This window comes from Mirounga angustirostris, unplaced genomic scaffold (genome assembly GCF_029215605.1).
Source record: "Mirounga angustirostris isolate CCGP_5_RB_7025 unplaced genomic scaffold, mMirAng1.0.hap1 SCAF_8, whole genome shotgun sequence".
Classification (NCBI taxonomy): domain Eukaryota; kingdom Metazoa; phylum Chordata; class Mammalia; order Carnivora; family Phocidae; genus Mirounga; species Mirounga angustirostris.
In genome coordinates, this window is record NW_026991716.1 from 116,539,904 (window position 1) to 116,661,799 (window position 121,896).

The 121,896-nt window shown below is 38.9% G+C and overlaps 2 protein-coding genes and 1 long non-coding RNA gene across 7 annotated transcripts; all 3 read right to left on the reverse strand.

The window, feature by feature from the left end:
* Positions 1-1,261: 1,261 nt before the first annotated feature.
* LOC135365618 (uncharacterized) lies at positions 1,262-1,695 on the reverse strand. Its single transcript, XR_010413771.1, has 2 exons — positions 1,516-1,695; positions 1,262-1,312 (listed from the first exon to the last, which is right to left on the reverse strand). It is a non-coding gene; the product is annotated as an uncharacterized LOC135365618 (long non-coding RNA).
* Positions 1,696-4,166: 2,471 nt separating this feature from the next.
* On the reverse strand, positions 4,167-27,429 carry ALDH8A1 (aldehyde dehydrogenase 8 family member A1). Its single transcript, XM_045865587.3, has 7 exons — positions 25,145-27,429; positions 20,922-21,069; positions 19,466-19,621; positions 17,729-17,878; positions 13,365-13,621; positions 9,496-9,657; positions 4,167-4,619 (listed from the first exon to the last, which is right to left on the reverse strand). Exons 1-7 carry the CDS (start codon positions 25,376-25,378, stop codon positions 4,167-4,169), a joined length of 1,560 nt encoding a protein of 519 aa, XP_045721543.1. The 5' UTR covers positions 25,379-27,429.
* Positions 27,430-35,112: 7,683 nt separating this feature from the next.
* HBS1L (HBS1 like translational GTPase) lies at positions 35,113-121,344 on the reverse strand. Of its 5 annotated transcripts, XM_045865588.1 has the most exons (18): positions 121,114-121,325; positions 117,162-117,227; positions 109,673-109,801; positions 108,973-109,167; positions 70,857-70,965; positions 66,119-66,378; positions 65,491-65,656; positions 62,474-62,591; positions 57,885-58,031; positions 55,955-56,029; positions 55,278-55,395; positions 54,584-54,652; positions 51,680-51,784; positions 47,337-47,427; positions 46,809-46,917; positions 39,626-39,726; positions 36,851-36,995; positions 35,113-35,776 (listed from the first exon to the last, which is right to left on the reverse strand). In XM_045865588.1, the coding sequence occupies exons 1-18, from the start codon at positions 121,154-121,156 to the stop codon at positions 35,765-35,767; spliced, it is 2,058 nt and encodes a 685-aa protein (XP_045721544.1). In that variant the 5' UTR covers positions 121,157-121,325; the 3' UTR covers positions 35,113-35,764. The 5 variants fall into 5 exon arrangements, with proteins under 5 accessions (XP_045721544.1, XP_045721545.1, XP_064454192.1 ...); XM_045865589.3 differs by lacking the exon at positions 109,673-109,801 and having other exon boundaries at positions 121,114-121,306; XM_064598122.1 differs by lacking the exons at positions 108,973-109,167; positions 109,673-109,801 and having other exon boundaries at positions 121,114-121,306.
* Between the last annotated feature and the right edge of the window lie 552 nt (positions 121,345-121,896).

Sequence of the window (121,896 nt, forward strand, 5' to 3'; positions counted from 1 at the left end):
GCTCAGAGGGAAGCCTGCTTCTCCCTCTGCCTGCCACTCCCCCAGCTTGTGTGCTCTCTCTCTCTCTCTCTGGCAAATCAATCAAGAATTTTTTTTTTTTTTTTTTAAAGAACCAAGTGGTATGTAAGGCCCATAAAGATAGAAATGTGACCTTATGTCACAAAAAATATCCATCCAAAAAATAATGGAAAAATGCATTCCCTTTATTTACACCCTTTCTCTTTTTCCAAGTCATGTCACACTTCAGTTCGTTTCATCTTATCAACACTTCTGAATAGTTTTAGTTCCCTTTATTCAAATGGAGAGGATAAACATAGGTGGACCTTTTGACAGATTGAACATCTTCCAGATTGTTACACATTTTATTAATCAGTGTTCATCAATCACCACCCCCTGTCTACTGTGTTCTACTTTGGGCCAACTGCTTTCTAGGTCCATTTGCTGCTGATAATTTGAAATTTCTTTTCATTTTGTTCCTCAGCAGTTCTGCTGTTTGTGGATTCGTTTTTCCTTCTCCTAAGGTATATCCCAAGTCACCCAGGGAAAAGTAAACAGGAGAAACTTCCTGAGTCATTGGCTCATTTTGCCTGGATCTTTGAGTAACAGGCTAGCTGGCTATAACATTTAGGTTCAAAATAATGTTTCCTGAGAACTTTGAAATCTTGCTCTCCTGTCTTCCAAAATCAGTATTATTAATGGAAAATGTATGATGACAACCTTAGGCTTGTATTTGTGGTTTGGGGGGGGTTGGGGGGCGGAGCTTGCAGGTATCCTGGTAATTCTCTCTGCAAGCTTTATGTTAGGAATTTTTAAATTTCAGCAGAATAGCTCCAGGCACATGGGGAGTGTTTTTCATCGGAAAGTTTTTTGGTTCAGAGATACTCATTTTTATCATTTATTTGCTTCTCTACCTCTGTTCTCTCACCTCAGATGAATTACACTATTACCAGCTTTCTGGATCTACCCTCCATCTCGACTTCTTTCTTATATTTTCCCTTTCTGTCATTCTCTGCATCCTGAGCTACTCTCTCAACTTGACCTTCCAGATTAGTACGCTAGCTGTCAGCCAAACCAATGATTCAATTCTTTTGATTTTTCATTTTATTTGGGGAGCCAATGTTTCATTTTCAAGGCCTCTCTCGTGTCCCTGGCTCCCTCCTTCTGCATAGCCGCGCGCTGTGGTGACGAACATGCTGGGCGCTCAACTCTCTGGGACGAATTCAGCGTTCAACATCTTCTTTGATCTTTTTCTCCCCGGGTGAGTTGCTCTTTCACCAAATTGTTCATGATCCTTGACTGACCAGTAATAACGCTGAATAAAAAGCGTACTGGTTGATTATTACAGGTAGTCGGCAAAGTTACTTTCTGTGGTTTGGAAGGGCAGTTTACCTGCACCACCCCTCCCTGGATGGGGGGCTAGCCCTACATGTCCGTGTGGGCAGGTCAGAGACAGGCTTCTTTTGAGGCAGTGTGCACCCTCCTCCCAAGGAGCAACGGAAGGAGGACTTTCTTTACCTGCGCGGCGAGACGCTTTAGGGGATGTCTCTCCTGGGCGGAGCTGCCTTTCCTTCTACCTCCTCCGCGCTGCAAGTGGGGGCCTCTGATTCCTTGACACGCCAAGTACGAGCGGGCCCACCCGCACCTACTGGATCTGCATCCGCCTGTGACCCGGAGACCTCGGGGACTGCGCAGCCCCGCTAGGCACGCCCCGAGGCTCGGCTCCCGGAAGTCCCCGAAGTCCCCGCCCCCGCCCCCTCCGCGCCGGCTCTCGCTCGGGGCCCCCGGAGCCCGCACCGCCGCGGCGCGGCCACGAGGAGGGGCCCTACGCGCTCCCGGCTTCCTGCGCGCGGGCGCCAGGCTGTCCGTCACTAGGAGGCACTTTCCCTTTGGGGCCTGTAGTTCCTGCGCGTGAAAGACCGTAGCAAACACGCGAGCACCCATCACCCGGCTCAGAAATAAAACTCGACAGATACGAGTGAAGCCGTCGTGCAGCCCCTCTGAGCGCTTTCCTGAGCGGCCCCGAGTCCGGCAGGCAGGCAGGGGACCCGGGGCCTTGCGGCCACCCAGGCCCGGCCCTGCTCTGCCGGACCCTGTCGTCGCGCCGGCACAGACCCACAGGGCACCTAAGCTGACGCGGGGCCTGAGACCGTGTGGGACGGCCTGGGAGGGGAAGGTCTTGGAACTAAGCCCCGCACACACACCCCAGGCCGGCTAGACTAGAACAAACGAAAAAAGGCCCCGTGGGTGCCAAGACATCAAGCCACTGGTGTTCACAACTGAGAGCTGCGCCGGTGTTGGCGTGAGGAAGAACGGCATCTGGTCAAACAGACGTCAGCGAGACTGCCACATGTGCCGGGAGAAGCTTCGGAAGATCCAAAGAGGCACAGACGAGGGAAATGGCATCCAGAATGTCTGTCTGTCAGTAGGAAGCAGTCCCCTCCGCAAGACAGGATCCAGAGCCCGACAAGAAGGGACGGGAGCAGGGCCAACTCCATGTCCTAGAGAACAGTCTTGGAGGCAGAACACAAGGCGGGGGGGGGGGGGCACTCGAGGCGGGTATTGAGGCACAGGGAGCAAAGACCTTCAGTCACCAGAATGTGGAATCAAGACGTGGCTCAGGTCTCAGAAATAAGGATGAGCTTGGGCTAGACCACGTACAAGAACAAAGATGTGGGTTCTTAGAGACTAGGAGCTGCTCAAATTCCTCCTACTGACTCTTGGAATTGATCTAGATTTAACTAATGAAGACTCCGGGACCTGAGCTGAAGAACAGGGCAGGTGAGAAAAGGAGAGGGGAGGGGAGGGAGAAGCTAAGAACCAGATATGATCCAATACCATTGCTTGACCTCAAAAGGGCTTATGTTTTTCAGCATTTGTGAACAAGCCAACATATCCGAAAACCTACACAAACGGTGAAGACTATTTTGTCCCCCCTCCGACCCAACCCCTATCCCCATACACCATGCTACAAATACCCCAGAGCACCGGGAAGACTTCATTCCATTCCTGGAAATTGTTTTGCGCACCTTCTGTGTGCCAGGCACTGTGCTGGGAATGGAGACTTTGGGGGGATTAGCACCTGCCTGGGCCTTCAGGCAATTCCTGTCCAGCTGGGCAGTCAGCCATGCAAACAGATGGTTTCAGTTGGTGTAGGAAGGGCTGTGCCTGAGGAGTTCCTGGCTTGCATGGATGAGTGGGGCAGGGGAGAGGGGGAGAGGGAGGGAGACATAGAGAGGAGACCCAACACGATGTATTCCATGAACCATAAGTATGTGGCTGCTTCTGGAGCAGAACCCAAGGCAAGTGTGAGGTAGTCAGAGATCGTGGTTTTGGATACTGAGAGCCAGCCCTGGGTTCAAATCCTTCTTCTGCCCCATACCATTCGTGTGACCTTGAACATGCTACTTTAATCTCTGTAAACCTCGCTTTTCTCCTCTGATCATTAGGGGATCCAGAAAAAAGCCATGAGAAATACCTTTATTACTTTGCATAAAGTCCATACCCCTAAGAGGATAGGGATAAAGAGGAATAAAGGATAATTGAAGAAGAAGACCTATGTCATACTGGCTACTAAAATTGCTTAACATTTATTCTTTTAGGATTAGTGGGTTGTAAGCCTCACGAGAGACAGACACGAAGAATTGGAATTGATTAGACTCCAGAGTAGAAATGGATCAAACTATTCCCACTTCTTGCTTCAGGTTTCCTCCAAAAGTAGTCATTATTTTAATTTTCTTTGTCCTTGTACAGATGTATTTAGTGGGACCTACCATATAGGCCTGCTCTGACAAATTCCATGTATATTTATCCTTTACATTCATATATATATATTTAAAAATGAAAAAAAAATGATTATCTGTAAATTCCCAAGAATTCAATCAAAATGATGAAAAAAATCTAGAGTGAAGACAACAACAGAGAAGGAGCCTTACAATTATTTGGCTTCCTTTTTGTGCCTTCCTGCTCAGAAGTCTCTTCTTTGACTTCACAGTGAAAATAGACATCCTCTCTGACAATGAATAAAAGTACGAACTACTGAGGATAAGGTAGAGAAAACCCACGGAGCCAAGATATGGCTGGATTCTATGCCGGCACATCTGCTCACTGCATTGGACTGATTCTCTGCAGCCAGGAATGGACCATAACAGCTTCTCCACCGGCCAAGGTCAGTGTTTAATGGTGATGGTTTTGATTTCAGTGAAAAATTCATAAGAGTCCTTGGCTCCTTCTCGACCTACCCCAGAACTCTTCATCCCCCCAAAAGGCAGGTTGAGCTCTCTGATGAGCCAGCAGTTGGTCCAGACCAAGCCTGACTGCAACTTCTTAGCCACCCGGTGGATACGGCCCACGTTGCTGGACCACACTGTGGCTGCCAGTCCGTATTTAACGCTGTTGGCTCTTTGAATCACTTCCTCTTCACTATCAAAGGGGACAACACATGTCACTGGCCCAAATATCTCTTCCTTCATGCAGCAAGATTCATCCTTAATGTCTGTTATCACTGTGGGAAGCATAAAGTATCCTGCTTGATTCCTGCGGGGGAGGCTCAATGTGTCCACCCCCTCACCACACAGAATCTGGGCCCCTTCCATCCGGGCTTTTTTGATGTAATTTCTGACCTGGGTGGGTGAAAACCATGATTAGCAACATCTTACCATTTGACTTGACAGAAAGCAGCAGAAAATTCAATATTTTTGAATCATCTAGGAAATATGTAGAAGGCCTTTGCTAAGAAATCTAAAGTTGATTATCTTATTGCTCAACTGCAAAGCCTGAGGGCAGAAGTGCTCTGACCATCATTTGGGCATCCAGCCCTCATACAGAAGAGGAGAGTAATTTCTTTACTATCTAAGTTCCAGGCACATAGATAAATGCTTTTCATACATTCTCATTTAATTCTCTCAAAACTGTATTAGCTACATATTATTATCCCCTATTTGCTGATGATAAAATTGAGCCTCAAAAAGGGTAGATGGTTCATACAATGAATAAACAGGAAAGCTAGAATTCACACTCAGGTATATTCAGTAGTTAAATACACAAAAGAATAGTTCCTCACTTTTGGGGGGGCTCTGTCCCTTGCAGAACATGGGAAGTTGAATGGTGCATAAGATTTCATGAAAGGCCAAGATGCCCTTCAATAGCTAGGCTTCCAGAACAAATCATTTCTAACTTCTAGTCTCACTACTGATTATGTTCTGAAAATACATCTAGTTAATACAGAATAGCTAACTATAATGGGAAATAAATTATGTAAAAAGTAAACCCAATAACTCGGAGACAGTGACAGATGTTTATTAACAATGGTTGTAGAAATGACCTATTATAAAATGATACGTACGTTTATATATGGAAATTTTGTTGCAGTCACAATGATACCTTATCCTACCCCTGAGGGGTATTATAAGTATAGGAGAAGTAGAAAAGTCATCCCAAAAATTAGAAGTACAGAACAACAGTTAGGCAGTACATCAAAGGCAGGGGAAATTTTGAAGTCATACTTTGGATCCCTGCTTATCAAATATTTATCTGAGCATTCTGCCCCAGGATTAGGTAAGTACTCCATTGTAGAACTATATTCAATGTAGAGCTATGTGTTTTCCATGTAAAAATAAAAAAGTAATGTTGTTTTATTATTGATTTTGTTCTAAGTTATAGAACACTTAATAAGCCGTGAAGTCAAAGACTTCTAAAAAATATATTATTTGGAACAGCTTCGTATTCCGCTCTGTTATACATTTTCCCCCAACATGCCCAGTGATCTCAAAGCTCTCCCAGAAAAGCCCTAGTCTAGTTTGTGGGTAGAGAGTAAATTAGGTCTGGACTTCTCTTTCCCCTATTCTCTTACTCCTCTTGAAACAACGCACTCAGATTAATTAAAAGATGCCAAAGGCAGCATAGCGCGTGAACAGGGGAAGTCGAGGCAAAGATCTCCGGGGCGCCTGCTGAACACAGGACCAGAACTTTTTTCCGTGATTCAAACACGGAGTGGCTTTAGATGATCTCATCTATATGGAATCTCATGATTATCTCTTAGAGACTCTTGGATAATAAAATATGAAGGAAAGTGTCAGTTTTCAAATTGTGAACTTTTCAAGATTTTTAACGTATAAGATGACTCACACTAAACTAAATTTATTTTCTGGATGATAGAATGATATCTATACTAGCATCTCAGGAACTGAGATTTTCAGGAAAATATGGAAAAAAGAAAATGTTATGACTGGTAATATGCCCTAAAATGTAATAAATTATTACTACAAAACTTTCTCTGAGAGCAGAGAGCAGTTAGTACTTCATAGCTTTGCCCCTAAAATCTGAGCACAGAGGTCAGATGGGCGGGCAGGGGAGCCCAAGTGTTCAAATCCCAGAGCCTCCACTTGCTCACTGAGAGATTTTCGATGCTCAGTTTCCCCTCTGAAAATGGGATTAACATTCCCACCTATTCGTAAGCTTAGATAAAATGTATGTAAAATATTTAGCGTAATGCCTGGCTTGCAGTAAGTCTTTTGAATGCCAGTCACCAACTGGTGCTGCTGATGAAGAAGGTGATGGTATAACACACCATCTGACGCTTACGAGCTGGGAGACTTCAGACACGAGCCCACCCGACAAAAGAAGATAGCAACCTGCAAAAGCGGACCTTTGCTAACGGCCTGCAGCCTGCCCCATTGGGGAATGCACCTGTGAACGTGCCCTGCGCTCTGCCAGCCTCACTGTAAACACTCAGAATTCCATCTCCGATTTCCTGCATCTTGGGACAGGCTGGCATCTAGCCCGAGCTCTGGACAGCCACATGGAAAAGCATTCGAGGAGGTAAAAAGAAGAACTAAAGCAAAAACAAAAAGCAACCTGTGAAACAGGCAGAGAGCCTTTTCTTCACTCCTTGAGGACAGAGTCACCTGCATCACTGGGAGGCGGGCGAGTCTCTCTCACCCACATAGGAGCAAGCTGCATCTCTGGGAGGTTCTGCGCCCTTTGCCATGACGGAACAGCTTCTACATATTCTAACTGGACTCTTCTGGCACTGCCTCGCCATCTATCGTGACAACCACACAGTAGTAAGATGGACACAAAGACCCCAGGCTCTGCAGGGCTAGTTTGCTTCAAAGAAGACACAGACAAACTGCAGAGGCGAAGTGGAATACAAAGATGACCGCCAGGCCTCCTTGGACGCAGGAGAAAGGCCAGAAAGCTTTCTGGGCAGAGGCGAGGAAAGATGACTACCAGTGGAACGTGTCCACTCCCTCCTTGATCTCCAAAGCATCACACCAAACCGAAAAGAGTCCCACTGCAACGGCCACACTTACAGGGCCCTAGCTGCTTCCATTAGCTCTCTCTCTCAAGGGCCGAGATACGCAGGGCCTCCCCACAAGAATGGATCCGCGAGCCACCCGTCGTGGGTCCACTTGGTGGGAGACTCACAGCGGGGAGCCGTGACTCCCTGCATCTGGGCACTCGTGCTCAGGGCGGAACAGTGAGGATGGCAGACGTCGAGGAACCCTCGGAGCCTCAGCAGGACAGCCCTGGGGCTTCACATGGGGGAGGCAAAGTAAGCCCACCTGAGGGGCGCTCTCCTCTAGCGGGGAGAGATCCAGTCTGTAGGACCACAAAACAAGAGAGCTGCATTGACCGCAGCAAGTTTACACGTGGTGGACTAATAGGAATACATCTTTAGTGCTCTTCCCTAGAAAAAGAAAAAGAAAATGCATTGGCCAATGATGAATTATTTTGAAAATTTTAACTGTGTGTACAAAATCTTTCTCCTTAAAAGCAGTAGAGCCATGGAGCGTTCTGAGATGAGTACAGAGTAGTTAATTGTACTTTATTTTAATAAGCAAGTGGCTGAAAAATTATTTTCTATAAGGATCAAGAAGAAGGTCAAGGGAAGTTGATTGAAAAGTCTGCAGTTCGGCTCATAGTCACGTGCTACCGTTGGTTTCTTAGTGCAGACAAGTGTATCCTGGACACAGAAAATGTTAGTAAAAGGGAAAGTTGCATGAGTGGATATAGAAACTCTCTGCCTTATCTTTGAGATTTTTCTATAAATCTTAAGTTATTCCAAAATAGAAAGTTTATTTCTTTTCTTAGTTATCTGACTGAGATGGAAAACATATGAGGGTAAAAATACATGGGAGTTTTAAAAAAACTTCTGTTTGAAAGATAAATCTGGGCTTATGTTTGAATGTGGTCAGAAAAAAAACCTGCTAACTGTAAGCATCACCATTTTCAGAGTTATTCATGGCACCTAAGTATACTACATTGAAATGACAGTAAGCAAACAAAATCCAACCAACATGTTAAATAAACGCTTGTCTTTCCAGCATAATTTGGTTTCATAAAAGATGGCATTTCTGGGCTAAGATACGTGAGGGAGAGGATGACACCAGGCCTAAAACCTTGTCAATGTTTCAAGTCTTAAAAAAAATCAAATATAATTTGTGGTTTAGATCTATTAGGATTCCTGGCTTTTTTTTTTTTTTTTAAACATTTTATTTATTTGAGAGAGAGAGAGCATGAGGAGGGGAGGGTCAAAAGGAGAAGCAGACTCCCCGCTGAGCAGGGAGCCCAGACACGGGACTCGATCCCAGGACCCCAGGATCATGACCTGAGCTGAAGGCAGTGACTTAACCAACTGAGCCACCAGGCATCCAGGATTCTTGGCTTTTGTCCACAACCTGCAGGAGTGTTTCACACCCTCTCCTCCCTACTGAACCCTCCGAACCTTCTCCCCTCCTCACCCTGCTTCCTAGTTCACTGAGAAAACAGAAGAAATAGAGCCCCCCAAAAGTGTTAAAGTTAAAATGTAGTAAATCTCCCAAATCTGTGCAGTGTCAAAGATTTCTACAGACTTAAGTAAAGGCTCTGTCCCTCACTGGCCAACTGATGGGGGCATATTTTCCATGGTGGGTCTCAGTTACCATGGCTAAAAACAAGGTCCTCCAGCTCCAACATTCTATGACTTATCTTAGGAGTCACATCAGGTAATCCATTAAGACGACCTTAAAGGCCTAAATTCCATAAACCAGCCAGAGGCCATCAATGGCTTCTCCCACGTAGACCACCACTAACCCTACCCACTAAGGACCATGTAATTGGATCGTGCCTCTTGGCACATCCAGAATTCCATCTGCTGTAAGCCACAGGCAGAACCCTTTCCACTGGGAACTTTTATCAATGGAAATTCCTGCTGCCCTTGGTCCACATCATTCTTATCAGCTGACCCTTATGTTTTGAAATTTGTCTTCCTCGCTCTCGATGGGCTCTCCATGCTGACTTCTCACATTCATTCATTCCATGTAGATGCTGCTTTAACCTGGGTTACATTTGTGTATTCATATCTAACATTTGTAGACTCTGTATCCAGAGGCCATTTCCTACAGGTCGGAATTTTTTTAAGAATAGGGTAGTAATTAACAACATTTCAAAGCATGACTGTGTGCTGTGCTCTACACTGAGCTTCTCCCCAAACTTCCATCGTGGAGATTTACTTACTTTCTCCAAATGAGCTTTACTTATTAGAGCTCCCATGCTGGCCGACGGATCAGAGGGAATGCCAACTTTCCACATTCTGGTAGCTTCTACGAACTTCTCCAGAAATTCACTATAGATGCTCTTCTGGACAAAGATTCTGCTGGTACAGAGGCAGATTTCACCCTGTCAAGAATGACGCGTGAGGACAACAACAAGACACAGTCCTTCATGGGCAGGTCACCCTGCATTTCTGAGCACCTACCTGCCCGTAGCACGGGTCTCAGCCATGGGAGACACTGATCAACAAAACAAAGTCCCACCACAGGGAACACACAGTCTTTTTTTTTTTTTAAAGATTTTATTTATTTATTTGAGAGAGAGAGAATGAGAGAGAGCACATGAGAGGGGGGAGGGTCAGAGGGAGAAGCAGACTCCCCGCCGAGCAGGGAGCCCGATGCGGGACTCGATCCCGGGACTCTAGGATCATGACCTGAGCGGAAGGCAGTCGCTTAACCAACTGAGCCACCCAGGCGCCCGGGGAACACACAGTCTTGTGGGGAAGTCAGACAACAGCACAAGTAAATGTGCTCAATCAATAATATAATTTCAGGTCATGAGCAAAGTGATACAAGAAAATTAAGCAGAGGATGGGAATAGAAATCAATGGGAAAGTGCCACTTTTAGTCCCTTTTAGTAGAGGGAGTTCCAGAAGGCCCTTGTGAAGAGGGGGTATTTGAATTGACACTCGATTGATGGGGAGGGGCTAGCTGAGCTCCAGGCGACGCGGAGGAAGGCAATGCTCAGCAGGCGGGGTAGAGCGGCTTCTTGCCGCAGGAGCGTGCTTGCTGTGGTGCGGTGTGTGAGGCGAGGCAAGAAGGCGAGCAGGGCTGAGGCCGGGAGTGGAGGCAGGAATGCAGGTAGGGAGGGTAGGAAAGGAGGGCAGGAGGTGAGGAGCAAGGCCACACCACGCCGAGTCCCACAGGCTCACAAGGAGTTTGCATCTTGCTCCCGGTATCATGAAAAGTCCATGGAAGGCTTTAAGCTGCAGCATGATATGACCAGATTTCCATTGTTAAATGATCGTTCCGGCAGCTGTGTGGAGAATAGAATGGAAGGGAACGAGAGTGGGATCTACAAGAGTAGAGTTCAGAGAGTATTCCAGAAGTCCAGGTAAGTGGAGGTAGCTTGGACCAGGGCGGGACCAGCGGAGATGAGCAAAGTGATAGGTGTCCACCGACGTCACCAGATTCGTAAAGGGACTCAGGAGCCCAAGGTGCAAGAAGACTGGTATCAGTGCTCTCGGAAGTGAGGGGTTCCAGGATATATTAGAATAATTGAGCCAACAAGATGGGTTGATGGATTAGTGAGACAGAAGGTTGGGGTAAGAACAAGGTTGAGTCCCAGGTTTTTGATGGAGCCGCAGAGCAGATGGTAGTGCTCTGCCCCCGAAAAGCAAGCCCAAGGGAGAGGAGTGGTATTGCAGGGAAAGGAGAGGGAGGGAAATCAACAGTTCTGCTTTGCACAGGTTAAGGTTCCGATGCCTAATAGACATCCGAATAGAGATACTGTAGGTTCTGGGCAGAGGTGCTAACAGGAACCTGAGTGAAAAATGATCCTTACTATCGTTTGAATATAACATGCGATCATTTACAAACCACAGTCTAGACATCTCAAAGCATTATGTATGTATGGTAAGTATATATCTACGTAAATAACAATTTTCACCAGTATGTATGGTAAGTATATATCTACGTAAATAACAATTTTCACCACATTTATATTTGATCTTCACAACCATCCAAAGGATGGAATATTTCTAATTATTTTGACAGTTGGGCAAAGGTGTATTGTCCAAATTAAATCATCATTGTTTTGAAACAAAAAATTCTCTCTGCAACCCAAGATCACTGTAAGAACCATCTGCATATCTGGCTTGGGAAATCTCTAGACATAAGTGCCCTCTGCCGTGTGGGAAGGGAGGGTGTGGTAAAGAGAGTTGAGGGGTTACCCAGTCAGGGTTTTCCGGATTACTTGGTGCCAGGAAAGCATAGGTAATGCTAGGGTCTCTAGTGGCATGACTTTCAAGGAAATGAGAAAAGGGAAATTATTTATTGCATGCCAGGCACCGTGCAGGGTGCTCTTCTCATAATAATTCTGTGATCCAGTAGTTTTCCCAGCTTACAATTAGGAAATGGAGCTTTGAACAAACACAAGCCCAAGGCCACCAGGCACAAGAAGTTTCAACTTCAGTCTGAGTGATGTGGAAGTCCACATTCATTTCTTCTGTGTCCCACAGCGTGTCGAAGTGTGAGTGTGCCCCCAATCAAAGGAGACTACGCGTGACAGAGATGTTTCAAAGTGGCCCATTATGTTCAACTGAGGAAGAAGTGTTCACTACATGGGACTCATCTCTCGGTTAAGGAAAAAGAAACGAGCCCCTCTAGTTTGCCTAAAGTCTGTTTGTTGTCTTGAATTAGCTAGTTGGGTTCCTGTCCTCTTCCCCACTGACATTTAAAATAGCCCCAAGAGGAAGGTTCTTTCAGCAATTTCAAGTTCTGGCACAGTCCTGGTAGCCAAGAAGCTACAGTCCATCTCCACACTCAGAGTGCATTTTCTCTCATGCAGAGTTCACCCAATGTCCTCTCAGCTGATTCTCAGTCCACAGCTTGTCCCCACTCCCCATGCTGTCACCATAAGCCGCCCAAATGCTTGATTTAACTGTTCATTTTGATACTTGATCCTTGTTTATTTTAATGATTAAAATAGCTGTATCATAAAATTACAAATCTATTTTCTAAAATCTAAAATTTAAGTCTATTGATCCAGAAAAACTCTCTTTATAGATACAGACGTACTTGTATATAGAGATATAGAGAGAGGTACAGAGCAAAGCCGCTTTCTCTAAGAATTACTGCGAGAGAAATAATTACAATATAATGATCACGAAAATAACCACTGTCAGGAATGGTTTTCATTCTACAACTCACAAAATCGCTAATGGAAAGCATCATTATTACTTTCATGATTTCACAGGCAAAGAAATGAAGGTTCAAAAGGTTATGGCAACTTGGGCAAGTTAAAGATATATCTCATTTCACTCATCTTTCTTTCTATGGTGGTTCTAACTCTTTAGTTAATTCTTTTTTCGCTGCTAAAATTTTTAAAAAGCAGGCCCTTTGGAGAAAATCATTCAGTATTTGTGCACACCTGCTCTACCCTAAGCCTGATCCTGGGCATTAAAGATCAAATGCGGCCCCAAGGCAGACACAGGTGCCCTTTTTGTGAGGCTTACAGTTTGGTCTGTCTGGGTCAGTGTTCCTAACCCTTTGGGATACTGTGGCCTTGAAGAATCTGCTGAGAACTGAGGCCTCCAGAAAAACACCTGTCACATAATTTCAGGAAATGCAAAGTTGCCCGTGACTCCGTGACATCCATGACTCCAACATCAGAAACGTTCTCTAGACTGGTTTAGGCATTTATTTCTAAATGTGTGCTGCATTTGGGATGCTTTTGGGGGAGCACAAGGTTTACTGGAGATAGGACATTTAGACAGCAAGAAGAGAATGGGGGTGACTCTATGAATAAAGGGATGAAAAAGCTTGGAGAAGCAAACAATCATTTTGCCCATGGCTGGTACCTGATAAAGCTCAAGAACTGGAGCTTGCCCAACAGAAGCTATGATTCTACAAGAACCACAGGTGGACACTGAGACAAAACAGAGTCAGTGGAATAACACAATGTCACAATCTCCTTTCCCTGAAATAGCACCAGATTAACCCACTCACTCCTGGCTTGGCACTGTGATGAAACAGATCCAGCCTAACTGGGTCACAGAGTTTAAAAACAAACAAACAAACTCAAAACAAAACAAACCAATACAGAGGACACACCTGGTTGGCGAAGCTGGACTTGACAGTCGTTGGAATGCACTCTTCCAGGTTGGCGTCCTCAAAGATGATAGCGGGATTCTTGCCCCCCAGCTCCAGGGAGAGCTTCTTGCAGTAGGGAGCACTCAGCTGTGTGATCCGCTCGGCTGTGGGCTGGCTCCCCGTGAAGGAAATGAGGGGTACCTCCGGATGGGACACCAGGGCCTCGCCGACCCTGGGCCCTGTCCCAAACACAATATTTACCACACCTGGTGGGACACCTGGACAGGAAACAGAACAGTCTCCAGGTCTGTATCCGGATAGGATACAGAAACAGTAACAGAAATTACAACAGCAATTCTTCTCAGTATGTTGAGAATTTCGGGTGACATTGAGGTTTTCCTTGAAAGTGCAGTAGCTTGAATGGGGGGGGAGTAGACTTTTATGGCTGCCTCTAGTTTAAAAGCAAAGCAAAGACTATGGCACCACCTCCACCTCCAGTGCCCCCTAGGTGGGATTTCTCCAGGTGCTTTGCCTTAGAAAAATGAAGAGTGGAACATTCTAATTAATTCATTCCATAATATTAACTAGGCATCAGAGGCTGAGAGCATAGAGATATCCTCAGGCAGGCCAAGCCCTGTAAGGTAGGAGAACCCTGCTCCAAGTTGGCATTCAGGAGTCACAATTCAGTGTGAAAATGTGAAGTGGAGGGAAGAAGAGATTGACTGTGAGCATTGAAGGTAAGATTGAAGGTGAGCATTGAGTTAAAGGTCCCTGTGTCCCATGATATGGACATACACTCTAGGACTGACTTAAAGTGCCAAGTACACCCTAAAACAGGTGCCCCCATCTTTCTAGCATGAGACCCTAGTGCCTTACATTTGCGTGTATTTTTTTTATGTGTTTATGGCTTTACTTGTTTATTACCTAGCCAACACTGGCAGATGTGCAATCCAAGGGCAAAAATGGTGTCTGTGTTCTGCTCCTCACAGTCCCCACTGTGCCTTGGCCCTAGTTTGCCAGATAGATTAATACCAGTAAATGTTCACATTCACTGTAGGCCAATCATTCCTGGAAGCGATTTAGATCTCCCAGCAACTGGATGAGGTAGGGAGGATTAATATCCTCACCTTATCCAAACTGAGGCAAAGTGAAGTCAAATAGCAGCCACTAGGAGGCAAAACCCAGTGTAGATGGTTAACAAATAATTAAGTGAATGAATGAATAAAGTCTTCGTGTACATTATCCAAATCAGAAATGGTCCTTGACTCTGGAAAGCTTTATGTGTCCAGAAAGAAAATCTGTGAGCCATTGTGTGCCATTGTGTTGTGTCCAGGAAGCTCTTAGGGTTTGTCTGGAGGTTAGCTGAGTTTATTCCCCATATTTCTTCAGCCTCGAAGTACAGCAAATGCATAAAACCTCCAATGTGTAAGGTTTTTGAACTACCTTCCCTGCTCCCACTATCTTTCCCTGTCCAGGTTGGACATTCTGTCCTGAATAGAAACACACTCTGTTGGATTAAAACCATCTCTTCCAGAATATGCTTTTAAAGTATAAATAACAAGTTCTCATTGATGATCCACTATCATCCAGAACACCTTCCCACTGAGCCAGAACCTTAGCCTGATCACTTGAGGGGACAAACGAGGCCCTCTTCAGCTGAGCCTTGGAGACAGGTGTGGAGATCAGTGACTCATGGTGGTATCTGGCAGAGCTTCACCTCCAGTAGCCCCGCCTTTACACACATGTGCAGACTTCTTAAAATCTAGCTTGGGTCGGTCCTGTATCACAGGTCACTGCCATGGAGGGGAGGTCCAAGGCCAGGCACCATGTGAGAGCAGCTGAGCCCCACATTGGGGCAAAGAGGAGGCTCAGGAGAGGGGCCCTCACAGTGGTCAGTGGGGGAGAAACAAGGACAAGTTTCCCACCATTTGCAGGGTGGGGTCCTGCATCTCCATCAGACAGTGGGCATGTGAATATTTGCCCAATATTTTCTGATTGGGGTTTGGGGGCAAGAGAAGGTGGGCTATGGGGCTTTATAAATCCTGAAGGCAAAAATGGATCAAATCACTTCTAATGTATACAACAGCATTTTAACGAAGAGTGAAGAAAACTTAGAAACACCACATAGGTATCACCCCGGGAAAATGAGTTCATTTCAGCAGGCCAATTGCCTTCTACACAATGACATTAACGCTTTACATTTCCTTGAACTTCGGTGTTAATATGTTAAGAGCTACCTACTGGCCATTATTTCTCAGCACCACTTTGCCATTTGATGGAGACAGTAATGAAATTTTTCTAGAGACATCTGCCCTCTGCCCTTAAGATATGACAGTTATCAGAGAAAGAAGGCACTACATCGGCAAATAGCAATTTGGTAAAACTCAGAGTAAATGGCTAACAGACATCACAGGGCATAAAGTCCCTCCACCAGGGACAAAGATGTGGCAGAGTGGCAGCAAGCTTCCATTGGGCAAAACAAAACTAGGAAGGGCCAGAAATCTGCTCTCAGTGGACACTCCAGGAATGAGGCATACATATGGTACCCCCAAGAAGAAATGAATACTCTAGAATTATAAAAGAGGTACTCACTGTATACTTTTTAAAATGATTTTACTGCACAGGAAGGTCATCTGTCAAGTCTGTTTGAATGCTCAGGACTCAAGGATTGGCTCTTTAAATATCCAGAATGCACCAGCAGGTCATGTTAGCTTTCTTTTTCTTACACTATTAAACGTTTCTCGTACAGATTCTCAATCCAAATGGAGAAACTGAGGGCTTAAGACAGGTGCAATTTGAGCCTTACACTCTCCGTGGTGGCCAGAGGAAGAAAGTTTAGCAAAGCCAGCAGAGGCAGGGAAGGAGGGAAGAACTGTCTTGGTATAACAAGCTTATTCATTCACAAGAAATAAGATCAATGCTGTGTAAATACATGGAAATGTAAAACTCTTGTGTACACCAGGTGCTGGGTGTATGGAAGGGGAGAGTGCTTAGGGAAGAGAAATCATCATAGATCAAGATGTGGTTGACTTCAAAAGAGAGTGGTTCTGGGAACACAGCTCTGTGGCACCACCCCACCTGCATGGCTGCCCTCCCCAACATAGATCACAGCAGAGCATCGGCCCCACTTCTGACCACTCCAGGGAATCTATAGTCAACAGACAGGGAGGAAAGGCCCTGCACCTCTGTAGACACTAGCCACTTAATTTTGCAAAGAACAGCATTAGAATGTGATCCCTCATGTAAAGAAGGAATGACACCTGTGGGACATGGGAGAGGTAGGCACATTTCTATCATAACCCTCCAGAAGCCTAGGGCATCCATAAATGTCACCCAAAGGCTGAAGCTGGGAGGCCTCATTCCTCTGTACAATACAAGGGAAATGGGAAGCTAGACTAGGGTCATAAGGCCACACAGTTCAACCTGCCATCTAAATCCTAGAGTAAAGAACTGGCCCAACTTTTTTGGAAGCCAATATGTATGTTTTTGCTTGGAGAGATAAGGTATCCAGAAGAGGGAGATATGGGTTCTTTCCAACCACCTACCTTATGGATTGGGTGAGCCCAGTGCTACCTTTTCTGTGGGCTTTAAGGAAGTACAAACAGCAGAGACTGACAGACAGAAAGACAGCCACCCATCATCCCAACCCAGGGTGTGTATGAAGACCTGAGCTCAGGGACCTAATAGCAAGGGGCTTTCTTGTAGGTTGCAAGTTAGGGTCCCCTGACACCCTCCAACCCTGGTGCGGTATCTGTGCCCATGCTGAGTTATACCCCAGAATGTACCCAGGAACATACCTTGAATGTGGCCATGACGCTGTTGACATAAAGAAGACATGGAGCCGTATTGTATCAGCTTCCACACATTGGCTCCAAATGCAGGGAAAACTGAGGGAGGTGTATTCAAATCTCCTGAAAATGGCTATTTCTAGCAGGTATCGTATAACCATACAAACCAGAGAAGTCCCTAACAGTAGTCTTATTTGCATCAAGGTTAACATGTGGTTCAAATATAAGATTTAAATTGACCACTGAAGACAATCCCAGGAGCAGACTGGTATCTGAGCTGACTGAGTTCGTTAAGCCTGCTGTCACTTCACAGTTGTGAAGTGCCTGCCAACCCCCCTGCCGGGGGAACCACTCCTGCAGCGGCACGGACAGGGGTGAAGAGAGGAAGCAGTGTGATCCAACCCTGTGCATGAAGGGGATTTCTCATAAAAGGATCAGAGAGAGGAAAACCAAAGATGTCGATGGAATCAATTTTGCTCTGAGCAGATTTCTATCCAAAACAACTTCTCAAGTGTCAGGATGCTGAGGTGGCTGAAGCGCATAAAATGTGCAACCCCAAAGCCAATCCTGTGCCTCTCCAGACCCAACGCTCATTACCTGCTCTCTCCAGGAGTTTGCACATCATCCACGCAGTCACCGAAGTCAGCTCGCTGGGCTTGGCTATCACCGTATTGCCAGCAGCAATGGCTGGTGCCACCTTCCAGGTCAGCAAGTAGAGTGGCAAATTCCAGGGGCTGATCAGACCGGCTACAAGAGGAGAACAGAAACACTGCCACCAATGGCAGGCCCCTCAAACTAGACTGGCCAAATTGGGTTTATTAACATGGAACTCCTTCACCCTGCATAAAGCTTTGGCTTACTTGTAGCCAACTTCGGGGAAATAACTCTAAAATGTATTACAAGCAACTGTGTCTTTGAAAACTATAAATCAATACAATTTACTCTTTTCTTGACGATGTACCAATTGTATTTATGAACAAGGGCAATGTAAGCGCCAGGGCCAAGAGGCTGTCACCTGTTACCAAACAGTTTCTGAATGTGATGAGTTTTGAGATTTATAGACTGACCTTCACATTTTTTTTTAAACTTCTCTCTCCTTCTTCATCATCAAATTGTCTAGCTACTATTTCTTTTAAGTTTTTCCATCACTGTTTCTAACCTGTTGTGGATTAAGACATAAAATCTCAAGCTTTTTAGAATTATTGGTAAAATAAGAGCAAATGGGTTCTGAGTCTGTCCTGTGGAAGCCTTCCTTTTAGTAAAGCCAATGAATTTTGATTCATAGACTATGAGATCCATTTTGGTTAGCCAGAGGACTTTTTAATAAAAAATTCTCTCTAGATTCTCACCTCTTTCATGACCAGATAGGACTGCTAAATAAGTAACAGAACCAGCATCTAGAACGTGTCCCCATGCGATATTCTGAAACCAACCAGGTTTCCAACCATAAAGCATGACAAAAAAAAAAAAAAAAAATCTACCTTATGAATTTGTAAATGGATTCATCTTATTTTATACCCCTCCCTTAAAATCTATGCTGTGAAAGTAAACATATATTCTATATGATTATATTTCTCGTTAGAAAATCTTTTCTTTAGAGGATAACAGAATATTTTTTCAGCATTATTCATTCAAGAGGGAGGTTTGAGCTTTTACAATTCCTTCAAAATATGATTTCCAAAGGGTTCAAATAACCAAGGTGGTAATATGTCCCATTTTCGTTCCTTTTAATTTATTTATCCTGTCATAAAATGTAACTAATAAATATGGGTATTTGGTGGTTGGAGGAACAGTGACCTCTAGTGGATATTTTGAGTCATTGCTCATGTTTACATGTCCTCCAAAAGAAAGCAGGAAGCAGCTAATTCAGAGTGCCCTACACTTACTAATTTATTTAATTCTCACTAAAATATATAAATATAAAATTAAACTATGCTCCCAGTTTTTCAGGTAAGAATCCTGAAGTATACAAATATTATGAACCTGGCCCTGCACATATCCAAAATCCATGCTATTAACTTCAAGACTCTCTGGAAATAAACTTTTTTTTTTTTTTTTAAATTGTGGGGGGCGGGGGAATCTTCGTATGTGAATCTCCTCCCAGCATTATTCTTTTCCTGGTAATTTCCTGAGAACAATGTTCTAGGAATATGCAGGTAATGTGACAAAAGGAAAATAAACCAGAAATAGATTTTTGAGGCCCATTAATTTTCGGTCAAAGTATAAGTCCGCTCTTTCCTTTCTCTTGGTGTGTTCCTTTGGATGAGCTCTGTAGAACTGAGGGAGCATCCCTACGCACCCCCGCAGACCAGGCTTTCCCTGAGCAGCACCTACCGATCCCCACAGGGGCCCGCACCGTGTAGTGCAGACAGCCCACGTGGTCCATCTGCGTGCACTCTGATGTGTGGTGCAGGATGGAGGAGGCGAAGAACCGGAAGTTCTGCACAGACCGGGGAATGTCCATGGTTCTTGCCAGTGTTATGGTTTTCCCTGTAAGAAGTCAACGACAGAAAGCACGGTCGGCATACCTCACCAGGGACAGTGGAGACACGATCACGCATGGATCCCAGTTCACGCTCACGGAGCCTTGGTTCTTTCCAGCCTGAGACTTCATCCCCTGACGACACAGACAGCTGATTGTGGTTTCACAGAACCATGAAATAATTAGGTGTGACGTTATCAGATAAAATCGAGTGAAATAATCTATGCTTTATGGGCTGAACAGTTCAGGGCTATCATGAACCCGCCAGATGCTACCACTCTGCTCACATCAGCTCTTTCAATTCAAAATCACCAAGCTTTGTACATGCTACAAAGGGGTTGGAGTAATGGGTGTTAAGACAGCTGTATCTGCATGACACAATAAAACCACTTTGACGAACATCACAAACAGTGATGTATACTAAATGTCTCCCCAACACATGGTGGAGTCCTTAAGATGGGCACGTGGCAGAACGGCTGAGGGGACCCCGAGGATGCTGTGTGGCACTCGCTTACTCACCATGTGCCCCATGCACGCCCTAGCTCCTGGATTGAACAAAAGGAGAAACATAGCTTTTCTGGATTGTTCCTTAGTTGTCTTGGGTGATTCAGGGGGACTCCCAGTGTCAGCAGCACCAACAGGAAACATCTTCTTCTTAAGGGTTTGGACTCAGGCTGCTTCCTAACTTTAAGCTGATTTATAGCATGTATATGACTTTAAAAGATCTCGGGTTTTCCTAACAGATATTACTGCAAGGATTTATGGACATTTACTACATTACCCATGCCTCTGGGAAGGAGATAAAAATTGGGAAGCTGTGTGAGGAGTGCAGTACTGACATATCCGATTCTTTCTAAATAACGTGACTGTAATGGCTCTTCAGTTACTTTTGCTTTGAAACGATCTGCCTAGAACTGGTGGAGAATTGCACGATCGGCCCTCTTCCTCTCTCCGCACATCCACGCCCTTTGCCAAAAACCTTGGCAGTGCCTTCCACCAAATGGACAAAGTGTATTTATGTCCTTGGCCCTGGAACTTGGACTCAACTGTGACCTGCTTGGACCATCAGAGTGGGGGAGTCGGCCAGATGCAAGCCTCCTGGGTGGTTTTTCTTTCCAACTCCACCTCTGCCATGAGAATCTCGGGTGCGGGCTAGCCTGATGGGGCCGGGGGCCGCTAATATGGAGGAAGTACCCGAGTCCCAGCCCTTGTGGTTAAGAGGCAAGAGGTCTGCAAGAGGTCACCTGACCAGCTGGAAGGAGGGTACGTGTCCCTGGCGCTGCACTTTGCATTGAGCCCCGCACTCACCTTGGTCCCTGGATTCCGCCTGCGCCAATTCCTCCAGGGACTGCTCCAGCAGATCGGCCAGCCGGTGCAGCACCTGCGAGCGCTCCTGCGGGCTCCGGGCCGCCCAGCCGGGGAAGGCTGCTCTGGCCGCCTCCACCGCGGCGTCAATCTTTGAGGACCAAGAGGAAGAGGGTCACCTTAAGACTATTGCTCCTGGGGCGCCTGGGTGGCTCAGTCATTGAGCGTCTGCTTTCAGCTCAGGTCATGATCCCAGCATCCTGGGATCAAGCCCCGCATCGGGCTCCCTGCTCAGCCGGAAGCCCGCTTCTCCCTCTCCCGCTCCCCCTGCTTGTGTTCCCTCTCCCGCTGTGTCTCTCTCTGTCAAATAAATAAATAAAATCTAAAAAAAAAAAGACTATTGCTCCTGAGGTTGGATGAATCCAGAATCCACAGGTCCACCCACACTTAATTTTTTTCTGACTGGTTTCAAATATTCAATACTTCCTCCTGCCAAGTTACCTGCAAAATCAGTGAATCAGGGGCCGCACAAAAACAAAGAAGAATGCTCCATTTCGACCAGGGTATTCAGATGAGGCCATCAGAAAGAAGCTATTTGAATTTTAATAGACGCACATTTTCAATCATGTCAAAATACAAAAATTTTTTTGAATAGCCTAGGAGAGCTCACTTCATGTAGATGTGTAGAATCTCTCAGCTTTTAATCCAGATCCAACATATCTGATAAAGTCTAAATTTTTTTTTTAAGATTTATTTGACAGAGAGACACAGCGAGAGCAGGAACACAAGCAGGGAGAGTGGGAGAGGGAGAAGCAGGCTTCCCGCGGAGCAGGGAGCCCGACTCAGGGCTGGATCCCAGGACCCTGGGATCATGACCCGAGCTGAAGGCAGACGCTTAAGGACTGAGCCACCCAGGTGCCCCAAGTCTAAAATTTTGTTTGAAATCGTATCCTCAGATTGTCATTTCCACTCAGAATGACTAATCATAATAGTCATTGACTAATTTTTGTATATAAAGGAATATGCTAAACACACAAATTATGTCATTGAACCTGTTTTAAAATTCTGTACCATGACTTTGCTATGCCCATTTTGCGGATGAGGAAACTGAGGCACGGAGAACTCAAGTAACCTGGCAGGGTCACACAGCTAGTAAGTGGCCGCATCAGGGTTCAAGCCCGGCTCTCTGTGCCTCCAAGACCACAGCTGGCCTGCTACGGCAGAGCCACGGTCCCCGTGCCCCGCCTGGCGCTGCCCAGTGACAGAGGCCTCGGTGGGGATGGAGGGCATCTGTGTCGGAACAGATAGCTTGCAGACCTGGTTTTGGAGCAAATCCAAAAGGAAACACTATCTGGAAAGGTTCAGGCAAGGCCAATTCCTGCAAGACAAAATGAGTCTTCGGATCTTCAGCAAAGTCAAAGCAACGTCCTTCCCAGAGATAACAAATCCCTAGCCTGTGTCTCAGCCCTCTCCCCTCTCACACGCATGACAGGACTTTATAATCACTCACAGCTTTCACTCACCCCGGGCCCAGGCCCTGCCTCAGAATCCTTTTCCACAGGCTTTAGGCAACCACGAGCATCTTTCTCGCCATCACGGGACCTGATAATTCAGCCGCCTCTCCCCCAAAATCTGATCCACACTCCTCCTCTGTTTTCTTTATAACCAGAGTCACTTCCAGCTGAGCTGAATAAAGGATGAAATGATCCTCATCTTAATTATAAATTTGTGGAAAAGTGGTGTTTTCGGTTGGAAAGCCGAATCTCCACTGTGGACCCACAGACAGGATGAAGGAAGAGCGTGGGCCGTGGTGTTCTCCACCAGAAGTTGCAGCCTCCCTGAGGCCTGGCGGCCAGCCAACAAGAGAAGGGTTCCTTCCTCCCGTGCTCAGAGTAAAATCTCATCTTCCTGAGGCTGTCGATGTGAAATCTAAGCTTTTTGCTATGCAGAAAACTCAAGTCCAGTCATCCTAAGTTGGCTTATGTCTGTGTAATATAGAATACGTATTAATGTATATGAGCAAAAGCTAATACCTAGAAAGCTTTTACTATATGCCAAACACTAAAGGCTTCACATCTATCAGTCTGCTTCATCCTCAGAACCACACTAGAAGACAGGTATTACTGTTATTCCCATTTGATAGGTAAGGAGACTGAGGCACAAGGAAGTTCAGCTCTAAGTCAAGACAGTAGATACTAAGGGATGCAGCTGGTCTTTGAAGACAGGCGATCTGACTCTGGTCTGTGCTTATGGACTGCAAAGCTACCATGTAAATGCCACGACAAATGTGTGTGTGTGGCCACTGATCTAGGCATCAGAGATGAGAATGTTAGCTCACTGTCGTCTGTGGAATAAGGATGATGAGAGAGTCTTATTTGTAGGTTGTTATGACTCACATTGGGGGTAATTTGTGTTAGACGGCTTAGTGAACGCAGAGCACAGAGCAAAACCTGTTAGCAGCACCAGCAACACTTTCTGTAAGAGACTTTCTGCAAAATTGGGCATGCAGCTTGTATGTTGATGATATTTTTCAAACCAGCAAAAACTGGGACTTGCGGGATCAGAGAGCATATTTGCAATTTAAATTGCTGGGAAATCCAAAATATTTATTTCTCTACTAGCAGATGCAGCCATACCAAATTCTATCCTCTGAAAAGGCATGAGCCATTAGCCACAGAACTAAATTTGTCCTATTTGTCATTTTTTTACTGCACTTTGGGAAAACACTTCGAGACCAGGAGGATTGGATAACACAAAGCTGGATTTCCCACATCTGTCCCAGGTCATTTGAAACAAACAAAATTGTGGGTTACAGTTTAACCAACAGATTAGCCAATGTTTGCAAATTTTTGTGCACAAGTCTAAAGGTTTTTTTAATGCAAGACGGGTTTAAAATATAGTTAACAAAAGAGAAATAATAGCTTAATATATATGAAGGCTTATTTACGTATACTTATTTGTATATGAAGGCTACAGTTACCTTTTAAATAATCTAGTTCTTTGTGCCTTAAAAAATAAAATCCATTACGCTTTAGATGAGCATACATACATCAGCCACATTCATCACCCCAGACACATTTACATTGTCAATGCAATAAACTGATAACTAATTAAATATATCTCCAACATCTTATAGAACTTCTCAAATAAAATTCTAATGTTTGTGCCATTAAGCACTTTGAGTAAGAAAAAGGATGGTCTTAAATTTCACTGCAAAAATATATGGGAATTTGATCTTGCATTTCATCATTCAAGTGATCAGTTTTACTTCACTAGATATTTTAAAGACATAAGGCATTTTTAGAGGATAATATAAAATAAATCCCTGGGTTTTTCACTTCTGCTCGTTTTAGTGGAGTAACAAGTTGTTTTTTTTTTTCTTTTTTTTTTAGAAATCCATGAATATACTGGCAAAGTTAGGCAGCACTTGGTAAAGAAAAAGAAACAGAAACACTGATCATTCTTAACAAATAATACTTTTTACTAGACCCCTAATAAGGAATGGCTGAGAAATGCAGCTGTGTGTTAAGTTGCCTGATTAATTGCTTGCTTCTGCACAAAGTCATGGGCTTTGTTCCAGGCATAGATATCCCCTTTTGAAAGTTCACAGGAGGTCACTTCGCTTTTCTATTAGCACCTGTTTTCGCTAACCGCAAGAAATACGAAGAGGATTTTCACTTCTGTGAAAAAAAGCCATTTCCAGACTTAGTATTTCTTTCCCAAATGCAAAGTGGCATAATGTGAACTTTCTGAAAATGGGGGATACTCTTCACTTTATGCCATTTCAAAAGATGTCCTAAGAACACTCTCCTTTTGGATAGCGAGGGAATCCTGCATCCTAAAAGTCCCATTACAAAGCAAACCTTCCCAGAACTCAAATCTTCCTCCTGCCAGCGTTTAACAATTCTACACCTTTTCCCCAACTCCCTTTGCTCCTAGAAAAGTAAGTGACATGAAATCCATCAACACAGGAAGTACATTTCCATCTTCCCTAGGTGAATATACTCACCTCTTCTTTTTTTTTTTTTTTTTAAGATTTATTTATTTATTTGAGAGAAAGAAAGGGAGGGTGAGGCGCCGAGGGGAAGGGAGAAAGAGCCTTTGAGCAGACTCCGCACCGAGCACAAGCCCAGTGCGGGGCTCGATTCCATGCCCCTGAGATCAGCAGGACCTGAGCGAAACCAAGGGATGCTCAATGCGCTGCCCCAGCCAGGTGCACCACTCACCTCTTCTTTTCCACTGTTTGGCACTCTGCAGTATACATCCCCCGTAGATGGATCATAAGAATCGATATAGGAGTTACAAGGTACAAACATTCCATTAATGAAGTTTTCCAGTGTCAGAAGTGCCTTTGTTCCAGCCATGGTGGAGACAACTTCTGCCTTTCTCCCTTCAGTTCCCCCGCACAGTTCCCTACCCTGAGTGAGCCCCGTCCTCACCTCCAGCCCCAAAGTCCTCATTTGCCAATCGGTGGAAGTGGGAGGTGGCCTGACACTCAGGACTATGTTCCAGTCTCCAAACTCTGAGCAAAGAGTATTCGGGAGTATTTCACAGACTTCCAGTACATTATGAGAAAGGGATAATAATATGGTAAGCTAACATCAGCTTGTGTCCATGGCCCTTTGAAATGTTAGAAGGCACCTCTGTGTCTCCTTTTATTGGGTTCACACTATAAACTGTTTACTGCTCAAACATGGAGGGCCAGACCCTGAAGCAAGTCCTTGACATGAATTTGCTCATTTATTCCACACAACAATCCTATATAAAGTGAATGTCATTAAATCTCCTGTACAGTACAAGGAACTGAGCCTTAAGAAGTTAATTTGTCCAAAATCGCAGTTAGTAAGGAATGAACTTTAATCCGTTTATCTCCAAATCATGTGATTTCCCTCAACACATCACAGCCCTCACCCCACAGAGGTGATTGAAGACAGACTCCCTCTTTCCATCTCTCGTCTGTTTCTCTTGACCATGGCTGCCTTCTCCGTGAACAGTCCCTCCATCCCGAAACCAGCAGCTCACATTCTCCCAGCTGTGCCACTCCAGTAAGGACACAAGCCAGTCTATGCATGGATATAGGAAACACACGGGGATGCATAGCACGATGCATGTGAGAATTTCTATAAACTGGTAAGGGAAATGGACAATCCAATTGAAAAAAAAATAAGCAAAGGCTATAAAAAAAGCAATTCATAGCAAAAGAGATGCAATTGGCTAATGAAGGCATGAGAGGTACTCCGCCTCATTGTTAATCAAGGGAACGTGAAATACAAAGAGGTGCCCTGATTCCCCAAAGTAGAAAACATTTTAAAAGATCTCTACTCTCTGCTCTGTGTGCGGATGTGGAAAAGCAGGTGCTCTCCTACTCCGCTGACAGGAGGCTTCACAGAACCCGGCTTAGGGCAGTCTGGCCGTGTCAGCATTTTAAATGTGCCCACGTTGAGGCTAGTAATTCTTCTTCTCAGAATCTCTCCCACTGAATTTCTTGCTCCAGTGCAAGTAGGTAAGTCACAAGGCATCGCTTTTTATGGTAATTTCAAAATCGGAAACAAGAGAAATGCATACCAACTGACATTATAATGAGTCGTGATACCCAGATAAGGAATGTTATTTAGCCATTGGAAGATGTACTGTTAAGTGAAAAAAGAAAGTTAGTGGATAATATACACAACAGGATCTCCTTGGACGCCTGCTGGAGGGGGATGAAAGTGGGGAAATGAGGGTTTCTTCCTTTTTTTACTCCATGTGGTTTTAAATTTCTTGAATACGATATGGTGACCCTATATCAATATGTAACTTTTGTAGTTAAAATTTAGTCAAATGTGAGATATCGATATTCTAAATTCATTGGTCATTTGGGATATTTGCTGGTTGTGCACGTCCTCAGGCCCTCCCCACTCCCGCCTTCATTGGTATCTCTCTAAGAATCTCCAAAATTCTTGCAGATCGCCAATGCAAAGCAAGAGACTCTCTGTTCCCTGAGCAATGAAGCTTCAGGCCTCTCTGCAAATCTAAAACTGACCTATGATGGCCTGCTGAACAAAGGACCAACCCCCCTGGTCTTTTCTCCTTTGCAACTCAAAGCCTCTGCAGAAACTTTGGCATTAGAACTCATTTTATTTAACAGGGCCAAATTCTTGAGGCTCCTTCTCCCTACCCAGTAAGAAGCAGGGAAGAAGTTTAAAGACGAAAATTTTTTTTTCTCAGCCTAAAATTCTTAACCTTTCCTTTTCCAGGTGACTTTTCTTTTTCCTTTCCCTCGTGTTAGTGATTTGGGGTCATTTGGATGTGCCTCTGTTAAATACCTGGTTACACATAAATAAAAAGATACATACATGGACAAATACAACACTGCACACAGCCAAGGGTCTGTTCCAGAACATAGAAACTATGTGGGTGTTTCAAAGTCTATACAAGGAAATGGTTACATTGGGTTAGAAGGCTGAGAGAGGGGCGGGTCCAGCTGAGGGACCCAGGCAACAGTAACACCTAGTACCAGGGAAGAGACGCCACCATGTCTGAGATGGGGCGGGCGCACAGAGGAGCGGTGGGTAACAGCAGCTCTGGCGGGCCTGTGGGGATGCTGTTACTGGCAGGGCGGGGAAGGGGTGGGGGGCTGCTGCAGGAGCTATCCGCTGTGGCTGCAGAGATGCTGACAGGGACTGGAGACAGAAGGTAGCATCTCCACCCCCCACCCCCAGGCTCCTCCTAGTGCCTCCCATTGGCAGAAAGCCCGCTGACAAGAGATGTGAGCAATACGGTTTGCAGACCCCAGCCCTGGCCCCACAGAACAAAGTAGCGGGCAGCCTAGAGCAGAGAGACCTCGGGGAAATACCCAGCCCAGACAGACAGACTTTCCCCAGCTTGTGTCCCTGGTTCTCTCACTCTCAGCTTCTAGTGTCTTCTTTGCTCCTTCTGAATCTCCCAGAAGCCCACTCTTATCCCAAGCACCCATGCTCAGAGATAAGCATCACCCTCTCTTTCCCTCACCCACTTCACTGAGATTTCTCTCACCCAAGCTATTGAGAAAGAAAATCTGATTATGTGACAGAAGCAACTGAGACTAATGCAGGTTGATTAATCAGATTTCTTTGTCTTTTTGTATAGTTCATAATAATCCAAAAGATTCCAAGCAGAGGAGTCCCTAAGGGAGAGTTTTTTAAAGAAAGGGACTTTCTAAGGACACCATGGCGGTGGAGTTCTCTGCCACATAATAGCAGAATAGTGTGAGAAACTGGACCCAGTACTTTTTTTTTTGTTTTTAAGGTTTTATTTATTTGAAAGAGAGAAAGACAGCTAGAGAACACAAGCAGGGGGAGTGGGAGAGGGAGAAGCAGGCTTCCCGCGGAGCAGGGAGCCTGTTGCGGGGCTCGATCCCAGGACCCTGGGATCATGACCTGAGCCGAAGGCAGACACTTAATGACTGAGCCACCCAGGCGCCCCTGGACCTAGTACTTCTAAAAAGTGCTTCATGCTTCTCAAAACTTCCCCACACAGGAATAGGCCCAGCCTCTGAGCTGACATGGGTATTAGTCATAGTTGCATCTTTGTGCCACTTGCCGTTCAAGCTTGACCTGGTCCATTTTGGCGTAATTCAATGGCCCTTCACCTTCCTTCTCCCTCTGTCCTCCCAGGCCTTTTCTGTCCATACTGCAACCACTGACCCCCGCATGCAGGCCAACCACAGATCTGACTCTGGAACCAGAGCTCAGTTGAAGTGGGAGACACTTCCTGAGGACATAGCATCCAGCCTCACTTTGACCTGAGCCCTAACCTGCCTTCACGCCCTTCCCTCAAAACGTGGAACCAGTCATCTCTTGCCTTGTTTCCCTTAAGGAGACATAAAATCCTATATCCAGGCCTCAGAATAGAGACCCTACTCCCTTGTGGTTCCACCTGCCTCACTGTACCTTTGGATGAATTCTCTGGACTGGTTCACCTGCTCTCCAGGGCGTGTTCCGCCGAGCGCTGATCTATTCTTGTCATGCCCCTGGAGTAGCATTCAAGTGTGTTTCCATTAGCAGCAACCACATCTGCCCCCACCACACATACACCCCAGTGCATGGATTAGTGCCAGTCCTGCACAGTGAGAATAGAGGACTCAAGACTGTAAGCTCAACTGACAAAAATTATAAACATGATAAACGGAGCATACTCATATTCTGAAGAACTAATAGTTCTGGAATATTTCGGAAGAGGATAGGGTGTTTTCACCTCATTGACAAAAATTATTCCTTTTGGAAGGGGTAGGCATTCGCTGATTTAGAGAGCTCTCACATGTTTTTGGAGCTCTGAACTACCCAGGGCGGCTGCAGTACCAGGAAGCACAGGGTGTTTGTCACGTGAGCACCTGCCATATATATGCCAGAAGCCACAGCCAAACATAGAGGCACTTGATGCCAGGAGAAGTCACCTTCAACTCAGGGAGACAGCGCGCTAAACAAGCCACAGTGTAGTAGCCTGTGGGCACCCCGGGGGTGTGCACTATGCTCAGCAGAAACTCCAGAGAGGGAATGGAGAGCTCCGCCCGAGTTCACTGAAGGAATCAGAGGATGGAACTTGGGAGATGGATAAGGAAGGATGGGAAGGCAGTTACCAGGCAGACAAGAAGTGGGTAATTCCAGGCAGAGAGAATACCTATTCAGGACCCCACCTCCCTTCTGTCTCCACAAGAACCTTGACCAGCAGACTATCTCCTATCTGACCCTTTGTCCTCCACTCTCCTGGTTCTGCAGCCTTTCAATGAGCCCGTCTGTCCACTATAATATCGGATCATGTGACCAGTGTGGAGGAAAGCAGAAGCCTGGCAGTGAAGGCGTGTACCTTCTCCAACAGGAGAACATTGCTCCGACAATCACAAAATTAAACCCAGTTAATGGGGTGCCGAATTGATATTAGAAAGGCCACAAGCTATTTTGCGTCCCCATATATAGGTATGATTTAAATGACCTATTTATGTTGTTTTACACTATTATTTCTACCTATTTAAGTGATTTCTGTGTGAGAAAAAGTTGCTTCTGAGAGCTAGAAGCTGGCCTGGCCCTCATAGGCAGGCCACGGTGTTCTTCTATCAAACATTAACAATTCCTAAGTCTCTGACATCAGACCAGGTCGCGCTCTGTGATCCCGATGAAGTGGGATCCTATAATCACACCTGAATGAAAACCCAAGTACTGTGTAAACCTTAAAAATGATGAAACTACCCCCTCTTGTGGCTAACTTGGGTGACTGCCACCACTCTGCCTTGTTCCATTGCCCCCTACCTCTTAGATAAACGTGGGTCCCCCAGCTGCAGAATTACTCCCTTTCTGACAGCACCCAATCCGGAAGAAACCCTTGCTCACTTGAGCCCTCCTCAAAATTACTTCCCCCTCCGCATGCCAAGTCCTTTAACAAGCTCTCCTTACACCTTCTTCCTGAGCACCGAGTCCTCTATGGCCTGTGGTCTCTCTTGCTGCAGCAAGCATCAACAGAAGTATGTGCCCTGGTGGTCTTTGATGACATCCACAAATGATGGGCACCAACATACGCTTGCTGCAGAATATTCTACCACGACTTCCCTAATCTTAAAGGTTTGAACTACTTCCATGATCTGAGCATTTTGTATCCTGCCTCCCCACTTCCTTACCCCTCTCCCACGAGGCCATCTTACCCTCACCTGTGAACAACACACAGCTGAGTAATGAGTTCATGGGTTGCAATCCCTCTTACTTAAAGTTTTATATATTTAGCTCCTGTGTCCCTGTGTCTTTTAAAATTCAGTGCTGCAGGGAAGCCTGGGTGGCTCAGTCAGTGAGTGTCTGCCTTCAGCTCAGGTCATGATCCCAGGGTCCCGGAATCGAGTCCCGCATTGGACTCCTTTCTCAGTGGGAAGTCTGCTTCTCCCTCTGCCTGCCACTCCCCCCACCCCGATAAACAAGTAAATAAAATCTATAAATAATAAAGAAAATAAAATCTAGTTCTGCAGAAGACTGGGGTTCATTTTTTGTTTGAAGATGACTTTTTGGGGAACTTTGTTTTGTTCCCAAGATTTGTTTTAATCTTAGAATATAAAAGCTTTAACAGAAAAAATGTCGTTGTAATCCCTTTGTGATGTTTTGCATAAAAACGTTATACTCTCTTCATGTGCAATCTTGGGGTCTGTTTATCATTTTCATCTATCTGTACTCTAGGAGTGGAGTCCAAGGACAACTTCCAGATCATCAATTCACTGTCTGCAATTAGTATCTATTTTTACAGGCTTCGGTGAGCATTTGGATGTTGCTATTATGATTTGGGTTCCCGTGCCATCTCGTCTAACCTATCCTGGTTCTCTTCTCAACCCAGCCAATCTCCTATATGTCACAGATACCATGTGCAGTTAAAGAAAACTTCTGTTACCTACAACGCACAGGAAAGAAAGGTTTTTGCCTCCACCTGCTCAGAACCCTACGTGTACTTCTGATTTTTCCACAGGCCTGTGACCATGTTTCATAGTCATCTTTAAAAGAATTCTATGTAAGCCCAGTGTCGGCGAGCAAGAATGCATCAAGTTCCCTCGGCCATCTCACAGTCCACATGGGTGCTGCTAGAATCCCTGGCAGCCAGTTGATTTCTTGCCCCGATTCTGAAATGTAAGCACATCTGAATCACGAGGCTCCCAAGGCTTGCCCCAGCTCAGGAAAGACTCCAAAGTGGGGCTGTAGTTTCACAGACAAGAGGACAGACAGAAGCAGTGCTAAAGTTTGCTTCCCTAAGTTTTCTTTTTCCTTCACTATATAAACAGCCCCTGCACATACAGCATTAGAATACAAATAAAAACTTGTCATTTTCGGACAATGCAGGCCATCAGGAAATTAAAATCATTCATGTTGCTACCACCAGCATTAATTTTTTCACTCATTGAACAATCATATGTGCTAGGGACTAATACCGATAATGAAATAATAAACACAAAAGGTCTCTTTCCTCATGGGGCCTATATTTCAGTAGGAGAAAATAGTGAATTGTACAAATAAATGTGAAATTGCAGGCCTGAAAGTGTTCCAGGGAGAGGAAAGGGGTCCTCTGAAAGCACACAGTAACCCATCCTCTGTGACTGCGAGCAGAGCCCAGGGGCTCCCTGGGAAAGTGAGGAAGAACTGGTACATAAGAGCTGAGCCTCACGCTTCACCTGGTATTCCAATTAATCCTTATATGCAGTTATATGCTTCATCTCATCCCCAGGGTTTTCTAAAATCTTGAATAGCTTTGGCATTTTCAAAGAACCAGACTGTAAATTATTCAGCCATTCCACTTCTTCTAAGACCTCTGATATAGAAGGGCTTTCGACAGCTCAAACAAGGGTTACCGTTGGACTCACCTTGCCACTTGGACCCATCCCTCATGTCAGCGGGACACTGCTGGCTTGTGTCAGCTCTGGTCCTACTGCGAAGCTTCTCATTCATGTGCCTCTTCTTCCTGGAGGCGGGTGGCTTCTTAAGAATGGTTCTCACTGTTGGTGGGATTTTAAATGTTGCTAGTTTGGAGGCCTTTAAAAGCTGCCCTCTTGGGTGATTTTGCCAAAGCAAAACAGGCCTCCCCTCTTCCCCCACTAATTTCTAAATGGGCAGGAGGGAGACTGTGATTTACAGGCTGAATTACTTTGACTCAAGAGAATTTTTTATGGAAGTAAAATTTTACTTGAGCACTAATGGCTCTCCCTCCTCATCTAGACTCTTCTGCGTTGTCCTTAGGGTACATTCTTGCTGGATGCTTTCACATCATTAATTGTCCTTCGTAGTTTATGGTACTGAGAACCCCACCCCCGCTCCCGGCTGGGATGTCAGCCCAATGAAGCTCCCTTCTGTGCCTAAGAACATGGCAAGCTCATGTTGAGGAAGGAAGAAATGTTTTTCCATTAATATATCTCTGTGGATATTTTAGAGGAAAACTAGAAAGTGACGACCCAGTAATTTTTATTGGGTCTTCTTCTGGAAGGGGTTGTGTGTGTGTGTGTGTGTGTGTGTTTCAGCTGTATAATCTTGATGAACTCCTATAGATCAGGAATGTGCTAGGGACATTCAAATAATTTTGCATTTTAACATCATTTTTTAAAAGCTACTCATATTTTTTTGAAAAATCTTGTTACATTATAAAATAAAAAGATCACAGAGGGGCCCAAATACTGTCATAAATAATGAACATGTGGAAAAAAACACTAACAAGAAAAAACATGGATCTATGTTTTTTAAGCCCAGTTACTCTAGAGGCAACTGAGCAGTAGAGACTTACAAAGACTTGAAATCAGAGAACAGAGCCACTCGTGTGAACAAAGAGTAAAACCACACATAGGAAGAAGAAACACAGTATGGGCAGCAAAGTAACCCCAAATGGACATACTATTATTAGTATGGGTGGAAATTTCAAGGGGAGGATTTCCACCAAAGCCAACCCTGGGCATGCTTGCTGTATGTCTTGTCCCTAACCCCAATCTCCCACTGCCAGCACACCTGTCTCACAGGTGGTCCCCTTAATGTCACCACCCCCTTCAGCAACAACCAGTTGTAAACATAATGTAAATAAAAAGACCGCACCTTATCACAATTTAAGAAGGAAGAAATAAACTCATTTCTACTACTGCTACTACCATTTGTCTTATGCTATATCCTTATTTAAAGTTAATTCTATCATGACCTTGTACACACGGTGTAGGTTTCTTGTTCTTGCCCCCAGCCCTACCAGGTCTCAATCCATTTCCCCTTCCTAAAAACACCCTGAATTTCCTTCCCAGGAATCTCAGCTATGTGCTGTGGGTGATCCACTTCACACTCAACTACAAGGATGCCCCAAGCAAAGAAATTAAACTCAATTATAGTCAATGATAAGATGTTTCTAAAACTTCTCGAAAACACATGTTCTTTAAACCTGCCCTTGACCCTTGATGAAGGCTCTGAAGATCTAGGTGTGGAACTGCAGGGGGTTTTGTACGGAGTCTGAGGGGCGAAACCAACACCGGGGAAGGCAAAGTAGAGATGAGTCTTTGCTCACACTGTGAGCTGCTCAATCTACGCAGAGTCAAAGCAAGTCTACTGCTAGTCTTTCTTTTTTGCTTAAGTCACTTCAAGTTTTGTCAGACTTACCAGTTAAATTCCTGATTAACATAATACATAAATAAAACACTTTCTTACCTTAGCAAGTTTACTCTGAAGTAACAACTACTCAAATACTTCTCAGTAAAGAAATGTATTATAGGGGTGTCTTCCCTTTGTGATCATTCACCAAGCAGCACATTTACACTCTGTGTGTTTTAGCATATGGATGTATATTGTTCCACAGAATAATAAAAGAAATGCTGTTGTATATGGTAAGTCATCAACATACAAATCACACCATTTCCCAACAAAAAAAGCTTATCATACAGTCTATCAGATCAGAGTCCCAGGCTCAGCTGAGCACGAATTCTACTCTAAAGCAACTTGTACTCAGGAGGCAGCTCAACGAGTACCTGTTAACTAAGCACACCTTGGAGTTTGCTGTTGAAACTTCAAAGAAAAACATGACTTTTACTCACAGGGGACTTGCAGGCTATAAGGTATGCAAGATGAAGTCATCCCATATGTAACAGGAGGGGTGCCTGACTGGCTCAGTCGGTTAAGCATCCGACTCTTGACTTCGACTCAGGTCATCACCTCAGGCTGATGAGATCGAGCCCTGTGCTGGGCTCCATGCTGGCCATGGAGTCTGCTTAAGATTCTCTCTCCCTCTGCCCTTCCCCTCCTCTAAATAAATAAATAAATAAGAGAATAAGAGAAATAAAATTATGATTAGAAATGGAGGAGATGGGGTCGCCTGGGTGGCTCAGTTGTTAAGTGTCTGCCCTCGGCTCAGGTCATGATGCCAGGGTCCTGGGATCGAGCCCCGCATCGGGCTCCCTGCTCAGCGGGGAGTCTGCTTCTCCCTCTCCCACACCCCTGCTTGTGTTCCTGCTCTCGCTGTCTCTCTCTGTCAAATAAATAAATAAATAATCTTTTAAAAAAAAAAAAAAAGAAATGGAGGAGGTGAAATTTGATCTGCTACTAGGGGGGAAAAAAAAAACAAAAAAAAAAACAAGAATTCATGTGAAAGAGCCGAGAAACTTAGATGAAACAGATCCCATAAAATCCCCAAGTCATTCTTAGCAATGGTGGTAGAGAATCTCATAAACAGAATCTAAGAAACAAAACACAGTCTGCTGTTATGCTCAAACTAAGGCATTTTATTAGCTGTCTTTACACACCTTAAATAATATCTTGGTTACCAAAAGGACAGTTTCCACTAATTCCAAATTAAGCTTTCAAAGGTTCATTTGTTGGAGGAAGAATATTCTTATGCTCAACACAAAATACTTTTCCTATAATAACTTTCAGGAAATCTTTTCTTAGTTAACTAAAAAAAAAAAATTGCTCAGGTTAAATATTAACTGCCTCAACAACCCAATTTAGTTACTTTTCCTTAAAATGTGTGCAGTAGAGTTGAACACTGTAAACATTTTGTGGTTTGGCTGGAAGTAGAGTTCATTTCATGATGACTGAATGTCTTCTAATACATATTTCTGATAGTTTCCATAAATCTCAGCAAAGTAAATCCATTCACTAACATTTCAAAGGGAAAGCCGGTTTTTTAAATGAAAGTGTAACATTAGCCTTTCTTTGCCATTTGGCAACTTGAAATTTTTGCAGGAGTGATGATTAATACTTCTTTGCAGCTGATTATATCGTTTTAAGTTTCTCTCTCATTTAAAAAAATAACCAATTGCACATTGTTCCTTTAACTGAACAACTGGATTCTTTAAAAACAGAGGTTAGCTATTTCATTGCATTTGGAAACATGGTAGAAATTCTGACTCATCATTCTTTTATCTGTAAAAGAAAAAAAAGAAAAGGTGCTATAACAATCTGTCACATTTTAAGAAAAACAAAAAGGAAAATGGCAGCGATATAATCATTATGTCAAGATGAAACTTTTCTTTTTTCCTGTTACTTTTCCCCTTCCCCAGTCATGCTATTTCTGAGATTTACTACAATCTCTCCATTATTTTCCACAAGAAACTCATCTTATTTCTAGAATGCTCTTTCAGAAAGAATGCCTTGGCAGACTGTGATGTTGATGACAGTGCATTGGGTAACAGTCACTGAATGCCAATTACTGTGCCAAGTGCTTTGTGAGAGCCTTTCACTTCACAGCTATGGGAGGGAGGTTCTACTACCCTGTTTTTACAGGCGAATGAACTGAATGGACTTGTGCTGCTAGGAATCAGTGGGTAGCTGAGCGCCACAGCCTTTTGGCAGGATGCACGCATAACTGAATTTTGATGCAACATAAAGCTCTACATTCAAAGTAGACATCCCATTAAATGAACTGAATAATTTGTATGCAGAAAACAATCATATGAAGTATTCGTTAAAAATATAATATTTCTAAGATTTATATTAATAGTGATTATGTGGAAGAACATTTAAATTACTGAAGTTTGCCTCTGGCTATTTTCGCCAAACTCAACTGCACCTTACATTATACAACAGGTCCCTTTCAGAAACATTAATTGAACTTTCTGAGTGGATCATTTCAAATGCAAGGAGAACCAGTTATTTAAAAAAAAAAAAGTAAGGCGGGCTCTTCTAGTAAATGGAATCAGCTCCCCCAACTGTTTGACTCTTAAAGACTGTGTTCGCATAATGTGGATTGCTTACTTACACACCTATTTTTCAACGAGCTGACTTTAATTCTGAGAAACATTTTTCATGGAGAGGACAGTTCAGAAGTCTCCCCATGAAAAGTTCTAAAACCAAATATTTTCTTGCCATCATTTAAAAGAAATGTTAATATAAATTTTAAAATCTGTGCTCCCCTTCAGGCATGAGCCCTCAGGAATTCTTCCTGCAGAGCAGTAAAGACAAGACACGTGCACACACAGGCAACGCCCTCCACAGTACCTCCGTGACCACGCCCCCCGCGATCGTGGAGCCCCCGTAGCGCAGCATGAACCTCCCCAGCTCTTTAAAGTCTCTGTACAGCTCCAGAGCCACCGGGCGCTGTGTCTGCAGCTCCACCAAGGCACTCTGGCCTTTAGTCAACAGCCTAGCACACAAAAGGTGGGTGGGGAACAGGGATGGACCATACAGGTGAATAAAGGCAGTAACAGACTGAAAAATAAATACTTCACATTCGATCAACAAATCAACCTTCAAAAACTTAAAAAGAAAAAAAAAAAGTTTTTAAAAATGAAAATATATGCCTTTGTATTTTTCTGGGTTAGCTGAAAGAAATGAGAGGAGTGATTCTGGATAGAAGAAATATTAACTGGTTCATTTTATATATATATATGTATGTATGTATATATGTATTTTTTAAACCAATCTTCCAAATACAACTCTTGAAGGACCTTATAACCTAAAATGTTCAAGGACCCTCCACCAAAGCCTCCCCTTTTTTCCTCATGCAGTTGAGAGGTTCAATTAATAAGGAAAGTAAAGAATTTTCATTTTAAAAGAGGGATACAATGTAAAATGCTAACTGGTGGATTATGTGTTAGAAGTTACCTAGGACAATCTCCTAGTGCCAAAAGACTACTCTAAATTTCTCTCTTTCCCTCCCTTCTCTCTCTCACACACAGGAATAGTGATTCTCTAACAGGGGTTCAGAATAAAATCACGTAAGAGTTTTCCACAATATGATGTTTGTAGGAAATGAAGGTGGGGGGACTGGGGACATGAGCCTGACTGTAAGCAGTTTCATACAAATACATAAAAATCCTTGTGTGTGGGCTCATCTAAACTTACTGAAAGACTAGAACCCAAAAGGGGGCACTCTGAAAAGGTTCTCTAACTTAATTTTGATGTGCTCTAGAAGGACAGAAGATAGCAATTATAGATTCTCCTGAAAAATTAGTTCAGGGACAGACAGGTAAGAATAAGCCAAACAAGTTTCTAAAAGAGTATTCCAAAATTTCCAAATACTGGTTTTGGACAATTTCAGTCCAAAGCCCCATTCCTAAGAAAGGAGAGCATCTAATATATTCATTATTTGCACTTAATTTTGTTTTTAGAAAGCTCGATTCCATTCCACATAAAACAACTGAATCTACAATATACCTGAAGTGGAAATGAAGCAGAGAGACCAAATGGTGTTGGTGCAAAATAAGAGAAAAGCTACAAATAAGGGGCCAGGGAAAATTAACATGAGAATATATTAAAACCTAGTATCACTGAGCAAGGACTTTGTAGCAGAAGCAGGGAGGGGAAAATTCAGGATTAGACATGATGAGTCAATTCTAGATTGAGAATTCTCCGAATCACTTGTGTGGGTCCAATAACCTGGCTCCTGCCAAAAATAATAAATAATGTATGTGAACCAACGGACTAGGTTAAAATCCTGACTGCCCCTTGCTAGCTCCGTGAACCTGAACATGTTATATAACCTCTCTACACCTCAGTTTCCTTATCTGAAAAATGGGGACAAGAGTACATGCTTCATAGGGTTGCTGAGAATATAAATCATGCGAAAGCAGTCTAGGAAATAGTGCTCCTCAAGAAATGTTAGCCATTAGTTACAATTCTCAGAACATGATGCCACACTCATGCCAGAAGCTAAAGACTCAGGTTAAAAATGAAGAACTATCAGTGACTACACTGAAAAATGCACAGAACTGTTGAGTCACTATGCTGCACACCTGAAATTAATAGAACATTGTATGTTAACCACAGTTCAGTCAGTTCTTCAAACTTATCTTAAAAAATAAAAAAAAGAACTATTAAAGAACTATCTTTCAGAGAGAGATTAAGTAGCCCTTTCTTCCTAACTAATGGAGAAACAGGCATGGGTTCAGAGAAGTGTGAAGACCCTCTCTCCTACTCGCAGCCGACCTATTAATCCACTAACCAACTTTGGTCTCTTACACAGGTGCAAATGAAGAGGAACACCCAAAGACTGAAAAAAGGGGATTTTGGGTGGGATTCCCCATAGGGTTGAAGTGAGGAAAACCCCAAAGCTGAAGCAGCCAAGCCAAACTGTGGTCAGCCTTTATTGAAGTAGGGTAAGAAACTTAAGTTTCTCAGGAAGCACTTCCTTCTGAAAAATCCCAACCTTGTCCCAACCAAAGGAAACTGTCCACATCTAAGCCTGGATATTAATGGGAATCAGAGGGAAACAACATGGTGGTGATCACCTCAGCTTAAAGCTCCAAGTGGATTCTGAGCAGAAAGAAAATAATTTCTAGAAGCTACACAGTACTATGTAATTCACTTTCTTCCTGGAGTGTTCTTAGCATAAAGAATGATTCTCATTAAGGGGGTGACAAGATAGTTAAGAGGACCACTCAGCTGGAATTTGGAACTAGTGGCTAGGCATAATTCAAACTCATTCTTTAAAATGTAGAACTGATTTTTTTTAAGTGCCCTTTATTTTTACATCATCAGCATCTAGGGCTTGATATCTATATCTATATCTATATACTTAATTTTTATATACAGTTCACACCCTACTGCCCCCACCCACAACAGAAATTATATCTAGCATTCATACCTAGACAGGAGCTTAAACATGTGTTTTGTGTTCCTTTTAATCTAGTTTTTGAAAAAAAAAAAAAGATTTCTGGCCCAAGTAAAAATAGACTTTACTTATCACAAACAGAAATATTACAAAAATGAATTAATCAGTAAAAAAATCTGCTGAATTGCTTGTATTCACTATTTGTGCATTAAAACACTCACTTTGGCTTCTTCTTTGTGACTTCACCTGTGCTTTTGTTTAAGACACTAATCAGTCGTTTAATAACGGCAGGTTCACTGACAGTCTGGTAGTGTAACAGCACCTAAAACAAAAAATTGTCATGTCAAAAAATACTTCACCGTACATCTGTGGCCTTTTATTCTGACAGTCACATCTCATCACATTTTGACAGCCAGCACTCCCGCCTGGACCTTCCAGGGTCTCCAGCTGCTTCCTCTAAGTCCCACACTCCGATCAGGGTGTTCTCTAATTTACTAAGGGAAAAAGGTCATGGAGCCAGTTCAAGTTTCTCCTCCACCACCTTGCTGTGTGAACCTTAGTAGATCATACAACGTTCCTTACAGGACTGTGAAGAGAACTGAACAGGATCAGAGACACTGCCCGGGAGACGAGATGCTCAACAGATGCAAATTACTCCATCATAAAAATGAGGGAAGGTGGATCATGTCATATTCAGCAGTACTTAATGTATTCATTGTTGGATAATGAGAATAAGAGATTATGTGACAGTGTAGACAGGCTTTGAAGCCAGGCCTGACTCTACCCTTTCCAGGTGTATGATTTGGGGCAAGTCCTTGAAAAGCCCTTTACCCCCAACACCTCCAGCCTCAGGTTCCTTACCACTGAGGAAAATCAGATGATGTTATTTTGAAGTGGTGCCTAGCACAAGGTAAATATTCAGTTAATTGATGACCCTGGATATTTGCTATTACTGTTCATGTTTTATGTGTAAGGAAGTTTAATATCAAAAAGACTAAGTAAGGGGTGCCTGGGTGGCTCAGTCGTTAAGCGTCTGCCTTCGGCTCAGGTCATGATCCCAGGGTCCTGGGATCGAGGCCTGCATTGGATTCCCTGCTCGGCGAGGGGCCTGCTTCTCCCTCTCCCACTCCCCCTGCTTGTATACTCTCTCTGTCAAATAAATAAATAAAATCTTAAAAAAAAAAAAGTCTACGTAACTTAATGTGGCCATGGTGACATATTTCAGAGGTGAATTTTATGCTGAGGTCAACTGGAGTCTGAGTCAGACTGGCTATTCTCATGCAAATAATAAGCACCAAGTGTGCAACATGTCTACAGTAGGGTATAGTGGGAAGACCAAATACTAAGGAAGTGGCAAAGCTAAAGTATAACTCGTTTGAAATACCATTTTACGCTCTTTGCTTGAAGAAAAACACTGACACTTCTACTATGAAATTTCCTGGCTGAAACAATTTGCACGTTCAGAAAATAGAAATACCAGGGGGACTTGTGGATGCACAATCCTGGACTCTGTAACTTTCTAAAAACCAAGTCGTTCAATCAGCACTTGGTTAATTCTGTCTACTTGTCTCTCCAGAACAATGCTGCCCCCAGTCCAGGACCATCCTCTCTTATCCGAGTTAAAATGCAGGCTCCTTCCTGATCTCTCTGCCACCACTCTTGTCCCCTCCCACCCATTCTTCCTATGTCTACCCAACTGATTTTCTAAAAGACAGATTTAATGGTATATCCTTGCTTTTTAAAACCACAGAAACTTTAATTCCACTACAAGGCACCAAGACTCTTCTCAACCTGACTGTCACTTACTTCTCCAGCCTCATCTCTCTCCATCCCTCTCGCATTCTCTGCTCCAGACACACAGAGCTTCCACTCCCTACATGAACCAAGTCCGTTCTAACCTTTAGGCTTTTACACATCTTATGCTTCTGGCCAGAACACACCAGCTGCATTTGGCTAATTCTTACTCATCCTACTCTACCTCTCTTAGAGTAAAGCATCACTTCTTACAAGAAGCTTGAACCCCTAGTCTGAGCTAGATCCCTTCCTTTGTGTTCTGTAATCCCACACCATAACATCTCACCTTTATTGTAACTGCTGTTTTAAGTGTCTGTCATCCCATGTAAATATAAACTTTGTAAGACCGGTGCCAGATATTTAATCAGCGCTCAGTAAATACTTGTGAAATAAATAAAAGAATAAAGGAATAAGAACACCTAAAACATATGGAGGAAATCAGTCAAGTGGTGTTCCTTTGTTTTTTTAAGGCACAACTGAACCTCCATTACTCTGCAAAGGCAAATTAGTTTTGGGTTTTTGGGTTTTTTTGGGTTTTGTTTTTTGTTTTTGTTTTATATTGTTTTTTGTTGTTTTTATCAATGGCATTTAACCATTATAAACTGGAAACATTCCAGAAAAATTTAACAACCAACTCCTAGGGGGAAAAAAACCTTCCATAATGCATGGTAAAGTCACATTTGTGCATCCAAAGGATTCAGGGGTCAAATAGCACCAATGTATAACATAAATGTAGGTCTACACATCTAAGAAACATTTCTTTTGCAACGAATAGGTAAGTAAGCAGAAGTCCCTTACTTGGCTCGAGTGTAACTAAGAAGTAGGTACTGGTCTCCATCCATGGCTTGCCAAATTTGAAAGAATAGAGGCACATGAACCTAGTTAAGTTTCCTACCCTATTTGTGAGCTATGTGTAGGTTCCATCCAATGAAGTGGATGAAGAATGGGTTGTGCCAGTATGGAGTAAGTTTTGTTTTTTATCTCTACACCATCTTACAGGTAGTAGCTCAAAAACAAAAAACAAAAAACCCCTGTGGAACACACGAGTGAAAAAAATCTACATACAAATAAGTGGAAAGTAATTATATATTATCTTAACATTTAATTCATATTATATATAACCAAAGTCACCTATAATTCAAAGCAGTCTACAGCATAACGTAAAAGGAAAAGAAAGTACTCAATTTCAAAGTGGAAAGTAGTGAGTATGAGTCGTGGCTTAATCACTTCTTGTCCAGATAGCCATCACCCCCAAGTCTCCTATTCCTCATCCTTAAGTGCAGACAACACTAACACAAGTGCACAATCTTATCTGCAATTCCAAAATCCTAAGGACTGAAAACCCAAGTTTTTCCTAATTCTGCTATAAACCTATTTAAGTAGTAAAACAGCACTTGAAGTAAGGCAATTTACAGTCCTTATTTTTTTCACTTAGCATTAGTATTAATAAGCTGTGGTACAGAATGATTAGTATGTTTGATTACAGGGTGTTGCCCCACTCTCTGTCAGGGGTTTTACATAACATACATGCATCACATCACCTTTCTTTTATCTGAATATTTCTGCATTCTGAAACACACCAGCTTGAAGAGTTGCAGATAAGGGTTGGGACTCTACTTCATGTGCAGTTGTGAAAATAAAATTATAAACTATAATGAGCTACATAACCTGTTAGGTGGCAAAATAAGCCAAATTATTATTTTCCTTACACCTCCAGGTAACCCTTATTATAAAATTATTAATGCATATACAGTCAATTAGTTTACAACAAGGATGCCAAGACCACTCAGTAGAGAAAGGACAGTCTTTACAACAAATGGTACTGGGAAAACTGGACATCCACATGCAAAAGAATGAAGATGAAGCCTTACTTTACCCATGTACAAAAAATTGACTCAAAATGGATCAAAGACCCAAACAAAAGAACTAAAACTATGAAACTCATAGAAGAAAATAGAGGGGGAAGTGTCCTTGATGTTGAATCTGGCAGTGATGACAGGACCTCATCAAAATTAAAAACTTCTGTACATCAAACAGCACTATTAAACGATCAAGAAGACAACCCACAGAATGAAGAAAATATCTGCAAATCATGTATCCGACAAGGGATTAATACCCAAAATACATAAAGAAGTGAAAAGATGCTCAACATCACTAGCTATTAGGGAAGTGCAAATCAAAAGCACAACGAGATACCATTTCACGCTGAGTTTGCCTATTATAAACAAACAAACAACAAAAATCACCCCCCACCCAACACTAACAAGTGTTGATGAGGAAGTGGAGAAATCAGAACAGCTGTGCAGTGCTGGCAGGAACACAAACTGGTGCAGCTACCGCAGAAAACAGTTTGGTGGTTCCACAAAAAGTTCAACACGGAATGACCATATGATCCAACAATTCCACTCCTAGGTATACACCCGAAAGAATGGAACCTGGGGGCTCAAACAGATACTTGTATGCCAATGTTCAACTGCCCAAAGACGTAAACAAGCCAAATGTCCATCAACAGATGAATGGATAAACAGGTGGCGTATACATACAAAGGAATAGCATTCAACCTTAAAAAGAAATGAAATTCTGATACATGCTACAACACTGATGAACTCTGACAACATTATGCTATGCTAAGTGAAGTAAGTCAGACCCAAAAGGGCAAAATTGTATGATTCCACTTACAGGAGGCACCTGGAATACGCAAACTCAGAGAGAAAACAAAATAGTGGTTACCAGGGGAAAAGGAGAAGGGATAATAGGGAGCTATTGTTTAATGGGTACAGAGCTTCAGTAGGGGATGAGGAAAAAGCTCTGGAGATGGATGGTGTTGATGACCCCACAATGTGAGTGTACTTAATGCCACTGAGCTGGACACTTAAAAATCATTAAAATAGTAAATTTTATGTTACAAAATATTTTACCACAATAAAAAACACATGAATTTAAAGTCTAACCCATTCTTCTATTTTTTTCTTCTTAAATCGAGTTTACCATATAAACCAAGAGACACATATTTCTGTAGTGTTAAGAAATTAGTCCCTTGGAGCGCCTGGGTGGCTCGGTTGTTAAGCGTCTGCCTTTGGCTCCGGTCATGATCCCAGGGTCCTGGGATGGAGCTCCCTGCTCAGTGGGAAGCCTGCTTCTCCCTCTCCCGCTCCCCCTGCCTGTGTTCCCTGTCTCACTGTCTCTCTCTCTCTGTCAAATAAATAAATAAAATCTTAAAAAAAAAAAAAAAATTGTCCCTAAATAGTAAATTTTAATTGCTTAGGGAGCCTTTTCTTGGTTTAAAAACAAAACAAACAAAAACTGAAGGTTTCTTCCCACAAGAGGTAGATTAAATGACAAAACACAACTGTTTTTTCTGAAACAAATTTCATCCGGGTATTCGTGAATCAATATATGCAGGTGGAATCGCATAAAAGCAGCACTGACAAACTTTCAATTCATACATATTTTTAAGAAACTACAGTACACAGGAAGACAGTATTACTATTGAAAGTAACTACTGACCTCTTGACCTCTCTGCCTCTCCAATGGCAAAAAAATTATTGCTGCATGAGTAAAAACACGCAGTAACCAACCTCTCCGGCTTCTCCCCATTGGACATACTGCTTTCTAAGAACGAGGGCCATTCATTCATAGCAAATTAGCTGTAGTTTCTTGCTTATCAAACATGAATTCTAGATATTTAAGAATTAAATATTTTCGGGGCGCCTGGGTGGCTCAGATGGTTAAGCGTCTGCCTTCAGCTCAGGTCATGATCCCAGGGTCCTGGATCGAGTCCCGCACCGGGCTCCCTGCTCAGTGGGAAGCCTGCTTCTCCCTCTGCCTCTGCCTCTCTCTCTCTCTCTCTGATTCTCATGAATAAATAAATAAAACATTAAAAAAAAAAATTAAATATTTTCAACTATAACCATTTTTTTGGGAGAGAAACTTATACTCCTTTTTTAGCATGTGGGGGAAATGGAAATGGATTATAAAACTATAATACTTCAACAGTATCTTATAATTTTTATCTGATCAAATTTACATAGAAATAATTATAAAGGATTATAATCAAAGCACATGGTTATCTCAAATAAAGGTGTATAAGTATAAAATGAATTTAAATGAGCTAAATAAATTTATTCCCAACCTCTAAAACATTATCACTAACTAAATTAAGTTTAAAGGTCAATTACTATTATTGTCTTATTTTTTATTGCAATAATGCATCAAATGATGAAAACAACCTGTTTGTATTTTCAAAGGCAAGCTATTTAATTCCACTGAGAAACATTTTTTGTCGTGCAAATCTGTACTATATAGGCTGATCAAGAAAAGAAAAGCCTAATGGGGAAAACGTCATCTGTTAAGCGGCAAAAACAAAGTATTAAACTATAAGCAGAGTATGGCCCCCAAACATATGGAAAAAAATTACACATAAGAGAAGGAATTCATGCAATTCACAAGTAGTATGTCTTCTGGCTAAGTAACATTACAGTATAAAATCCCCCCCCTCCCATAAATGTGTATGTTCAAATGATGCTGGGAAATAATAATCTATCAAACTAACCTCACAGCTTGCAGGGTTTGAATGTATTGCTTCAGCCCAATTAAAGTTAATTCTATGGCAAGCATCCCTAGAATATACTCATAAATACCAAACATGCACACGTAAAAAATCACTAAAATGTAAAGTGTAGAGACAGTTATGTATTATGTAATTATATTCTTATCTTTTATTTGTGTGTTTCGAAAGTTTTATATAATAATGTATTACTTTTATGATAGGAAAGCACTATAAATAAGCATATTAAAGCAAGAACAGAAAGACACAATCTGCGATTAGTCAGATACCCTCTAGAACACAATAAAAAAGTATCTACCATTTTCCCTAGATGAGTTTGACTATTACCATTAGTTTGTATCCTATTGATTATTTCTTCTTAATGCCTCTTTGAGAAAAATCCCCAGGCTCAATGACCAAAATAAAAAAATAAAAATGACTTTCAAAGTCTAATGTCATGTTTTTCTGGATTAGAATATTAAGGATTTTTTTTTTATTATGTTATGTTAATCACCATACATTACATCATTAGTTTTTGATGTAGTGTTCCATGATTCAGTGTTTGCGTAGAACACCCAGTGCTCCATGCAGTACGTGCCCTCTTTAATACCCATCACCAGGCTAACCCATCCCCCCACCTCCCTCCCCTCTAGAACCCTCAGTTTGTTTCTCAGAGTCCACAGTCTCTCATGGTTCGTCTCCCCCTGATTTCACCCTCTTCATTTTTCCCTTCCTACTATCTTCTTTTTATTTTTTTAACATATAATGTATTATTTGTTTCAGAGGTACAGGTCTGTGATTCAACAGTCTTACACAGTTCACAGCGCTCACCATAGCACATACCGTCCCCAGTGTCTGTCACCCAGCCACCCCATCCCTCCCACCCCCACCACTCCAGCAACCCTCAGTTTGTTCCCGGAGATTAAGAATTCCTCATATCAGTGAGATCAGAATATTAAGATGTTAGTTGAAAATAACTACAGCATTCTCACTTGTAAAGTAAGTTACTACTTTTTAGGATGAAGTTACTTTGAAGTGACAATAACAAACATTTCAAAACTTACAGGAAATCCTTTAGTGATAGGAATTTCAATATTAAAGATGAGGATTCGAGCTCTGAAACGAGTGCAAGCTTTAATGGGTTCTTTGGGGCCACAAAATATGCAGCCAACACTGCAACAAAACAAAACAAAAGAGAGAGAGAGAGAAGGTAGTTGGAGGAAAGATAAACATACATTCAATAGCAGTACCTCCAAAACCGTTTACAAAGAAACAATCAAGTAAATTGGGGAGTTTTTCTAAATACTCCCTTTTGGGTTAAAGCATAGCTTTATACCACTATTAACCTTACACCATTTTTAACATTATAGCTTTCATTCAAAGGACGTGTCAAGTACACGTGCTGATATGTATTAATTTCAGTTTTAAATAGGTTTTGCTCATCATTCTTATGCTTCTACAAGTGCCTATTTTTGGCGAAATGAAATTCGAAATTATACTCATTCTTTCAGTTTAGCGAGTGAACAGCAAAATCTATGTTTTGAGGTCCTATATCTAAAACAATGGTCGCTTAAACTCATTTTCTCACTCACTTGATCTTGATGATATCCATCCCAACCAACGTAAGACTAACATGATCACCTGCTGCCGCCCAGTCGACGGGTTCATCGTGCAGAGTGATTCCTGGAAATGAGTAAGAACCAAAGCATACAGTGAAACACCTCAATATCAAACCATAACAACCAAGAGAGTCTGGCTTATTTATGCCTCATCAGTCACTACTCATCATTTTCAATATGAATGGATTGAGAATGAGAAGTGTAACTGTGAGCGTTGAGGAAAACACACTTCCTCTAAACTTGACTCTTCTAGAACACCACCCTAAACATAAAGTAATTCCTATTATTCCAAAAAAGGCCGATTTCAGCTTAATCAATCAAAATTTTAAAACTCATTTATACAACCAGTATATTCATTAAACACACCCCATTCAAATAGTTCATTTATATTAATATTAATAGCTGCATGAATAACAATGCAGTTCAAATGACTTGATAACATAAAATACAGGACTAAGGAAGGTGTCCAGTAGTATTTTATTCTCTTGAACTTTGCTTTTAATTAGACAACCACCTAAACAGTCACCTGAGTTCTCTGAGTAACCCTCAGGGCATCAGTGCTCAGTCAGATGGGCTCTTCACAGGCCCCTTCACTACTCCTGGCTCAAAAGAAATGCTTCCCAGAGAGATGAACAATGATAACTAATTACATGAAAAGTGTAGGAAATTTAATTTAAAAATGGTCCCAGGTGTTGCTATATACCTTTATTACCTAGGGATAATCCTGAAGAACAATTACAAAGGGCATTACGCAGCTCCCTTATTCAAAAGCTTTTAAAAGGTATCTCATATTTTCTGATATTTTCTGATTCTAAGGGGCAATTAATGGGGCAAGTTCCTTTCCACTAGAACTTTGATGAAGACAGTACACAGGCCAATACAGTACACAGGCCAGAAAATGAATTTTCTATTCATTTCACCACTGTGAAATAGTTCTGGATTGAGATGTTTTTAGTAAATTGTAACTCATCCATATCTTTCTCAAAATACTTTTCCCATGTAGCATACTCTTAACAAACTTTTTTTTTTTTTTTTGAAGATTTTATTTATTTGACAGAGAGAGACACAGTGAGAGAGGAAACACAAGCAGGGGGAGTGGGAGAGGGAGAAGCAGGCTTCCAGCTGAGCAGGGAGCCTGATGCGGGGCTTGATCCCAAGACCCTGAGACCATGACCTGAGCTGAAGGCAGACGCCTAACGACTGAGCCACCCAGGCGCCCCACTCTTAGGAAACTCTTAAGCTTAAGTTTCTTTTAGACTTTTTATGAGTTCAAGGAAAACTTTAAGAGCTCTGAGACAACCTACAGTTTTATTTAAAATTTTATGTATGTACACATCTGCATTAATCTAAAAGGGGCCATAACTTTCACCAAGGCATCAGAGAGGTTCCTGACTCCAAAAAATGTAACAATTACGATATTAAGAAATGTTTGTTAAATTTTCAACTAATTAAATTTAGTTTTAAAATGTAAACTTAAAGTGACCATATCTGATTTTTGCTCTGAAATGTGGAACATTGTCTGAAGCCAGGGGCTAGCTACTTACATACAACAGAGACTGCCTTTAGCTTAAGATTCTCAAGAGCTTTCATACTAGGAGTTCAATTAGCAATATAAAATTTTTTAGAGGCAATCTATCATCTGATTTTCTCCCTCCAAAGATGTTACAATGTCCTATATATGATATTCATCTTCTTAAGGACCTTCTTCATTGGACAGACATCACACAAAGAAGTTCTTTTATAACAATCCATGAACCTGATATGTTAATAAAATGAAAACTTAATTTAGAATTTCCATTTGTTGGTAGATTTAGTTACTTCTCTCTTTTAGGATACTAGTGGTTAGTGACAAAATTGTTCAGATAGAAAGGTGCACTGAAAAATCAAGTAAATCAAGCAAAAGCAAGAGTTAGAAATTGAGGACTGAGAACCTCCAAGTTGGGTTACAAGAGTGGCTGTCAAGGAGTTGGGGATGATCTCAGGTGCTTCTGATACAGCTTCCCCTTAAGATTAAAGACAAATGGTTAGAGTTTTTCTGGTGAGGAAGGGACAGGATGGAGAGAGGAAAACAATGTAGTACTTCCAGAGGTAAATTATGATTTTGGAGGTTACAAAAGAGCCAATCTGTAAGGTCCATGATAATTTTAGGATCATGGTTTTAATTCATGTCTATTGATTATTTTAAAAATTCCTATTCTTGAGGCGCCTGGGTGGCTCAGTCGTTAAGCGTCTGCCTTCGGCTCAGGTCATGATCCCAGGGTCCTGGGATCGAGCCCCGCATCGGGCTCCCTGCTCAGTGGGAAGCCTGCTTCTCCCTCTCCCACTCCCCCTGCTTGTGTTCCCTCTCTCGCTGTCTCTCTCTCTCTGTCAAATAAATAAATAAAATCTTAAAAAAAAAAAAATTCCTATTCTTGGGGCGCCTGGGTGGCTCAGTCGTTAAGCATCTGACTTCGGCTCAGGTCATGATCTCAGGGTCCTGGGATCAAGCCCCACATCGGGCTCCCTACTCAGTGGGAAGCCTGCTTCTCCCTCTCCCACTCCCCCTGCTTGTGTTCCCTCTCTCGCTGTGCCTCTCTCTGTCAAATAAATAAATAAAATCTTTTAAAAAAAATAAAAATAAAAAAAATAAAAATTCCTATTCTCAAGAAAGCTCATTAATGTACAAATAAATTAGTATTTCAAAAGTGTAGCTCTTGATCACTTTAAAAAACAAAAACAGAGATCTGAACTTGCAAACAATAGGTCAATGGAAAATGATTCTTTTATAAAAAGCACACATTACTGGGGCGCCCGGGTGCCTCAGTCAGCTGAGCGGCCGACTCTTGGTTTCGACTCAGGTCATGATCTCACGCTTGTGAGATCAAGCCTCCTGTGGGGCTACGCACTCAGTGAGGAGTCTGCTTGAGATTCTCTCTCCCTCTGCCACTCCCCCTGCTCGTGCTCTCGTGCTCTCTCTAAAATAAATAAATCTTAAAAAAAAAAAACCACGTGCATTGCTTTTTATCTAAACAGAATTTTCATGATCCCTAGGCTGGCAAGAAAGAAAAAAGTTAAAGTGGAAGTAACTTTGGCTTTCATTCCCTTATTCATCTTTAAATTTAGTTTAAACTCTGTTACCTAAACAGATACTCATTAATTTCTTATAATCTTTAAGAAATCAGCTTATAAAGTAAGCAAATTAATTCAAACAAAATGTACATTCAAACTTAAAAACCAGTCAGGTACCAACTCTGGATATAAACTATAAATAAGAGTAACAGAGGAGGGGTGCCTGGGTGGCTCAGTCGGTTAAGCACCTGACTCTTGGTTTCAGCTCAGGTTGTGATCTCAGGGTTGTGAGATCGAGACCTGCACTGGGCTCCATGCTCAGCAGGGAGTCAGCTTGGTATTCTCTTTCCCTTTCCGTCTGCCACTCCCACTCATTCTCTCCCTCTCTCTCAAAATAAATAAATATTTTAAAAAAAAGAGTTACAGAGGAAAAGTACTGACATCTTAAACTTTTTAACATTCTCAGTATACTTTAGCTTAAAATTGTTATAAATTATTACTCTATAGTATAAAATAGATCATCAATTTTATGTTGAAGTTGGAAGCTAGATTAAGATAAGTACAGAATTTAAAAAAATTAAAAAAAGGTAAGTACAGAATTATAAACTTTTAAGCAGAATTAGGAAAGAACGCATACACTTGCAAGGACAAAGGATTCGAAGAGAGAAATAGTTATTGGTCATTATGAAAGGCCATATATTACAGGTGGGAAAGCAGTAATTGCGGCACATTAGCTCAATTTCTCTTTTCAACATTAGGATTCTCTGCATTTGCATCTTATTTTCTTAGGTCTTTGTGCAAAAAAACTTTTTTGGTATAAACATGATCAAAACTGTTAACTTATAGTAATTCTGAAATACACATTTCAAAACAACACGGTGCAGCAAGCAGTCTGCTTTGTTATTGCCTGTTTAGTGCCAGGATGGGGCCAGATTTAATTTCTGCTACTGCATACTATTTTAAATGTATCTGTCAGGTGTCTATACATCTGGTTAAATCCTAACCAAGCTTTTAGAATCAGTGTCAGAAAAAATAAAAAGAAATGCTACCACAGTTAGAATGTTCTATGTACATTTATATACACACAGTCACAACAGAAAAAATCGTTTAATGTTTTCACATTTTTATCTTCAACAGTTAGTATCACTTTGACAGTCAGTTACAATTTCACTAAGAGGTTATTTACTCGAGTTAATAACTAAACTACTTTTAAAAATCTGCTGTCTCAACTTAAAGGTTTTTAGCAAAAGAATCTTGCAGAGGAATACCTTTTGCAGTACAAGTTTCATTAGGAGGCATTGCTAGTAGTCGGTCACCGGTCTGGATATAACCAGCTTCAATTTTACCAGTTACACAAAATCCAGATCCTTGATCTGCAAAACATGCCCAAATCTTACAATTCATATAGCAATGTTATCTGAGGATCACTGCTGTCAGCTACAGTTAGTTCCCTAGGAGTTACATAGAACTGGTAGTAAAAAGCACATCAAGCAGTGATCATTTCATAATTTTTAACACACCTACTAAATACAGCGTACCACATTCCACTCTAGACTTTCTTATAAATAAAAATATTCATGTTATAAAAAGTGAAATTCATTCCTTTTTCAAATATTTACTGAGTGCTTACTAAGTACCAGGTCATGTGCTAACCTCTAGGGATAAAAAGATGAAATATAAGCCCCTACCCATAAAGGGGTTCACTCCAGTGAAGAAAAAGACAAAAACAATTATACTGTCCAGAGACAAATATTATTTAGAGTGTACAGTGAAAATAGAAAAAGGTACACCAAAGAATCCATGATGAGGGGGAATGACTACACTTTAGCTGGGCACTCAGAAGGAGAAAGAACAGGGGTTTACCAGGTACTTGTGTATATGGGTAGTGGGAAGAAGGAAAACACTGCTGACCCAGGATACTGTTTGTGCAAAGGCACAGAGTCATAACTGCATGTGAGATGTGCTAAGACCAATGTGTCATTTATATGACATGTTTATGGGACCACATGGAGTAAGGAGGAAAAGGCAAGACATGAGGCAACAGGGATAGGAAGGGACAAATGATAAAGGGGCCTCATAAATCATGGTCAGAGCTGGAATTTCATCCTCAGTTAAAGAACAGGAAGCCAGTAAAGAATAGTGAACAGAGAAGTGACATGATGGTATCTCTGTGTCAGAGAGGAGGGGAGGTGGACTGAAATGCACACACTGCAGACAGGAAGTAAACTCAAGAATTTGGGAATAAAGTAGATATTTGGGTGATAAGGCAGATGACAGATAACGGCAAAAAGGGAAATGGCAAAAAGGGAGAAGTCTAAGATGATGGTGCATTAAATGTGAGATAGGAAATTAAGGAACAAGAGCCGTGTAGGCTTGGTGAAAGTGAAGTGTCTACAAGACATACAGGTGGGAGAAGATGCATCCCAGGGGACACCAATCACATCAAATTCCATGAGAATGGGACCCCGGGAGCACACTCCCTGTGGAGATGTCCAGCAGTAGTTAGCACATGTATCCAGAGAGTGAGAACAGGCCTGAGCTGGAGATACAGATTTGGGAAGCATCAGGATGCAGGAGGTAGATGAGCCATGGATGTCTGTCTGAAAACAGCATGTAGATTGAGAAAAAGACTGAAGCAACAGAACACCAGTTAGGAGACAGAAAAAGAGGAGCCCTCAAAGAAGACACAGAGAAGTCAGAGAAATAGGATAGCAGGAGATGGTGGGTCACAGAAACCAAGGGAGAAAAGTTTCAAGGTGGATATGGCTATCAGTCTCAGAAGCAATGCCAAATTCAAGTAAGGTGCAAGTAAGACAGAACTGAAAAATGTGTATTGACTTTGGCAACCAAAGGGTCATTTGGTAACCTGAGTTACCAACTTTGGTTGCCAAAGTCAATGCTGACAGGGAGGAGTGTAAGCAGAAGCCAGGAAGCAGCCAACGAGAGAGAGAACAGAAGGTGAAAAAGCAGAGTCAGCAAATATTGTTAATCAAAGCATTATTTTTGTATTTTGTATTTTAAATAGGTAACAGGCATTTTAAAAAGCATTACCATATTTCTTCTACTACTAGAATTGGGAAGCTAATAATAGTGATGATTCATTTCAATTTCATTGAATGATTTTTTGGGAAGCATCTTCATTCATCCATTTATTAAACGTTTATTAAGCATGTACTACGTGCCAGGCACTGAGCTAGGTCCCGCAGATAAAGACAGAAGAGACAGTACTCGCTCTTAAGGACTTCACAATCTAAGTTAAATAAAAGGTACAGAAACAATTATAATGCCACACAAACAATGCAATGACAGAGGATACAGAGAACACAGAGGGGCACCATAGGGTACGTGCATGGGTGAGCCCATCAGGTACCAATTTATTGCTGCTCCGTTCTGAACCCACTCTGCACTGATCGCTCAGTGATAATGGAGATCTGGGAGACCACAGACATCTATACTGTACTGATTATTCCAACATATATACTATACCCTTTTATTTATTAAGATCTTTATTCCATTTCTATTTTATAGCTTTCTAAAGAGGGTCTTGTACACATTAAATTGGGTGTACCCTTAGGGATTTAATACAACACCTTCTCCAGCACGGCCTCCTAAGTTTTTCTTTCTTTGCATACAGTTTGCCCTCCGGTACCAGACAGAGTTTCCTTTCATCTTACAGTCACCCTTTTATCATATTCATATTTCTTTATATTAAACTTCTCTTTTTACCAATGTATGGTATCTATCTCTTGACTGGACCCAGACCACTACAGATGGGTAGGAGATGGACAAGTGAAGAAAAAGAAGAGCAGAGTACTGGGTAGCCAGAGTGGCAACAAAGACTCCATGTGGTTAAGAAATAGTTAACAATCCAGTTTGGCTGAAGGATACAGAAACTAAAGAGATCCGATGAGAGGAAAAACACAGGAGGCTACGAAGAGAAAGGATAAGGGGCTCCACATCTGGAGGAGGAGCATGAGCTGGGGAAATGACATAAACTGAAGCAAACTGAAGAGTTTCCTGGGCAGGGGAGCTAAAGAACTAGAACTATGCACTTCAAGATTAATTTGGCAACGATCCTTACACTGGCACATGAAGACAGTGTAATAATTTCGTCTAAGGAGAAAATGAAAAACCAGGGCCAGAATGAACAGCACCGTAGAAGGAGGACTTACCTTTGAAAACATCAGCCACACATAATCTAAAAGGCTTATCAATAGATCTCTGAGGAGGCTTGAAGGAATCTGGAAAAAATGGCAAAAAAAAAACAAGGTTTAATTTAAAAGTAATTTTTGACTCAGGTCCAATCGGCCCATTATAGTCCCAACTCTCCTAGAAAATAATTTTCTTTTATAATTACTAATAGCAAATTGACTCTCATTCATATAACACTTGGTAGTTTATAAAATGTTTTCATACATGTTATCTCATTTAAGATCAACAATAGTCTGTGGGTTAGGTAGGATAGGCACAAGCCTCAATTAAATGAAGAAAATTGAGTATTATTTTAAATACTATAGGTGATTTCAAAACTACTACACTACCTCTTCTGATTATAAATCCTATGCTTTTTCACACACATCACTGTCTCCCATCAAGAACTCTAAATAAGGGGGCGCCTGGGTGGCTCAGTCAGTTAAGCGTCTGCCTTCGGCTCAGGTCATGATCCCAGGGTCCTGGGATCGAGCCCCTCATCGGGCTCCCTGCTCCGCGGGAAGCCTGCTTCTCCCTCTCCCTCTCCCCCTGCCTGTGTTCCCTCTCTCGCTGTGTCTCTCTCTGTCAAATAAATAAATAAAATTAAAAAAAAAAAAGAACTCTAAATAACATCAAGCTTACAATGCATCAAAATTAGTATGGCAGTATACTTACCAATTTGTTCTAATAAACATAGTCCTTTATACCATTTTGTGAGTTCACTCGATTGAGATCTTGTGATTAGATTTTCACCACTGAGACCACTTGTAGGGATAAAAGCTACATCACTTTCCTATTAAAAAGGATTGAATATATGAAACTTAATACAACGCTACTTTCAAAAAGTTAAAAGGCTCACTATTACCATGCTGCACCAAGTGTGCAAATGCGACAATGTACTTTTTTAAAAGCAGCAGAAATCATAGAACCAACAGTTTTCAACTGTTTTGATTTTGTGGGAAACTTACAAATTTGTTCCAAAACACTCAAGCATTTTTACCTGGTAACATAGGCATATTTCATTTACATTTTGCTAGAGAAATTCCTCTCCACTAGTTTCCACTGCAGTGGAAGTGTAGTTTCCATTCCTCTATAACCTCCCTAAACTTATCCACCTAATTTAATAACTGCAGAAAAGTCTTTTATTTTTGTTAAATCCAAACCAATTTATAAATAAACTTTGCAATTTTCTTATGGTGAAGTAACCCAAAGAACCTAAGATATACATGATACGAGGCAGAAATAAAAACAAACGAAAATAAACATACTTAAGAACACCAAAGTATTAGGTTTTTCTCCCATATCAGTAAGATGAGACTTAAGATAACTAAATAAATTTAAAATTATCTTACCTTAAAACCTGCTTGCTTAAGAAAGTGCCCAAGCTTTCCAGTAATCTCTTGAAACCTTTCTTGTTGCCAGTTAACCTGATAAAGATTCAATTTTTAAAACTATGCTTCAGACCATGCTATATGTAAAATTTAAATTTCTGCAATAAAATATAAAAAAATCAAGACTATAAAATATAAATATAAAATCTATTCAATATGAAATCTATTAAAATTTAAACTCAGAATATGAAACCTTACTATTAATATGATCTAAAAATAACTTTTCCTACAATAGAAAGCCTAGAAACAAACTCCAATATAGATAGAACTTTTTGTATATGCTATAAGTGATTTCAAATGTAAGCAGACAGAGTAAATAATTTATTAAACTGCGCTCAGACCAACTACTGTAAGTAAAATAAAATTATTGATACACAGCCCCCCAAGCCAAATAGATTAAAAATGTGTATGTGATATGAACTCTGCATGCTGTAGTATTCAGGGGTAAGTGTAACAACGTGTAACTTACTTGGAAATTCTTGTCAAAATAAGATGAATTAATGGATGGACACAGGGTAGATAGAAAAAGATGCAATCAAGTACGTAGGAGAATCTTAAGTAGTGGGTATAATATGGTATTTTTTGTAAAATTCTTTCTACTATTCTTTTCTTTTTTCTATTCTCTGTATTTTAATTTTTTCATACTAAAATACTAGGGAAAAATAAAAGGTAGGTGTAATAATGATACTGTAAAAGAACTATGTAGAAAAATGTAGGTGAATAAGTATCTGATCTCAGGGTAAGCAAATACCTAAGCATAAAAAAACAATCAAAAGGAAATATTTATAAATTTGAATATATGTCAAAAACACACAAAATGAAAAGTAAAGAAAATGAAAAGCAAAATAACAAATTGGGAAAAATATATAAGACAAGATAAAGGATTAATATCTTTAATAAATAAATTATACTTAAAAATTGGTAAGAAAAGTTTTGAAAATGAGCAAATTATATAAATAATTCCAAAATTAAAAACATAAATGATTAATAAATATACAAAGTATATTTAAATATTTAAGATTTGTTGAAAAGTTAACAAAAAAAGAAACATGTTTTGCATATCAAATTAGAAAATAATCATTTAATAACAGCAGTGTTGATAAGTGTTTGGGAAAATGCATATACTCTATGTGCTCAGAGTAAATAACTAGAACTTTTCTTGAAGGCATTTTGACCATATATATAGCAAGTCTTAAAAATGCATATGCCCTTAGGCCCAGAAATTTCCAAAGAATAAGCTATTTCTAAATACACACACACACACACATACACACACACACACACCTGGAAATATTCACAAATAGGGGATTATTTGAGTAAGTTACATATATTTTTAAAACAGACTAGAAAAAAGCTGTAAAAACAACCTGTTCATACAAAAGTTAATTACTTGGAAACATGCACAAGAACATTATCATTTTTTTAAAAAGGAGATAACAAAACAAATTATAACACATCGTTATGAAGAAAAATATTTTCACCTATAAAAATAAACAGGATGGATGCACAAAACGAAAAGTTAAGATTTCGGGGGAAAAAGGGGAGCTGGAAATATAAGTTATTTCAGATTTCTTTATACTAAATCAAATTGTGTATTATTTTATAACTAAAAGATTTTTTCTTTTTTTTTATTTAAATCCAATCAGCCAACATATAGTACATCATTAGTTTTTGGGTAAGATTTTTAAAATTAATGTTGAAAGTGAGAGAAGACATCTTTTTTGCTTAAAAATTACTTGTATCTCATTTAATATGAGGATCACGAATTAATTCTTTTAAATATGGCCACCAGACTTATAAGATGTACACTAGTCACCTCTGAGGTCATCGATATGGCAGGATAACATCTTAACATCTGAAATGAAGTGAATGCTCATTCGCCTTCAAATACCTGATCCATCTTATTGACCGCAACCGCAAGCTGTGTGACTCCAAGAGAACGAACCAAAAGGCCATGTTCCCGTGTTTGTCCCCCAGTCTCAAATCCAGCTTCAAACTCTCCCCTGCTGGCGTCTACAACTAAAACGGCTACATCCGCCTAAGAAAGAAGAAATAATCAAAACTAGGAATAACATCACAGCATTTTAATTCAAAGAACAGATAAGTCGATTAATTGTGGTCAGATTTTAAAGGCAGACTCTAACCTGAACACCAAACCCCAAAGCAAATCAAACAAAAGACTTACACAGATGGATTAAATTTAAATATAAAAAAAATACTAGCATGTGGCCAAAAATAATGACATAAAGAATAAAAAAATTCCCATATTTGATTACATAACAAAATATCTAGGCAAAGGAGGAAATACATAAACACAGTTAAAACATAAGTAAACAGGGACAGATATTTGTAAAAGTTATAATCTTAATATGAATTTTACTAAAACAGGGAAAAAAGACACAGCTCTGTGGAAAAATAGTTAAGGGGTACAAGCAAACAATTTGCTAAAGAAATACAAATGGCCGAGAACCATGAAAAAATTCAAATTCACCAGAAACCAAAAAAAAAAAAAAAAAAAGGCATTAAAAGCACATGAACATACTCTTTCCTTATCCCACTTTTAGAAATCACATAAGCCAGACTTAAAAGACAATGATTTACTACAGGCAAGAGTGTAGTGAGACCAGCATTCTTCTGCACCGCCTGTTTAAGGGAGGAAGCTTTCTGGAGGGCATTTTCACAGTAAGTATCAAGAGCCTTAAAATTATACTTATATTTTGCTTCCCATCACTTCGACTTCCTGGAATTTATCCTAGAGAATTATAAATCAACAAAGATGTCTTCCAGAGTACTATTTATAAGGAAGAAAAACTGTGAATAAATGAGTTATGCAAAAAGAGCACATTCACCCTTTATGGCAGAGAAAAAGAATCTTGACTTAACAAGGGTTCCTAATCTTTCTGGAGCATTTTGAGAATCAGGTGAAAGACATTTTTCCTCTCACACTCCATTTATACACAAAAAAGGGAAGGAAAAAAGCTAACCTTAGGCTTGGGTCCTTTTCCTCTTTAGCCTTATTGACACTAGTTTTACGGGTTCCCACTATTCTTTTGTGTTGATGCTTTTTTTTTTTTTAATTTTATTTATTTATTTGTTTGAAAGAGAGAGAGAGAGAGCAGAAGCAGGGGGCAGCAGCAGGCAGAGGGAGAAGCAGGCTTCCCGCTGAGCAGGGAGCCAGATACGGGACTCGATCCCAGGACCACGAGATCATGACCTGAGCCGAAAGGCAGACACTTAACCGCTTAACTGACTGAACCACCCATGCGCCCGTGTTGATACTTCTTTATGTGACTCCACTTGCATCATGTGGATGCAGTCTTTGAAAATTTGCAGAGAATGGTTTGTGCACTTTCATCCATCAACTATTTCTGTTGATGCACTGTCAGGACATTCTTGAAAGGAGCACTCTTGCATTTTCCCCTTTTGCAGTTTTTGCCTCGCAGGCCTACCTGTTTTTATAGAAATTTGCTTTTCTCTAATCCAGGATGTAATAATGAACTCCAGCAGTCCCCTCCTGAGCTAGCTCAGACTGGTACTGGATAATCGCTCTCTGGAGGGTCCTCTTACATTCCATCCACAGGAAGTGCTCTGGCCTTGTGGTCTGAACAGAGTCCATAATAGCTTTCCTCTTCCTTGTTTCCTCAATGACATTTTAAGTTTGTGCTATCCAGTCTTTAAAGAATTTCACAGACTTTGCCATATAATGTTTACCATAATGAGTAATAAAAGTCATAAAGTAAGTAAAGAATTTATTAGATACTTTGCTCTGAACAGAACTTTACATTGGAAGTATCAACCACATACTTTGGTGGGGCAATTTACATTATGATTTCTGTTCTTTTTTCCTTTTATTCTTACCCAAATATTCCTGCCTTTCTTCTCGTCTTAAGAGCTCAGCATTCATTTCCAATCCTTCATGACTTGAAATGTTGAACCCTAACTTCTTCAATGAGATCCAGTTCTTTGAACAAGAATTCTTGGTTAAGAGCACAAATTGGAGCAATCCATTTGAAAACTGACTCTGTTTCACTCACGTGTACTCGCTAACAGGCCTTACACCTCACCTCAGGCAAATTGCTTAATCTTGCTGGGTATCATTTTACTTGTATGTAAGTGCTGATTCACTAAATTGTACACCTGAAACTACTATTACACTGTATGTTAACGAACTAGAATTTAAATAAAAACTTTAAAAAGAAAAAGAGAGCACTTGGTTGTGAGGAGCGCCAGGTGTTTTATGGAAGTGTGGAATGACAATATTGTAGACCTGAAAATAATATTACACTGTATCTTAACTAACTGGAATTTAAATGAAAACTTAAAAGAAGAAAAAAAATTTGCTCACTTCACAGAAACAACGAAGAATAAGTGTAGTTTATATAAAGCACCCAGCCCTGACCTTCCAAATCCTAGACTCAATAACTGTAAATCTCCTAATCAGGTTTTGCTGATAACTGTCAAATTATATTTATTTTCTTAGGTTAAAATCTGAAATTCACTGGGATGCCTGGGTGGCTCAATCGGTTAAGCATCTGCCTTCGGCTCAGGTCATGATTCCAGGGTCCTGGGGTCGAGTTCCGCATCGGGTTCCCTGCTCAGCAGAGAGCCTGCTTCTTGTTCTCCCTCTGCTGCACCCCCATTTGTGCTCTCTCTCTCTCTGTCATATAAACAAAATCTAAAATAAAAAAAAAATTTTTTTGAAATTCACTGAATTGACATTAAGATATCGAAGGCAGTAAGTATTCTTCCTAATTTTCTTTATTATCATCTCCAAAAAATTCCAGGGCAATTTCTCTATTTTTTCATGCAGCAGCTTGTCTTTGGGAGCTCAAATGCCTACACGTTTTTAAGGAAGCCTCTTCGGCACTACAAAGAGATCTTTCCTTATCACATATACTGTGTATATTCTTCTTGTAGTACATTTGTGTTAGCCTTTCGTCTTTACATGTTTTACCTTCCTACGTGATTTCCTTGAGGAGAAGCCCCATACCCCACATTTTTCTTTGTATCCCTAAAAGCCTACCCCAGTATTTTGCAGGCTAAGTTCCCTAATATGTTGAGCCCATTTCTTCATTTGTCATATAATAGAATTCAATTGATAATTTCTGAAATCCTTTCCTATGCTAATTCCATTAGGAGTTTGGAAAAAACAATCTTTATGATTATTCTAGATTCTAAGATTCTAGGATTCAAAGACATTTTACTATAACTGCTTGATGTTTGCCTCTCCCATTAAACTACCAAAATGTGCTTCTTAGTTCATATCCCTATACTGCCTACCATAGTGCTTGGCACACAGCAGACATTCAGCAAGTATTCATCGAATGAAAACAAATACACACACACACACACAATGAAACAAAGGGAAAAATATATTGTATCCTTTGGTAAATGCAATGAGAAGTACATTAATTTAAAAAAGGGATGGGGCACCTGGATGGCTCAGTTGGTAGAACATGCAACTCTTGGTCTCGGAGTTGTGGGTTCGAGCCCCACCGTGGGTGGAGAGATTACTTAAAAATAAAATCTTAAAAAAAAGTAAAATAAAACAGGAATAATATGCACCTTCATTATAAGGATTAAACTAAATGTATACAAAACACCTCATACACTGTCTAGCCCATATCTGGTACTCAGTCAAGAGTGATAATTATTTTTCAATCTTCAATATCTTGTTCAGTCCATGGATCTTAAATTAATATTCTGAAATTATGTATCAACTTCCTAAAATAGAATATTTTCTCATTTATCTTTAAATATATTCTAATTTATTTATATAACATCCTTTTTAGGTTGACAAATGCTCATATTAACATTCCCTTTAAATAGATGTTAAGAACTCAGAAAATGGCCAATTGCTTAAGTCACACTTTTTGCCAGACACAGGCAAACTTTTGAACTCTTTATATTTTCCAATAATCATCTTTTATTAAAAAAAATCCATGTCCTCTATAGGCAGTGCTATTTTCATTGTTTTAATTATTTAAAGTTATTGTCTTTGATTTTTTTCCATATCCTTAAGAACCATGTAATTCTACAAATTGCAACTATTTTTTAATTCTACAGAGAAAGTAAATAAACCACAGGGGCAAAACTCCCAAGCTTCACTGTTTCTGCACAAATCAGCGCTTTTAAAAGATACAGGCCCTGACTATAAATACAGCAAAAAGGCAGATATTGAAATATTCACTCCAACTTATTAATATAATATAAAGCTATATCTCATCCAGTACTTTACCATTATTTTTACTATAATAAATTCATAGCTTTTATACATTTGCTTCTATATAATAATTAGAAAAACTTTTATATGGTACCAATAAGATCATAAAAATACAATCTTTATTTTTTCAAAACTTTTCAAAAGTTAAAATTTTTAATTTCAAAATATTTTAAAAGTTGTAATCCTAGAATTATAAGCTCAGCATCAGGAAACTGTATGTACAATCAGTGTAGTATAATTCAGGAAATATCTGGTACCTGGGCTGCTCCTGTAATCATATTTGGAATGAAATCCTTATGGCCTGGAGCATCCATTAATGTAATAACTTTGGTAGTGGTCTCAAACTTTGTCATACCAACGTCCATTGTTACTCCCCTTAAAGAAAACATAAAATGGTTAGAACACACTATAGAAATAATCAGTGCTATGGACTAAATTACTTAATAATATAGGCTAAATGACAGTCTAACTTCTTAAGAAATAAGGGGAATTTTATTACACTGTTTACTATTTTGACGAATTAAGCTATCAATTGGGGCTAGAATCTCTGCTGTAACAAAATTTCACATGTATGGCTTTAAAATAAGGCTGTGGATGCAGCACGAGCTTAATCAAAATGCTGGATATTTCCCATTTCTCTCTTTTTTTTTTTTTCCTTTTGGTAAAAGGCTAGGTAGACTGTGAGCAAAGAAAGATAATATAGGGACACCTCTGGAGGAGGAAACAGTAAATACTGCACATGAGAAGGTAACGTGGAGCATGACCACTATCGGGAGGAAGTTTTCCGCATCTTCATATGTAGATGCTTCACTAATTATAAAAATAAACATAAAACTTTCATTTGCAAGGTAGGTTAGTACATTACACATTTAGAAAAAAAGAAATATCAAAGGAAGAGAGCAAATTTTTTAAAAACTGCGAGAGATAAACAGTAGTTTGTTTCCCATTCCGTTTTGTCCTTCTTGGAGACCAACACAGTGCCTCTTCTTAGCCACAAAAATGTAGGTTCGGCTTGTAAGAAAGCCCAGGGAGAGTCTACAAAGGTACTGAGTGTTTCCAGAAATCAGGAAAGGGAAATCGGGTGGGCAATAAACTGGGTAATCATCATCCTGATTTGCCCCAAACAGTCCAGAATAAGGAATGAGCACTCCCTTTTACTATCAAGTGTTCTGACAATGATAATAATTTATGTGTCTCCCTTAGCAGAGCGAGTGGTAAGGTAACTGTGGGTCTCCTTGATCAAGTCATTCTAGCTTAAACAATGGGCCATTTGACTTGGTGAAAATGATGCTTAATTCTCTCTAATAATCTTCAAAAAATTGCCTAGAATACTGACGAACCAAGACTTATTCTGAGCTCCTCCCTAAGACTGCTTTGACCAGAATACACTCTTGAGCCAGCTCTGGTCTGCATTTGTAACCCTAAGGATATATAAATGTCACTCATTTTACTAATTTCTGTTCAACACCTGAGAATAGACGATTTATAAATATTTAACGTGGTAGGATAAGTAACACACTGTATTTTTGAAATGCTATTAAGGAACATACAGTGGTGAGTTAAAACTCTCATTATGTATCTAGAAGCATCTGCTATCTACAGAACCAAAGAATATTCTAAATTTGCATCATGCTGAGCAACAGAAAACTACCAGCAGCAAAAATGTAACAGCCAACCAGTAGATGTATTATCAAAAATAAAAAATAAAAATAAAAACCCCACTAAAATTATTGACTATTCTAGGAATTAGATAATTAGCTCACTTGCCAGCTCAGCTCACATATTAAGTAAATTCAAACAAGTTATTCTAACTTAAATTTTACTGTTCTCAATCTCTTTACCTACTTAGCAGATGACACAAATATAACTAAAGAGCCATATATTTTAATAATCTGCTTGGTAAGCTGGTAGATGGAAATTATTTAGTCTTCTAACACTGACATCATACAAAAATTCTACTGTTTTCCAATATTCATTTTCCAAAAATTTGCAACCAACTAATTTTCCTTACGAGGCTGGAAAACAAGTTTATGATGCGATATAGAATAAAAAAGACCACCTACAAGGAAAAAAAAAAAAAACCCACCATGATATAAAATTCTGTTGATCAGAAGAGCTAAGGAATATTGTGACCCTTTATTGAGAAATACCTTATGTATTATAATGTAGACTATTCAAGACTCCCCAAGAAAATAAATACACACTTTTTATAAAGTATAAAAATCCAAATATATTCTCTAATCATACTCAGAAAGAAGACAGGGAACATGGGATAATTTCTTGGTTGATTTAGGACTTTCAGAGGACTTCAGAGTCCTTAGTCATTATTTTGACGCAGTTGATATACCTGCCATTTCACCTATTAGCTGTCCCCTTCCTTTCCTGACAAAGGTGCTAGTGGCTCCCCCCGCCTGGACAGTTCTGACATGATACATACCAACACTCTAAAAAGACCTCAAAAGAAATACTTTGGCGGCACCTGGGTGGCTCAGTCGTTGAGCGTCTGCCTTAGGCTCAGGTCATGATCCCAGGGTCCTGGGATCGAGCCCCGCAGGAAGCCTGCTTCTCCCTCCCCCACATCCCCTGCTTGTGTTCCCTCTCTCGCTGTGTCTCTCTCTGTCAAATAAATAAAATCTTATAAAAGAAAAGAAAAGAAATACTTTGGCCAGAGGTATATGAGTAGCTGTTCTCTCCTGCAGAGTTAGCACTGGGCACAGCAATAGACTAGATTAAATTTCTATGGTAGGAAGTAGGTTTAATTACTAGTTTGTTGACTCTATCTCATATAAAAACATACTACAGAAAGTATAAAGATGAATTAAGTCTGATAATTTAAATTTACTGGTCATTTTAATTCCAGACAGAAGACAGTTTACTACAAAAAGTTACCTGTCCTTAAAGTTACCTTATATAAAATTTAGTCTTATTCATAATTTTAATTCAAAATCAAGTCAATTTGACATATACTTAGGAAAGGGACAACTGAAACTTCTCCCAGGTTTTTTACTGCCTTTTTCTGTGTATGGTTTTTATTTGTTTGTTTGTTTATAAACACTCTTTTCAACTATTCTCATAGAATTTGGAAGAGTAGAAAATGTATATAGATATAATGGAACCTATAATAAAAATATTCCCCTGATAATTAAAAGTTTTCTCTAAAAGAAGTTTCTAGAATATTCCATGGCATGTTTCATACATATTCAACACATACTACATACTTATTTAAAAGATTATATATCATTTCAAACTGAAAATTTTGAAATATAGTGACTACCTTTCCCTTTCTTCGCCAGTCTCATCCAAGACCCATGCATATGCAAACGAAGCTTTGCCAGCCTTTTTAGACTCTTGTTCATACTTATGCATAGTTCTTTTGTTTACATTACCCAGAAGATAAAGCATATGGCCCATCAGAGTACTTTTCCCAGCATCAACATGACCTACGGAAAATTGATTCAGGATTAATACTTGGTACATTTTCAGACGCTGTTCACATTGAGGCATTGCATGAATATGTAATCCAATAGTTCATGTCAGTGTTTAGAGTAATAAATACCAATGTTTATCAAATGACAGTTAAAATAAGTGGAGAAAAAAAGAGTGTCTTTTTAGAGAGGGGGGACATTTCCTTGACTTTTGGACATTCAAAGTGTCAATAAGACGTGGCATTTTGGAAACATTCACAAAATTAAAATGCCACAAGCAAGTCTAATGACCTCCTTGGTAACTTGGCATTATTTCCCAAGGGTGACCAGAAAGCATTATGATGCGATGCCTCCTTGCTTGTGTCCATTTACACCCAGACAGAAACTCAGAGCGGGAACGAGTGTCCATGCTGCCACCAGGAAGTGGCCAGGCTAAGGCAGAGGCGACCAGGCACCCAGAGGAACAAAGGACATTACCGATAACCACCAAGTTGAGGAGCTGCTTCCCGCCCTGCCGCTTCTCCAGTTCCGCTTTGACATCTATTTGCTGCCTCAGCTTGCCAGACTTTTTCACCAGCGTTGGTGCTGAACTCTGCTCTTCTGATGTTTGAATGGTGTGGGATGGAAGAACTGATTTAGAAACAGTGTCAAGAACATCAGAAGCAGCAATGCCAGTTCCTTCACTAAGATGTCCTTTTTGAGGTGTGTGGAAACTGTGACCATTTTCTTCAGTTACTCTACAGAAAACAGAGATAGGAAAAAAAGTGTTTAAACCAACTCAACTGACATCCTATAAGGTCAGAAGGGCAGAGGAGTTGTCTCTTCTTATTCCTTACACTTGCAGACCAAAAATGATCTCTGCTAAGTGGCTAGTCTATCAAGGTGGAAATGATAAGTTAGCTAGACCCAAACCACGTAAATACAGATGTGGAGGATCCCAGGAGAAAAACAGTCCAGCAAACACTGAGATAAGAAGAAAATATCCTGTAAAATAACAGAATTCAGGGCCATAGCCTTAGCCATATAGTCCTATCAAAACAGATGGCATAATGGAGATATTTTGTAAAACCTGGAACTAAATGTGTTCCTAAAGATAAAGTAGTATTTTAAAAAAATAGTTTCATCCCTAACTCATTCTTCCAACAGGACAGAGACTTAACAATCTTTTTTGCTCAAACACTATCCTTAAGGGAGATAACTCTGTCTACATTTTCTTAATACTTTCAGCAAAGAAGTTTTTAATTCATTAATTCAACTAATACTTGATTTTCTAAAAACTACAACTTCTACTAGGCATTGATGCTGAGAAGAAAAGATGGAGATGAGAAATTTATCTACTAATCCCAAAAGCTTACAATCTAGTGAGGGACTCAAATATATAAAGTAGAAACCAGGCCATCTAGCATAACTTACTTGCTCTTTGATAATGATGATGCCCCCAAAAGTAAACACTGACCTTAGTTCATTAGCTCTTTGACCAATATCTACAGAAACTGTATCAGTGCTATCTAACCCATGAACAGCTATCAGCAATGTGATCGAATCAACCAGCCTACGATATACTTTACACTCCTTTCAGTGACACAGATAAATAGAAACAGGACAAAGAACAGGTTAAATTGCAAGTTATTAAGAATGAAACCAATCCTATTCAATTCAATTTGGAACTGACAAAGAATTACATACAAAAAGCAGTTTCTGTGAGAATAGTACATTATTTTCTTCTTGTCCACTGTACAAAAAACAGACTCATTTTTCCCTCTCAGGGCACTTTTATGTGCTGAACACTGACCCTTCATCCTAGTCCTCAGGAAAGAGTCCCATTAGTTATATTTGCAACTGCATTAAAAACCTCATACCCACTCCCCTTTTCTCTTGCTTTTGTAAATCCCTATTAACAATTTTGGTGTTCTTTGCTAACACCACATAGGCAGATTGGCTTCATCTAGATCCACAGGGAAAAAAATTTAAGTATGTGGAAACAGTCCAGTTCTTTTAAAGGATTCTAACAGGTTAAATTAAGTGAAATCTTAGACTATAATTTGCAAACATTCGAATGACCACAGCTAGTTCTAAAACCAAAACATGACAACTCTGCATTTAGACAAGCTGAAAAAAACCCTACAAATTATAACAAAAGTGTTCAACCAAAATAACTAGACATGGGCTCTGATTCTGCTCAGACCTGGGAGAAATCACAATTCTGATTTCAAATCTCTGTTTTTAGTTACAGAAGCTTTTCTTCAAAGGAAAGTTAAGTCCAGTGCAGAGAAGAGAGCCAAGCAGAATGGCTATGGCTGACAGCAGGTAGGGCCCTGAAGCTCAGCTGGCCCAGCAGTTGAAGGGATTCACAAAGCATGGCTCTGACTTGATCGTTTCATTTACAACTCAGTAAAATGAAAGGTTTGCTTTTCTCTTGGTTTTATGAAAACATTCAAATAAATCCTAGGTAAAATACAAATTAGTTCACTAAACTGTACAGTGTTAGAAGGAAGTGACCGAAGTAATTAGAAAAGCATCCTAGGTAAGTTTGTGCTTATTAAAAACTTCTACATATTACAAGGTGAAATTCAGTATTTTAAGGTTTTGAAAAATCTCTAGGATGAGACCTAAAAAGGCTGTAACTACTAACGGATATGAAAAAAAGAGTAAGTTGGTTGAATTTTTTTCAAGTGCTTTCTGATGCAATTTTGTAAACTTACCTATTATTATAAAATGACTACTCTGGTGTTTTTCCTAAACCATCTTTCCAAAAGTAGGAATATTTCTACATGAATCTACAGGCTTAACTTTTCTTCTTCATTTATTTAAATGAGACTGGGAAGCTAATTTAAATTTAAGAGTTTTTGTTCTCTATGCAAGGTTCTAACCATTTATACTTTTTCTAGAAAGGTATTTACCATCTTTAATATTAGTGAAGAAAAAGTTTGCTGTTTTAGTTTCTTCTAAGCAATGCATCACCCCTTTTTCATGAGCTGCCATTGGGAATCACACTATGTAGGTATTTATGATGCTGAAATCTTGACTCAGAAGTGTTTCATTAATCAAATCAGAATAACAGCCTAAGTATTATCCTTAGTATAAACTTCCTAAAAAATCCTATATAAGTATTTGACACAAATATAGCTTGGTCCTTAAGCAATATTATGCATTTCTGAGTATCCTGATCTGTACCTATAGACCTCTCATGTACTGATGACTTCTCTCCTAGAGCTGTAACAAAATATTGACTCACAGGCTGTTTTTCACCTTTACATTTTTCCAAGTTGGTTTGTTTGTTTTAAGATTTTATTTATGTATTTGACAGAGAGAGCCAGAGAGCACAAGCAGAGTAAACAATAGAAGGAGCGGGAGAAGAAGGTCCCCGCTGAGCAGGGAGCCCCATGACTCATCCCATGACCCTGAGACCATGACCTGAGCCGAAGGCAGACGCTTAACCAACTGAGCCACCCAGGCGCCCCTCCAAATTTATTTTTAAAATAAAATGTATTTCCCCAAGGACTCTGATCAATAAATAAACTATTCTATGAGAAGAAATATGATGATGAACATTAATGGTCCTTGTCCTCATGAAGCATATAGTCTTGTAAGGTTCTGAAAGGCTTGCATTACACTTGTGAAGTACAACAGAGTTAGGTTGTCAAGAATTATTTACTTGTACTTATTATTTTTTTCTTGATCATTTATTATCCATTATTTTTTATAATTACTTCCACAGATAACTATGCACTTACATCTAATATGATACATTAATTTGGGCTTATTTGCCCTAAAATTTCCAAAACCTTTTGCAGTAAGATTATAAAATTCTTAGAATAAGGAATTGCGCATTCTATTTATTTTTTTTCTCTCAATGGAAATAATCCCATTATAGGATTAAATGGTTCCCAAGACATAAGAATAATAAAGAAATTTATGATTCTAACTAACCCAACCCCAACTCAGAGAGAAAAGACATATATTAAGCTTTTGGTAATTAAATGAGGACTCAAAATTATTGTAATGGGATACATTTACCCAAATTAAAATGTCATTCATTTTAATTCATTAAATGTCACTCATTAAAATTTCATTCATCCATTCAACATACACTGAACACTTACTCTGTCCTGGATATGGAGTTCCTTCCTTCACTGAATTGGAATCTAAACAAAGTATTGCTTTTATAAAATAAAAAAAATTGAACTAAGTGATCATGAAGATTCTTCACAACCAAGACTCATGAAACTTCCATTAATTTAGATAGACGAATGTTGTAAGGGAGAAAAAAATAAGGCTGCTTAGTTTTTATTTCTTGAAATTTAAAAAAATCCTCTATTTTTTGTTTATATTTGATAACAGTGATTCTTATCTATCTAAATGACAGACAAAATATATGTAATTTGTAAGTAATGGATTTAAGTTAACTGTGCTGTTAAGTCTCAAGCAACCGATTTCCCTTGCCTACAAAACTCTTGGGAGGATCCTCGAGATTATAAGAACAAGTAAGTGCTACTAATGTAGCATCTATGATTTCTTACCAGATTTGAAATTCTAGGTATGTTTCATTTTATATTTTGTGCCTTTGTTCTAGTGATCCATTTAATTCAACCTGAAAATCTAAAAGAGTTTAAAGATTACAGTTATTGAGCACCTGGATGGCTCAGTTGTTAAGTGTCTGCCTTCAGCTCAGATCATGATCCCAAACTCCTGGGATCCAGCCCCGCAGCGGGCTCCCTGCTCAGCGGGAAACCTGCTTCCCCCCTCTCCCACTTCCCCTGCTTGTGTTCCCTATCTCACTGTCTCGCTCTCTGTCAAATAAATAAATAAAATCTTAAAAAAAAAAGTAAAGATCATAGTTAGAAGAAAATTTTTAATTAATGATTACATGATTCGCCAACCACATTTAATTCCCACACACTGCTTACCTACGCCATCTAGTGGTAGAAGGATTCCCTAGCTCAGAGTGCTAGATTTCACAAAATAGAGGGTTTTTGCTAAAAATTAATTAATATGAGGAAACTGACAGTGTATTAGATTAAGTAACATGCATATTTAGTATCAAGCCTAATTTCTCATCCCCTTCTTTGTACCTTGTCACACTGAGGACCCATGATACTTCAACCTTACTGACACATCATGCAAAATTTATTAAAATAGATTCTCTTTCTTATAGTCGAGTGGAAGACAATACCAATTTCCAAAAAAAAAGATGGGGAAGGGCTTAAGAACTTACCCAGGCACTTCGAATCCCATAGTTTGCTTCTTTCCAGACACAGTCATTTTAGCAACTTTTGGCACAATTTCAGATTCACTTCGAGATGACTGGGAGTCTACTGATTTTCCTAATTAGAGAGTAAAATGTAAAAGGCTAATTAATTAAGGCTGATTTCTAAAAAATTTGTTACACATTATATATTACATAAATATATAACATGATAATTAAGTTTTATAGAATTTATATCTTTATACATATTCTTTTCTCTAAAAAAACTTAAGTGAAAATTAAAATGTTGAAATTCTTTTGTCACCCTATATTCTGGGAAATCCCCTACTATTGGGACTCTGCTATGCTTAACCTCCACCAAATCTCTTCCTAATTTTGAACTGACTCTTAAGTTTCAGTATTAAGAGGCCACAAGGTGGTTTCTGCACTGAGCCTAGCTCTGACAGAATACCTAGGCCCTAGGTCCCTGTCTCCTACCACGCCCTTTCACACTACTAAAATTGTTTGGTCAGTTAGCAGATGGCTAAGCTATTTTTAATCCCGTGATACCTATAAACTGATGAGCAAGTTAAGAGGCTGCTGAATTGTGCTGGACACTATATATTTTACTTGCGCACAATACTAGGCTTAGTAAGATATTTGATATCTAACAAGAATATGGGGGAAGAGGTCAATACAGAAAGAGTGAATTAAGAACAAGATCAATTATGAGGGGCTCCTGGGTGGCTCAGTCGTTAAGCATCTGCCTTCGGCTCAGGTCATGATCCCAGGGTCCTGGGATCAAGCCCCGCATCGGGCTCCCTGCTCGGCAGGAAGCCTGCTTCTCCCTCTCCCACTCCCCCTGCTTGTGTTCCCTCTCTTGCTGTGTCTCTCTCTGTCAAATAAATAAATAAAATCTGGAAAAAAAAAAAAAGAACAAGATCAATTATGAGCTAGATCAAAGACTTTTATGCATCTGATCCTTTAAAAAATATACCTGTGATTCATGGAATTCTTTAGAATGTATCTTTATAATTTTCAGTAATATTACCAGTCCACTTAAAACTGGAAACTGCACATTACACTGGTAAATATATATACATAAATTACTTTTTAAATTGGAAAAGATAAATTAATGTATATAATGCATACAAAATGTTTACTATTTGCCTTCTATATGCCAAGCACTATGTTGGAAATATAATGGTGAACAAAAGCAGACATAATCTCTGTGCTTAGAGAGCTTACATCTAATGGAGAAAGTGCACTAACTGACCAAAAATAAAACTGTTGTTAGTGTTAGAATGTGTACATGGTGTCATAAGGTTTGGTGATAGGGCACACAAATTAGAGAGCTTCCTCGGGAAAGTTAAGAGTTGAGCAATGATGCAAAAATGAGTAGGAATGACCTACAAAGAAAGGAAGAGTACTGTGAACAGAGAGAGTAGTTTGCACAGCGACTATTGTGGGAGGCAGCACGGGACCTCAGAGGAAGTAAAAGCAGAAGGGAAAGGGAACATAGCTCACTAACTGAGGCTAAAGCTGGGGCAGTGGTCAGGCCATGCCACACAGATCCTAACACTTGTTCTAACAAAATCGGAAGCCACCAAAACGATATAAGCGACAGGAAGAAGAAAGAGGGGAGAAGACAGAGTCAAGCTCAAGGAGAAGTGCGAGCTGGAGCATCTATCTGTGATTCATCAGCACATAATTAGTAGTTGAAGGCACAGACCTAAGTGAGATCACAGAGCAAGTGAATATAGAGTAAGAACAGAAGTAGTCCTAGGACAGGGCCTTGAAAGAAATCCAGCCTTTAATCACAAGATAGAGGACACTGAGCCTGCAAAAGGGTAACTGAGGAAGGCGGGTGGGGGTGCCAAGGAAACCAGGGGAAGAGTGTTTGATGGAGCTGGCACCACCCGAGTCTGGGGAAACATTCACTAGTGACATGATCGTTTCAAATAAAGGTCATTGGTAGAGTTAGTAAGAGCCATCTGAGAGAAGTGAGAGAAGGAAAAGCAAGAATGGGTTAAAAAAAAAAAATGAAGATGAGAAAACAGAGGAAGTACCTGGCCACAATCTCTTATTTGTAATTCCAAAGCCCGAAAGCTCTGGAAAATTAAGGTTTTTGCTTTATTTTAATTTGGAAGCAAAACCTGACCTGGACTGACATGAAGGCTATTTGTAGCCCTTATTTATCCCACTTAGAGTGAAAAATCATACATTTCAAGGTCAGAAATCATCATGTGATGATCACAGGGTGCTGCCCCCCATCCCACTGAGGTTATCATACCATAGGTAGTACGTACATGGTAATGCTTTCCTAAATCTCAAAACTTCTGATTTCTGAGTTAAATATGGTCCCAAAGGCTTTAGATGAGAGATTACAGATATGTGCAAATGACTCACTTAAAAAGTTTGACTGGGAGGGCTATGGTAGAATGGTAGGAAAAGAGTCAGCTGATAGGATAGAACTGAGAGGGACTGGTTGAAAAAATTAGGAAGAGAAAAGATCACATTAGATATTTTAGAATTCCTGAAGGCAGAAAGGGATGGGATGTGAAGCACAGGCTGAGTCTAAAAACTAAGATAGGCGAAGGGCTCTTTTGACTGTAATAGGAAGTAGGTTTGTGTGTTGAGGAGGTGGAAGATGAAAATTCCTAATGGTTAGCTTCTATTTTCACTGTAACAAGGAGCCAGTTACCTGGTGAGACTGAGGGTGAACAAGGAAAGTAAAAAGACCGGTGAAGCAAACAGTTTTCAATAATTGTTGCACAAAGGGGAATTGTTGGACAGTATTGAAGGCCCACTTAAGATCTATGATAACACCTAAAACTAATGTAACATTTGGGTCAACTAAAATAAAAACATCTTTTAAAAAGATCTATGATAATACATTTATAAGGGAATCAATCTGCCTTTCTTTGTGACCCGATCTCATCTAGCAATTTAGGAACAGGCACAGAGAAGACATTAAGTGCTTCATTCAGGGTTACCCAACAGGTGCAAGGAGAAAGCAAAGAAATAAGGCAGTTAAAGGTATTGGCAAAATGGGAGGAAAAGTTATTGAGATTTTTTTTTCCCGATATGGACCTCAGTTTTCCCAGAGTAAAGTAGGTAGAATTATACCTACTCTGCATGGTTGTTATGAAGGCAAAAGAGCATGTAAGCACCTAACAGGAGAGCATGCGAGAGTGAGTGCCCATAGCAGGGCCAGATTGGCTTTCTAGAATGCAGATCTCTAAACATTAGAAGTGGCTGGTATTAAGTGCAAGTAATAGAGAGTAAACTGAGGTTATTGTCCAAAAAAGAGATCGAAGATACCTTGCAAAAGCAACAGAGATCATCTCATGTCTTCAAAATGTAAACTCTTAGGGGTTAATCATTAATCACGAATCCGAAGTGGGATTAAACAAATAAAATGACAAAGGAAGAGTACTAACGCACTGGGATAAAGAGAAGAGGTCCATAGGTCAAGAGAAGTGGTCGTGGTCAGAACAGGACTGTGAATTCGCAATTCTGGAGGAGGGGAATTAGAGTGAATTGCTGAGGAGGTGAAGGTCACTGGAAATCAAGTGGTCAAGGAACTCAAAGTCCAGGTGTAGCATTTGTTGGTGTTTTTCCACATCGATGCACAAGTAAGCTATGATCATCAAGAGCTGAGGGTGAGAAGAAAACTGTAAGCCAGATGCCAGTATTCAATGACTAAAGAGGACATGAGGTTGCTCAGTAAATGATAGCAGTGAGAGGATTAACGAACAGATGATTTTGGCAAAAGACAGGAATTTCAAAGGAGCAAAAACTTCAGGAAAAAAAAAAGGATGCAGAAATAATGGGATGGAAAAGGCAAAAAGAACAAAGTTGACGTTCCAGACCCTGAGGTTTGAGAGAACATAAGTGAAGTAAGGCAAGGAGTGGAAAAACCACTCAGAAAACAGATTGAGAATTACAGAGGGGTTTGATTTTTATGAAAAAAGCAGTTTCAGAGTTATAGCAAAAGTAGAGAGGAGTCACAGATGAGACAGGGATAAAAAAGGAGGACACACAGCACTGATGATGGTGATGATGATGGTGGTGGTGGTGTGTGTAGGTAGGGAGGACATCATAAGACAGGAAAAGAGGCATGGTGGATTTTGGCCTCTGTCAAAAGAATAGGGGGAAAAAACCCATAAAGCACAGAATGTCTCGATCCAGGCTAGCCAGGACTAATTCTCACTTCTTACACATTTAGTACATTGAAAAACTGTAATTTTGACTTAAAAAAAAAAAACTAAAATTAAAATGACAAAGAAGGTCTTAAAAGTACAAAAATCACAATATGATCCTATATTTCTGGGGATATAATAAATATATATTCTTTTCATTTCTAGTGATTATCTATAAGACATCAAACACAAGATGCAGTATTTCAAAAATTCAATTAAATGAAAGCCTTTTTTTTCTCAGGGTAAAATAAGTCTAGTATTATAGATCTGAATATCACCCATTAAAGCAGTAGTTCTGAAATCTTTTTATTTAGGTCACACACACCTCCCTTTGAAAAAGCTCACAAAAACAATGGGACACGCTTGCCAGAAAAATGTACCAAACACATAAAATTTTGCATGCTATTTCAAGGGGTTCAATAATTCCAACTCTAGAACCCTCCCTTTGAGAGATAAACTTGACTTGGGCTATTTTGGAAATATGTTAATTTCAATTTTGTGTTATCCACAAAGAAAAAAGATACACTCAGTAAATTTTCCACTGAGCTGTTGTCAACAGCAATGTGATACACTTCCACTTATCCAACCACATTACAAAGTTCCCCTCATAATCACCATCACACTGATGCCAGGCAAAATCTACAAATAGGTCAGAAGTGAACTAATAACTAAAATAACCAGTCACGGATCACTAAGAGATACATATGAGTATTTGAATCCTCCATCACATAAAAATATGAAATGTTTACTCTGTTCTCCAATCTTCCCCAACCAACTAGAAATTCATTCACTGCATAATAACCTCAAAAAACTGAGCATTAAATTTTCAGGAAGCCCCCAAAAATGTCAGTATGGAATGAATACTTGCAGAGAAAAAAAGGGGAGATTCTGGTTCCTGCTCTGCCACTAGTTAGCTACTACTCCCTTACACCTTAAGCAGTTCCCTTAATTTCGCTAGCTTCAGTTTTCTCATCTACAGATCTTCCTCAAACTACAGTGGGGTCAAGTCCCAATAAAGCCATCATAAGCTGAAAGTATCATAAGCTGAAAATGCATTTAATACACCTAACCTACAGAACTTCACAGCTTAGCCTAGCCTACTTTAAATATGCTCAGAACATTTACATTGGCCTACAGTTGGGAAAACTCATCTAATGCAAAGCCTGCTTTTTAGTAAAGTGTTGAATACTGTACTGAAAGTGAAAAACAGAATGGCTGTGTGGGTACAGAATGGCTGTAAGCATATTGGCTGTTGACCCCCATGATCAGGTGACTGATTGGAAGCTGCAGCTCACAGCCACTGCCCAGCATCATGAGGGAAGATCGCATCACATTAAAATCTGCGTAAAGATCAAAATTCAAAAATTCAAGGTACGGTTGCTACTGAATGCGTATGACGCCAGCACCACTGTGAAGTCAAAACATCTAAGTAGAACCATTGTAAGTGGGGGACCGCCTGTTACAATGAAATAAATGATTTCTAGTCCAGTATATGTCTCTGACTCCCAAACCACTGAAATGATTTTCAAATCAAATAGCCCATTAGGAGGTAAAAGTAAAATGTGCCATTCCAAAGGAAAATAATCAATGTCCTCCCTCAAGTCATGTAAAACCCAATCACAAAAAGATATGCATTCTGAAGATTCACATATTAGTGACTAGTGTTCAGTCTCTAGGAGGACGGAGAGAATCGATCATCATTTTGACTTTTCATTCAGATGAAAAAAACAGCTTATCCAGTTGATCAAGCCTAACCTGCTTATTTTATAGATCAAAAAATGACACAAGGAAATAAAGTGACTTCACAGTAAGTGGCAAGACCCACACTTAATCATCTCACCCTACCTGTCCAATTCATCATTCTCATACTCCAGTTATCTCTAAAGCAAAGCCTTCTTTTGTCCCTGTAGTTATTCCTTGACGGGCTGCTTCCTCCAGGGCTCCACCGCTTCCTTTCCAGACTGAGATCTAAAGAGCAGTGTCTAAGTTTTCTCTTAAATACAAAATTATCTAGGCCCCTTGTCCTGAAGATCTTTTTCATTGTGTATGCCTTTGTAAAGGATACAAAGCTCAATTTCCCCAGCACCACACAACTGTCATACTCTTCCTGAATTTACTGAAAACGTAAGCTTGCATATCCACGAGATCCACCTGCCTCTGATTTACTCCTTTGGTCTTAAGGCACACTCAATAATAGACGACCAGCTGTTGGGAGGGTAGAAACTGTCTTATACATATGTTCACATAGTCCACAGCACATAACAACAGTGTTCTGCCCACAACAAACATTTAATAGAGTTTATTGATTAACCCCTAAGAGTTTACATTTTGAAGATATGAAATGATCTCTATTGCTTTTGCAAGTTATCTTCGATCTCTTCTTTGGACAATAACCTCAGTTTACTCTCTACTACTTGCACTTAATACCAGCCACTTCCTAATGTTTGGAGATCTGCATTCTAGAAAGTCAATCTGGCCCTGCTATGGGCACTCTCGCATGCTCTCCTGCTAGGTGCTTACATGCTCTTTTGCCTTCATAACAACCATGCAGAGTAGGTATAATTCTACCTACTTTACTTTAAGAAAACTGAGGTCCATATCAGTTGATCTGACAAAGGCTATACAACCTTGGCCTGTGATATAACTGGGTTTAAAAAAAAAGATATGAGGGCGCCTGGGTGGCTCAGTTGGTTAAGCGACTGCCTTCGGCTCAGGTCATGATCCTGGAGTCCCAGGATCGAGTCCCGCATCGGGCTCCCTGCTCAGCAGGGAGTCTGCTTCTCCCTCTGACCCTCCCCCATCTCATGCTCTATCTCATTCTCTCTCTCAAATAAATAAATAAAATCTTTAAAAAAAATAAAAAATTTTAAAAAATTAAAAAAGATATGAATCGCACGGTGGCTATTCACAAAGGGCTTATACACTACCCTGAGAGTTAATTATAAAAGTGGTAGAGATGAGTTAAAGAAACAATAAGCAAGAGAATTCAAAGTATGCACCTAATTAGGAAGTCTCAACAAATGAAATCTGACATGACCCTGAAAAAGAAAGAGGAGGCAAAACTAATTTGAGAAAAAGCCTATTTAAGGGTCCAGGTAAAAAAATCTGAAAAAGATTGGGTTTTGTCATAGACCAACAGTAACACAAAAGTGTACTTTACCTTTAGATTGAGCCCAGGTTTTTGGTTCTTTTGTTTTTTGGGTTTTTTGTTTTTTTTTGTTTTTTTTTAATCTGCTTAAGTGTCATGCAACTTTCAAGAGTACATAACAAAAACAACAACAACAAAAAGAATGATCCAGTAGTACAAAATCCAAAGGGACTATTTTGGGAAGAAACAAGCCAAGGTGATGCTGAAGTTCATCTGGAAGAGTAAATGTGAGAGAATGACCAATAAAATTTTTAAATTAAGAATAATAATAGGGGACTTGAACTACCAGATATCAAGACCTTCTCCTATAAAGCTGGAGTAAATTAAAATGGGGCATAAGAATAGCTTGATGAATGAGAATAGAGCAACTGCAAATGTACCAATAGGAATATATTTATATTTTTTATACATAAGAATAGCATTTGAGTATATAGAAAAATATGTAAGAATATATGGAGTGTTACAAATAGAAATTCAAAATATGCAAAGTGATATTTCAAATCAGTGGGAAAAAGATGGGTTATTCCATGTTGTTGGGAATATTGGCCATTCATTTGAAAGAAATGTTCTATCATATGTCTATGGTGTATCATATATAAATTCTTTGTTGATCAAAGATATTAATATAAAGAAGAAAAATATAAAAACGTATTTATAGGGGTGCCTAGGTGGCTCAGTCAGTTAAGCGTCTATCTTCAGGTCAGGTCATGATCCCACGGTCCTGAGATAGAGCCCCACAACCACAACAGGCTCCCTGCTCAGCAGGAAGCCTGTTTCTCCCTTCCTCTCTGCCCCTCCCCCCTGCTTGTGGTGCTCTCTCTCTCTCCCCCTCTCAAATAAAATCTTTTAAAAATGCATTTCCTTTAAAAATATGTATTTATAGGGGCACCTGGGTGGCTCAGGTGGTTGAGCGACTGCCTTCGGCTCAGGTCATGATCCTGGAGTCCCAGGATCGAGTCCCGCATCGGGCTCCCTGCTCAGCAGGGAGTCTGCTTCTCCCTCTGACCCTCCTACCTCTCATGCTCTCTGTCTCTCATTCTCTCTCTCGCAAATAAATAAAATCTTAAAAAAAAAAAATTAAAAAAAATATGTATTTATAACAGTTAAGTAAGACTAACAAGTTTTATATAAAAATTTTAAAATTTCTCCATGATTAAAGATACCACAAGGAAACAAAGTATGTAGGGAAATATATACAAGGGGTTAAGATATATAGTAAAAGAGCTCCTACAAACCAACAAGAGAAAACAGCTCAGAAAGAAAAAAGTGAACAATAAAAGAACCAGGTCAAGATACACAAGTCAAAGAAAGGTATAGCAGAGGAAAGGGGAGACACGAATGGGAGGGGGACTGAGGGAGAGGAAGAGGGAGGACAGAGGGGGAGAGAGGACAGAAGAAAAAGTAGAAATATTTCTACTTTTTTATTAGCATCTAGAGTTGCCAAGGGAAAGAGGAAGAAGAGTGCTATCTGACCCTGTTGGCAAGAGCACAGCCTGGTGTACTTTTGGCAGAGAAAAGTGTGATAAAATAAAAAATTTTACTATGTACATTATATTTCTGGCAGTGTGTTCTACAGAAATATTAACAGGACTGTGCAACAGTGTATGAACAAGATTGTTTCCTGTGGTGCTGTCTGTAATGGCAAAAAAAAAGGTGGGTGTACATCAATAAGGGAGTGGTTAAACAAATTACAATGCATCTAAACAATTCAGATATAAAAGTGTAAACCTATACTCATGAAAAGGAAACCATGACACACACATTGTGGAAAAAGTAACTGCAATATTAAATAGCAAAGATGCTATATCACTATATTCTTGGCATTAAAAAGTCCACAAGAATGGAAGTGAACTTTTAAAAGTGATTATGTCTAGAGAGTGATATTAAAAAGGAAATAACTTTCATTTCTAAAATTTATATACTTCTGTGATACAACTATATTATTTTATAATTAAAAATGTTTAAGGGAAGGGGCACCTGGGTGGCTCAGTCCCTTAAGCATCTAATTTCAGCTCAGGTCACAATCTCAGAGTCCCAGGATCCAGCCTGCGTAGGGCTCCGTACTCAGCAGGGAGTCTGCTGCCCCACCCCCAGTTTGTGTGCTCTCTCTAATAAATAAAATTTTTTTAAAAATGTTGAAATGAAAAGCATACAAATTAAAACAAATACTTCAAAACACTAAAAACTTCTTTCTACAGTATTCTTCAGAGATGCTCTTGATTTTTCTTAAAAGTTAATAAAGTAAAATCCTCCTTGACAGTAACACGTAGAATCAGCATACCACAACCCAAGCCCTTTCCATCAATGATCCTGAAGGCCACACTACTGAAAAGTCTGTGTTTGGAAACAAAAGTGCAAAGTTCATCCAGTCAGCCATTCAATGGCAACTATATATTCAGAATGCGCTACCAAGCTGAAAGAAATGCTCTCAACAGTTTTGCCTTTTGTGTTCGGCAAACCCCTTGTTTCCACTCTGAAGCTCCTTGACTGAAGCTCCTGCAAATTTTGTATTTCTCTATTTCTCCAACCTAAATATTTGATACTTCATATCATTTATACCTGTTTGCTGGTGGCTGAACTGAACAAACAGAATCATTTCCTGGCAGCTCTTTCTATGCTCTGACAAATTTCTAAAGGAGGAAGGGTGAAAACTAAAAGGGGATTATCAATGTAACTTCTCTGAAAGATATCATGGTAAAAATCTACCCCGCATGCCTCAGGTGCTCTAGAGCAGAATTTCCCAGCCGTGGTACTCCCGATAGTTGGGGCAGGAAATTTCTCTGCTGGGAGAGCTGACGCCCCCACCACAGGATGTTTAGCAGCATCCCCAAAGTGTCTACAGACATAGCCAAGTGTCCCCTTGTGGTCCAAAATCATCCCCCGTTGAGTACTGCTCTAGTTATTAGAAAAAGCATTAAATACATATTTTATACCCTATAAGCACCATCTCAAATGCATAGATCATCTCCTAACTCATCCTCTTGCCCAGAAAATGATCAGCTGCTTTATCCTGTCCAATCAAGCTTGAAACCCCACAGTTGATTTCTGATTCCCCCTTTTCTCAAAACCTCCATATACAATTAATACTAACTCTATTTACTTTTTCCTCATCAACATTTCTCAAATTTCTCCTTTTCTTTCCTTTGCCATCTATGTAGGTCAGGCCCTTAGGATCTCATGGCCGATTTACCTTTCAAGACTCATCTCTTCCCTACTACTCCCGTAAGTGGACTCGAATTTTCTGGCACAAATACACTCTTGTTTTCTCACATCCATGGCCATGGCCCAAGCTATTTCCATGTTCATGCAAATGCCATTATTTTCATGAAAATTATTAATACAAGGAAGCCAAGGCTTCTTGATAATGCAGGAATCACAGAAGCCAACTTCAGCACTGATGATCAAAGACTCTCAGATTCACCCTACAAAGATTTACTGACAGCCTATGAGGTAGAAACACCGGTGTCCTCTGTGTAACTGGCAACAGAATAAAGTACCTGTAGATACAGTTGCACACTTTCATGTTCCCACAGGAGAACCCCCATAACCACTCCATGTCAAAATCCTCCAATTTACCATTCAGAGTTTGGTAAAGTAGGTAAGACATGGTCTCTGCTGCAAAACAGCCTAGGTGCAATCCAGGCTCTGCTACTAACAATGTGACTTCCAGTGAGTTATTTAACTTCTTTCTGTGCCTAGGTTCCTTACCTACAAAATAACAATAATAGAATCTACCTGATAGACAGATGTTACAAGATTTAAATAAGTCAATACACGTAAAGTGCTTAGAGCAACGCCTGACATATATTAAGTATTCAGTGCTGCAGAGTAATGCCAGAAAGCAGCATAGTCTGTGAGTCTCTGATATCACCAAAATATCAACTTCCTTTTCCTCATTTGATACCAGGGAGTCCACAGACACTATTACTCTGGCAATCACAAATTAATTAATGATGGGGAGAAGAAATATGCCAACTGTGTGACACTGTGCTAGGTACTAGGATAAACAGATGACATAATAATAATGACCTAATTCCTATCCTCAAGAAACAGAAGTCTACTAGAGGTAACACACATATTACCACGTGAACTGCGACAATGCAGGCACAATGAGTGTACAGGAAAGGTGCTGAACCACCCACACTGAAAGAATTAGGCAAGGTTTCCTTTAAAACATTCCTAATGAATCTTGGAGGACAAAATAAGGAAAAGGGGATTGGGAAATAAGACACAATGCCTGAAACATATATGACTGCTGGCAGATCAGCATGGCTGGGACATAGGGAAAGAGGTTAATGGGTAAGACGTAAGAAAACCAGGAAACACATTTAGGGCCACGTATAACATTTAGGAATTTAACTTGACTTTGAAATATAAGAAGACCCACTAACAGAATTAAAGTATTGGAGTAAAATATCAGAGCTTTTAAAAAATCTACTCTGACCACAGCATGGAAAATGGACTGTGAAGTCAAGACTGGAGAGAGAACAGAAGACTTGTCCCAATACGTGTAAGAAATGTTATGCACTGACCAAACAGAATGATGGAGACAACGAAAGGGATATCCAAACTATTACAGGGTAAAATCAGAACTACTTGATGCCTGGATGTATGTAGGCAGGTGAGACAAGTAACAGTTCCCAAATTTTCCAGCAAGGAAGAAAGAGCAGATGGTTATGTCATTACCAAACAGAAAACACATTCCCGAGAACTAAAAGAAATCTGTTATCAGGGTCTTGCTTCTCTTGATTGGTCCTTTCATCAAGTCAAAATTACAACAGTCCATAGAGAAACTGCTTCCTCCTAAATAGACGGGGATTGCCACCAAATTATTTTTTTAAACACTGCTTAGATACTATCTCGAGTCTTTAGAGTTTTGCAAGTTAAATTATAACATGTTCTTGGCACTGGTGACACAAAGATGAGTAACGGTCTCTGTTTTCAGGTAACTTTCATTCTAAATGTGATGAACATGTAGACAGACATGACTGAAAGAAAATACAAACAAAGAAATTAAAGAGAATTTTGCAGGAGACAAGTGCTATGACTACAGTTGAGCAAGTACCATAGCACAGGGAGTGAGTAAGAGGAAACAGGCAGGAGAAGAAAATACATCCATACATCGTGATGATGAATTAAATGTCAGGGAGGCAAAAAATCGAGATCTTAATCCCAAGGACTCTAAATTAGATATGAATATAGAACACATTGTGTCTGAGATTCTTTCAAGGCAAAGAGAAATTGGGTAGAAACCTGGATAAACACAGGAAGCAAGTTACGACCTGGGAACTGATGAGGTAGCTTACAGAAAGGGAAGGCTGAAAAGGCAGGCAGGCAGGCAATGGAGGAACTCAGACTAATAAAGGGGTAGGCAGAAAATAAGCATTCGCATTTCTTGTAGAATCCTTACATGGAATCTAGATTCATGGAGTCAGGTAATTTTGTGGGCTGTATTTTTAGAAGTCATGTGGTCTAGTCCCTCATTTTACAAATGAAAAATTTAAGTAGATTTCTAAAGATCACATGCCTATATTAATGGAAATTTTGCTTCTTTTCTCTGGGCTGCTTCCAAGGCACATTCCCCTTTCCCCTGTTTCTGGATGCACCTCCTCCAAACTTCATGAGCTTGATTTTCCCAAGATTATTGAACCAAGTTTATTCTGAAGTTAAATGTATACAGGGCGCCTGGGTGGCTCAGTTGGTTGAGCGACTGCCTTCGGCTCAGGTCATGATCCTGGAGTCCCTGGATCGAGTCCCACATTGGGCTCCCTGCTCGGTGAGGAGCCTGCTTCTCCCTCTAACCCTCCCCCATCTCATGTACTCTCTCTCTCTCTCATTCTCACTCTCTCAAATAAATAAATAAATCTTTAAAAAAAAAAAAAAGTATACAGAAACTGCTCAGTCAAGTGTCTCTATAAACTGTTAATGCTTTGTCAAGATCATGATTTTGTGATTTTAGTGAGGTTAATCATTAGTATCTTCTCAAATGCTTCAGATAAGTTGTTAAAATCAGTAATTCTGATTTCCTTTAATGTTTGCATTTCAAAATCCCCAAAGAATCTATTTGGTTAGAGCCTAGTAGTTAAATCATTCTCTGCTTACCAAAGAAGTTTCTGTTTGATACAATTTTAAATTCCAATGGGAAACTGGAAGGGTAGGCTAGTCTTCCCCTAATAACAAACACATGCATACTAACTCCTTAACCTTTTGCTGATGCTGATTTTAGGAGGGGAAAGTGACATTTAGGCTCTAAAGCATACCTCATGGCATAAGGCTATCAATTTTAGGTCATACATGATACTCCCAAATTCTTACCAATGATAACTCCAGACCAAAATGATATGACTTGAAGTCAAAAACCTTTATTGTATATCCTCATACAGCATATGTTGTTTTCTGACTATACTGTAAAATATCAATATAAAGTATGTGCCTTACCTCTCCAACTAACCTATGAGCTCCAGAAGGGACTTTCTGATGTTTTCCACAACATCCAGTCCAGTGCCTGGTACATACATACTAGGCACTCAAATATTTAATAAGATTACATAATTTTATAGATGGAAAAAAATAACATATTCTCTAAGCCAGTGATTCTCAGCTTGGGAGGAGAAGGTGGATGGAAAGAACAAGACCATCCTTGCCCCTCTTCCTTTGAAAATCCTTGTCAGGGCGCCTGGGTGGCTCAGTTGGTTATGCGACTGCCTTCAGCTCAGGTCATGGTCCTGGAGTCCCTGGATCGAGTCCCGCATCTGGCTCCCTGCTCGGCAGGGAGTCTGCTTCTCCCTCTGACCCTCCCCCCTCTCATGTGCTCGCTCTCTCTCATTCTCTCTCTCTCAAATAAATAAAAGCTTTAAAAAAAAAGAAAGAAAACCCTTGTCACTGGAAGATACTGATGCTGACAAAGTGTTGTATCTCTCAGATGTCCTGAGACAGAAAAATAACTGAGAATAAGAAAAAAAAAAAAAAAAAAAGACGATAGCAGGAGGGGAAGAACGAAGGGGGGTAAATCGGAGGGGGAGACAAACCATGAGAGACGATGGACTCTGAAAAACAAACTGAGGGTTCTAGAGGGGAAGGGGGTGGGAGGATGGTTAGCCTGGTGATGGGTATTAAAGAGGGCACATTCTGCATGGAGCACTGGGTGTTATGCACAAACACTGAATCATGGAACACTACATCAAAAACTAATGATGTAATGTATGGTGATTAACATAACAATAAAAAATTTAAAAAATAAATAAGTCAGCAGTTTAAAAAAAATTTTATCGGGTATAAAAATAATTTTATAAATGAAGAAGTGAGGTGAGTTAAGTTAAACAATTTGACCAACCCAGATTAACATTCTTTGCAAATTATAACCACCTACCTCTTGCTGACTGGTTTCAGGTTCATAACTAAAAAGATGTTTGGAGATCTGCCTCAAGTCAGGAAATTAGTTCAGATGACCTTGGTTCCTGCCCTCATAATCTTATTTTTAAAAATAACTAGTTAGCCTATTCAGTGAGAATCTCTCCCACATATATATATAATTCATCTCTAAATAATATCAACTGTAAAAGTTTTTAACATTTTAATACTATCAGGCACATCAAATAGGGTACTAGTTAATGAAAACTATTATCTAGGAAATAATACTCTTAAACCCAATTAAAAATAACCAAGGCGTGTTTGGTTTTTCCCCATGAAAAATCCATAACTAAACATGAGAAATATTACAAGGGACATGTTCAAAATGTAGGCTTGTTTACCTGATAGCATTAATTTCAAATCTGAATAGTACCTATAAAGATGTAAAAACTCTATTGTTTTAAATTAAAAATGCTTTTCACGATTTTTTAATCAATGTTTTTCAAGTATTCTCTGAATCAAACTGGGATATAAAAATTGATTCTACATTTAAAAATGTGTGCACAGACAGGGGCACCTGGATGGCTCAGTCGTTAAGTGTCTGCCTTCAGCTCAGGTCATGATCCCAGGGTCATTGGGTCGAGCCCCACATTGGGCTCCCTGCTCAGCGGGAAGCCTGCTTCTCCCTCTCCCACTTCCCCTGCTTGTGGTTCCCTCTCTCGCTGTCTCTCTCTCTCTCTCTCTGTCAAATAAATAAATAAATAAATAATCTTTAAAAAAAAAAATGTGTGCACAGACATATAAAATGTAAAGAAGGAAAATATCGGATACAAAATTGTGTGTATAATAATTGTATATAAAAACCTTAATAAGATAAAGAATAAATATGCATAGGAAAAAATTGAAAAAAAATATGGCAAAACACAAAAGTATTGTCTTTGGGTAAGAAAATCATGAGTGACTTCTCCCCTTTTTCTAATTAAGGATATACTACTTTGATATTGAGAAAAATAGGAGGTGAGTAGGTGATTTGAAAGATTTCAAAAGGAGAAATTCCTTGTATTTAGAAGGTTAAGATAGAAACATTCAAAATAAATCTATAACAGACTCCTAATGTAAGAAAAATTTACAATTTAAAGTCATTCGGATCAAAACACCTTGAGTTTAAAAAACATTTAAGATTACTTAGAAAGAAAAGGGTGTTGGGGGGGGGGGCAGTTCCAGGTAAGTATACTTTTTGCTATCAGTCATTATTGTTCCAAAGAATGTTTCAAATACACCAGTACATATACGTACACTCACACACGAAAATAAGATTTTTCAAAAATTTCAAAGAAACCAGTGTCAAATTTTCAATGAAAAACTACTTCAGATGAAATCATTTCAGTGAATCTGACTACATACTTAAATTCTAGTTACCAGATGTACATTCAAAAAGTACATCAACTAGGTTACAGAGAATAAACCACTTCCTTCAATATTACAGCTGCACTGTGATTTATTCAGTATGAATTATTTTTTCACTTTAAAATAGCTTTTATATAGGGCACCTGGGTGGCTCAGATGGTTGAGCGTCTGCCTTCGGCTCAGGTCATGATCCCAGCGTCCTGGGATCGAGTCCCGCATCGGGCTCCCTGCTCCTTGGGAGCCTGCTTCTCCCTCTGCCTCTCTCTCTCTCTCTCTCTGTCTCTCATGAATAAATAAATAAAATCTTTAAAAAAATAAATAAATAAAATAAAATAAAATAGCTTTTATATAGCAAAATTTGCCTCATCAAATCCACCATGCACCACCACCTGCTATCACATGGAAGAAAAAGTTTTACCCCAAAATATTCATTGGGATCAGATTTCAACATAAATATTGCTGAGCCAGCAATCTTTAAAAATTAAAAAACTTTAGATGAATAGATTTCAACCTGTATATTACTTTAGATTATATACCTTCAAGTAGCATCCACAAAATTTAAAATCTAATATATGTAATGAATTTAAATTATGGAATTTATGGAATTAATCATTCCATAGCAATAAAATTCTTGCTACTTCAAGAGTTAAGGAATAAAGACAATACTACATTACTAATAATTTTCCTTTTAACAAAGCCATTTACATTTTGTTAATATTGCTGTGATAAAAATTTTGTTAGACCAGAATTAGGAACAAAGCCTTTTTATTTTATAGAATAAAATTGTATATTTCAAAAAATATATCAATATCCCTAACCATTCTTTCCTAGACCTCTCACTTATTCTAAACTCTCCCTAAGAAACCTCATCTATATTCCTATCCCTGGGATTATCTACCCTTGAGACTCTCCCTAACAAATCTTAATACTTCGAAGTACATCTTAAATTTAGGCATGTGGGGCGCCTGGGTGGCTCAGTTGGTTAAGCGACTGCTCAGGTCATGATCCTGGAGTCCCTGGATCGAGTCCCGCATCAGGCTCCCTGCTCGGCAGGGAGCCTGCTTCTCCCTCTGACCCTCCCCCCTCTCATGTGCTCTCTCTCTCTCATTCTCTCTGTCTCAAATAAATAAATAAAATCTTTAAAAAAAAAAAATTTAGGCATGAATGTATATTTGAGAAACACTTTTTCAACAATGCAGAATAACTAAATTTAATGAGTTCCTACTATGTGCCAAGACATGCTATAACAGCTTAATATATGACTTCATTTAACATCGTAACTACCCTAAAAAATAAGAACTATTATTATCCTAATTTTGCAAATGAGAAATTTATGACATACAAAGTTAAGTAATTTGCTGAAGGCATACAGCTAATAAGTGGTTCAAATGGAATATAAATCCAAGCAATCTACACAAGTACCTGTGCTCTTCTCCAAATTACTGTGGAAACTAAGAGTGACAATCAACTTTCAGTCATAAAATCAGAAAAACACTAAACATTTGGACAGAGGAAAAGGCACAGAGGAAAAGTCTCATAGTACAGATATGAGCTGAAATAAGGCAAAAAAGTTTACAAGAACCTTATTGAAAACTTCAAGAAAGAGGTCCAACTTAAAAAGAGATGGTAAGTAAAAATTAAACAGTATTAATGAAATTTAAAAGGCATTAAATTTCATTAATATTCTCATTATCTAGGTGTTGTTCACACTGTTTTATTTTAATGACTGTAAAATACAAACATATGCACACATACCCCGGCCTACATAGGTTCAACTTAATCCTTATTTCCACCTAGTCTTCAATTTCTTTCCTAAATTCTACCTTTGGGATCTTCCAAGAACATGGTCTTAAAGACAGGAAGAGGCTACTGCACTGAATAATCCTAAAAAAAATGAAGTTTTAAAAGGATATACAAAAGGTCATATACTAACTGCTGACATCATCATGAATTCATATGTGGGACCAAGAATCATTCCCAAATGATTTAAGAAGACCTGGTAATATCGAACATTACCCATATCCAGAAATAACTCCCTGATAACAAATGTAATGAATTTTAAAACAATTAGTAAAAGGAAGAAGAAACAGGAAACCAGCACTGTTTTAAGAGACTATTATATGGCAGAAACTGGATTAAATAAATCACAATATATTTGAAGTAGATAACATTATGGCCATTTTAAAGAAAGTCTCAGAAAAATCCAGTCAACCAAAGTCATGCAGATAACAAATGACAGAGCTAGTTTGCAAAACAATACTGATCTAATCTGAGAGCTACTATCCCCTCTTACTATACCACACACTACTGACATAAAAGCTGATGCACTGAAAATCTGGAAGAAAATAAAGTTTGACCCTTCTTTACACACCACACAAAAATAAATTTTAGAAGAATTAGAAGTCAAACATAAAAAAATTCATATAATTCCCCCAAAAGAGAATTTAGAATGTTTATAACCTAGAGTTTTTTGAGGGGGTGATGGTTTAAATCCAAGACTGGAACCTACTAAGTTAAAAAGACAGAGTGACATAAAGTTTTTAAATTTTTCTATAGAAAAAGAGATGATAAAGAAAATAAAGACTGGGAAAATTATTTACAATGCATAGGACTAAAAAAATTTCTCTCTCAGACACTGGCCTTAGCCACATATTTATGGATATGTCTCCTTAGGCAAGGGAAACAAAAACAAAAATAAACTATTAGGACTACACCAAAGTAACAGTGAAGGAAACCATAAACAAAATGAAAAAGAAACCTACTGAATGGGAGAAGATATTTGCAAATGATGATATCCAATAAGGGGTTAATATCCAAAATATATAAAGAACTCACATAACACCAAAAAACAGTCTGATTAAAAAACAGGCAGAAGACCTGAATAGACATTTTTCCAAAGAAGACATGCAAATGGCCAACAGACACATGAAAAGATGCTCAACATCACTCATGATTAGGGAAATGCAAATCAAAACCACAACGAAGCATCACTTCACACCTGTCAGAATGGCTAGTATCCAAAAGATAAGACATATCAAGTGTTGGCAAGGATACGGAGAAAAGGGAACCCTTGTGCACAGGGAATGCAAACTGGTACAACCACTGTGGAGAACAGTATGGAGGCTCCTCAAAAAATTAAAAATAGAAATACCGTATGATACAAAACAAACACATTAATTTGAAAAGATTTATGCACCACGATGTGTACTGCAGCATTATTTACAATAGCCAAGATATAAAAACAACCGAAGTGTTCATCAATCGATGAATGGATAAAGATGTGATACACACACACACACACACACACAGAGGAATATTACTCAACCATAATAAATGAATGAAATCTTGCTATATGCAACGACATGGATAGACCTAGAGAAAGTTATGCTAAGTGAACTAAGTCAGAGAAAAGATAAATACCACATGATTTCAACTTATATGTGGAAATCTAAAAAACAAATGAATAAAAAAAACCTCTCAGATACAAAGGTTGCCAGAGGGGAGGTGGGTGGGGAAGAAAGGTGAAGGAAATTAAGAGGTACAAACTTCCAGTTATAAAATAAATAGTCATGGAGATGCAAAGTACAGCATAGGGAATAAAGTCAATAATAATGTCAGAGAGTGACAGATGTTGATTACACTTATCATAGTGAGCACTGAGTAATGTATAGAATTGTTGAATCATTATGTTGTACACCTGAAACTAATACAACATTGTATGTCAACTATACTTCAGTAATTTTTTCAAAAATTAGTACCTGTAATATAAAGACTTCAAATTAATAAGGACAACCTAATTAAAAATGGGCAAAGGATACAATTAGCAATCCAAAGAACAAGTTCAAATGGCAAATGAATATATGAACATACTTGACTTCATTAATGATCATAAAAATGCAAAATAAAGGAACAATGAATACATTAACTTCTCACTTGTCAGACTGTCCAAAATCAAGAAAAGTACTAATACCTACTGCTGGAAAAGGGATGAACCATAATAACTTTCATAAAGCAATGGCCATACCTATTTAAAACAAACCATACACCTTTCAATATAGCAATCCCGCTACAGGAGATCCATCTCATAACATCAAAAGCCCTGGTTTGTAAGGATATGTTTGCAGATGTTCTATAAACAGCGCTGTTCATAGAAACAAAAATTGGAAATAAAATGAATGTCCTTCAATAAGGCAAATTTTTAATAAATTGTAGCATAGCCACATCATGGAATATCATAAAATCACCAAAAAGAGTAAGTTGGAAATATCCTAGCTGACAATGTATTATAAGGAAAATGAAATTATAGTATTTTAATAAAACATTAATGAAAAATCCCTGTATGTGTGTCTGTTTTTACATATTATGTGAAAATAAAGAAATACATAGAAGAATCTCTAACAGGCTGTTAAAAATGGCTAAGTAGAGAGAAGAGCCAAAGTGGCTTATATGAAAACATCATGAAGGATGAAAAAAAAAAGCCTAAAAAAGTCAGCAGCTGGAGGGCACTTGTAATGAGCACTGGGTACTATATGCAACTGATGAATCACTGAACTCTACCACTGAAAATAATGATACACTATGTTAACTGATCTTTAAAAAGTCAGAAGTCATTTAAGCACCCCAATGCATTAGACTTTAATATAATCACCTTTTAGCTGCACTCGTTCCTTAGTTGGTAGTGAAAGAGCACTTCATTTCTTTGAACTAAGACAGTCAGCACTTGGTGAGAATTTTCTATGTGCCATACACTGTGCCAACAGCACATCATGGACTATTTTACTTATAGAAACTTCTAAGTTGGGCGCCTGGGTGGCTTAGTCGTTAAGCGTCTGCCTTCGGCTCAGGTCATGATCCCAGGGTCCTGGGATCGAGTCCCACATCAGGCTCCCTGCTCAGCAGGAAGCCTGCTTCTCGCTCTCCCACTCCCCCTGCTTGTGTTCCTGCTCTCACTATCTCTCTCTCTGTCAACAAAATAAATAAAATCTTAAAAAAAAAAAAAAAGAAAGAAAGAAATTTCTAAGTTAGGTACTGTTTTCTCTCTCTTTTTTTTTTTTAAAGATTTTATTTATTTATTTGAGACAGAGAGAATGAGAGAGAGCACATGAGAGGGGGGAGGGTCAGAGGGAGAAGCAGGCTCCCCGCCGAGCAGGGAGCCCGATGTGGGACTCGATCCCGGGACTCCAGGATCATGACCTGAGCCGAAGGCAGTCGCTTAACCAACTGAGCCACTCAGGCGCCCTAGGTACTGTTTTCTCAAGAATAAGTGGTATTTTATACAATGCCAACCTACATAACAGCGTGCACAATGCAGCACAGATAAAACTTTCAGGAACTCATAGGTGACCATCATCACAGCAAGCCTCCCAAAAATGGCATAAGAAAGTCACCATCTTTGACTCTTATCCACTCTATTAATGAAAGAAAGCTTTAATACAAATATATAATCCATCAGTGAAATATAATTATCCTTTATAAAATAACATTAGAAATGTTATTATGATTAAAAATTAAATGTTAAGTATTAGTACAACCTTTCTAAAGGGTAACTTCATAATATGTAGCAAAAGCATTAAAAATGCCCATACCTTTTTAACCAGCTACTCTATCCACTACTACTCTATAAATATCTTTTATAACAGAATTGAAAAAACACACAAATGTACAAAATGTTTGCTGAAGCACTTTTTGTAATAATAAATTGAAAACTTAAGTTCCTAGAGTAAGTGATGAAACAACAGAATACTATGAAAACCTGAATTTGCTGGCATACAAAAAAAAGTCTATGGATGGTTGCTAGAGGCAGGGGGAGGGGAAAATAAAGAGTACAGAGTTTCAGTTTTGCAAGATGAAAAAGTTCTGGAGACTGGTTTCAAAATACTGTGAATATATTTAACATTACTGAACTGTACACTTAAAAATGGTTAACCTGGTTGCCTCCATGCCTTGACTATTGTGGATAAGGCTGCAATAAACATGGGAGTGCATTAAAAAAATGGTTAATATGGTAAACTTTATGTTATGTGTATTTTACCCTGATTAAAAAAAAATTGAACAAATTTTTTAAAAATTGAACAAAAATTTAAAAATTTTAACGTATATATAGCACATGATTAAGTTAAAATGTGTTTAAAAAGTGATGTGTGGTTTCATAAAAAAAAAAGATATTCTTTGCATACAGAAACAGGTACACAAACAATGTGTAAAAGAGAGAAAGACACTGGCATTATCATGTACTAGTTTTGTGGCCTAGAGCAAGATGTTTAGTCATTTTTTTTTTTTTTAAGATTTTATTTATTTATTTGACAGAGAAAGACACAGCGAGAGAGGGAACACAAACGGGGAGTGGGAGAGGGAGAAGCAGACTCCCCGCCGAGCAGGGAGCCCGATGCGGGACTCGATCCCGGGACTCCAGGATCATGACCTGAGCCGAAGGCAGTCGCTTAACCAACTGAGTCACCCAGGCGCCCTGATGTTTAGTCATTTTTGAGCTTCAGATCCTCCAGGTGTAAAACTAGGATAAAAATAATCCCTACATGGGGCACCTGGGTGGCTCAGTCGGTTGAGCGTCTACCTTCGGCTCAGGTCATGATCCCAGGGTCCTGGGATCCTGCCCTGTGCCAGGCTCCCTGCTCAGTGGAGAGCCTGCTTCTCCCTCCCCCTCACCCCCCAACCATGTGCTCTCTCTCTCTCTCTCAAATAAATAAAATCTAAAAAAAAAAAAAATACCTACTCTATATGGTTATTGTGAACATTAAAGGAGACAACAGAGATAAAAAGTACAATATTCGGCATATAAGTGTTCATTAATATTGTCTGTTATTGCTTAAATGCATCAATATGCTAATAACTCAATTCTGGATAATGGGGGGTCCTGGGATTGAGTCCCACATCTGGCTCCTTCCTCAGCGGGGAGCCTGCTTCTCCCTCTCCCTGCTACTCCACCTGCATGTGCACTCTCTCTCTCTCTCTGTCAAATAAATAAATACTCTTAAAGAAAAAAAAAGATTTTAAATCAAACAGAATTGGTGCTCAAGAAATGGAAGACCACAAAGTGATTTAAAATTAAGTAAATGAGAAAAAGGCTTCACTTCTTAGGACTGCTCGTTTGCAAGGATTTGAAAAATGGATACCAATTCTCTATACATGAATGCCACGTCTCTTAGTTAAGTCATACTGGCAGAAAAAATACTTGAAAGTAATTTTTGAATACCTCACTGATGATAAAGCTGATTTCCTTAACAAGGGATTTAATTTTATCCTTAAAGTACTTATCAACAAACACCAAACAAGGTTAAATTACTGTAATATAAAACTTTGTTTCAAGTACCACATAACCATGAAAAAAGCACTGGAGTTCAAAAGAACTCAGTTTGAGTTACAATTTGCCTCTCAATACTCATGTGAAATTAAGTCAAATTATTTATTTTATTTAGGCCTCAGTTTCTTCCACCTAACTCACGATTCTCCTGATGACCAAGAGAATACCAGAACTACTATAAAGCTTCACGGGAAAGTCTGTGACCTAGATCTATGTCTCCAATGGCTACCACATGCTTTTGTGACAAAAATGAATATGAAAATTAAATACTGGCTAAAATGAATTTTGTCTTTTGCTTCCACTCTACTCCTTGTTGAAGTACTTAGCAATGCTTAGTATGTACATACATTAGACACTCAAAAACATACTAAAAGAATTGCCTAGGAATGACACATGAAAGTATACACCTGTAATCAGATTATTATTTCTATGGTTTAAAAAAAAAGTAATTAGGCCTAAGAGAAAACTCCATATTTAGCATTCATGCAGTTCTTATAGGGTACTGGCTCTATCAAGAAGATAAGCTGTTTTGAGAGTCTAAAGCAAATTATTTTTAAATTAAGCAATTAGTGTTTAAGTTTTTCCAGTGTAGGTGTACATACAAAGAGAATCTTAAGACCTATCTGAAAACATTCTGAACCAGATGAGTTTCTCAGTGAAATAAACCACTTCCTTTCAAAAGCCCACATAATTTTAAAGCAGAAAGTCAATTAATTCTGAAGTTTTCTGTACAAGTATAAAATTCTTCTAATTGCTTCAATAAAATTACTTAGTGATAAACTAGTGAAAAAGTTTTACAAAAAAAGATATTTTAAAGGGACATCAAAAATACTGTAGTTTAAATTAAATACGCCTATTTTAAACTCCTTACAACAAAGGATTAAAGTAAAATGAAATATGTATTTTTTTTTTAAAGATTTTATTTATTTATTTGACAGAGAGAGAGACAGCGAGAGAGGGAACACAAGCAGGGGGAGTGGGAGAGGGAGAAGCAGGCTTCCCACCGAGCAGGGAGCCCGATGCGGGGCTCAATCCCAGGACCCTGGGATCATGACCTGAGCTGAAGACACTTAATGACTGAGCCACCCAGGCGCCCCTGAAATATGTATTTTAAGCACATTACTAAAAGTTCATATAAAGTGTTAACATCTCATACTAATAAGTCTTCTTTGTAATACAGACTTTTCAAATTAAAACTGGGATTTGTTTTCAGGACAAGGATAAAACACTCACAATATGCTCTACCCGAGAAGAAAGAGGAGGCTGCATCTCCTAAAAATCTAATGTCACTTTCTCTTCCATTTAGTCAGGTAATGTTGAAAAGACAAATACAGCACAATAAAGAAGTAGTAAAAAAACGATCCTGTTGCAGGCGCGTTTACAACTTTGCTTTTATCTTTTTTTAATTCTTTGTACCTTCTCTAGTGAACAACCTACCATTAAGACTCAACCATACGAAAATCAGAGTATAGTTAGAAATAATATTTTAGACATTCAAACAGGAAAATACAGATATACTATACGAAGACTGCTTAATAGAGTATTAATACTATAAAACTAGCAAAGCGATGCTAGAAAATACAACCTCACTATGTAAAATTAGAGTTTATTTTCCCAATGAAGGGAAAATAAGATGAAATTCAAAGGGAAAGGAAAATGAATATAGATTTCTAAACAGTATGGGCAAGCCAATATTACTTAAGACAAACTGTACCAAAAACAGTAGCTCAACTGTAAAGTACACTATTGAAATATATTTATCCAAAGCCTCCAACACTTTTAAACAATCAGTTCTTTGAATGATTTAATTAATTTAAATGATTACTGCCCACTTTATTTGTAAGGCAATGGAAATATCAATTTTAAGAACTGTAAAAACTGTTAAATTCAAATTACGTACGATTCCTTTACCAGATTTGCAGATCAACTATTTTTCTTAATGCTTACTTTTTTTTAGGCCAACTAGTTCTCTAAAAAAAACAAATCGAATGTTAGAAAAAGCCCCAATAGCCATTAAAGAGTTAAACCTCACCTCACACAAAAATATCCATTGTGTGAAAAGCTATTTTTCTTCCAAGTTAGGTTGACTAATTATACAATTCTAAAGATAAATATTAAGATTTTTCTGCCAAGAACTTTCCTTTCAAACACTACTATATGTATTTCAATTTGGATGTTTTTGTAACAACAAAAAAAAGAGTCTGTGTTACTCAGTTTTAGAGAGTTTTCTCTCTTGGTAGATTTAAGGTAGCAAGGAAAATACCATCAGAAAACTAAAAGATTGTCCCAGGATTTTACTCCCTAAATATATGCTCTTTTAGCAGTCCACTCATATTAATGTATAACAAAATTAGACAATAACCCATTTGAAGGTCATTTATATTTGCTATTGGTGATTTTCCATATCACACATGTTAAGAAAATGAACTAAAATGTTATCCGAATTAAGGAGACACATCAACATTTAATGCATTATTTTAGACATCAGAGTTTGAATTCATTACACCATAATAAAAGGCTAATTTTCACACAAGTATTAAGTTCTCATTCCAAAATTCTGAAAGTACAAAAACTTAAAAAATTCTCTAAATGAGAAACAGATTTCCTTCTATGCTGTTCAGTGCTACGTCATGATCAAGTCAAGTTGATATGGATAGTGGAATAATTATACCTAAGCATTTAAATCTTTGATACAATGTCTGCCTTATTCATGAGTCTCTCAAATCAGTCCAGTTTTACAGTTGAAAAGGGAGTGTTTAATTTGATCAAGTGCTTTAAGGAAAAAATATCTAGTTTCTATCCCATTTTTCTCCCAAAACATACACACACACACACCTACATATGGTTGGGGGGAGGGGTTAGGAGAGAGAAAGAGAACACTAAGGATAAAAGAGAAGAAGATAAAAACACCAGGAGAAAAAGTTGGAAAACAAGCCTGCAGAACTCAGAAATACAGGGGGGGGGGGAATACTAGAGAAATAAAGACCAAACTAAAAGCAACAGAATCAGACTAGCTAGCAACATACAACACTAGAAAATGGTACAGCAATGTCTGCAAAGCCCTCCACAAAAGGAAGAGGGACCCAAAACCATTATTTGTCAATCTGTCATGCAAATATAGGCCACATAATCACTTTCATATATTCGAAAATTTGGGAAGTTATTTCACACATGAATATTTTGCAAGGAGGGGAAGGTGATCTTTCAAACCAGATGTCAAAGTCAAATTATACAAATAGAAGTCTAATCATGAGAAATCTATTTTAAAATAACTACAGTTGGTTTGAAATTAAGGAAGCTTTGAATACAGAATAAAATAAAAATGCTATAAATCTTGCCAATAAATAATATGACTAAAAATATAGGACAAAAAGAGAGAGGGGGCAAGTATGAGAAAGTGTAACTTTGCTGAGCTCAACTTTTAAATCCAGGACTCCTTAAATAACTGTTTAAAGTTAATAATTCAGTTAGTAGAAGTTTAAACATATTATAAAAGGTATAAATAAGAACTTAAAATATAAACAAAAATTAAGAGAAACAGAGTGGAGGTGAAGTATAAATTAATTTCTTCATCTTTCATAATGAGATCAACACATACCTTTTAGGGTTAGCAAATTTAAAAAGTTGAAGTATGTTACTGTGTTACAAAGACAGTACAAATCTCCAAGTTACCAAAGAGTATATACCACATCAAAATATAGGCCACACATCACAGAAAGCATTCTACCTATCCTATCATTCCCATAAATGAGAAAAACTCCTCTTTTACAAGTCTCTGACAAACGCAATTATACACATCTACAGGAGGCACAACTAAACCAAACTGATTCAAAACACTGAAAGCAAAAGTATGAAGAAATAGAACTTAGAGAAAGCAGCAATCATGACATTAAGCAAATTGAATTTAAGTCAAAAAGCATAAAACAAATCATAGAGGAACTTTACATTAATGAAAACTTTGAATCCACAGGAAGATCACCTATCTCTGTCTATCAAAAATAGGGTAAAACCTGTAAGTAGTAAGATGAAATAAAATGCAAGGGTCTTATTATATTTTAACTTACCTCTCTCAGCTTATAACCACCAATTAAGAAAACCGAATTTAAGTAAGAATACTGAACCCTGTAACAATTTTAAAAGCAATTAACAAGGGGCACCTGGGTAGCTCAGTCAGTTAAGCCTGTCTTTGGCTCAGGTCATGATCGCAGGGCCTCGGGATGGAGCCCCACGTAGGCTCCCTGCCTAGTGGGGAGTCTGCCCCTCCCTGCCACTCCTGCTCTCTCTCTCTCTCAAATAAATAAATAAAATCTTTTAAAAAATAAAAAAAAAAGGTAACAAAAAAAAGTAACGGAAATGCATCATATTTTGTATTCTTCAGACAGAATTCATACTCTTGATAAGTGCCTATGAAACCATTCTAAAACTACATTGGGCCTCAAAGAAAAACCTCAATATACTTCAATAAGTAAAGGGCACAGACCACATTCTCTGGTAAAAGTACAATGAAACCGGTAGTCATTACAAAAACAAATACAAAACTCCCACAACCTGGAAATTTTAAAATTCTTTCAGGTTCTTGGCTTAAAAAGGAAATCAAAATCAAAACTGTGAATTATCCAGAAACAGTAACTCTAAAAGAACCCAGAAAATAACAATGATTCTAAAGGAATCCATGAGCCACAGCAAATGCAGTATCCCTAGGAAAAATATAACTTCAGAGACCTAAGTAAATGAGACCGAATGTGAACAATGCAGATCTACTACAAGGTAGTGGGGAGGAATAAGGAAAGGGTGGAGCTAGGACTCCAATCTAACAATTTATTTCTTAGAGAGAGATCTGAAACTAAATGATGGGTCCACAAGTGATTGCTACGTTATTTTCTGAATTTTTCTGTCTTTGCAATCTCATAAATTAAAATTAACTTTTAAGGTAAAGAATTAAAAATGCATTTAAGTTAAATGTTCCACTCACAAAGGTAGAAAAAAAATGGAAAACAAATTTGGTAATAAACAAATAAACTCACAATTTAATGAAAAAAATACCAGTACAGCTAATTATTAATCCAGGAGCCAATCTTCAGGGAATAAAACAATGGTAATTAAAAAAAAAAAGAAGACAAAAAAAAAACAGGTAGAGGGGAAGAGTAAAGTAGAGGGGAGGAATAGCGATTGGGGTGCCTGCCTGTATGCAACTCTTGATTTTGGGGACCTAAGTTTGAGCCCCATGTGGGGTGTAGAGATTACTTAAATAAATAAAACTACCAAAAATAATTAAATAAAATAAGAATGGAGATTTAACTGCATATAAGAATCTAAAAAAAAAAATAAGACAATGTTTGCTACAATGCTAAACAAATATATTTGTCAACCTGGATGAAGATGGTTTTCTAAGAAAAACCAAACATTCAAACTGACCCTAGAATATTGAGAAAGATAAATCCTATGATGAAAGGAATAATTTCAATGCTCTTTGAAACTCTATAAAACCATCACAAAGAGAAACCAAAACCCAAACACATACATATACACACAACTGCAAATTAAATTTATGAATAGATGGAATAATCTTGAATAAAATATTAGCAAATAAAATCCATCATATTAAAAGTACAATTTACCATGACCAACTAGGATCATTCCAATATTACAAGTCTACTAGAAAATCTATTAAATAAAGCTTAATGTTTAATAATGTAATGTCAAAAGCCTTTTGCCATCTATAAAGACAGTATATTTTCTCCACAAAGCTTCTGGTAACATTAAGTATCTCAATAACAATTATAACTGGATTTTTTTCAGAAAATTTGACAAGCTGTTTCCAAGTGAGAGAATCAAGTGAGCTAACTCATGGAAACTATGAAAAAGGAAAGAAGAAACAAGATAGCCTACAAAACAATCAAAATTGTGTAATAATTGCTACAGTAATTAAAATTTGGTATTGGCATAAAACAAGACAAAGAAATGGAATGGCAGAGTCCCAAAATAGAGAAAAACTTAATGCATGTCAAAGATGGCAGTTCAAATAAGGTTAAGAAAGAAAAGGGATATGTAATTCAACAAAAGATACAATTACAAATCCAGCTGTTGGAAAGACAAAAGATGCTGGTGAAGAAACTGGATTCCTATCTCACTCCCTAATGGCAGTTGAATCAAAGATTCAAAGGTGTTTAAAAAAAAAGTAGAAGAATCTGTCAAATGTATTAGAAAAAATGAATAATGTTTTAAAAAATTATGTTGTAGTGGAACAGAACTTTCAAACAAAAACCTTTAAGATCGATGCATTTGAATGTATTAAAATTAAAATTCTGTTATAAAAACAACAAGCTGGGAATCAAAAAGAGTATTTTCCATGCATATAACAAAGGACTAATTTCTTTAACATTTAAATGCATGTGGTATGTATGCATGTGTATATACAATACATGCATTGTATGTATACACACACACACTAGAAGTCATTATGAAAGATAATAAGCAGAAAAATGGGCAAAGATTAAGAATAGACAGTTCCAAGAAAAGGAAATACAAATAGATTTAAATATACAATAAAGCAGTTACCTTTACTCTATTAAAGACATAAATAAATGAAAAAATATTTTCTAATTATCAGGTTGGTATAATACCAAAAAGAGTAATAACCATATCTGTGAGAATCTGAAGAGAAACATTGACAAACTTGTGAGAAGGAAATCAGTACAACCTCTGTTAAAGACAATTAGGTAGAAGCTATCAAAAATGTAAAGTATATTATTTTTTGGCTTAGAAATTCAACTTCTAAAATCATGGGATGTTCATTTTTGAGTCATTAGCAATAGCATCTGAAAACACTTAAAAATGAGTATCGACAAGGGCTGTTTAATGTACAACCCTATTATGGAACTCTACACCAGCTTTTGAAAAGAATGAGATTGATCTCTATATAAATGGTAAGGAAAGATCTGCAAAATGCTTTGGTAAATGATACAGTTATAGAAATGTTACATATCTTCCCATTTGTCTAAAGATACATATGTAGGTCCATATAAGTGAAATGTAAATAAAGTTTCTAGAAGAGTAATAAAAAAGAAGTGATTTTTTTACAGATTCATTTACAGTTTCCTGTAGGGAACAAGAACGTGGGACTGAATAAGAGTGACACTCCCTTTTTACTTTAAACCCTTTCCTATATTTATGAGCCAGGCATATTCTAAGCTGAGGAGACAGCAATGAACACGTAAAATCCCTGCGCCCACAGCAACTGCATGGGGGGCATGAGGATCAGTAGGGAGACAGACAGTAAAACAATAACTGTGGACACACACACACACACACACAATGTCAGATGATATTTAAGTGCTGTGAGGAACAATAAAGCAGGGTTACAAGGGAAAGGGACTGTATGTATTGGGGAGGGAGGTTGTAATTTTACATGGAATGGTAATAAAAGGAATACAGTGAACTAGGATGCATATGAAGGTTCCCCTACCCCAGGATTGGGACTAAAGTGATATATAAACTACAACCTGAAGGATGATTAGCCAGGGGGAGAAAAGGAGGCGGTGGCAGGGGCAAAGCACTATACAGAAGCAGAAAAAACTCAGGTGGGTTTTTTCTTGGGTGGGTTGGGGGGAGGGCTACACATGAACAGAACCCAGTTCCTAAAAAGTCTTATAAAAACAATTTAAAACATTTATACAGAGGACAGAAAATGAGAGCTAAATTTGGAAAAGTTACTCTGGCTGTAATGTGTAACGTGTTTTGGTCGAAATAACCCAAGAAGTAAAGAAACCAGACAAATGTTTCAGTAATTCTGCCCCAAACTAATGGCCTTTAAAAGGTAAAGTAGCGGGGCACCTGGGTGGCTCAGTCGTTAAGTGTCTGCCTTCGGCTCAGGTCATGATCCTAGGGTGCTGGCACTGAGTCCCCCATCAGGCTCCCTGCTCAGCAGCGGAAAGCCTGCTTCTCCCTCTGCCTGCCGCTCCCCCTGCTTGTGCTCTCCCTCTCTCTCTCCCTCTGTGTCAAATAAATAAATAAAATCTTAAAAAAAAAAAAAAGGTAAAGTAGCAACAAGGATGGAGAATAGTGGGTCAAAAAATGTACAATCCATCCCTATTACTCACAGTTTCCGTATTTGCAAATTCACCTATTCACTAAAATGTATTAGTAACCCCAAAATCACTATGTGTGGCACTTCTGCAATCATGCCCAGACAAGTTCAGGGAAGCAAAAACTTTGAATCCAATATGCACAGTCCCAGCTGAGGTCAAAAGGTGATAAGATACTCTGCCTTCTTATTTCAGCTCTCACACCATAAATAACACCCTTTTCTATCTAGTGTCACATTTTTCACATTACGATTTTAGTTGGTTATTTCGCTGTTTAAAATGGTCCCCATGAGCATGGTATGTTAAGTCCCCCAAGGTAAACATATATAAAATTCTACCTTTTGGAAAGCAAGAATTCTAAGTGACAAATATTTTAGAAGAAATTCTTTACAACCAGGTAGTTTCTTTTTTTTTTTTTTTTAATTTGTTTACAGGAACATAAAAGCAGGTACCTTCAGCATAAATTATTGAAATTCCGTTCTGAAGGATCAAGCTTATCTAAAAAATCCCTATGGATAAACTGTGATGTTTTCTTATTTAAGAGAATCTCAGAATTATCATTTATTTCAATGTAGCTTTTACAAAAATGTATATATACACTCAAAAATGACAAGTCTTTTACACCCTAAAAATTAAAAATACAATGTACAACTGCATACACTGGGCTTTATATAATTTTAAAAGAAAACTAGTAAAGAAATTACTATCAACCCTTCCTTGTCTGGTCAACATTCTCTTTGTTTATATAAGTAACAAAAAACTGTTAAGTCTACTACAAAAATGACTCTATAACCAATATACACTTGTAGAACACAAAACAAAAAACTTGTTGATACATAGTTCTTCCTCAACGTGTAACTGTGTACTTGTTTTTTGGTAATGGTCCACATATAAATTCAGGGTCAATTTAAAAGGTAAATAATCCCATAAGAACTCATTACTTTTAACCGTGTTTATCTTAACAGTGCTTCCTTTCACATACAAAGAAAAGCGCTGTACTAGTTTTATCTCTGGTGTGACAATCAGTTGCATGACCTGCCATTTGAATACTAAACATGAAATATAACACACTGGGAATATTTATTGCTACTTATATGAGAAGAAAAAAGGGCAAAAGAAAAGTTCAAGAAAGAAGGATTCAAAGCCGAAAAGAGGTTAGAATGCCAATTATTAAACTTGAAATAGGAAAAAGGTAAAACAAAAAAGAAAGAAAAGTTAAACAAAGTGTTATGTACACAAGTGAAACCCTAGTTCTTGGCAATTAACGGAAAGAAGAACCATAACCAAAAGAGCCAAACAAAGACTTTAGAATGCAAAAGGACAAAACATCCATGAATTATTTAAATTATTTAAATCATTCAGATCATTTAAAGACAAAAAAAAAAGTGAGCAAAAATAGTAATTTTAAATGTCTTTTGTATTTTATATCACTTATAATATAATTACAGTATCATTTACATTCCTAAAGAAAAATATTAATGCACTTGATCATAATGCAAATAAAAATGGCTTTGCATCACAAAACTGATATTGGAATTAGAAAATAAACCAAAACTCTTAGCATACCTGAGCTACCAAGACAGCAGTCAGTCTACAACCAGCAGTTGGTGCAGAATATGCACTTAGTGCAAGCAATGATTGTCACTGGGAATGGTATCCATAAACAGACACTGATCTCTTTATCAATGGCCAAAAGCCAAGGGTGGAAGGGGCAAGGGGCCTTCTTGGTTCCACTCTCTGAATCTCAGAGACTGTGACACTTCCTTAGTCAACAAGGCCATATCATGCATGTGCCTGACGGACCAGTAGCCATGACAAGGGAAAGAGGGAGACCTATTTAAAAATTGTTGCCTTCCCTATCATTCTGCAACATAGTTTTTCCCCCTAAATAATCTTTTAAGTGGTAGTTACAATCCTAATCAGTCAATAAAAGTAGACCTAGTTCACTCTACAAGATCTACTATATGGCTTAAAAGTATTGTATTTCCGCTCGAAAATCTGTTGTAAAAGAAGGTAAAATAATAGTACCACTGTTCAATTTCAGTATGGGTTAAGTAAGTATTATTTGTGGATTCATGTGCAAAGTGGACCACTTGCGTAACACTTAAATCTATCTGGAATTATTGTCAGTTCCAAAGAGACTCATAGAATACAACTCAATTCTAAGTGGGAGACTACCCATATATAAATCTAGTTGATGAGTCATATACTAATTTTGTAAAATTACTAAAATGTTTCATCAAGGTTTAAGAGTAGGAAAACAAAATCAGCAGTTGGGATAATCCAAACTTTAAAATCGGCCATAAAACATAATGTGATTTATATGATCTCCTAAGCATCAGCATGATGTGCACTGAAATATGCAATTAAAAATAAAACCTGAAGACATCATGAAAAAGTGGTCAAGAACAATGAAGACATAATTCTGGCTTAAGTTTTCCCACCAAAACACTGGATATAAAAACATTATACACAGCTAAAAATATTGGAATGTCATTCTGAAAATAAACCGAAACAAGAAATACAAAAAAAAAATTATCAAAAGCATAGTGAAGTAGCTGCCAGAGAAAAGTATTTCTTTACGGGGAAAGGCCAGCTATTTCATTTTCATTAAGAAATAACATTTTAGACACTATTTTTTCCTGCAAGAAATATTAATAATACACTATCAGCAAACTCTTAATGTAAAAGACTATAATTCCTAATTCCTAATTTTCCTTGGAACTCCTGATTACTAGCAACTATGAAGTGTAAATTCACATTGGTCAGATGTTATTCTTAGCATTAGTAATTCCTCTCATACTACTGATTTCCTCCCCTAAGGCAGTGGTTCTCAAATAAAAGTAACACATCAAAATCACCTACGGACCATTTTGAAAATACACATTCCCAAATGCCATCCCTCAAAGACTGACCATGTCTAGAGTGAAGCCACAGTATCTGTGTTTTGAAAAAATTCCCCCAGCGATTCTGATTGTTAGCTAAGGACCACTGCTTTAAGGTATGAATTACATACTTGTTCTAGCAATTAGAAGAGCTCTTATTTGGTCTACCATTGCTGAAACTTTGTCAGTGGAGTATACAAAGCTGTCAGTATCAAAGAGGAAAACTCGACATTACTTACGGTAAAAAAAAAAAAAAAAAAGGTAAGAGATCTGATAAAACTATCTGTTCAAACAACATGCAACCATACCTGAAAACACTTTCTATGTATTTATTTTAAAGTGTGCATTTAGGACAAATGGTTTTGAAAATGTATAAAAATAACTTATGTATTAATCCAACTTCAGTATATACATGGTCCCTTAAAGGATTTTCATTTTATTATCATCAAAAAATGTATTTCAACAACCTCCACAGTATTCTTAAAAGTCAGGAATTTTAAAATTTAATAGAAAAATTTTAAATATTCACCTACAGAAAAATAATGAATAGGAATGATATCACTAATATTTTAAAATATAATTACATCTCACCTACGCTATGCCACGTATCATAAGAAAAATCTTTTATCACTAAACTTTAGTAATCACAAGTGGCATTTTCATTTAAGAACGAAGCACAAAAATACTTTATAAAAGAAAATGTCTCATTGTAAAAACTTATAAAGTTGAATGCTTCAAACAAAAATATCTGAGAGGTTTGATTTCACTATATCAAGTTTCCAAATGCACTTTGTAAACATATACCCATTTTAGGCTATCAACTTAAATAAAGCCAGTTATCACTAAAAGAAGACAGAGTAAAAAAAAAAAAAAAAAAAAAATTTTTTTCAGTGCAAAAATCGTATCAACTAAAGCTATCAACTGACTTAAGACAATTTTAATATAAAAATCACAACTTGAATCCCATGATATAAAGTAATTCTATAAAGACTTTAAATTAATTTAAAACAAAAGCTCTACAACAGTTATCAAGTTTTCCTTTTGTTACTATTCTCTAGTGAAAGCTTTCTTTTGATTAGCTTTTACAATGTCATCAGGAGATGCTGATTTGAAGTCAAATGGTGTTATTGCTATAAGAGGACTTATTTCTTTGTCCTTTATGTCTTGAACTTGTCTACTATAAAGAAAAGTCTTATACAGGTCAAGGGTGCGTCGCTTGCAGCTTTTCAGTGGGTAACGAAGACACAGTGTTGAAGCAAAAGCTGAAGGTCTAGCAGCAAGGGCCTTGGTCCAAGAGAGAGAAAAAGGTGGTTTCCTAGTCAAAGGGCCTTTACTGGTTTTTTTATTATCCTTAGCAGAATTGAAGCTTTTCCCTAACTTTGAACTTAAAACTTTTGTTTCTGATGTTGGAGCAACTGATTGGTCTACCGCATGTTTTGGAACAAAATCAGGGGTTTTTATAAGGACACTAAGATCAATATTTGAATCTATCCCAGGTGATCTCATTTCAGATAAACTGAGCTTAAAAGAATCCTTCTTAATCTGAGAGTTGTCTATATCAATTGTTTCTGCAATCAAATCAGAAAGTGACAAATTCTCAAGGTCTCTTGTAGGAGAAGCTTTACAAAATGCCAAAGATGACAGAGATCCTGTTAATTCTGATATTCCAGTCGAAGATGGATACCGATTTGCTAGCTGTGACAGGGGAAAGGATCCCAAACTTAGATCTGTGAAACTGGAAGATGACTGGTTACAAAGATCAGATAAAGTAAAGCACTGGCTCGGATTGTTTTCTTTGTGCTCCTGCAATAGTCCAGCTAGGGATGGACTTTCACACTGGGAAAACTGCAAACTGTCATTTTTTAAAATGTAATTCTTTGCACTTTGTTCAACTGAAGAAACACTTCCAACGTCAGTCATTTTACTAGCATTTAAATTATCATGAGCCGTATTTTCCAATGAGCTAGTTAAGAGCGAATGATCATTTAAATTTCCTATGCTGTTTTCTACTGGAATGTTTTGCAAATCAGGTAGCGAATTATTTTGAGTACATAAAGAGTTATTAGGTGTTATGTTCTTTATCATTAAGGATTTTAAATCTGGTATTTCTTTGAATGAAGAATCATCTTTGGAAACACATTCAGATTCATGAGGTCTTAACATATCAGCACCTAGATTCTTTGAAAATAGACTTTCCAGACTATCTGTGGTTGATAATCTGACTGATGGCTGACTTTTACAAGAATCTCTTGGCATATCATCAATTAGGTCAGCTGGTGACAGCTCTTTTGTTAACTTACATGATTCTAGTTTCTTTTCACTTTTAGGTCTGTCAAGTTTCTTTTTTTTATGGAGTAAATAGTGACTTGGTACAACTGAGGAATTAGGATATAATCCAGATTTTGCTACTGGACCAGAAAAATCAAAGGATTTGCTACTATGATCCAAGTGGTTTGTGGATTGAGGACAAGAGCTTTGAACATTATCAGCTGAAACTTCAGAGGAAGATAATAAGACTCCTTACCTTACAAAAGCCATTAATTTTCAGATGAATAGGTTGACATATGCAGAAGACAGTCACAGCAACCAAAAGGAAACATGAAATGAGGCATTTAATTACTAAATGTTTCTTTTGATTATAACATGAATAAAGTGATCAAATATTTGATCATTATTTAATAAAAAGTGAACACTCTAAAAAAACAGTAATAAAGGAGTTTTACCTTCCTTTAACCATCTAAAGTGACCTTCTTACTTTGTTCACTGATATATATAAATATAAGTACCAAGTTAGTCAATATTCTAATTTTCACAAATTTTATAATGTGAGGATTTAACATATTTAAAGAATCGTCAGAATTGTCAAATTCAAAATGTCTAAAAGACCAATGAAAGGAACTAGGTTCATCTTCTCCTATACTGTTAATGTATTAAAAACAAGCAAACAAATAACATTCTGTAATTTCTGGAAAAAACTATTAATAAAGATAAAATATTATAGATTCATTTTCATATGGTCAGTTGCAAGTGCCTCCCCATCAAAATTCTTTTAAAATTTAAATAGAAAATAAAAAACCACCCTTATTTCATGGTAACAGACTGCATACAACTTTGTTATGGTAAAAATCTAGGCCTCAGGATACAGGAAATATCAACCCAGTTAATAAATAACCATGCTCCTACTGGCAGATACCATACCAATTATAAAGATACCTCAGTTCCCTTCTTATGCCAATTAAATTCGAGAAATAACCCCAAATTCTATAAATTTAAAATTAAAGATCTGGCTTTGAAATGCAAGAACAGTATAATTATGATACTTATAATATTTAAATAAAACTAATACATTTACAAATGCTATAAACATAAAGGCATTTTTATAATTAATTGTCTGGCTATTAATTTCCATCTCCTGAGCCATCAGAGTTAAAAAAACAACAATCAAAAAACTTTCTAAGCTACTGACAAGAAGCAACAAGTGTCTTGTCTTGTTTTTATCAGATTTTATTTCCCCTATATCTTGATAGTTAAAAAAGCAGGGAAATAATTAAAAAAACAAGCTTTAACAGAGGGAAGAAAACAAAGCACTCAGCTTAAAAATTCACAAATGGGAAAATCAACTGATGATCATCAGGATTCCTGTAACATGCACAATTTTCTGCCCATTCTTCTAAACAGCTAAAGCAAAACAAAGCCTCTTTTAAAGCATTAACTGTAAGACAACTAAAAGAGAACAAGTAAAAGCATACCTTTTGCTATCTTCCCTGTAGATATTGCTCCCTCACTCTTGACCTTCCAATTCTGCATTTTATCTTGTTCCAGAATCACTGCCAAAGCCTTCTGCACATCAAACTTGTTCTTCAGAACTGCTTCAATCAAAGTGTCATCTGGCACAGCATCTCCAAGTACCTCTCTCATGTGATCAAGGCATGAATGAAGACGAGCTAGAACAGAAAATAATTAAAAGTCTGAAATGATGCCATGAAAGAACCCTCAATCTTCAAAACAAAACAAAAAAAGGATTGGAAACTATATTAGATGTCCAACTCTCCTCTTTCCCTGGCAAAAATTATTTGTAATGATTATATTTTTATCCACAATATACCTATCTTTCCCTATTAGAGCTCATGAAACAATAAACAATAAATATTGCTAAAAGAAAACAAATTACTGAAGTTTCTCTCCTAAGGAAATGAAGATCTCAGTCAAAAATTCCAGTTACTAAATAAGAGCCACACAACCAATTTTTCAACCACAGAGTTAATCATACACTCCTTGCAAAATATACTTAATAAAATGTAAATTTCCCTTGAAGATACCAGGGACATTTGTACCATCCTTACCCAGAATCACTATTAGGAACAATCACAATAAACCTGATAAATTCTGGTATATTGATCATCAATCATTTTCACACATGAAGCACAGATAAACTACTTTTTACTATACCTTGATCAATTCCACTCAGCTGATGGTTCAAAAGAGAACTGGAGGACTCTTTCGGATCTTCGTAATCGTATTCTTCTAGAGGCTCAACAAGTGAAGGTTTGTCGCGCCGTGAGTAAATAAATTGAGCAGCTAGAACAGAAAATGATGGAAGAATGCTGTAGCACAGCCCCTCCCCAGTAAGTCTTTTTTTTTTTCCACCAAAGTTAAAAGAGAAATTAAAGATTCTGACCTACCACCTATGGCCATTTACCCACATTCTATAATAATGGATAATAACAAAAACGAACGAAGACAAAACATACCATACACTGCACAGACGTCCTTAGTAACTATTTACTGGCCTCTTGCAATCATCCTCCTCCTTTCTTCCTATCTCCAACACCTTCACCAAGCTGACTTTTGCCACAGTTTCCAAACACTACCTTTCCTAACACCTCATCCCTGCCTACTACTCCATCTTCCATGCAAAATGTTCTCTTCTTTGGAACAAATATTTCAAACCATGTACCAAACTTGCTTATTTTCATAATTAAGAAAGTACTAAAAACAAGTTAATTTTCACTTTCCCAGAACTGCTAATTTTGCCTGAACCCAACAGCTGACCAAAATCATAGGCCTTAACTTTTGGACAACTCCTACTTTCAGTCCAACACTCTCTACACTGTTTGCTAGTGTCACATGCCTACCTGACTTTCAGGCTGTGCACTCTACAGCCGTGTCATCACTCAATATAGAGCTGGTATTGTAGAGTTCATTAAAAGGAAGAAAGAAAATATATGCCTGAATATCATAAATAAAATACAAGTGAGCAAAGGAGAAAATCATCACACACGCCCAAAGTGCTGACTATTCCACGTCAGCTGGGTGCCCACTGAGCTCAGTTCCTAGAGACTGTGCTCAAGTGTGAAGAAATAAAATTAAAGAATAAGAAAGATCGAAATTTTAATATAGTATTCTACAGGCAAGGTGTTAACTAGGGATTTTGTATTATTTAGCTTTCTGGAAGAGCACATAACACTCAAGTCTACTGCTTAGTGTCCCTACATTTAACTTTTGTTCATGTTTTCAAGAAGGCACTATCTGTGAAAGAAAGGGAAACTACATCCAAAGTTTATAGCTACTACATATAAATAATATACAAAGAGACATTAGATAATACTATGGCTTACACAGAAGGCTGTAGCATAAGGGCTACCTAGGCACAGAACAAATCAACGATGGCCTTACAGATGAGTAGGAAAGGCAAAGAAGAAAAACTTAATGATGTATTTTAAAGGCCAAAAGGGGGTGCCTGGGTGGCTCAGTCGTTAAGCGTCTGCCTTTGGCTCAGGTCACTTTCCCACATCAGGCCTCCCTGCTCGGCGGGAAGCCTGCTTCTCCCTCTCCCACTCCCCCTGCTCCTGTTCCCTCTCTCACTGTGTCTCTCTCTGTCAAATAAATAAAATCTTTAGATAAATAAATAAATAAAAAGCCAAAAGAGTAGCATAGATAACAAGTGCTACAGAAGCACAGAAGATTAAGCAATCACTGAAGATTGACACAGTTCTAAAAAATGAAGTAAAAGCATCAGAAAAACTGAGAAAGAGGCAGAAGACATCTTGGACAAGGAGAACAAATAAAAGAGAGCTACAGAACAGCTGAGAGAATTCAATCTATTCTGCTATAAGGCATGTTACCTTCACACCAAATGGTAAAGAGGAGAATGATGAGGGTATAACATTCAAGTGCTTTGGTTTATGAGATTTCTGTTCCCCCAACACTTCAATGTTTAGTATCATCACCTTATAGCAGCAGGTACAAAGTAACACCCACCTTAGAATACGACACTGTAACTATAATGGTACTGCAATGCCAGAGAGACCCACAGCCTTCCTCTTGGCTCAGTTCGGAGGACTTGCGTCTTGCTTTGTGCATGCTTACTGCTTGGCTCTCCAAGATCTGTGATCATTTGCCTTTGCAACATTACTCATTAGTTCAACTCTTTCTCACATTTCTATTAAGCTTTTTACCTTTTTTCAAACTGTTTTTAAACTCCTATATTTACTGGAATATTTCTTTATCAGGAAGTTAAGGTATCTTTTCAAATATGCAAGCATTTTTATTAAGATTACTGTTTTTGCTAGTACTTTACAGGCTGACTGATCTGTCATGACCCTATTTTTTCCCAGATGTTCTGTTATTTTCAACAGTTTTGAAGACCATAAGGTTTTTCAAGAATACACATATTATGCTGTATATATTTCTCCCTATTTAGCCCCCTCTAGTACAAGGAGAATAGAACTATTATAGGAGGCGCCTGGGTGGCTCAGTCGGTTAAGCGGCTGGCTGCCTTCGGCTCAGGTCATGATCCCAGACTCCTGGGATCGAGCCCCGCATCGGGCTCCCCACTCAGCAGAGAGCCTGCTTCTCCCTTTCCCTCTGCCTGCCACTCTGCCTACTTGTGCTATCTCTCTGTCAAATAAATAAATTTAAAAAATAAATAAATAATTAATTAATTAAAAAAAAAAAGAACACTATTATAAATTCAGCATGGCTAAACAGAAGAGACTCTCTAAGATGACCACTATTTTCATGTTAAAATCTCAGAATGAGGATGTGTCTTACAGTCAAATGGCATCTCAACATTATGTAATACTTAGACTGACAGAAGATTTACTTTAAGTGGTACATAAAATTACAATATACCTTACATTCTGTGGCATCTTAGATTTAATAAAATGTGGTAGTACTAAAAAAAGTAAACTGGGTCACTTTGTGCCTGGTGATTTACAAATTATTTTCCTAGCTATAATAAACTACTCAGTTTAGCCTAAAAGTAACAAATATACTTTCCTCAACTTCCTCTGACAGCTTTCACCTGTGAGAAAAACCCCAAGAAAAATCAAAAATTAAGTGAGGAAAAAATCACATTATTTCCCTCAACAGTTTTCACTTAGGAAATTTGGACAGGAAAAAGAAGTTGTCAATATCCAGGCTACAACTCAACCTCAGAGGAGCTATTTTTTTTCCAGAGGGGGTGGAGGATTCCTTACCCCCGATCCACACACAAATCCAACTCAGAAACCTATACTTTGGCCACTGTTTTGGAAGCAGTGTTGGCTAGATTTGCTGGCAAGTGGGGAGGGAAGGAGGGTAGACAAATTCTCCAGGGAAAATAACTACTAGTGGGGAAAAACAGTCCAAATCTTTGAAGCTGAAATGAAAGCCCAAAAGGCAACAAATACAATAAAAGAGTAAGAAAAAAAGCAATGGAGAGAAAAGGATAAATATAAAATGCTATTCGTTTCTCAATTTAAATCACAAACTTCGATGGAAATGCTTTTTGAAAAACTGGGACACCCGCGGTGACTTTTAAAACTTAAGGCAGTTTAACAAACATAAAAGTTCAAAGAATTCAAAACCTGACTCCTACAACTGCTCCAAATTATTTCCTTAACACCTTAAAATAAAAATCATGTTAAGAGGCACTCATTAATGACACAGCTGTCTGGGCTTCTTGCTCTGGAGGTTCTGATTCAGTGATGCTGGAACTGAGGCAGGGAATCTGTATTTTTAAAATGTCTCCCAGCTGACTGGTATCATCAGCGAAGATTAGGAAACACTGGCTGACAAGTCCCCCCGTAGTCCACTCTGTACAATCATCAATTCCCTTCCGAAAATACGGCCCCCTCACTCAAAACCCTTCAGTAAGCTGACATGACACACCTACAATTAAACACTGCCTTCCACAGCTTGGCTCCTACTTCCTTTCCTAGTCCTCTCTCCTGCTGCAACTACATTAATCGTGTGAGTGTTCTCAAGTAAGCTTCACATAAGAGGCCACTGCTCAAGCACTATTTTCTTCCGCTGAAGAAAGCCATTCCTCCTCCCAAATTTACCAGTCCAATCTCCCCTCCTTCCAGAAGCCTTCCCAGACTCCTTCATGCAGGACTATGGCTTCACCCGCCCGATTCACCCACAAACCGCTGTGGCATGTTTGAAGAGGACTTTTAACATGCTACCTACCTAGAATAGGGACTTTCTTACACGTTAACTGATGGACTGAATTAAGGATCACTGTTGTTTAGGTAACCACTGGAGGCCTTCTGACTGGGGTGGCTCCAATGCCTTGATGACACACGGAACACGAAGCCGAAGTCAATTGCTGTGAAGGCCTCAGGAACAACCAGTCACGAAAGCCAACTGGGCTTTCCCAAATAATGCAACCCTTAAGCTACAGCCAATCAAATAACCTCTTTGCTTTGTTTCCGTCTTCCCTATAAAAACCTTGCCCCTAGCCCTGTTCCAGTAGAGCCCTCCTAACCACTTCCAGTTCGGGGCCACCTGATTCAAACTGATGTTTGCTCAAATAAACTCTTAAAAATTTCAATATGCTTCAGTTTATCTTTTAACACTTCTAATTTCAGTAAGCAAAACAAAACCCATAACTGTTCAAATAAAGTTATATATATAGGTTATTTTTGCCATCCCCATGGCAAAATTTTTCCTTGACATATGTCCAATATTCAATATGAAAAGTCAATCTTTCCAAAGGAAAAAAAGCTGTAACATTTAGAAATCACCTTTCCATCACGGAAACTGGGCTTAGCAGAGTTCAAAAAAATACAAGTGCTGATGAATTTTTTAGAAATTCCAATAACTGATAAAATCACTCAATTATCAGAATTCATTAAGACCATGAATATGAGCATCTCTTCAATGACACTGGCTGTTTAAAAACAGAGAGGATCCTTCTAACACTATGGATTTTTTTTACTGAAAATCACTTGGAAAATATACCACTACAGAGGAGAAGTTTCTGATCTAATATCACTGTTTTGAAAAATTAAAAAATCCAAAACCACATGTTTTTTGTTAAAAATACAGTTTGTCACAGAAAAAAAAACTCAAAACCATTTAACTGTATCTCCTGCTTCAATAATGTCATTGACGGGGCGCCTGGGTGGCTCAGTTGTTAAGCGTCTGTCTTCAGCTCAGGTCATGGGCCCAGGGTCCTGGGATCGAGCCCCGCATCGGGCTCCCTGCTCAGCAGGAAGCCTGCTTCTCCTTCTCCCACTCCCCCTGTTTGTGTTCCCTCTCTCGCTGTGTCTCTCTCTGTCAAATAAATAAAATCTTTAAAAATAATAATAATAATAATGTCATTGACGTCCTGGAGTGTACAAAAGTAACTCAAAGAGCAAAACTGTCCTAAACATGAACCACACACAGGACACACATGAAGAGCTATGAGAGACACAAGGATAAACTGACCTCAAGAAAGCTAGACCATGAGTGCAAATCTCAGAAAAACACGCTCAGAATGTCTGACCTGGTGTACCATCAGTTCATAACACAAAATTAAGCATGATTTATCCAGATAAGCCCAGATAAATTAATGTGTTAACCTGCAAGATTAAGATGTCTTTCAGTAGTTCTTCCCTCTGTAAAGGTTCCCACCCTTGTGCAATTTCTAAATCCTGTAGACCTTAACTCCCATAATTATCTCTTGAATCTATCTCCAAATCTAATGCTACCACCCTTGTCCTAAACAAATGATTCACAAAGCAAGTATCAACATACCATGGAGGGCTTGTTAAAACAGTAGCTGTGCACCACTCTTGAGTTTCTGACTGGAACGGGGCCAAGAATTACTTTTCTAATAAATTCTCAAGTGATGTTAATGGCACATGGACCACATTTTGAGAACACTGTCATCAAATATCCCCATCTCTAGATTAGTATAATAACCTTCCAAACTAATCTATGAATATCCATTCATGTACCACCTTCAATCCAGTCTCTACTATGTAGAAGGGATTTTTTTAAAAATTCCAATCTAATTATTAAACCCACATCATCTTCTCATTTCATGAGCATGTCATGCTTTCTATTCCACTTACAATATGAGTGATGAAGTTAATGCTACCAGCTATCACTGTATCACCTCGTCAACTGTGACAATATTATTACAGGAGCCCACAAGGGTTAAAAATGGCAAGTGTCGGGGCGCCTGGGTGGCTCAGTAGTTAAGCGTCTGCCTTCGGCTCAGGTCATGATCCCGGAGTCCTGGGATCGAGTCCCGCATGGGGCTCCCTGCTCTGCGGGGAGTCTGCTTCTCCCTCTGCCTGCCGCTCCCCCTGCTTGTGTTCCCTCTCTCGCTGTGTCTCTGTCAAATAAATAAAATCTTTAAAAATAAATAAATAAATAAATATAAATAAAAATGGCAAGTGTCTGGGAGGTTCCTTGGACAAAATGAAATTTCTTTTATTCCTCATCCCTACAAAATGTGGCCTTGCACCCCTGCATAAGGAGCTCTTAAGGAATGCTGATGAAGCCATCTCTCAGCTTCAAACCCAGCCTTCTTTATTCTGCTTTGTGATGCTGGGGTTGCAGTCTCTAGGAAGTTCATTTCTTCGACAGCTGACTCCATTTTAGGATCAGCCAACAGAGGAGATGCTAAAGGGAGACTGAAGGCCAGGGGAGGAAAACACAAGCTCCTTTCCTTTTTGCTTCTTGCGCAGCTCCCTTTGCCCCAGCAACACTGCATGCTGCAGTAACAGCAATTAGTACCAGTGAGCAGTTTGCCCAAAACTCCCAGAACCAGCTTCCATGTGTCCCCATCCACATCCCTCAGACACCATGACCAGAAAATTCCCTCTTCAAAAGGCTGAATCCCAGCTTCACAGGGTCCTTTTGCCAACACGAGTACCAGCCATGCAGTGTCCCCCTCCTCGGAGGGCTGAGTCCCCATTCCATAGCCCTTCCTCTGAATTTCAGAGGCAAAGCAGAACCCTCTTCTCACAGGTCTAAGCCCCAACTCCAAGGACGACCTCTACAAGCTTCTAAAAGGTTGGGCCTGACCTCACCCATTTGCTCCTATAGAACTAGGTAAATGCTTCCTGAAGTCACCACCTCCTTGATATTTTGCTTGCCTTTCTTGCATTTTTTTTGTTCTTTAAAACCTGGTTAACAACTTCTTGCATTAAATTCTCTCTGACAAAATAACTAGTGCAATTTCCATCTCCTAACAGGACCCTGACTGGTAACAGTGTAACACTAGAGCAAGAGAGGAAAGGCCTTGATTAGTAAGGCTAAATGAGAAAAGTACAAATAAAGAGCTGTATGAAGAGAAGTCTCTGCGTTAACACCTCAATGTTTCTAAGAGATAAGAGATTCCTGAGTATATAAAATTAATTGTTACCCACCTTCAGAAGTTCTAGATTTTCATTACGGACTAAATTACCATTTCGGTACAATTCAGATTAATTGCAAGTTACAAAAAATATTGGAAAAAACATAGTTTTCAAAGTTTTCTTCAAATGTTTAAAACTTAGATTCTATTCATGGGTAAAGAAATTATTTTATACACATTTAAAAGTTAAAGACATCATCTTTTTAAATGTTACATAATATTATAGTCTTATGGAACACTCTAATCCTAGAATGACAATAATACTTAACATTTTTTAACACCCAAATAATGGAAATCAAATTATTTTTTAAAAGTCACCTGTTGATGGTGAAATACAATAATCATCCTCTACAGACTGGCCATAGAGATCATCATCTTCAAAATCTAAAATAAAAACACAAGAGATAAATTTTTCACAAGTTCTTTTTATATTCTTAGTTATTAACAAGGAAGCATCTGAATTCTCTCCAAACTAAACTCTCCCTCAAAATTAAAGGAGCTTAGAATGTCTACTCTTCCAAAAAATTCTAAAAATTTTACCCACAAAGTAAATACTTTCTATATTCATAGACATACATAATAGTTCTGCAGTTTTTAAGCTAATTGAATTTTATTAAAAATTTTCCAAGTTTTCACTGCATGTGATCAAAAAATTATAGTACCAGAGACCACAAACCTGAATTGTCTCTCCAGTGTTAGAATCTGTAATAAGTCATCCATTCATTTTTTTCACCAAGAGCCCTTCTACAACAAAAGCATTTATTTCCCATACAACTGACGAGCACAGGGTATACAATCAGACCATGAAAACAGTTTTTCTTCATGTTGAGCTAGTTAATTTCTATAAAAACCATCTTATCCTAAATTCCCTTATGCTCTCAGTTCATGCTAATTAGACTTTTTTCCTACTGACTAAAATAAGCACTTTGCCCAGATTTTCTTAAGGCTGTTTCTTTGTCCTCGTTAAGGTTCCAGCTAAACGTCACCTATTTGCATACATCTTCCCTGACCACTCTGGTAAAGCGGCAAGCCCCGCTGCCACTTCCACTCTCTTGCACACTCCTCCAATTGATTGTCTTCAAAGCACTATGTCTGTTTCATTCCATGAAACTCTAAGCTCCAGGGAAAGGCTCTGTCTTAGTCAACTACCTGGCACATGACTGGAAGTAAATTAGTTTTCCTTTTATTATAAATTAATGAATCAAACAATTTAAAACTAAAACCCGCAAAAAAAAGGTAAATATAGGGTGCCTGGGTGGGTGGCTCAGTCGGTTAAGCATCTGCCTTTGGCTCGGGTCATGATCCTGGAGTCCCAAGATCGAGTCCCACATTGGGCTCCCTGCTCGGCAGGGAGTCTGCTTCTCCCTCTGCCCCTCACCCCGCTCGTGCTCTCGCTCTCTCTCTCAAATAAATTAAATTAAGAAAAAAAATTTCTCTAAAAAGATAAATATATTTACATAAATGCATCTATTCATATGATAAACAAATTATGCAAAGGACTATTAGACGTATCTGAGAGACAACAGTGAGTGACAGGTACATTCCCAGAGCTCTATGAACCTAAAATCTAACAGGAAACACAGACACAAAAGCAGGCAATTGCAAAATTATATGACAAATGTTTGAGACATGAGAAATATAGAGTGAATTGGGATCACACATATGAACAACAAAAACAGAACTGGGAGTGGGGTGGCTAGGGAAAGATCCCCCAGAATATAATATTTAAACAAATTCCAAAGGATAGTTAGCTAGTTTCTGAGGGTATTCATATAGCAGGAGCAGCATGTTCAAGGGTTTAGACCAAATATTTATGGCAAAGAAAAATCAAATAAATGCTACTATTGGATAAAAATATGTAACAGTCTGGGGTGCCTGGGTAGCTCAGTCGGTTAAGTGTCTGCCTTCAGCACAGGTCATGATCCCAGGGTTCTGTGACTAAGCCCCACATTGGGCTCCCTGCCCAGCAGAGAGCCTGCTTCTCCCTCTCCCTCTCTGCTGTTCCCCCTGCTTGTGCACGCTCTCTCTCTCTGTCAAATAATAAAATCTTTTAAAAAATATGTGACAGTCAATAAATTATTAGATCACAATCCCAAGGAAACAATCTATTAGCAAATAATGAGCCATTTACAAAATATTATTTTTAGATATGAATGACAATAAACTTTACTAGGTCAGTTTTTCAACTAAAATTGACCCTAACAGTGCCACAATATAAAAAGATGAAGAGAATTCTTCCCTGGTATTTTTGTAAAGTGGTTCTTTTCCTCAACAAAATTCTGTAACATTTACCGCACATAAAGCATTGTTCCACGTACTGGAGTAAAGGTAACAATAAAGTAAATATAACAATAAGGTATGGACTATGCCCTCCTAGCACTTTTAAATTAGTAGCTAACTTAGCATTAGCTAAAGGCCGTCATGTAAGTACTATCCAAATTACAGAGTAGAACAAAGTGAAAGTTAAATAGAGGAACCAATAGGTTTAAAGCACATACTCTCTCTAATAACGTCATATTACTTTCGAGAATTTTCAAATTATTATTTGAAAATAATACAAAGGGGAAACTTTTAACTGAGAAAAAAAGAGAAATAAACTGAATCCTTAAAATGAGTAGAACTTTCATAAGCAGGAAATGGGGATGAACCTCCTATGCTATAGGAACAGATTGTTTATGATGTCATCAATTGTTCCAAAGAAACATGAAAAAGGACAACCTGAACTGGGGTTGCCCAGGTGAGAAGATATTTAGCACTCACTCCCACAAGCCAAACACCTCTCCTCCAGGAGAAATCCTAGAAATCCTGCTTAAACTCCTCAAACCCACCCTGAATAAGGTGATCTCACTTACATAGCTCCCACAGCACCTTGGGAGTACTTTTTGTAGCATGACATACTAGAATCATCTGTTACTTGTATATTTCCCCCTTTAGATTCCCTCAAGCATCTTATTATCAGTCCCCAAAGCTTAGAGCAGTACTCTAAGCACTCAATTAATGAAGAATAAGCACTCAATTAATGTTGGTTGAAGAAATTATAAATACTTATTTAAGAAATGAGTAAGTTGCTTATTCATATTTTTTATATCATAACCTCAAAAATATCTCTCAGGCTAAAGTCATCTCTCGGGTAGCAGTGATTACATCCACTGCAACACTTAAAACGGCCTCCAATCTAAAGTGAACACGAGGAACCTAACATGTGACAGGCTGACTAGGAGACAGTCTCCAAATGTAGCACAGGGTGTTAGCTACACTGTGGTTAGGGCAATACTGATGTTCTAGAATAATCGTCCAGCAGTGCCAATAACAGCCAACATATTAAGCACACTTACATAATCTGCACTTTAAAAAGCAATACGTCTTTACTCCTTTTTTGCACTCCTTCATATTTTTTATAATTTTAGTTGGCATGATGCTTGGTGATGCCTGTAATTATCCACTGCATAGAGATATGCGCCTACCCTAAACTAATTCTAACTCCTTTTAAATTCCTAGAGAACATATGCACATTTTTTATTTCATTTTTTTTAAATCAAGAAGTATGTTCCGGAGCCCCCTTGCCTCTAATATTGCTTTTTTTTTTTCCTCCCATTCCAAAATACATTTAAATTCAGCATTATCAACCAAGAACTGGGTATACACCTCAAGATCATCTGATCCACTTATTCACTGGGCCTTTTTGATATCTCTTTTTTATCGACTCCTAAGTTTCCAATTTAAATTGAAACTCATAGAAAATAAGTTATCTGCTCAAGCCAGGTTCTGTACTAAGTATGTATAAACAGACACAAATAATTTACCACGTATATCTAAGTTACAGCCGAACAGTTGAATGTAAGCATGAAGTCAATCTATCTTTTACAAATAAGCAGTTTCATGGGCATTTTGGAAGGGGGGTCGGAAGACACTACCTAGAAGTAGACGACTGTCTACCCGACCTGGGAGGAGACAATGGGAGGGAGAAATGATAATGCTTACGTGCACAAATATCACCATATCCCAACCTTCCCAAATGTCCTTCCCATACGAATGCGTGCAGCAACCTCCTCCTCCCTAAATAAAATCAATCCCAGACGGCAGAAATCACGACTTAAAACAATGCCATTCGCTGGCACTCACATGTATTGTTATTTTCTCCAACTGAGGCTATTCTGAGTTCCAGCCTGGCACCACTAACGAGAAACTCACAGATCGAAGTGGAAGCCAACGGGCTGCGATCCCAGCTGGAACCGCGAAAATGACGTCCCGGCATGACCCTGCCACCTACCTTCATCGTAGTTATAGCCTCGGACATTCCGATGCCGGGCCATGGCGGCGGAGAGGGCGTTCGCCACAGCCCCTTACAAAACACACGTTTAGATACTGATAAAGCGCCAACTGCGGCCTGTACAACACATACGCGCCATCTTGACTTCCGGCAAGCCTCTTCACTGAGCGCCTGCGCACGCGCGACGTCTTATCTGAACATTGAACGACGGCAACCTCTCAGGGTCGCCCGCCTCCCTGGGGCGCATGCGCAGGTATGCGACGGAAGCTGCTTTTAGCATAGCCCCGCCCACAGACAGGTTGACTGACAGAGGGCTCAAAGGGGCGGGATCCCAGTGCCTAGTATTTGTGGATTTGTACCAAAAACTTGGAGCCTGAGTCCTTGACCTACATCGGCGTTCCAGATTATTTCCTAAATCTGGTTTGTGATAATGAAGCTGACTGTGTGCTCAGTAGAAGCAGGAAACTTATGTAACTTTCATCTTTGAGGCCCAGTTAGGCACGTAATAGGCACTCACAAACTTGTACAAGTTTGGTTTTAGAATTAGTCCAAGATTTAGAGGGGGGGTAAAAGGACTCTCTTTAAATGGGTATATATGGTTTAACTGAGACCCTGGCTACAATAGGTCACCACGCCTTCGTGTATGTAATTTATGGTTTCACGTACATGCTCCATCCTGCGTTAACATATAGTAAACTGCTGTCTGTCCTTAGCGATGCAGACACTTAACATCAGCATCATAAAGAATTCTTTGAGCATTCATTGAACACATAATCATGTGTA

What these genes read in the sequence shown, in the direction of transcription:
- ALDH8A1 (XM_045865587.3), bottom strand. Translation starts at nt 25,378, where the DNA reads ATGAGGACTTTGGGGCTGGAGGTGAGGACGGGGCTCACTCAGGGTAGG. An exon ending in CAAACAGTGGAAAAGAAGAG is followed by an intron (nt 21,070 to 25,144) that starts GTGAGTGGTGCA and finishes TGGTCCTCAAAG; the next exon opens with ATTGACGCCGCGGTGGAGGC. An exon ending in GCGGGCCCCTGTGGGGATCG is followed by an intron (nt 17,879 to 19,465) that starts GTAGGTGCTGCT and finishes CTCCTCTTGTAG; the next exon opens with CCGGTCTGATCAGCCCCTGG.
- HBS1L (XM_045865588.1), bottom strand. Translation starts at nt 121,156, where the DNA reads ATGGCCCGGCATCGGAATGTCCGAGGCTATAACTACGATGAAG. An exon ending in TACAGGGAAGATAGCAAAAG is followed by an intron (nt 70,966 to 108,972) that starts GTATGCTTTTAC and finishes CTCTCTAATTAG; the next exon opens with GAAAATCAGTAGACTCCCAG. An exon ending in GTCACAAAGAAGAAGCCAAA is followed by an intron (nt 36,996 to 39,625) that starts GTGAGTGTTTTA and finishes TTTGTGTGCTAG; the next exon opens with GCTGTTGACTAAAGGCCAGA.